This window comes from Centruroides vittatus, unplaced genomic scaffold (genome assembly GCF_030686945.1).
Source record: "Centruroides vittatus isolate TY-2023 unplaced genomic scaffold, ASM3068694v2 contig_18, whole genome shotgun sequence".
Classification (NCBI taxonomy): Eukaryota; Metazoa; Arthropoda; class Arachnida; order Scorpiones; family Buthidae; genus Centruroides; species Centruroides vittatus.
Window position 1 is genome coordinate 3,911,040 of NW_027121101.1, and position 102,987 is coordinate 4,014,026.

At 30.9% G+C, this 102,987-nt stretch overlaps 2 protein-coding genes across 4 annotated transcripts; one reads left to right on the forward strand and one right to left on the reverse strand.

Moving 5' to 3' along the window:
* Positions 1 to 3,520: 3,520 nt before the first annotated feature.
* On the forward strand, positions 3,521 to 29,532 carry LOC136969574 (N-acetylated-alpha-linked acidic dipeptidase 2-like). 2 transcript variants are annotated; one of them, XR_010879844.1, is made up of 18 exons: positions 3,521 to 3,858; positions 12,605 to 12,869; positions 13,168 to 13,284; positions 13,362 to 13,551; positions 13,636 to 13,723; positions 18,989 to 19,161; positions 19,228 to 19,347; positions 19,622 to 19,704; positions 19,808 to 19,871; positions 19,942 to 20,009; positions 27,427 to 27,656; positions 27,731 to 27,821; positions 27,891 to 27,974; positions 28,121 to 28,277; positions 28,340 to 28,421; positions 28,551 to 28,643; positions 28,732 to 29,083; positions 29,169 to 29,532. XR_010879844.1 is itself a non-coding variant. In XM_067263794.1 (17 exons), the coding sequence occupies exons 1-17, from the start codon at positions 3,524 to 3,526 to the stop codon at positions 28,910 to 28,912; spliced, it is 2,421 nt and encodes an 806-aa protein (XP_067119895.1). In that variant the 5' UTR covers positions 3,521 to 3,523; the 3' UTR covers positions 28,913 to 29,532. The 2 variants fall into 2 exon arrangements, 1 of the variants encoding a protein (XP_067119895.1); XM_067263794.1 differs by having other exon boundaries at positions 28,732 to 29,532.
* A 12,402-nt stretch (positions 29,533 to 41,934) lies between these two features.
* Positions 41,935 to 97,328, reverse strand: Klp98A (kinesin-like protein 98A). Of its 2 annotated transcripts, XM_067263802.1 has the most exons (34): positions 97,002 to 97,328; positions 86,283 to 86,352; positions 78,672 to 78,788; positions 75,908 to 76,024; positions 75,101 to 75,133; positions 74,950 to 75,011; positions 73,973 to 74,079; positions 73,772 to 73,841; positions 69,568 to 69,640; positions 69,410 to 69,477; positions 66,285 to 66,385; positions 66,098 to 66,214; positions 65,921 to 66,018; positions 65,749 to 65,820; positions 65,610 to 65,660; positions 65,428 to 65,487; positions 65,220 to 65,342; positions 65,092 to 65,143; positions 64,874 to 65,011; positions 62,918 to 63,006; positions 62,748 to 62,833; positions 58,098 to 58,151; positions 57,882 to 58,035; positions 57,296 to 57,409; positions 57,099 to 57,224; positions 56,491 to 57,023; positions 45,296 to 45,380; positions 45,074 to 45,219; positions 43,822 to 43,947; positions 43,709 to 43,748; positions 43,426 to 43,623; positions 42,328 to 42,411; positions 42,103 to 42,255; positions 41,935 to 41,962 (listed from the first exon to the last, which is right to left on the reverse strand). In XM_067263802.1, the coding sequence occupies exons 1-33, from the start codon at positions 97,046 to 97,048 to the stop codon at positions 42,106 to 42,108; spliced, it is 3,561 nt and encodes a 1,186-aa protein (XP_067119903.1). In that variant the 5' UTR covers positions 97,049 to 97,328; the 3' UTR covers positions 41,935 to 41,962; positions 42,103 to 42,105. The 2 variants fall into 2 exon arrangements, with proteins under 2 accessions (XP_067119903.1, XP_067119902.1); XM_067263801.1 differs by having other exon boundaries at positions 41,935 to 42,255; positions 97,002 to 97,327.
* Positions 97,329 to 102,987: the final 5,659 nt, after the last annotated feature.

Here is a 102,987-nt window from a genome sequence, read left to right on the forward strand (position 1 = left end):
TGCTATTCAGGACCAAGCTGTAATGACACGACAATATCAACGTGACATATTAAAGGAGCCACTGGATGGAAAATGTCGCCTTTGTACAACCAAAGACAAGACCACGCAGCACATTATATCAGGATGCGAAAAATTGGCAGGGGACCTGTTATGTAAAACGTCATAATAATCTTGTCCAGTACGTCTACTGGTGCCTGGCCCGAAAACATAAAATAGAAATTCCTAACCAATGGTGGAAGGAAACATTAATCCAGCCACAAGTTAAAGAAAATTGTACGGCCAAAATCTTATGGGAAATGCCTGTACAAACTGATGTCACTGTATCTCACAATATACCGGATTTAATTTACAGAATGTTGATAAAAATCGCAATAAAACATTATTAATAGATATAACTGTACCATCAGATTACAACATTGGTGCTAAAGAAATTGAAAAATTAACTAAATATCATCTTTTGAAATCAAAAGTTAGCCGTCTATGGAATACACAGACAACTGTCATCCCAATAGTAATAGGAGCAACAAAAATAGTAGCGAAAACCATAAAGAAATACATAGATCATTTAGAAACCAGCATTGACATCAGCATTCTTCAGAAACAGGCAGCCATACACACATCCCTTATACTCAGTAGAGTGCTTGATAATACTATCTTTGTGGTCAACACACCAGATCCATTCAAGCATAATATGCAGCAATCTCAAGACATACAGCAATCTTTAGACACACAGCAATTATCAGATAGACATCATTAATCAGTTAATCCAGAGTTACCCAATACAACTGTTGAGACTAGTACACAATGCTCATCTGGAAACCTTTTAAGAAGAGGAAAAGGGAGGAGAAGAGGAACTACTTGAGCTTAAAGTGCATCTAATGCAATAAAGGGGTGAAAACAGATACCTTCTTTTCTGTGGGTTACGGGACGAGGTATTTTTTACTCTGATGTAAATCGTGCAGAAATAAAATAATAATAATAATAATAATTAAAAAGCCATATACTATGAATTATTAAATTTATTACTTAAATATCTTTGAATCTATGCTGTTTGTCATCACTAGAAATTAATGTTTTCACTTAAATTTATCATTTGAGGAAGATGTCATTCTTCTGATAAATTTTTTTGAAAACATTTTATTTCAGATCTGCTGATCTACAAGATATGATTACAAGTTCTGGGAACAAATTTATAATAATAATTTTAATAATTTTAAAAAATTTTAAAAAGTGCTTTTATTGGTCATTTTATTTGAGTATAATGTAGGGGGAGGTCTTACCATATACATCACTACCATATGTTTACATATGGACATCATGATTAAATTCTACATTTGGTTATGTTCATGGGATTTTGGAGGATGTGGAGAATATTGGGGGTCAGCCACTCCCTAAAACATCTTAAAAATATGTTGTCATATATTTCTGATAATTAGTTTTTGAAGGTTCAGCCATTTATTTTAATTAGAAGTGGATGCAATCTGAGTTGCAAGATTTGAAGACGTATAAAGCAAGCTAAATAAGTGTTTAAAAAAGTTTTTGGTAGAAATGATTTAATTTTGCATCAGTCTTCAAAACACATTTCTCCATCATCTATATACATTTTTGCAAGCTCTAGTAATTTATGTATGCATTCTTGAAAGGATCTTTGTGGAATGCTGATTAGTTCCTTCCATACAGTCTCTTGAATTTCTGAAATTGACTAAATTGTTTCCTCTCAGAGCAAATTTTAATTTGGGGAACAGGAAATCATCAGTTGGGGTTCACCAGACTATTGGGGACTCCTGTGTATTATTTCTTTTGATTACACTAAGCAAATTCTTGACATTGCAAATATAGATTTAACAATTTTAAAACATATAGTTTAGGTTTAAATTAGTATGAAAGTTGAAGACTGAAATTGTCAGTTTACAAATCATTTTAATTTAAAAATATTTTTAGGTATATTATTGGTTAGTTTGTTACTGGCTTCGGTCAAGCAGAATTGTTTAGCTGGGTTTCACTTTGTTGAGCTCTGGTGATGTCCTTAGCTTTCCTTCGGTGGTCTTTTTTAAAGAGATTAGATCTAATATGAACCACTCTTCAAATACCGAATGTTATTAATAATAAAAACACCAAACCACGCCTAATCCAGTAGAGAGTGAAAATTTTAATGTCAAACTAACATTTTCAACCTTATTCAAAGGCCATCATTAGGTTCTGAATATGGAACATAAATTAGAATAGAACACAAAATACAAAGTAAATGGATAAACATGTGATGTCACATATGCAGGCATTAAAATATAAAATCAAATACAAACTGGGTTTGAAGGAAAGGTAAATACAAAATATGAATTTACTTTGAGAATTTGAACTGATTTCATAAATTTTATCTAGGCCTGTTCTAAAGTTCTTAATGAAGACATTCTGTAAATGTTGAAAATGTTTAAAAGTACATATTTTATTAAAATTGTTTTTGTAAATTAAGACAATTAGTCAGTTTGTTGGTGTTGTAATTAAATTTGACTAATTAGTTATCATATGGATTCTGTCTTTCAGTTTTATTTTTAAAAATTTTGAATTCAAATAACAATGTCATTTTTAAGAATGAAAAATTTATTAAATTATTTTAATTATTTGTTCATACATGAAAGAATTTTTAATAGACATAGATATTATCTTACTTAAATGACATTGTCTCAATAAATTATATGTTTTTATATTTTTAGAGAAATTTAAAATGTTTTCTTTTGAATTCACTATACTAGAATGTTTCATTTTTTTAAAAATATCTTTTAATATGGGTTCTTAAGATGTAATAATAAATTCTGAAATAGTTAAAGATTTAATTAATAATTTGATAAATTTTTAGTATATTGATTTAATTAAGAAGTAGAAGTATTCCAAAATAATAAGTTCAAGAATAAATTTTTCTTAAAATTTAAAAAATAAATAAATTGGTTAATTGGTTTCAAGTAAAAAGATTTATATTTCAACCCGGTGTATTAGGAAGTTTAATAATAAATAAAAATGGAAGACTGACAAAAATGTATTGTATATTCATTTTGCTATCTTTTCTTAGCGTATTAAAGTTTTTAATACAGTAATAAGAGCATATAAGGCATTTATATATCTTTTAAAAAATTCAGAGAATATTTGTAGTCTGACCAAAAATAAAATTAATAAAGTAATTTATAATTTTTATTAGGACAGATTAGTTTGGTTTAATTAGATAAAGAAACATAATATAGGAAAATATATATCTAGACAAAGTAAATTGTTTTTCAATTTAAAAGTATTTGTGTTTAAAAATGTCTATGGAATTTCTTCAAAAATTTATAATTTGATAGAATTTTAAAGCTTTAATGAAAAGTTATGATTAAATGTGAAAGTCTTATTACAGCAAATGAATGAATAAATTAAAGCAATTTGATTATTATGTTTTATGAAATAGAATAATGATATTTTAGATTTAGAGCTTCATTTATAATGTTGTTATTTTAATTTAAGTCCTTTTTATTTTATTATTTAGTTCTTCACAATGTCTGCACAATACAGGCCTTATAGAGATGAAGAAGGATTAGAAGGTGATAATATAAATTGGTCTGATCAAGAACCAGGAACAGTTCAGATATATGAAAAAACAAGAGATGAAACTTGCTCCGTTTCTTCACGCACATTAATAATTGGAGGAATTGGAATAGGATTGCTCGGTGCCCTAATGGGATTATTAATTGGTTACTTTGCTCATTATGAACATAGTAGTTGTGTTCCAAGTCTTGCAGTTGCTCTTAATTCTGTAAGAGATGAAGATGTGACAATACGAAGTAAAATTATGAATCTAGTAGATTCTGAGAGAATAAAAGAAAATGTCAGGTAATATATAGTAAATATTTCTGTATTTATAAATAAAGGCCATATTCTTAGAAATATTTTGGATATTGAATTTGTGAATTATGAGCTTAATTTATGAGAAGGAATAAAATTTGATTTTGTGACACCAAGATTATCACTTATCTCTTAATATATTTGAATTAAAACAAAAGATTTTTCTGATAGTTTAATGTTTGTAAGAAAAATGTTACATTTAAATATGATTAAGTTTAAGCAGTTAAAATGTAAATTGCTAATAATAGAACAGTAGTAATTACATTTATGATTTTAGTAATTGAATGAAAATTTAATTACTAAAACAAAAAAAATTTAATATCCACTTAGTTAAGCTATTTGTAACAATAATAATTTTCAGTTTAGAATATAATTAATGACTTTATGAGATGATAATTACCAGATAATCATTGAAGTTTTATGTAAACATTGGAAACTCATATTAAACACAAAGTAAATTACAAAATTTAATACATTTTCTATCTAGTGAAGTAGTGAATACATATATGATGATTTATATTTATGTATTAATTTATATATATATATATATGATTTTGCTATTAATTTATGCAAAATTACTAACTGTAATTTATAAAATGAATTTATTTCTGATTTTTGTAAAATAAGTAGGAGACAATGGAAACATTGAACAAATTTAATATTTGTTGCTTGTAATCTGCCCGATTATTACGATTGATGGTTGGTTGTGTATTAAATTAAAACAAACTTTGGTAATGGTAGATGTCATTTATAACATAAATGATTATCCTATTGAAAATTAAATAATTCTTTGTAGTTGTGGAAAAAAAGTACTTTGATCTAACCATGAATAAGCAAATTTTGAGTGACTGTCAAATTATTAATTACATATTAAAATGGCATGTCACTTATAAATTAAAATGAATACATAATATTTTAGTATAAATGAGTTTATATGTATTGAACTTAAATACAAATGTTTTATTACATATATAATTCTATCATTTATTTTTTTCATTTTTTTTTTCTAATTTTGAAATTGTTATCTCTTTTATATGATTTTGACTACAAATTTAAAATAGTAATTCATTTATTTACTTAGCTAAACCAAAGATTTTGATGAATGACCAGAAATATCAATTGTCTATTGTAGCAAATACTAATTCTCAGCCCCTCGATGTGGGTTCCTGTCCGTGGTGAGGGGACCTCCCAGAGATGGTTTAGTAACTCTTCTTTACCATCCCTGGGATCTGAACGCCCACCCACGTGTTTGCCGTGCGTGGTGGCCCGTATGCCGGAAAGGGGGATCCTGGTAGTTGAGGGGCAACATACCGTCCCCAACACACTGCTTTGGCCCCTGCTTCGGATAAACGGGAGGCTCAAATCAGGCTCCGTTTGAGTCAATCGGCTGGTCGGTGAGTCATTCTTGACCTCGGCTGGGAGTCAACCGATCGATGCAGACCGGGCGGACACGTCAGGCAAGATGTGCTCTTCTTGACTGCATTGTGAGGGTATAGCTCCTGGGAAACCCTGGTGTGACGGTCTATGGGAGTCTCCCATGTGACGGCATCCCCTTGTTGGACCCCATGGTGGGTGGGGTCACTAGGAGCTGAATAGTTATTTTTAAACATGGATTCATCAAAATCAAAAACCACAAGCACCATTGCATCACAACCAAAGGAGGTCAGTTCCTCCAACCAACCAATTTATCTCATAGTACATAGTACTACTGAAAAACCGATGTCTAAGTGTTCCCCTTTCCTAATTCAAAAGTTGTTTGAATCAACTATTGGACATTTAAAGAAAATACAAAAATTGAGGTCAGGGGACCTACTGATAGAAGCAGCCTCCTCTCAACAGTCAGCAAAGCTTTTGAAAATGACATCTCTAGGAGACATAACAGTCACCATCACACCACACGCAAGTTTGAACTCATCACGTGGTGTGATATCTGAGGTCGATCTGATGTCTGAAGATGAATCAGATATCCAGATCGGTCTTTCAGATCAAGGTGTCACTGCTGTCCGACGCATCTCCATTCGTCGTGATGGCAAGTTGATACCAACTAAACATCTCATTCTCACTTTTGGAAAGCCAACATTACCATCATTTGTTACTGCAGGATATCTGCGCTGTCCAGTTCGACCATATGTTCCAAACCCACTGCGCTGCTTCAAATGCCAGCGGTTTGGACATTCTCAAACATCCTGCAGAGGAAAGAGCGTATGTGCACAGTGTGGAAGTGAAGGTCACCAGAGTGCTGAGTGTACCAATACTCCATGCTGTGTGAATTGCAAAGACGCCCATCCTGCCTACTCCCGGAAATGCCCTGCATGGCAGAGAGAGAAAGAAATCCAACGAGTGAAAACAGTTAGCAACATACCTTACCCAGAGGCTCGGCGCATGGTCACTTCAAGTGCACCATTGAAACAGAAGACATTTGCAGCTGTTTTGAAATCCACAAAGACATGTGCAGTTCAAACGAATATTTCAGTTTCTCCGAAAGAATCTCTCACTTGCCATGCGAAATGTCTACTGATCCCATCAAAAGAAACACCAGAAAAAGAGAATCTAAAAGCAAAAGCACCCCTACCTAAAACAGGGGTCACAACAAGAAACCTGGGTTCTAAGAAGGCAAGTAAGAACCCACTAAACAAACAGAGAGTGAAAGCAGCTCTCTCTAAATCTAAAAAATCAGAGGCTCAATCTATGAGTGAGTTCTCTGATATCTCTGATGAAGAGAATAATATGGAGGTGCCACAACCAATTTCACCTCCAAAAGGAAAATCCTCTGTGAAATTGAAGAGGGACACTTTTGCGAAGAATGCTACCTCAAACACATAATGGATAACAAAATAATCCAATGGAACTGTCGTGGTTTCCGCAACAACTTTTCTGACATTAAACACTTGACATTATCTACCTCATCTCTCTGTGTGGCACTCCAGGAAACCCATCTGAAACCTGGAGAAAATATTTCTTTAAAAGGATTCAATCTTTATCGTAAGGATGACGATAGCCACAACCGTGCCAGCGGAGGTGTGGCTATACTGGTTTCAAACCGCATCCCGTCCTTACCGGTACAAATAACAACAGAGCTGCAAGCTGTGGCAGTCAGAATTTCAATTGGCGTTACTGTCACAGTTTGTTCCATATACTTGCCACCAGATGTCAGAATTGATGAAGATGAATTGGATGCCTTGGTTGAACAACTGCCGACTCCATTCCTTTTACTCGGTGATTTCAATGGCCACAACCCAATGTGGGGCAGTCCCGACATAAACCGTCGAGGCAGGGCCATTGAGAGATTTATAGGCAATCACCAACTCTATTTATTTAATACTGGAGAAGTGACATACTTCCACGCCCCAACAAGAACATTTACTGCCATTGATTTGACATTAGCTAGTCCAAATCTGTTTTCAGCGTTTACATGGAAGGTTGGATGTAATCCACTTTCCAGCGACCACTTCCCAATATTTTTAGAATATCGAGGCAGAGAAAGCTGTGAAACAGCCCGTCCACCACGCTGGAAATTTGAAACGGCAGATTGGCCTACATTTTCCTCTTTGGCTAACATCACTGAGGAAATGGTCAATACTGCCGATATCAATGATGCAGTAGAAGTTGTCACATCGAGTATTATTCAGGCAGCCGAAAAAACAATGGGGAAAACGTCAACCAGATATCCAAAACATCCGAAACCATGGTGGGATCAGAATTGTGAGGTAGCATTTAAAAAACAAAAGAAAGCATGGGGGATCTTCAGAAGATACCCCACTGCTGAGAATTTGATAGCTTTTAAAAAAGCAAAGGCAAATGCCAGAAAAATAAGGAGGCAAAGCCAAAGGGATTCTTGGAGGAAGTATGTATCTAGCATAACATCTTCCACCAGCTCAAAAGCGGTCTGGGATAAAATCCATAAAATTAACGGGAAATATGCTTCTCACTCTCTGTCCATGCTGGAAAATAATGGCACAATAATCAGTGACATAAAAGGTATTGCTGATTGTTTGGGTGAAACATTTTCGTCCTCATCCAGCAATATTATGTATACAAAGGATTTTCAGGCTTACAAAGTGCGATCTGAAAAACAATATCTAAACTTCCACTCCCCATCTAATGAGGAATATAATGTGCCATTCAGCAGAATAGAACTATGTACAGCAATCTCTCGCTCGGGGAATACTGCTGTAGGCCCGGATAAAATCCACTACAGCATGATTAAAAATCTATCAGACAATTCCCTCAGTAATCTTCTGAATCTGTTTAACAGAATATGGACAGAACATACTTTTCCAGACTCTTGGAGGCTATCTATCATCATTCCCATACCCAAGCCAGGTAAAGACCACAAGAATCCCTCTAATTATAGACCAATTTCTCTGACTAGTTGTCTCTGCAAACTTTTCGAGAGAATGGTAAACAGACGCCTGATGTTCCTCTTAGAGGAAAAGAACTACTTTTCACCACATCAGAGTGGATTCCGTAGGAACAGAAGTACCACAGACAATTTAGTAATTCTTGAAACATCTATACGCGAAGCGTTTGTTAGACGGCAGCACTTAGTGTCTGTGTTTTTTGATATAGAGAAGGCCTACGATCGCTGCTGGCGATACGGTATACTCCGTGATCTGCACAAATTCGGATTGCGGGGTAATTTGCCAATTTTTATAAAAAACTTCCTGCAGAATCGTAGATTCCAAGTCAGGATGGGCAACACTTTTTCTAGGCCTTTCACACAAGAAGAAGGTGTTCCTCAAGGTTGTATTTTGAGTGTGACTCTGTTCCTAGTAAAAATTAACAGCATAGCTAAGTGTCTTCCTCCCAGTGTGAAACACACTCTGTATGTGGATGACTTTCAGATCTCCTGCCAGTCTAGTAACATGGGTTTCATCGAGAGACAGCTGCAAACCTCGCTAAACCGCATAGACAATTGGTCCAAGATCAATGGTTTTACTTTTAATGCAGAGAAGACCTCCTGTATCCACTTTTGCCGAAGGCGTGGTTTGCACCTGGACCCGGAAATTCACCTAAATGGGGTTAAAATCCCAATAGTCAATGAGGCAAAGTTTTTGGGTGTTGTGTTTGACCAAAAACTGACGTTCTTATCACACTTGCGCAATTTGAAGAGTAGATGTTTAAAATCTCTGAACCTTTTAAAGGTACTGTGCTGCTCATCCTGGGGAGCAGACAAATGTTTGATGCTTAGGATATATAGAGCCCTCGTTCGCTCTAAGCTGGACTATGGAAGCGTTGTCTATGGCTCTACGCGAGAATCTACTCTTCGGATGCTGGATCCAATCCACCATCAAGCATTGCGTTTGTGCACTGGTGCATTTCGAACTTCTCCTGTTCAAAGTTTGTACGTGGATGCTTATGAGCCTCCACTATCTCTCAGGAGAGAGCAGTTGTCTCTGTTCTATTATATTAAGCAGAAATCTCAGATTAAATCTTCAGTTGATTGTATAGTATCAGATACTCAGCTGATAAGATTATTTGCAGCCCGCCCAAGTAGTGTCCCTACATTCAGCATAAGAATGGAGAATGTCAGCAGCACGATTGACCTGGATATGGGCAACATTTCACAGCCTGAGCTTTATAGTATATCACCTTGGTCAACTCCTGTGATAAATGTCGATCTTAGCTTAAAGCAATTTCCTAAGGAATCCACCCCAGATTACATGTATAGACAGTACTTTGCTGAAATTCGACATCGTGACAGGAATTTAATTCCTATATACACTGATGGGTCTAAATCGGATGATTACGTTGGGTCAGCCTTTGTCTGTCAGAATGAAATTGTGGCAGAACAAATCGCACCAAATTCCTCCATTTTTACTGCGGAGTTGCAGGCTATTTATTTAGCCTTAAAGTATATAAATAGGAAAGGTCATCGTTGCTGCGTGATTTACACTGACTCAGTTAGTGCACTTCAGGCTTTGATCTCGTATGAACCTAGTTCTCACTCCATAGTGATTAAAATTCGTAAGCTGATTTGCCATCTTTTTGCGAGGAATTTCTCTATAAAATTTTGTTGGGTCCCAGGCCATGTAGGTATAAGAGGGAATGAAGAAGCTGACGCAGCTGCAAAGTCAGCAAGTCCTTCTCAGCATACAATGCATATTGAAGGAGGTGACTTGAAGCTAGTTGTTAAAAAACGACTAGAGGAGAGATGGCAAAATGTGTGGAACGCACAAGTCCACAATAAACTACACGAGATCAAACCTGTGATAGAAAATTGGACACAGAAGAAACCTTATGACAGGAGATCTGAGGTCATTCTTACTCGTTTGAGAATTGGACATACTCGACTGACTCATCAATACCTTTTGAAGGGTGATGACCAGCCTGTATGTCAGTATTGCAACTGTAATGTAAGTGTTAAGCACATACTGAGCAATTGCATCGCCTCTGAACGGATTCGTAGGCAGCATTTTGGAAATGCAAGTTTTAAAGAGATTTTGGGCCAGAGGCCAAATGTTGATAAATTATTGAACTTTCTAAAAGTTACAAATATTTATAAAGAAATTTAATTATTTATTTATTTATATCCATATACATGTTGTTGTTATACACAGTTTAACTGTTGTATATTTTTGTTATTGGTTTTTTGTTTTTTGTTTTGTTCATTTTTATTGTTATTTATGTACATATATATACCGTAAGTTGTGGCGCAGCTTGGCCTATGTGGCCCTTGTGCCAATAAACTTTAACCAACCAACCAACCTAATTCTCAGTATTAACCAAATGCTGGTTCAGAGTTTTCTTTTTGTTTCATATTGAGTAATTTTCAGTTTAATTTTATTTATTTAAAGAAAAAGAAAAAAACTGATTTGAAAAAAGAAGCTTGCTACATGGACAGACATTAGAGTTAGAACCTATTCCAGCAACAAGTTCTTATTTATCAAAAGTTTTCGACTATCTTAGTAGCCATCGTCAGGATCGAATAGTAGAATTCCTTTTAAAAAATTCTTTAAAGAATTCTACTACTCATTTTAAATTCATACAGTTATGTTTGGTTGTCAAAATTCACTTTGTAGTAATGAAAAAAAAAGAAAAAAAAAGTGTTTATTGCTTATTAGGAAGACAATTACAGTATCATGTCGCATGTCTTAACTGTCAAAGTTCTTTGAAATTACATTGTTATGTATATAAAGGATAATTACCAGAAATTTATAAGCTTTCAAGATACAAATTTAAATAGTAGTGTCTAACGAAATGAATTGTAGTGTGGACTGAATATACAGAAAATGAATAAGAGAGAATGAAAGATGAAGTATGCATATATGTAGGCTTACCATAATATTTTTTTCTCAAACTGGGACAATTTTGAGAAAATACTCACAACAGAAAATAAAGCTTACTAGGATAAGTACCTATGATTGAAAAGGCTAAACAAAGAAGATGTTAACAAAAACAACGAGTTGAAAGCAATTTTTAATAATTCAACTAAACATATCTTATTATTAAGAAGTTATTAATATTTATCACAAGTGTGAACTCTCTTTAAAAATTCTTTGTCACTTAACATCGGTACATTTAAAATAAAGGCCCTCTAGTGGCCAAGTGGTCTTCGTACCTTGAACTCTGGGAGTTCGGTTGTGGGTTTGCCCCTTGCTTGGATGGGCTGGCCACGTGGAGTTCTCCAGGTTTTCTCCATGTCTGTAACGCCTAAGTAGGGGCCAGTTTCCCTTAAAAGACCTCCCAGAAGGCTTCCCCCTAAGCAGATCGCCCAAGTGTTGCATGCTATAACTTAACAAACAAACAAACAATTTAAAATAAAACAATATATTTAAGAAAGTTCCTATTCCTTGCTGTATGTTTTGCACATTTCAAGTGATTTTTGATGTTTGAATGCCCACTATGAGTTACTGAAAATTCTGAAAAGCACAGTTCATATTTCACTTCGTCAATATGAACACAAACTTTTTTCAATTATCAGTAAACACACGGTTTCTTTTTGCCATTTTAGAGATTAAATTAATTTAATGTACAGCACTAAATAATTGCAAATGCCGACTAGCAGTTTAAACTCAACTAAGATATGGCATGCGCAGCAATGATGTGGCCAGTGTAAGTTTCAGTCTTGCCAACTCTAATTGAAACAAAATATCTAAAAAAATGAAATAAAAATATCTGGATTGCATAGACTATGTGCTATTATAAATTCTGTGAAAAAATAAAACATCTAAATTCATTAGGCCATATGCTATAAATTTTGGGGAAAACATCTAGACAACATTAAAAGTACTTAGGTCTAGATACGAAATATTTAGATTGGCAACTGTGAGTGTAATTGTCAAATCGCCATTTTACTTGAAGGTGCACTATTTTTACTTCTTGTATATTTGGCACTTTTAAAATTTTACCAAATAACCGGGACAAAATGACAAACTGGCCAGGACGCCGGGACGTCGTCAAACTGGGACAATCCCGGTCAAAATGGGACATCTGGTAAGCCTACATATATGCATCTTCAGTTTAAGCTTAATGAAAAAAATCACAAAGACAGATGAATATGTCTGTGGCTAACAAAGGATTTTTCACATTTTCAAACAACACTAATAGTGGTTTTAAACAAAGGAAAAGTCGACGAGTTTGTAATTGAAAATAAAATTGTCATATATGCAGCCCCATTGCACTTTCTTTCAAAGTGCTTTTCCAGCACAAATAATCTACAAGTTATACAAACAAAATATGGTATTTATTTTAGATAGTTCTAAATTTAAATGTTTGTATTTTAACTTTACAGGACGTTCAGCTCGCATCCACATATTGCTGGTTCGGCTTCTGATTACGATTTAGCCGTAGTTGTAAAAAATAAATTTCAAGATAATGGATTGGATAAAATTGTTACTTATGATTATAAAACACTTTTGTCATATCCAAATTGTGACAATCCAAACAAAATTTCAGTTGTTGATAGTGACGAGAAAGATAAGCATATAATCCAACATACGCAATGTACAGAAGGAATTGCACCTTATAGTGCCTATGCACCTCAAGGAAAAGTTGTGGTAAATAATTTTACATAATTTTGAGTTTTGAATTTGTGTTTTTACTTATGTAAATTACTTTAGTGAATTGCATATTTAGATTATTAATTAGCAGAATTGAAAGATCTGAAAATTTAAATAATTGTTTTATTTTAAGTTAATTATATTTTAGTTAGCTTCTAATGGATATAAAAATTTGCTTTAATTAATATGGATATTTAAATAATTATCATTTCATGTGTTTTATATATTTCATATATTTATTAAACTATAATAATTATGTGGTTAAATTTTAATGAATTATAAATATTATTTGTAGGGTGATTTAGTCTATGTGAATTATGGTAAACCATCAGATATGCATTATTTAAAGGAAATTGAAATCGATCTTAAAGGAAAAATTTTACTTGCTAAACACTATTTTCCTGCAAAACAAGTAATTTAAAAAAAATTTTTTAAATTGGAAATGAATGGGTAAGAAATATTAACAGTTTTAATAAGTTAAAATTTTAGGCTTGGGATGCTTATCACAGTGGAGCAGCAGGATTGATTTTATTTCCTGGTCCACACGATTACAATCCGGCTATTTTAAATGCACATTCATATCCCAAAAGTTGGTGGTTACCTGGTGATGGAGTCATTAGAGAGAGTGTTCTTTGGAATGGTATTGGTGATCCTCAAACTATTGATTATCCTGCAATAAGTAAGTGAAGCTATAAATAATGACTTTCATAAAATTGTATTTATGATTTTATGATTTAAAATTGAAATGATGATTATCCTTCAGAAAAAGTTCACAGATTACCTTCGGACTCTGTTCTTCCTCGTATACCTGTTCAACCAATCAGCTATAATGAAGCATATAAACTTTTGAGGTATTCAAATTTTATTTTACATTTCTTCTCAAATTCTACTGAAAGAGAAAGAAAATACTATGGAATTCAATTCCTGTTTTTTTACAAAGATATTGATATTTTTTAATTAAATTTTAATGCAAGTTTATTTTATCTCAGGTTAGAGTTAATCAAAATTGAAATTTTTTGGTAAAATTATGCTCTCCCAAATATCTCAAACATTTTAAAATTATTATTTATAAAACTTCTTATAAAGAAAGGTTTTTATTTTTTTCAGAAGGAGGTTTCTGTTTGTAATTTGTTAATTAATTAATATAGTATAACTAAATGGACTTTCATTATTATTTAAAATTACTAAATAAAATGTACCAAATGAAATCTAAATTTATACTTGAATTTTTTGTCATTAAAATGAGTTATTTATACATATATTAAGCTAAAAAATATTTTTTTTTTTTAGCTGGACTTCTAGATTTCTTGGCAGATTTGAATGAATAGATGTTTTTTTTTTTTTTTTTTTTTTTTTTTTTTAACTCTTTCCGCCCTGTGGGCACTAAGAGGGCCTCTTTTAGAAGGCCCAGTATGGGTTCGGCCAGGCCCATAATGGGGCGACTGGGTGGTGAGGGACGGGGCCCGACATATCCGAACGGACCACCCCCCAAAAAATTCCTGGGGATTTTCGACCCGTTCGGATTCGATCCTGGGTCCCCCAGAGCGGTAGGCTGCCACCTTGACCGCTCGGCCATCCGGCCGTCTATGAATAGATGTTGATAGATAGGTAGCTGCAGATGTGCAATAAGATTTTTGTTTCCAGATTTGATATGTTCTGGAAAGATTGGGTTCCAAAGTTCTGAAATTTTCCTATCATTTTGCATAGGAAGTTGATAAACACTTTTCAACATTGAAATTTTGCAATAATTTAGTGTCGGGGGTCATCAATGAACCATCTGCGTACGTAGTTTATAAAGGGGTATATGCACCCCTGATAAACATGAATTTTTGCACTTTATAAGTGTCCATTGGTCATTTTGTAATAACTTTTAATATAACTATTGTATAATCTATCATTGTATTGTGAGTCCAAAGTTGTTCCTTATTCTTTTATTAATCAGAAGGATATGAGTTCTATTGGATTTTCCATCTTAAATGTGGTATACAAAAACATTTTGTAATCCATTTTTGTAGTTGATGTTGGGAGTGTGAATATACTTCATGTAGTCTGGACTACAAGTAATTTTTGGTAGACATTAAATTCCAGTTTTTAATTTTAAATTAACTTTTTCTATTCAATGCCATTATCCTGTGGGTATTACAGTGTGGTTGTTCGTATCGAGAGATTTGTACGTCTGCGAATAAACGTTACAAATAGGAATACAAAAACTTATATATACAATTAAATATTCCTTTATTTCTCTTGGAACACGGTTCTTTTCTTTATTATTTACAATCAATCCCAGCTTGAGTATCCTCACTGGGGAAGGGGTCGCCACTTATTCGCGTACAAGCAATAATACACGTGCACGTAACATAAAACCTTTACAACCGACTTAAAAACTAAACTTATAACTACCTTAAAACTAATGTAATAGGGAAACCGATAGACTTAGGAAAGAAAGAAAGTATATAGAAATAGATAGAAAGTACCCGGGTTCATGTTGATCGATTGATATCCTCGAGGAAGTGCCCTTCCACAATAGTGGTCTTTTCTCCTCTTCCTTATTTGGCTGTTCGTCCTCGATGTTCTCCTATTCTCTCGGCGCTCTCTAGCCCTCGTGCCTATTTTTCTCTGGCCTTGACAGTCCTGCAGCCTCCTTTTTTTCTCTCTCTTTCGAGTCTCGATCACTGCCTTGCACCTCCATTCCTCTCGAGGTCCAGCCAAAAAGTGTCCGTTGTTCTACCCTTTAGCCCTCAGGGCTTCTTCTTTTCTTTTGTTCTCACTCCCCAAATTTGTGGAAGTCCTAATACCCTCTTCTTTGTTTATCTCTTGGTTCTTAGAAGGGGTAATCCTCCCCCTCCAGTGATAACGGTTGATATACGAATTGTTGAGACAAAGGAACGGAAATAAGAAAGTAGAAATGAAGGAAGAAGGAAGAAAGAAAATATACAGTAGAGAGTCGAAAATCGGCACCCTGGTAATCGGAATCGCCTGATAATCGGCACGATTTTCAGTCAGACTGTGTCGTGCTGAATCGAACGTTTTTGATACTAAATTTACTTCTAAAGTATAATTTTCATGTTTTTATATTCTTCAATATATTTATTTTGTTTGTACAAAATAAAGAAATAATTTTTAACGATACGATAGCCTCGATTATTATTATAAAAATTTTCGTTAGGCTTAAAATCGACGAAAATTCAACGCGAAGCGACACGCAATGGAGAAAAATTCAACAGGAAGCAACACGCAACAAAGAAAAATTTGAACATCGGACAGGTTAATATATTTTTTCGTACATAGACCGTAATCGGAACAAATCCCTAATCTGAACAACCCCAGTCCCCAATTGATGCCGATTTTCAACTCTCTACTGTATATATGTATATGTATTTATAACTTACGAACTATATAAAAAAAAAACAAAAAAAAAACACAATATGGCTGACAGCCACAGCAGGTTCTCTTAGCATTTTTTAATATTTAGAATAAAAAAGGGTTGTTTTAGTATAGTGCTATTTTTGTTAGAATGTCATATTTGCAGATTATTATTATTAAAAAGCAGTTTTTATATTTACTTTGTGTAAGTGACACACACATTCAAGTGAAAGCTTTCTCTCTTGAAGATATATAGCTAAAAATATTTAAATAAAAACTATTTATTGTTCTATTTTCTATCTATATCTATAAATGAAAATGTATGTTTGCTTGTTTGTTTGCTATGCACTCCTAGGCTGTTCAGCCAATTGCTATGAAACTCGGCTGTTCCATTAACATACCTCAGTTTTCATTGACTTTGGTTATTGTCGGTTTCAGTTTTTGTCAAATTTTTTGCGAAATATTTGTCTCAGTTTTTGTCGGTTGCTTCGGATTTCGTCAGCATGCCCGCGTGACCTCGCTGCTAATTTTGCAAAACCATGCATTTTCCTGCTCAGTGTGTTGTTGTTTCTCGTTGTGTGAATACTACCCTGCGCGTCTAGCCAAACAATGGGCATATTCAAAATCTCAGTGTGCAGCCAGCACCTCTCAGCACCTCTGTTCAAAATCTCAGATGCCTTCTGGTTGCTTCCAGCAAACTGCAAGCTTATTTTTCAGTTCTGGATACACCAGCAAACAAGATGGCAGCCACCATAAGTCTCGTAAGAGCTCTAATTTGTGTTGACAATTTTGAATTTAATTTATTTGTTGATGAATAAACCCTGAATAAATTAATATTCGGTTAGTACATTATTATAATATATTAGTACATTAATGTAAAATATCACATAATTTTTTCAGTTGTTAAAGTGTAATCTTAGGATTGATTGATTTATTTATTTAAAACTCCTACTGAAATTTAAAACATCGTCCCTATTTCTCTTATCGAAATGTTCATTTTTCATTAAGCTGTTTTCATTAAATAAGTTCAAAAATAAATTTAACATAATGTGGAAGTCCACATTATTTGCCATTTTTATTGTTTTTCTCTCCTGAAATTTCTGGCAGTCAGCATTTGTGTTCTCTAGAAAACACTAGCAGTTGTGTCACTTCTGACAGCATCTCACTGGATTGATGCTGAGATTTTGAATATGCCCAATTCCATTACCAAACTCTTTGTATGGTTTTCATTTTAATGTTTGTTGTTCTTATTCTTTGCCCAGACAATGCCAGACTTATATGCTAGTTTTATAAGTAAAAACAGCCTAATTCCTTTATTGGGCTATTAAGGCTAAATAATATGACAGGAAGTAGGTGGTTAGGCTGCTATTGCTTGTTAAATTTTAGTAATTATAAATAAATAAATAAATAAATTTAATTTAATTTTAGAATACTCTGGAAGAAAGAATTGGCCCAGAGCAGGACTTTGAACTCACAACTCCTGCTTACCAAGTAGACACATGCCAGTTATGCTATTTAGATCTATGTCTGATCTTCTAATTAATTAATTAACTAATTTTGATATAACCACAGTAAAGCACCTGAAAATGTATCTGCACAGAAAGCAGGAGTTGGAGGTTTGAGTTTCACTCTGGATTAATTATTTCTTATGGAATATTCTAAAATTAAATTAAATTGATTTACTTGGGTTGGAAATTTAATAATGGCAACAGTGCTATAGAAACCCAATGCAATGCAACCAGCTAATGCCACCTAGACCAGATGTTGTTTACATACCTACCTTACCTCAGAGCAAATGGACTTTACCATCCAACTCCAAGCATCTGCACAGTGACAAGAAGAGCAAGGCAAGTTGTTATTGCTGGTCTAGTCATGATCTCAAAACTGGAGCAGCAAAGTTGGATAGAGATTGAAAATGCCAGAGGTCATACTGCACGACAGTGTTGCCAAAAACTCTTAGAGGCTTGTGGGAAATCTGCTTTACCATATAGAACAATAGCAAGATGGGTAAAATTCTTCAATGAGGGATGTGAAGATGAGAAAGGTAAGCCTTGTCCGGGTTGCCCTGTGCAAGTGAAGAACAAGTGAACAAGTGAACCCCTAGTCCAGATAATAAACACACAGTATTACTATACATTTTTGGAACATAATCTGCAGCCAGCTTTGAGAGAAAAGTAGAAACACTTTCTGCAGAACCCATCCATCATCTTGAATGGCAATGCTCAAGTGCATGTTGTACTGAACAATGTGTGGCCACATTGTTCAGTTGCTGAGGCTGGGAAGTTCTCTACCATCCACTTTATTCTCCAGACTTAAGCCCCTGTGACTTTGACTTATCCCTAAAATGAAGGAATCACTGCACAGAAGGTGGTTCAGAACTATTCCAGATATTTCTCAGGCTGTAGACCACTCTATTTGGGCAATCGACCAAACAGGCTCTGCCGATGGCATCTTGCAACTTCCACATTACTGGCAACAGATTTTACACACTGCTGATGACTATGTTGAAGAACAGTAAAAATCTGAAACATGTATGTTTATTGTACAGATTGTAATTTTAGAGTTGTCACTATTAAAATTCCAACCCTCGTATTTGTAATTATTAAATTTAACAAGAGATGGCAGCCTAACTATCTATCTCCTGCCAAATTACTTAATTATTTAGCCTTAATAGCTTTGGCTGTTCTATTAAATGATTTTTTATTTTGTGCAGAGAGTCTATAAATTAATAAATTTATCATTTCAACTTTTAGATTGTTAAATGGCAGTGCTGCACCTGAATCATGGCAGGGAGGATTTAATTTTACACTTAAAATTGGACCAAAAATGACGAATTCTTGGAAGACATCCCTTGAAGTAAATAATAAAATTATGAATAAAACTGTACGAAATGTTTTAGGTTACATAAAAGGCAAAGTCGAATCAGGTAATTAATTTCATAATTCAAATACACATCTGTATTATTTTATAATAACTATCTATTCTTATATAGATCGTTATGTCCTGATTGGTAGTCACAGAGATGCTTGGGTGCATGGTGCAGTAGATTCTGCTAGTGGTACTGCAGCACTTCTAGAATTAACTTATGTATTTGGCCAGTTGCTTAAAACAGGTTGGTGTATTTATAGTTTACATCAGTGGTTTCCAAACTTTTTTGATTCTAGGCACCCTTGCTAAATGCAGATTTTCCCAAGGCACCCTATGTCAAATTCTAACAAGTTCATTAAATTCTAGCATTATAAAAATTTTATAACATTTCGTGATGCCTCTGTGAGGAAGCCGCGGTGCCCTAGGGCACTGTGGCGCACACTTTGGGAGTCACTGGTTTACTTGAATCAGATAGATTAATATTCAGGATAAAAATATTTAATAAACTCTTTATGTAGGTTGGAGGCCAAGACGAACTATCATATTTTGTAATTGGGGAGCTGAAGAATTTAATCTTATGGGATCAACAGAATGGTTGGAGGTGTGTGCCTTTTACATTTTATTTAAGTTTACAAGATTATGTATTTTTCAGAAAATTATTTTTTATAGGAAATTAAATTTAAAAGTAATATCTTTTCATGTAGGAAAATTTTAAAATACTTCATGGAAGAGCGGTAGCATACATAAATATTGATGCTATTGTAATAGGTAATATCTTTATATATTACAACAAAATTTATACTAATTATTTATTATTAATACAAATGTACTGTAATAGGAAATACATCTCTAAATGTTGCTGCTTCGCCACTTTTATATCATGCAATTTTCAATGCAACAAAGGAGGTATGTTTTAACATTTATTGTTGAAGTATGATAAATTAGAAAATTTTTATTATAAATGTACAATTACTTGAATTCGTAAGATAAATGTTTTTCTGAATTAAAGTTTCATAATCTTTTTAATTAGTAAAATGTAATTTTTTCCTATACCACAAATGGAATTTTCTCTGACAGAAATTGATAGAGAAAAATAGAATGCATGTTAAATCACTTAATATGTTGCTTTCTTTTCTCGTATTATTGATAAGTCTATTTAAAAATAATAAACTTGATTGTCTGTCATTTGTAACATGCTCATGCATTAATACTCAAAAATTTTGGAATCTATATATATATATATATATATATATATCTTATTTATGCTGAGTTGAGACACAGTAGTAGTCCAAATGTCTAGATATTTTTGTAGCTGTTTCTATCTTGTTTTTTACAGCATGTGGGATTATTACAGGCTCATTTTTCAAACACAAGTTAAATACATTTTTAAAAAATTTACAGGAGGACTCTGCCACATGTGACAAATATATTTCAAAATCCCTTGTAAAAATGGAAATTCATGTAAAATAGTAAATCTGATTAATTATTAAGTGTTTCCTATATTGGCATACCTATCATACTTTTTTTAAAAATAGAATTAAACTCATTTCTTTTCTATCTAAATCTAAATTTTAATTTTTTCTTCCAAAGTAGGCACTTTACAGCTTTCTTTGGCTTATCAGAGCTACCATCATTATTACCTTTGTGTTTTGGAGTTGTGTTTTCAAAGTAATTAGTGTAAATGAAACAGAGATGGGGTCATAATATGTTACAATGACAATGTTGAACGAAGACTGATGCTGATCCCAGTGTTCAGGACAAAACAAAGAAATGAGTTACAGTAATGCTTACAAGAATGTGTGTGACTGAGAGACTTCAAGCACCTTGGAAAATGGTGTGGATTCAATGTTCAATTAAGAATTTTTATTTTATGTATTTTTCATTATTGCCAGTTGCCAATAACATTAACCTGAAACTGTGTGGGGTGAGTTCACATATGGCAGAGTCTTAGTGTCTTTTATTCTATAAAATTTATTTATTTAATACAACAAATATTTTAAAAACATTGCAGGGTAAAAAATTTATAAAAATTTCAGTAAAACTTGTTTATTTTACATCAATTTTTATTATTTAAATAAGTTTCATTTAAATTTTTATAATTTTTTTGTATTTTAAATTATTTTAGTTTGGTAAACACTTTATAAAGTATTTCTTATAGTACAACTTTAAAAAACTGTTATTCTTTTGTATATACATCATTATATTTTTGTGCCCGAAGACAATAATTTGAATTTATCAAATGTACTCACCAATAATCTCTTTATAATTTAAAACTTTTTTATTAAAAAAAAATTACAAGAAAATATATTAACACCTTACGACAATAAACAGTCATATTTTACTTTTATTCATTTCATGCTTGTTTTTAAACTTAAAATTGCTATTATTTGGTTAATTAATCAGATTGCGAATATATGGCAAATTCTAAGTTCAGTTTATGAATATAACTTTTATTCATATTTATATATTTTGATGAAATAATTATTTTATTCACTGCAGAAAGAAAAGATCTATAAATTGATTTAAGGGTTTGAAAGGTAATTGTCATATATCATTTTTATTTTATTTAAACAGTAAAAAATATAAATTTTTCAATAATAATTTGACTTTCAGCCAAATGACACCAAAATAGAAATTCAAAATATATCCATTCACAAATAAAGCATGAAATTAATTCTTTCTAATTTGATTAAGTAAGCTTAGTTCAATGTAAATATAATGGGAAATGAAAGGTAATGCTGGTAATAGATAATTAATTAACATTATTTTCATTAATGTTTTATTACTTAACTTAATCAGTTAATGTTGTAAAATCATAAATTAGTTAAAATCAATAGCCGCTGATTGATTTTATGGAAAATATCTAGATTAATATATATATATATAAAGAATTTGAAAATGCAATGAAGAGAAATCTTGTCAGTAAATTAGGCATTGATGCCAATATTTTTAAAATATCATATTACAAAATGGTGTTACCTCATTTCAAAAGAATCGTTTTTGATGCACTGCCTGAAAAGCATTGTCATTAACAATCAATTTTACTAGATTGACAATTTGAAATTTCCTTCTTTCATTAATAAGGTAAAAATCAAATATAATTTCTTTTAATTTTTAAGCATGGATTATTTTAAAATTTTGGTTAAAATATCAAGTTGTTTTTAATTAAGGTCTGATAATTTTGCTGTACTAAAATGCATATTAGCAGAAATAAGAATGGTACAATAAATAAATTTTTTTATTCATGTAATAAATAATTGGGTAATTTTTAATTAATAATAAAGTCATTTATTAACACTATATTAACATTTAAATAATTTATACTAGTTGAATATACAATTTACAAGCTAGAATTAAGTTTTGTTTAGTAATAGAATCACAAACTCCATTGTTGTATGGATATTTGATATAGTTAAAATTAACTGATCCAGAATAAAGTTAAAAATTCTATTAGAAGATAATATAAATAATCCCGATTATTTATTGATTAAACTATTGGCATACTTAATGATATACTCCAATAACCACCACCTTATAAGTTGCTGAGGGAATTTTAATTAAGAAAACTAACGTTTTCGATCTATTCCATAGATCATCCTCAGGTTCGAACTGACGTACAAAAATAATTCCAAAGAATGGAACACAAAATATTTAAATTAAAAAAAAAAACCGACAACGGAGCAACTAATTAAAATTAGAATTAAAGCGCAAAAAATACATAAATGTAAACTAACAAGCACATAACAATACCAAGGTTATTAGTACACGCTAACATCATTTAACAGATAATGAAATATTAAAGTCCTCCAAAAACGAAACACATCGCAAGTCATGAGCCATTTGTAAGTCTCTTAATTGCAAACTTCCAAGATGACGGTAATCCCTCAGCGTCCCTGGCGTTAATGCATCTGTTGTCGAGTCTACTCTTGTAAATTTCTATTTTTTCCGCCGTCTTTGCTAAAGTTGGAGAATATATTTGTTTGACGATTTCTGCTTCTTCCCATCCAACGATGGATCCTTCGGCCTGGGCCATCTGGGCCAGAACAGTAGCGTTAGAACTTTTCCTTACATCATATTTATGCTCTTTGATTCTTACACCTAGGTTTCTCGTTGTAACCCCTATATACTCCTGTTTTAGTCCTAATTGCTGGTTTTCGTAAGGGATCCTATAGACCCCAGCTTTATCCTCTTTCTTAATCTCTTCTTTATCCGTTCTCAGAATTTTGTAGAGGTTCGGGGCTCGTTTTAAGATCAATGTTGATTTTTTAATGTCCGCTATCTCTTTCATAATGCCCCGTACATTTTTGTTGAACGTAAACTTAGTATATCCACTAGGCCTTTGTTTAGAGGTTCTTGCGTCACTCTTTTCAAACTTCTTCACGATACCATTAATTACGTTTCTTCGGTAGCCCAAGTTCTCAGCTATTCGCATGATCCTGTCAATTTCGTTAACCCTGTCTATAACGTTATCACAATAAGTAAAAGCCCTCCTGACTAAGGTACGAAAGGCTGCCAATTTATAACGAAATGGATCATTTGACTGTGGCGGGATGTAGAGTGGGCTATGCGTGGGTTTAGTATACACTTTAGTTGATAGATGCCCTTTCTTAAAAATGATATTGATGTCTAAGAAGTGTATCTCTACTGAACTTTTCTGCTCCAGTTTCAGACATAGGCCGTCTTTGTTATCGTTAATTCTTTCTATAAAGGTACTGATTCCTCGATTACTTCTCCATATTATGAGGATATCGTCAACATATCTCTTGTAGTAAACTATATTGTTCCTGAAGCTGTGTAGAACTTTTTCTTCAATTTTCTTAACCACTAATTCGCATAGAAGCCCCGACATAGGGCTTCCCATAAGAACTCCCCTATTCTGTTTGTAAGTATGGCCTTCGAAGCCAAAAAAGGATTCACAGCATACAAGGTTAGCCATCTCCAAAACATCGTCCCTGAGGTGTAACAACTCTGGGTTTACTTTAAATACGGATTCCATTAGCGCTTCCAAACAGGACTCAATTTTCACGGATGGGTACATACTCTCATAATCTAATATAGTACCCACTTCCTCATCCATCAGAGTTATGTCTTGCAGCTCTTTAACTACTACCGTAGGATCCTTTGCAATCAATATACTGCCTTCCAGTAGGGAGGAAAGATAACCGTGCAACCTTTTTTCTAAGAAATACACAGGGGCTTTAAATTTTTCCACAATTGGCCTTATTCTCTTGCCTTCCTTATGCGTTTTAGCAAACGCAAATAGCCTTGGGACCCCAGGTCTGGGGTTACGGCACTTCTTGATAAACGGTAAAATCGTCGAGAGCTTACTTCCTTCGAGTTTCTTGAGCCTCCTATCTATATTCTCAACTACTTTATCGTTGGTCCTAACACACTCCGTCTCTTCGAGGTACTCTTCCAATGCTTTATTATAAGTCTGCCTTTTCATGATAACTATTTGTTTACTCTTATCCGCTCTTGTAGCCACCAAGTTGTTTACTTTCAGCCAACGTTTAGTGTAACGGATGTCTTTGTCTTCACTCCCTCCTCTTCTCCACTTTTCTGGATTTTTAATAATCGTTTTCCAACGTAGATAATCTTTCTCTATCGGATCCAAGCCAACTAATCCTCTTTCGATCTCTTGGATGGAGGTTTCCCAACTCGCTGCGTTCTCGGGGACGAAGTTCGGGCCATTGCGCAGTACTTCCTTTACTCTTTCCGGAACTTGAACCTGGTTCCATACAACATATGTAGTAATGTTCTTTCCAATCTTTCTCGTGCTTTGTTTACTAAGAATCCATTTCATTTTCTTAACATAGCTCTTTTTTAAACTCTTATGGATATTATCCGTAAGACCAACAACACCTTCATTAATATCTATTAACTTTTCCGGATTTTCTTCAAAAATCTTATCTTCGAGGTCAATGAGGCGACGCAGGAGCTCATATTTTTTATTTCTTACTAATTTAATAGACCTTCTTAGACACGCCAAACAAAATCTGAACTTTAGCGAGTGGCACTCTTTTGGGACGGAGAGTCTAAAGATTGACATGGGAAAAACTTTGTTTTTCAAACATTCCTTTAAGAATTCGAACTTACAATTAGCTTTGACCAATTTCATCGCTAACTTCCTGTACTCTTTGTATGCTTCAACCGGTGCCGCCATAATGATATTGAACATAATAATTAGTTGCTCCGTTGTCAGTTTTAATTAGTTGCTCCGTTGTCGGTTTTTTTTTTTAATTTAAATATTTTGTGTTCCATTCTTTGGAATTATTTTTGTACGTCAGTTCGAACCTGAGGATGATCTATGGAATAGATGGAAAACGTTAGTTTTCTTAATTAAAATACCCTCAGCAACTTATAAGATGGTGGTTATTGGAGTATATATATTTTTGCTGAGTATGTTTATGTTCAATACTTAATGATGGCTATACAGGGTGTCTATACTTAAGGAATGCCACTTCAGACTACTTTGGAGGTAAAACTAATAGATTGATAAAATTTTATAGGCAAGTTTATCTCGATACAGGCCAACTAAGGACAGAATTTCAAAAATAGTTGCAATTTTTGTTGCTAGGGGTCTGTAATGGTACCACTGTCACAGTGGAATCAAAGAAACTGTTGTACTTTTCCATCCCTCCAGTCACATATTGCAATTGACTTATCACATTAACAATAGCTGAGTGTAAGTTGTCAGGACTAATGAGACTCACTTCCCTTTCAATTCATTCCCATGTTGTATAAACCCAGCTTTTTAAATAGCCCCATAACCAGAAGTCAATAAATAAAGACAATTGTCTTCAAAATGTTTAACTAATTATTGAATAAAAGTTGACATTTCTATTTCTGATTTTATTTAAAGGATTTTTTTTTATTAATTAATACTTTATTTTGAGCATATTTCTGCTCTTGATTGTTTTAAATTATCAAAATTTTAATTAATTTTGTTTCTGTAATTGTACTTATTGTACTTATTGTACTTCACTTAAAATGTGCTATGTTTAAAACTCTGCTCTGTTATTGTTACAGGTCACTGATGCTTCTTATACATGATTTTTAACATTCATATTTTATCTAGAACCAAAGACAGCTTAGGTTAAATATATTTTAGTAAATTATTTATTGAATTTCTTACAGAATTTAAGAATAAATTATATGAAATGGTAAAACATTAGTATTAAAATTTGCATTTTTTGGTTTCAGTTTGTCATTTCATAATAAATGTAACAAGTGTTTTAGCTACTATTGATTATATATTTACCTTCACATATTCAGGAATACATCAGTATTAAATATTTGTAATATCTGTAAATTCAGAGAATGCTTTGCCACATACAATTCATTTTTCTTACTCTTAAAAATGGGTGGTCTTTCATTTTTATGTGAACAGCTGTTTATTACAGCTGTAAACTAGAAGTAGGGATATTAATTTCAATAGAGAACTCCATTATAATATATATTGTGTGTGTTTGTGGCTCCTATTGCTTTTTATTGTATTTAATAAACAATAGCTTAGTTCTTACATATTGGTTTGTCACTGTATTTTTCATGGTGAATGGAAATATCTGTTTGTTGCAGTTTACTTAATATTAGTGATATGCAAATGATAACTATGTTACCTTTGTACTCTGTATTCACGAGAATTTGGAATACTAAACTCATTTTCAAAAGTATCGGTTGTTTACTATTGCATATTTTCCGTGAACAGTGATTGTTTTCCTTTTGTTTTAATTTCTATTCCAACTTATATCAAATACTAAATACATTATCCAGTGTTATAGCATTGATTTAATTAGAGTTAATAAAATGGAAAAATCTGTAATTCAGAAATTTTGTAAGATAAAAGGATGCTGCAATTGAGGGAGAACATCACCATAATTCAAATATAAAAAATTACCATGGCTATTAAAGAGTAATTGATTATATATTATACAGTTTATTATACTTTTTTAATGTCTAATATGAAACATTCCTTCTGGCAGCAGAAGGAATTTAATTCTTTCCACTGAGTAAACTGTAATCAAGTACAATACGTAATTTGAAGTACTGTATTTGATGATCGTTACTTGGCAGAGCAAGTTATGAATACTGAATGTATACAAGTATCGATGCATATCCAATATCTATTACACAGAAATGATTAGAATGCATCAGATAAATAAAATTCAACATTGTACTTCATTGAGTATGAATTATGAAGAAATATAGTGCAAAAAGTTGGATTTAAAGTGTTTATTAATTTATTAAAGACATTTTAATAAATAAATTTTAAAAAATCTTTCTGGTTTAAATAGCTTATCGATTGATACGTGATTTTTATCAGGTATATAATCCTAACGTTGAAGAAGTCACTAATGGTATATTGAGAGTTTATGATTCGTGGAAGCTGAGTTTCCCTCTGCAGCGTAACATATCCAGATTGCTATTTCCGGAACAAGTGACCGGAGACGAGTCATTTTTAGATTACGATTTTTTCCTGGATCCCGAGCCGGAACTTCCGTCGAAATTACTCGATAATTTTTTGAAGTCCTCTATGTTAAAAATTCGCCCAAAGTAAATTATTTATTGTTATTGTTAAAAATAATAATGATTTAACCAAATAATAAATTTTTATTTTTTTCACAAAGCATCCGAACGCTTGACGGCAGAGGATCTTACTCCACATTTATTCGAGCTGGAATTCCCGCCGTAGATATGGCATTTATACATGACACTAGAGTAAGCATACCATGAGCTTATATTTTTATTATTTAATGTTGAATTAAATTATATTAAATTTATTTCTAGCCTCCAAATGCATTTTATCCACTGTATCATACTGAATATGACGTATTCGACGCTATCGAAAAATTCGTCGATCCGACATTCAAGGTAGTAAAGAATAAAAATTATTAATTAAATTATCCAAAACAAAAAGGCATTTGGTATCTTTTATATAGTTAATAAGCTAAAAAATATATAAATTTTTAATTTTGTCAGATTTGACAAGTTAAATTATTTTTAATTTTATTTGTTAGTACTATTCTACTATAGTCAAGATTTTAGGAGAACTGTTAAGAGATTTATCAGATTCTCTGTTTTTACCATTCAACTTGTTTGATTATGCTCAAGTATTACATGATTTTTATCTTAACCTTCAAAACGAGGAAACAATTAAACATTATATTGACTTTGGTAAGTGTGTAGTTATTATTCTCTTTGGAATTTCCAAACACTAAGCGAGACCTTTTTTTCAGGTCTTTTGAATTCCTCAGTTTCTAATTTTACCAATGCTGCATTGAAATTTCATACCATGCAAGAATCATCTGATTTATCAGAGTGAGTGACTGTCTAACCAAGTTTAAACTTTTATGACCTAAAGATTGGAAACAAATAAATAAAATTTTTCTTTTATTAAAATACAGTTTAAAATCTTTCCGAGTAATTGCAATATAAATCTGTTTTTAGCCCCATGGTGATTCGACGAATTAACGACCAGTTACTGTTGCTGGAAAGGGCATTTTTAGATCCAAACGGATTTTCTCGTTATGTTCTCAAAAGGTAATGGACGTTTGTTTTTCTTTAAAGAAATGAATCTATAGAGATTAATTTTTTAAAAGATTAAAAAATTCTTCAATTTGTTTTTTAGAAATCTGTTTCCCTCACAAGGTAGCAATGCGTACGACGAAACTTTCCCAGCAGTCATGAATTATTTCATTGACGTGCTGCAGAAAAAAGAATCCATTTCTCAAGAGGACGTCAGAATTTTATATTCTTTCTTAGTCTTGACAATTCAGAGTGCTACGGCAATCATAGAAGAGGTCGTGTGACGACGTTCTTCGGCACCCTTTCTTTGTTTGGTGTTTTAATTAGATGTAAATATCAGTTTTCTTAGACGATGTGTTGCAGCTCAACTTCTGAAAATATATCGACAGAAATGTTGACATCATTCTGCAGAAGACAATCTCGCTAAATTCTCATGTAAAATTTGAATCTATTTAGTATGTTTTATTTTTATGGAATACTCTTTTTAAGATTTTAAAACAAATTTTGTCCTAGTCATCTTGATTGGTCAATTTCATTTAGCATCAGTTGCTCATAAAAGAAGGGGGAAAATCTCTGCAGGCAAGAAGACATTCAAAGAAGTATCCGTCCACTCATTCCAAATCATTAGATTAAAATAACATTATAATTGTATCATGTGCATATCATTCTATTGAGAAATTCTTTTTAAGATTTTTGTGTGCTCAAAGCAGTAAATTTTAATTTCTGCTAACTTATTGTATTGGATTTGATATTATAGTATGTGTATTTTTGTTTTTTAAATATTTTTAGATTTTAATTATATTAAAATGTCTCTGTATTCGAATAATTGTACAAGCGACATTTTATTTACTTATTTACAACATTATAGAATTTTTATTAAAATTTGACAAAATTTCTAAAAATATATTGCCTTTATTTAATTACCAAAATTCACTTTTCTTTCCAGCCTTCAAGTTTATTATAACTTTACAAGGTAAATACACTGCCAAATAATTTTTTTTTTGCATTTATAATTTAATGCACCGTTCGATAGTTGTGTGGGTTGAGCGTACCCAAACCAAAATCTGCAAGCTTGCTTTCACAGTGGGGAGCCCTTTGGAATAGAGTTACCATTTACCATGCCGTGGAAGATAATGCAATAGCGGCATGCAACCATGGTGCGCTGTCATGATATTCAACAATTTACTTAACCGTAAATGTGAGCTGCGACTACTTATAAACAACCCAACAGAAAATATCCTTATGCTGGTTCCTTAGTTACTAGATGATGGCTACATGATTGTGCCAATTCGTAGAGCAATGCAATTGCTGTCTTATGTGCCTTCACAATTTGCACAAAATGGAAGGCAGTTTGCAATGAAGTGTGAGAATTTTTTAAAATGGCAGCAAAACTTTACTTTGTATTTTTAAATTTACAGTTTAAAAAATGAAATATAAATCTTTTATCTATTTTTTGCATCTTTTTGAAATTTCCACACATCGTATGTAGTGCTAAAGATGATGGGTAAAAATATGATGATGTCACATACATTTGGAATTACAGATGCTGCATGTTGATCAGCTGCAACAGAATTACTATGTGAAAATATATACGTTGTCCTACTAATGTCGTCAAAGTACTCAAAGGCAATTGAATCACTTCAAAATAGCATTAACTGGAGAGCCAACATTAAAGTCAAAAACGTCCAATAGTGATAATTTTCCAATTCTATTGTATCTTGTACTCCAAAACCCAAAACATTCTTGGTCTCAAGTATTTCCAGAGATACTATTTCAAAATTTTTAAAGTTTATATTCTTGATTAAATCTAAGATACTCAAATCTATTCTTCTAAGAATCCTTTAGAAAACATATATTTTACATTTAAGTGATAAGTTTTGAGTCCTAGAGTATAAAGTTCAAGTTTCCCTCTGGATTTTAACAAAACTTACAAGGTAAGTGCATTCTAATGAATTATATTATTGGAATAATATATGAAAAGACAACAAAATACATTGAGTATTTAATGCAAAAAATTAGCTCGTAAAAGTTCAATGGTAAGATGCACTTCAAAGCAATAAAGCATGACAAATTATTATTGAACTTAGGGACAACAATTTGGCATGCTGCAAATAAGGTTACCACCAAAGATTTGAGAGGTTAAATGCTGTTCTTGTAAAACAAATCTGAATTTCTGTAATAGTAAAGAGGAAATCCAAGAATAATTATTCATTTTTTAAAGTATCTTAAACATGTTTGACGAGGTTAAAATCATGAGCCAGTTTATAATTTCATTTTTGAAGTGCTGTATACTCCCGATTATTTGGGCTAATCACCGGTTGTGGAGGCACAGATAATCCACAAGTCTGTTTTAATGAAAGGTAATTGATTTTTCTTTTGTTTTTAATTTCATATTAAAATTTAATATAATATTATTTTATACATAATATATAAAATAATTAATTACCGACATCAAAACATAAGCTTTAGATATGAAATGAGTTGAATAAAACTCGATACACAGAAAATTCTGAAAAATTCATTTAACTAGCCTTGCAGTTCACTACAAATTTCTTGTGGTGGCAACCTTCATTCTTGGCTAATAATACATGTTGTAAAATGACATTAATTTTGCTATATGAATGATTATTGATAAGGAAATGATGGAAAATATTTTTAAGCTTATGCCATTCTTATATAACGAAAAAACAATAAAGCTATATTGTTCAAGAATTGACTGCACTTACTGTACTCGTTAGGCCATTTAACTTATGCCTCGACTATCCAATAGTAGTTCTAATGCCCAATATGCCATTTTAAATAGCAAGAGTTAACAATGCAGATTTTTTTTATTTTAATGCTAATATTTGTATTCCTGACATAAATATACATAGACAATCTGTACACATAATCGAGAGTATACAGTATTGATACCCATTAATGTGGCATCAGGATCCATTACTGTAAAATACGAACAAACATAATTATCATGAGATAATCTAATATATCGGTTATACAATAGCCTGAAAAATCCATTGATTGTGATGTCAGTCCTCACTATACATCTCAGACTTTGTTTCATGGCATGACATTTGTTTCAAGTCTCCTTACTAATAAATACACTGAGAATTAATTTGAAGACTAAATCAAGACTCATTAGTTAAGTCCCAAATTTGAGTCAGGTCACAATGTTCTTGACTCCAATTCACTTGGTTGTTTTTTCTGGGAAGTCACTTCCCAGAACCAACTAACTTGTATACAGTGCTGAGAGATACCTCAAAATTCACTATTCATAGAAAACTAAGTTGCTGTACTGATGTGATGTGATGACCAACATTTTGGACTAGATATGATTTGGACATTTGGCACAAGCTCTTCTGAAGATAGTTTAACTTGTTCAAATGATTATAAAGATAACTTACAAAGTTAACAATTAACACTTATCATCTGGCTGCTTCTATCATGTGCTGAGTTTTCTATTTCTCCCCACAGTGTAAGGAACTGAGTCCGAACGTTATTTTTATTTTATTATTATTTCCGTTTTATTATCTTTTGTTTGGGGTTTATGTTTATTTAGGACGAAGGTTCCCCACCACTCTCTTGTTAGTAATGAAAAATGAAGATAAAACAACTCGCGGAGAAATAAGCGCCGTAGGAAAAATCTTGCGCACTTGCGCTGCCCGGCGGAAGTAACAGTCCGCAGGAAAAAAAAATGGAGGGGGGAGTCCCCACAATCACTAGTAGAGAAATACTTGATAAACCGTCTTAAACATCCCAGAAAATTATGATAAATATTTTGTAAACGGTTTATAAGCTTTGTCGGAAACTTAAAGCTGCCAGAAAAGAAAGTTAATGTTAGCAACTAAGTATGTAAATAAGGGGAGTAACCCAGCTCAAATGTGACGTCACCTCACAGTATAAAACCCGTACGTTAACCGAAGAAGGAGAGGTGATTTCCAAACCGAGGTGAATTCCAAATCGAGGCGACTGTGAGAGCGAGGTTAATTCGAAAGCGAAGTATTTTCTGATAGAAGTCCAGATTGATAATTGGACGATCCAAGGTGTTAAAGAGGAGTTCGATTGACGATATCGAAAGTATTGAGGAAATAGTTTCTTCGTATAGTGAGGTGACGGATAGACGTTTAATTAGTAAGAGATTTTGTTCATAGTTTCTAAGTATTTGATTGTCAAATTTTCAAAGGGGAAATTACTATTAAGTTAAGCTAAGTAGCTAAGTTTATTGTCGGGTTGACTTGTTGATTTTCGTTAATAAATTTTGTTTGGATTATTGACATTTGTACGTAGTACGTTCTAGTTGCTAATTAAATATATTTGAACTTTTGATTTGACTTGATATTTATCGTTGTTATTACTAATTTTTCGGTGCACTTTTAAAAGCCCAGGCCTGGCAAACTAATCTCGAATCCGCGTAAAGTACCCGTTAGGTTAACGGAAGTTTCACCGACCGTAATTATAGTCGGTTTCCTAAGATACTAAAATTAAGTACTTTACAACTGGCGCCCGAACAGGGACTCTTTTTGCTTTTGAGTCGATAATTGACTTTTATTGGATATTCTAGTGTATTTATTGATATTTGATTTGTTTAGTTTAAATAATTTGGATTCGATTTAGATTTGGTAGAGGAATAACACCTCTTTACAATAAGTAATAGAAAAAAAAAAAAAAAAAAAAAAAAATGGATGAAAGTGCACCAGTAACCCGTGCTGAACTGAACCAGCTCCAGCAGCAATTGTCTGTTTTATTACAACAAGTGTCAACCTTGAGTAATGCAGTAACACACTTAACGTCTTGTGTTACGACTGGAATTTCCAAGCCTACAACACCGAACGTTACTAGTGCTGTACGGCCCGAGGCGTCAACGCCAAGGCAAGATGTGCCTTCAGCGCCAAATACGTCCATGGTTTGGCTGCATCCGATTTCTTGCAGGACCTAGAACAATATTTTCAAGTTAACCAAGTACCTAGCGCTCGATGGGTGGATACTGCTGCCAGCCGTCTCCGTGGCAGCCCAGCGATGTGGTGGAAAAACGATGGCCGCCACAGAATTGGTTCCAGTTGGCCTTTATTTAAACGATCTTTTTTGGACTTGTATTCCCCTCTAGCAGACGAAGTAGCCGTCGCCCGAGAACTTTTCAGCCGACACTACACCGGCAACAACAATGTAGAACAATTTATATGGACTACTGTACAACTGTATCGCACTTGGCGACCTCTCGCACGAGAAGAAGAAATAATACAATGCATCGTTGCTCAGATGCCGTTATCCCTTCGGGAGTATTTAGAAAATAGACGATCATACTCTCTGAATGAACTAGTACGCACTGCTAAAGAGTACGAATTCCGCCGAAGTGGAAATAAGCCTTCTGACACCAGTTCCAGTCAGCCCCACGTAAGTAAACCTCCTGAACCTAAAAATTCTACTCCAGCAAGACCAGCTGTGACGTGTTATTCTTGCGGAGAAACTGGTCATTTCTCACGCACTTGCCCAAAAGGACGACAACAAACAGTACAGACCAACAATAAAACATTTAAGACTCCAGGGTCAAATACTCGACCGAAGATGGCCATGACAAGAAGACAAATGTCGTTAAACTAGACGGGAGACAGCAAGAGGAGGACCCTGTCTCCAATACTGAGGAAAATACCTCCACCGTAGGACTGATTATTGCAGAAACCCCCAAGCTGCCTGAGGTAACAATTTTTATTAATGATGTAATGACTTTAGCCCAAATAGATATGGGATCAGATTTTACGTTAATCAGTGATGCAGTATGGCGAAAGATATCGCTTAAGAATAAGGATATCCGGTTACAGTCCGGACCTAATTTTCGTTTAGCTGTGGAAGGAGGAAAAGGAACTTCCGTTGGAAAATTCATGGCCAATATCCTCATTGGAAACGTTACACTGCGACAAGAATGCGTAGTGGTTAAAGGACTTGTTATTCCATGTCTATTAGGTCGAAATTTTGCCAAGACGCATGGATTAAAAATTGATTTTCAAAATTCTACTATTTCTTTGGAAGTCCCAAAGACTAGGGACCAAAATGTACCTAATTTGGAGAAATTACAAACAACCCTGAGCGGAGAAAGGTTAGTACAATTAAAGGAAGTTCTGCTTAATTTTCCGCAAATTTTTACAGACAAACCGGGGCTGACGAATGTCATAGAACATGCCATAGTAACAGATAAGGCATCTCCAGTATGTGGACACCCGTACAAATACTCGGATGTGAAACTAGCCGAGATGAACCGGCAAATAGAAGAAATGTTAAAAGATGGAATAATACAGCCATCGACTTCTCCATGGGCATCACCAGTTGTGATGGTAAAGAAGAAAACAGGAGACTGGCGTTTATGTGTCGACTACAGGAAATTAAATCAGGTAACTGTAACTGACAAATATCCGTTACCTGTTATTTCAGAACTTTTGAATTCTTTAAAAGAAGCAAATTACATAACGACACTTGACCTATCGTCTGGCTACTGGCAAGTGCCGCTAAAAGAACAAGATCAGCAGAAAACTAGCTTTATCACGCATAGTGGACTCTACGAATTTCTGGTTATGCCGTTTGGGCTCAAGAATGCCCCAGCCACGTTCCAAAGACTAATGGACAAAGTTCTCCGAGAAGAAAGGGGAAAATATTGTGAAGTATACTTAGATGACATTATAATATACTCTTCTAACTTTTCAGAACATATTGAACATCTGAGTAAGGTTTTCGAAAGACTGTCAGCCGCAGGGTTAACCGTGAAGTTATCTAAAAGTCATTTTTGTCGTCCAGACGTCCATTACCTGGGTTTTAAAGTGAGTAACAAAGGAATAGAAACGGAAGAAGAGAAAGTAAGGGCAGTACAAAATTTTCCAGAGCCCAGAAACACTAAAGACTTAAGCACGTTTTTAGGCATGTGCAGTTGGTATTGTAGGTTTATTCCGAATTTTGCTACAATTGCCGAACCGTTATACCAATTAAAACGAAAACGATGGTCGTGGGCTGAAGAATGTCGTCAAGCATTTAACGCTTTAAAAAGTAAGTTAATCACTGCACCTATTTTACAGCTACCAAGATCCGGTGTACCGTACACTTTGTACACAGATGCTAGTACAGTAGGTTTAGGAGCAGTGTTGTGCCAGGACAAAGTAGTTGCATACGCAAGCAGAACGTTAAATTCAGCCGAACGAAATTATACGGCCACAGAACTCGAATGCCTAGCAGTAGTGTGGGCTATAGAAAAATTTAAAATTTACCTGGATGGAACTGAATTCACTGTTGTCACAGACCATTCAGCCCTACGCTGGCTAAACAGCTCAAAGACGTTATCAGGTAGGTTGATGAGATGGACTTTGAGATTACAAGAATTTAATTTTCAAATACAGCATAGAAGTGGAAAGAACAATCAACTACCTGATGCGTTATCCCGACGACCTGTTGAAAATCCTCATCAAATCGAGGAAACAGACTTAACCGCAAAATTGTTAGCAGTAACAACCTTTGAGAAGGAACAAGATTTAATCACCGCCCAAGAAAATGATATAGAATGGAGCGGACTCTACCGATACTTAGCCACAGGGGATTTACCAGAGGACCCTACTCTTTCCTCTGAGATAATAGGTAAGTCGGCACATTACCGACTAATAAATAAAACCCTGTATTATAGCAGAAAGCCAGATGATACAGGAAGTTTTCGTCCCGTCATTCCACGAGACTTAAGACAAGAAGTTCTAAAGGAACTACACGATCATCCAACTGCCGGCCACTTGGGTATAAGAAAAACTACGAGAAAGGTCCAGCAACGCTGCTATTGGCCCGGAATGCGCCAAGAAATAAAAGAATACGTACTAGGATGCCATACGTGTCAAGTGACTAAGTTTAGCCAAAGAAAAACGGCCGGACTTATGCAAGTCCCCGAATTAATTGAACCCGGGGAGAAAATTGGAGTAGACATAATGGGACCATATCCGCGGTCCAATAAAGGTAACCAGTATCTATTAGTAATGACTGATTACTTCAGTAAATGGGTAGAAATTTTCCCACTGCGAAAAATTACCGCAGAAAAGGTTGTTAATTGTATGTATAACGAATACTTTTGTAGGTATGGCATGCCTAAGACTTTGATTTCAGATAATGGACCACAATTCATTTCTCACCTCATGGCGGAAGTATGCAATTGTACTGGGATACGACATATCCTGACCACACCTTACCACCCGCAGTCTAATTTCACAGAAAGAGTGAATAGAACGATCGGAAGGATGATCGCTGCATACATAGAGCGAAATCATCGCGAATGGGATATTCATATATCGGAACTGGCTCTAGCGTTGAGGACGTCAATACAAGACTCAACCAAATATACACCAGCCCGATTACACCTTGGAAGAGAAATTGCACTTCCCTGGGACCGATTAACGAATTATCCACAGAGTCCCACGACAGTTACCGAGAAATGGGCGGAACTGCAAAAGATTCAGAAACAAGCCCGAACTAACGTAAGAATGGCCCAACAAAAGCAACAGAGGGCATATAATTTAAGAAGGCGACCAGATATTCTCAAGGTGGGTGCTTTAGTAGTTATAAAAACTCATCCAATCTCCTCCTCTAGTCGCAGATACAGTGCAAAATTAGCACCCAAGTGGTCTGGGCCCTACGAAGTTTCCAAAGTGATATCACCAGTCGTATACGAAGTACAAGATCCCCATACTAAGGCCAGTTTTGGACGACATCATATTGCTAACCTCAAAAGGTATAACTTATTCCCGAGGCGAAGCACGCAACCACCCCTACCAACGACAGATAGGGGCAACGGGGGATCGCCGACGAGGGATCCTGCCGCTATTTCACCACCTCCAGCAAGAGTCCGTACGTCCGGAATCATTCATCAACGACTTCGTCCAGTTCAACGAGTGGATTACCGTCAACTTGCCGGTATGAAAAAGAGGTCTAAAAGATATAGAAGGAAACCAATAGGTGAATATAAAATTTTCTTTCAGGCAGTCGTTCGACCACGCATTGTAAATCCAAGGAAACTCTAGAGGGAAATGAATTTGGTTTGGGGGGGTTTGAAAAAAAAAAAAGTAACGTATTTTTCCTGATGACATGACGGACATAATTACTGACAACAACTAAAAATAGTAACCACTAACTCAACTGACCATCAGTCCATATCAGAAGGAAAAGAAGCTATAATAATAGGAAAAAAGTTTGGGATTAAAGTGCTTCCTAATCACGCAGATTGAAGTAGCGTGAACAATGATCAGCAACCTTGGATCGCGTGCGAATCTATGTCAACATTCCCCAAATGTAAAGTAAATATTTAAGATAGCATTAAGTGATCAACGAGTTGCTCTTACTTATGTAAAAGAAAACAAAATTAAACTTTGTATGGGATGATTTGGTTGTGATTCTGGCAGCAACTGTATAAGGAAGGCACAATTGTAAGCAGAGTTTATTTCGAAGTAAAAATTAAATAAAGAGAAATTTATTTCTCTAAAGGGGAAGGGGTGTAAGGAACTGAGTCCGAACGTTATTTTTATTTTATTATTATTTCCGTTTTATTATCTTTTGTTTGGGGTTTATGTTTATTTAGGACGAAGGTTCCCCACCACTCTCTTGTTAGTAATGAAAAATGAAGATAAAACAACTCGCGGAGAAATAAGCGCCGTAGGAAAAATCTTGCGCACTTGCGCTGCCCGGCGGAAGTAACAGTCCGCAGGAAAAAAAAATGGAGGGGGGAGTCCCCACAATCACTAGTAGAGAAATACTTGATAAACCGTCTTAAACATCCCAGAAAATTATGATAAATATTTTGTAAACGGTTTATAAGCTTTGTCGGAAACTTAAAGCTGCCAGAAAAGAAAGTTAATGTTAGCAACTAAGTATGTAAATAAGGGGAGTAACCCAGCTCAAGTGTGACGTCACCTCACAGTATAAAACCCGTACGTTAACCGAAGAAGGAGAGGTGATTTCCAAACCGAGGTGAATTCCAAATCGAGGCGACTGTGAGAGCGAGGTTAATTCGAAAGCGAAGTATTTTCTGATAGAAGTCCAGATTGATAATTGGACGATCCAAGGTGTTAAAGAGGAGTTCGATTTGACGATATCGAAAGGATTGAGGAAATAGTTTCTTCGTATAGTGAGGTGATGGATAGACGTTTAATTAGTAAGAGATTTTGTTCATAGTTTCTAAGTATTTGATTGTCGAATTTTCAAAGGGGAAATTACTATTAAGTTAAGCTAAGTTTATTGTCGGGTTGACTTGTTGATTTTCGTTAATAAATTTTGTTTGGATTATTGACATTTGTACGTAGTACGTTCTAGTTGCTAATTAAATATATTTGAACTTTTGATTTGACTTGATATTTATCGTTGTTATTACTGATTTTTCGGTGCACTTTTAAAAGCCCAGGCCTGGCAAACTAATCTCGAATCCGCGTAAAGTACCCGTTAGGTTAACGGAAGTTTCACCGACCGTAATTATAGTCGGTTTCCTAAGATACTAAAATTAAGTACTTTACAACAGAAATAGATGATAGAGCTCTTAAAATCATTTTTTATGATACAATGCAAGATGAAGTAGTTGCTCAAGTTTATTGCATGCAAATCAATTCAGAATTTTCATAAAATAGTTTTACCGATTTGAACTTGGTATGATTATTACACAAGGGTCTTTTGCACATTCACTTACCTTATTTAATAGATTAGCTATATTAAGCAACAAATGCAAAAATCAGTGTGTGTCTAAATTATTGGACTATCAATAAAAAATCCATTATTTTATTTTTGACTGTTTTTTTCCACTAAAATCCATTTCATTAACATTAATTTTAGGACAAAATATTTAAAAATAATATACTTTATTGAAGGTGTCAATGATCTACTAATTTCACTTTTATTATTTTGAGTTTCATTCAAAACATGTCAAGTTGATAATTATTGATTTTACACCAAAAACGATCAACTTGTAAAAAAAGATTGTTAACAGAAAATTGTGTTATTGCTATTATATATGTAGTGGATTACCAACTAGACATGGCTTCAGAGCTGCATCTGGAATCAACATTCGTAAGAGCCAGTGACATGGGAATGTAATAAAACACTGATGTCTGTCATCACAATACTAAATGTAATCTGACTGACAACAATCTAAATAAAGTTTGTTTACCTTATTTATCATAGTGTGATATTCAGAAGAAAAAAAGAAATGATATCCTGTTCAAGCTGGTGCATGTTCCTTCTTTTCTTCCAAACATCACACTGTATAAGAGATACGTAGATGACACACCCCATTATATGGAAGAACAGATCACAGGTGGAGGCATTCTTACAGTGCACAAGTGATAATCTGTATGAGCTCACAATACAGGTTGACCAGACAAGTGAAAGGGAGGTACCGTACAGTACATTTTCTAGATATACTCATATGGGGAAACATTGGGAAGAGGTAACATTCAAACCACTGTATACCACAAACCTGAATTTGAGCCAATTTACTTTCCAGGAGAAAATTAAAATTATGTAATAGTAATTTAGCAAGCACTTAGGCTGCATTCTATTAAAAAGGAATGTTTCAGTCCACATTTGAAATGTCTTTTTTATGAATGTGAATCATTTGTAAATTATTTCTACACATCAATATGAACTACTGAATTTTTTACAGATATATTCAAAATATTACATCTAATAACATCAGACTTTCATTTGAGCAGAACTGTTTAACTTTTACCTACACTGGATGACAAAAAAAATAACGCACCATGAAGGACTTGTTGGATTTGAATAAAAATTGGTATGTGACATCGTCATAGCTAGACAGGTATATGATTGCAACCATAAAGCAAAAACATACTTTATTTTGCAGTAATGTTCAATACAGTGCAGGCACTAATATCCTGTTGGGCCGCCTCTAGCGTGGATACAAGCTGTGATATGCCTCGGCATGGAGGCATAAAGGTTGCGTATAATGTTCTGTGGCATATCTGTCCATGCGTGATGCAACTGGGACTCAAGATGCGTCAGATCCCGCGGCTGTCGCAGCTGGCGTCCCAGGTAGTCCCACACATGTTCAATTAACGATAAATATGGAGATCGTGCCAGCCAAGGAAGTGTGGCAATGTTACATAGGCATGCTTGGGAGACTGCTGCGGTGTGTGGCCGGGCACTATCCTGCTGGAATATGCCTGTCGGAAGCCCTGCCATGAAGGGCAACACATGTGGCCAGAGGATGTATTGCACATATCATTGGGCTGTGAGGGTAGTACACATGACAACTAGAGATGTCCTACTGTCGTATGTTATGGCTCCCCACACCATAACACCAGGGGTTGGGCCCGTGTGTTGCTCCACAGTATAGGCTAGGTTGATGCCTTAACCAGCGAGCCGCCATACCCTCACACAGCCATCGTGAGCCCCCAAACAAAAGCGGGATTCGTCGCTGAAGACAATACGCTGCCAGTCGGTAGCTGTCCATGATTGTCATGCAAGACACCACTGCAGACAGAGGCGTTTGTGGGTGGCTGTTAGTGGTAGAACACATACTGGGCGTCAGGAGACCAATCCGCCTTCTACTAAGTGCCTGGAAATGGTGCGACTGGATACACGGTTCCATAACGCAGGTGCTACTGCTGCATGAATGGTAGATGACAAAGCTGTAGGTGCTGTCCATGCTTGACATACAATGAGACGATCCTCCCGCCTGGTGGTCTGTTGATAGCATCCGGAGCCTGTTTGCCGTTCATGCGTACCCCTATGTACCCACTGCTCATAACACATCCTAACAGTTCCATCAGAACGGTTCAGATGGTGACCAATCTGGCAATATGATCATCCTCCTCCTCTCAATCCAACGATGTGGCTTCTCTCAAACTCACTTAACTGAGTGTAAGGCCGTCGAATGTGTCGTAAAGGCATGTCTTTCACTCAACGAAGTCACAACCATCAACACAAGAGCAGGATATATGCACAAGTCGTCACAGCATGCACCTTTATACCAGACAGAGGAAGCACTTTTCTACCCTCTGGTGGCGATACAACACAAGAACCTGATCCCAAAAGCTAATCATTTGCATATCTAGCTATGATGATGCAACATACCAATTTTTATTCAAATCCAACAAGTCCTTCATGGTGCATTATTTTTTTTTGTCATCCAGTATATTTAATAAAAAAATTATATTTATAAAATTTGAATGTATGTCATAATTAAACAATTTATGCAAGCAGTATTTTATTTTACTTATGTACAAAAATTACAAGCTTTATTTAAAATTTATCAAAATATATAAAATATGTGAAATCTCTGTATTCTTACTTCCCATTTGAAAACCCACAGCAAACTAACACTATTCGGTACAAATGATAAGATTACACAATGTCTTATTATATTTCTCGATTGATAAATATATTTTTTTAATAATTACTAATAAATATGTAATTCTACACACAAATCTAAATTTGTATGCAGATTAATATACACATACACACACTATCCAGTTCCATGTTTGCTAGTTTCAAAACACCCTTTATGGAAGAATGGTGCAAAGTCATAAATGTCTTGTTTACAGAGATTCTGTCTAGTGTGTAGAGGACAGCCTTCAACTTGCATACAAATCAAAATAAGTTTATTAAGATACACCTAAATAAAAAGAAAATATAAACAGAAGTTCATTGAGTTAATTTTTCATCCTATGAATTCATCAAGTCATACCTCTAAATGATTTCGCCTTTCTTCAACTACACGTTCAGATTTGCTTCCAAATATTTTCCTAGGGGGGAAATATGGTAATTCTACCTGGATAGATTTATATTAAAAAAAAGTTTTTGTTTGTCATTTTTTTAAATATATATAAACAATGTAGTTAACCTTTAATCTTAAAACTAAATTTTTGATATTATTAAATAAAAAAATACAAAATTTAAGACAAGTTATTTGATATAAATTGTTTTTAAAAATATTTGTAATTTACAAAAATTCTCTCTGAACATGAATATATAAGGCTTAGCAGTTAACGATGAAAAAACAAAATATATGAAGTTAACAAGGGAAGATTGCCAGTGGTCAAGTAGACAAATTCTTCATATAAAGGGCCATAAATTCGAACAAGTGAATAAATTCCAATATTTAGGAACACAGTTAACAGAAAAGAATGAAATTGATGAGGAAATAAAGGCAAGAATGACAACGTATAATAGCTTATATTTCCTGCTAAGAAGAATTATAACATCTAAAGAAATATCAAGATGCAGTAAGATTAGAATATATAAAACTATTATAAGACCAGTAATCATGTATGGTTCCAAAACTTGGACACTGACAAGAAAACATGAAGAACAGTTGAGAAGACTTGAAAGGAAGATTTGAGAAGAATATATGGACCAGTAAGGATAGAGGAGAATGGAGAATTAGAAGTAATAAAGAACTCAAAGAATTATATGAAAATCCTGATATTGTAACAGAAATCAAAAGAGAGATTTCAATGGATGGAACCAGAGAGAAAAGTGTATCAAGTGTACAGAGAAAAGCCAGAGGGGAGAAAACCAAGAGGGAGACCAAGAAAGAGATGCGAAGAGGATGGGTGTGAGTTGTTGGAAAGGGAAAGCCCAAGATAGAGAGAAATGGATGAAAATCCTGGATGAGGCCAAGGTCCTTCAGGGACTATGAGGGCCAAAGAGGAAGGAATAAATATATAATACAAGCAGGTCTGAATTTCCAGAATATTTTCAAGGTATATTTTAAGTTAAAGTTAATTTGGTCTACAGATAATTTTAGAACTAATTATTAAGTGGTTAATACAGATACATTTACCTTGTCTCCATATTTTAGCCTCATATAATGATGTAGCTCCCGGAATCTTTTGTAACGTCGATAGATTGTCCAAGTGTCTGCATTCACATAAATCTTTACTTCATATTCATAATGAGCACCGCTTCCACTTCCTCTCATTGTATAAGAAGGAATTGAAAATTTTATTGATTCTACTGCTCCATTTTCTCGGACATGATTCTGATGTTAACACATGCTGTTAGTTTTTGTAATTTTTTCTAAGATAAAATGCAAATAATCAATTTAACAAATAAAATTTACTTACGTTTAAAGTACACGCAGTAGTTGTGGCTTCATTAGGAAATCTATATCAAACAAAATTATAACAGTAAAGCCAATATTAATGGATATTTATATATTATAAAAAGATAATCTTGCCTAGATTCAACATGCTGTTGGAAGCTCTTAAAATATTTCTGATCATTTTTCAGATATTCTCGTTCTAACCGCAGTTTTTCTTCAAATAATCTTCTTTGAACTTCCTGTTCTACAAGACAGTTAATTCTACAGAAAGATATCAAATAATACAAAATTTTCAGTATATCTTAATTGAATTGGCAAATGAAAAAGTGATAAATATTCTATTTCTAAAAGTGTAAGAAAGTAAATTTTAATTTATATTGAAGAAAAAAAATATTGTAATAGATTTTCATAGTTAAAATATATTTTCCCCTAGTGTTTTAGAAAATAAATTAATTTTATCATCTTCATCAATAGTACTATTTTACAGAAAAACAAAAAAGTAGAAAATATTATTAAATCAATTAATGGTGCAACCAATATCAAAACTTGGTCTTAAACATTAAAAATGTTACATCCATTTTCAGAAACAATTATGCTTCAATTATCTTTTTTCATGCATGTTTTCTTTTTACAATTGAGATTTAGTGCACAACAGGTCAACTATATTTTTGATTTAAAAAAGAACAAACATTTGTTTGGATAAAGTAGCTTACTGTAAAATTTGACCTTAAACGGTCTCAACAGGGAAAATTAAATATAAGTTGAGAGTTTTTATAATTGAATCAATTTGAAATATTAAATATTTATCAAAAAACTCATGGCAAACCTAAAATTCAGAAGGTCAAATATATACATACATAATTTATATGGAAAAGAGGGTTATGTAAGTAATATAAGCTATTTTGTACAAAGATTTTTTTTTTTTTTAAACATTATAACCAATGGAAAGTCCAATTTACTATTCTAATAATACTATTTCAACCAAGCAATTTTTTTTTTCCAATCTGCTTCTTGTGTATAACAGAATTATTATTATGAAAATAGTGAAATTTTGTTAAAACAATAACAATAACATAGCAGTGGAAAGAATAAACACATCCTTGATGTTCAGATTCTTTCTCGAATTCAAATGTCTTGTTCTCTGGAAACTCTAATAATGATTCTGCCTGAAGAGGACAGTTTTAGACTGTTGAAAGTACTTGCAAAATAAGTTTCCCCCCCATAATGCCAACACAGTGATGTGTTTCATTTTATATTGAAAAGCAGTTACTCTTGTTATCTTTCTATTTCTTCTTCATTATAAAACAAGATAGACCACATTGGCCAAAACAAATTCAGCAATGAAAATTGATAAAGTATTTATTGAAATCAATACTTTAATTTTTACCTTTTCTGTTGTTCTAATTCTTGCAAATGGAATCTTTCCATTTCAATATGATCTAATTCTTGTAAGCGTTCTTCCTCAAAAGCTTTTCTCCTCCTTTCTAATTCCTGTTGAAGCATATGAAACTGATCTTCTACAAATTTTGCCATCTGAATAATATGCAAAAACCTAATGTATGAATATTTCATATAATACAATTAAAAAATAGCAATATTAAAAATTTACCAAAGTTTGATTTTTCCATTCATCATTTGTAGATCCATTCAAACTTCTATTGTCCATTAACTGTTCATCTTGCATCACTGAAGTGCTAAATTATGATTTATTCTATTTATTTGTTATAAATACAAATGTAGATTATTTCCAAAATATTTAAATACTACAAGTTATTAGATTTAATTTTATGCCTTACAATACATCCTATTTAAAGAAAATTTACTTGTCCATACAAAAGACAACTTATTTTACTTTTAACATACAAGTACACATTTATATAAATACTGTATAAACAAATATAAAATATACAATCATTAACAAAAAAGTTATATATCAAGAAGGAGGCAGTGAAATCAAATGAAACTTACTACCATCATTAAGTGTGCTTTAATTAAGTGATTACAATATCATAGAAAAGACAATTTTCCATGCAACAACAGTATAATTTAAAAGAAACCTTTAGTACTTTGTAGAAATCTTGATTGGATACATGCAATCTACAGCTGTGCATGGATGCAAACAGGTACTGTACAGTATTCTTCAACAGATTTACCCATGCTCTACAGATGTAACTGGTGCTCCAATTCATTCACACTTTTAGATGGCCAAAGTTAACATCTCATCTGGACCCACAAATGCTCAATGGATGGCAAATCTGAAAACCAGGCATGCCAAGGAAATATGGCAATGTGACAAAGACATTCCTGTGAAACTACTGTGAGCAACACTGCAACAAAAGACAACATGAGGGTGTAGCTTTTCCAGAACTTACCATTGTGCTGTGAATGTTCTTCACAACTACTGTTTGAGACAACTAACATGATCACTTTCTAGACCAGCAAAGAAGCAATCAGGGAGTGTGCCACTCAACAGCAAACATGGGAATAAAGTGCTCACTAGTTGATGTGGTTCTCCACACCAACATAGTCATCCATTTCCAAACAGAACAGAGATTTGTTACTAAAGACTATAAGCTGCCAATCCATAGCAGTCCATGCTCTCTGTCAAGAGACAACTGCAAACAAAGCCAATGTTATTGGCTTTGTTTGCAGTTTGCCTGCCATTAGCAATAACATTGGCTAATGGCAGGATGCATAGCAGTCTCTGTGCATGCAAATTTGCCTTTTCCTATACTGTTGACAGGTGACTAGGACTAGCAGAGAAAATTTCTATAAAGATGCTTCCAGCTATTTCTGGATGGTCAACAAAGATACCATTGCAACTGTTAATAGTTGTCTCATGATCAGAAAATCATCTGTGGTCTATTTGGGGCATCCAGAATCTGCCTACCATGTATGTATGCCTTTGTGTGTCCACTGTCTCCAATAAGGCTGTAGATTACACTGCGTGAACATTACCCTGTGATGGCCCACCATTGGCCAACAGTTCTGTTCCCTGAACACTGGGGAGTTTGGTCATGGGTTTGCACTTCTCCAGGGCGGGCTGGCCACGTGAAGTTTTTCAGGTTTTCTCCATGTCTGTAATTCCTGAATAGGGGCTAGTTACCCTTAAATGGATTTCCTAGAAGGCATTATTCCCCTCGATACGACCATCATAAATGCATACAACTACTATTACATGACAATTACGTCACACTTTACCACCAGGTGATATAGGCTAGAAGTTCATTTCCAACTAGCTTCTACAAGAGAAGACATTACCCCGCATGTCTAGCCAAACAATTCCATTGCTATCATCTTAATGCTAATTATCTTATCTTTAATCCTAATGCTTTTCTCTTTATGCTAATTAGTCTTTTATGTTAATTTCTTATTGCTTTTAGTATTTAACGCTAAATTAAGTCTCTATAAAATGTGTTTTTGGTATATATTTTGGAGTATCTAGGACAAATTAATTGGATTTACATTGATTCGTATGGAAATAATTGCCTTGGTTTTCGTTGGTTTCGGATTTTGCCGATTGTTTTTGGATGGATTATCCACGAAAACTGAGGTATCACTGTATATGTAAAATTACTTCTAGATAATGAAGTTAAATTTCTGTATAACAAATTTTTAAAAAATTTGTAAGGACCCTTGATCATTAAAAGTCAATTACTCCATCTGAATCCAGTTTGAATTTAGGTTCAATTTCAGGTGTCAATCTGTAAACCCTTTGTAAAACCGTGGCTCAGGTGTGAGAAACAGTGGTTGTTAGCTTTTAAAACCATCATGTAATCTGCCCCCAATGTGGCTACTGGTTGTAAAGAAAGGAGAGCGAGATTATCTATCAACAACTTCAATTTGACCTAAGCTATTTACAATTAATGAATGTCAAAAATGTTAGAAAGGTGATAATTTTGACAACTGCTGGACTAATTTTTGACATTAGTAAGATTTTATTTAATTTAATTTATTTAAAAGAATTTGAAGAACTGTTAATATAGCATTTAAGCATTACTAAAAAAATTAATGTGTCGTGGGAAGTTGATAAAGGCTCAAAAAAGAAAGATATTGTAACAAAGTTTGGAATTCCTGTGAATGGTTTATCAACAAATCAAGAATCAATTTTGAAATTAGCCGATGATGCGAGACATACAGGAAACATGCTAGAACTTGCATTTATGAAATGCAGATGAAGTTTTAATGCTGTTAATAAGTGTGAAGCATATTACTAAGAAAGAATATTTTTTAATTGTTCTGTGCAACAAAAAATAACTACATTTTCATTAAAAAAAAATTGTGAACTAGGTTATAAGTATTTTAACACACAAATTAAACTTACTTAAAATTAAAACTACATTTTTATTACATTATTAATTTAAATTATGTAAAATAATGAAAAAAATTACATTAAAATAATACTTTATTTACCAAAATGTGTAATTTCTGTAAAACAATTTCCCTATAGGGAATTTTTTCAGGATTTAGTTACTTTGTTATATAGAGCCTTGACTGTAAATAAAAAATATCTGCCAAATCGTATGCTTGCCAAGTGTGCAAAAATTTAAGTTTCTGTCACCCAGCAATTGTGTACCCCCACCTGGCCCAGTGTCTAAGGGCCTCATGCTAGGGTAATCTACTCTAGTCTTATCAAATACTTACAACACACTGCAACATATACCAGTACCATATTGCAAGTTTTACAGAGAATAGCAAAGATTTTAGTTTTCTTTTGAATTTTTAAGTCAATAGTTTATTTATACTATTTATATTTTGAAAGTTTTTTACTGTACTTGGATTATGTATGTTAATTAATTATAAACTAGTGGAAAAATTTATCTCTCTGAAAAAGCTAAAAGGACAAACATGTAAATACACATTGTAACAGCTTTTAAATACCTATAAAATCTGTAAAATTTTGTTGACGGTATTATATTATTAAATTACCATATTACATCTATAGGCACATACACACACTCTATTAAAAATATATTGTAGGCCTATATCCAGATTCAAGTATTTATGCTTTAATTACATTAATCTTGATAACTAGTTGTACCCAGCATATATTTGCTGTAAAAAATTGTTGTTACAAATAGAGAAAGTAAAGTAAATAAATTTTATATAAATAAACAAATTTTCTTGGTATACAATATTAGTATTTTAACAAATTGGAAATAGATTTTGCCTTAGTGCATTCTGTATAGATAGATAACCAGGGACATAATCAACTGTATATTAATTCTAAAAAGAATAATATTAGCAAACATTTCTCTATCACTCACACGCAAACACCCACCATACTCTATCACATGACTTTCATTTCTCTGAACAGCTTCAAATAATCACAAATACTTTCACAGTTGATTTGCATGCAGAAATGGATATGTAACTTGACAACATTTAATCAAATGTAGTATTCATTACTTCTTTTAATATTTTATTGTATTTTTGTAGTTTCTGTAAACATGGGTAAAAGACTAAGGAAAATTGAGAGAAAATATTTATTGTTTTGTTTGATGTCACAACTTGGTGAATTTAAAGACACTTGGCAAAATTCATCTATATTTATTTCATAAACTTTACAGAAACGCATTTCGGGCTTTCGCCCCTCGTCAGTCTGTTACGTAATGAACATGTGGAGGACATCTGTCCGTCACCTTACGCACAAACTCTTACACCCAGAATGCTGCACACAGCCACGCCTACAATTGTATAAATATACATTTTAAGATTTTTTAAAGATTTTTTATTTTAGTAGTTGTAACCAACTTTTATGGATTTCAATGCTAAGGTTCTTGTTAATATTATTTCTGTCGGTCGTTATTTCATAGCTTTCTTTAAATTTTCTTTTGTACCAATTTTTTTCCTTGTGAACTATTTTACATCAGTTTTATCTATGCTGCAGTTATGAGTTATGCAATGGTCGTAAAAACTAATAAACAAGAAAATATTTAAATGGCAGTAAAAAGAAGACTGTAGCCAAGGCAAAGAAATCCAAAACAGAAAAGAATACAGCATATTTAATAAGTATTTCAGCAAACCTATCTCAGAACATGTAGAAGAGCAAGTGGAACCACAACACAGTGAAGATTATGACACTGAAGGAAACCAATCTGAAGACACAGCTTCTAAGACCAGTCCTGGTCCCATCTTTTCACAGATAGATCAGAATGGCCCAAATGCAGGAAATTTGACAAAACAATCATTCAATTTCTCAAACTTTGTTAGCTGTGTGTAATGTCTTTGAATCATACAGGCATGCCTAGTATTCAAAGACCTCCAAACAGCAGGTACATGTACATTGAAAATTCGGAACACAGCAAGCCACTGCAAGCCTTTTTATAGAATACAGGAGTAGTGATTACTGAGCTCTCTAGTGGCATTACCTGGTGTATAATTGGGCCACAACTGTAATCATTTAAATACCTATATGAGACATAGGGGTATGTCGAGTTGCAGTAATTGTACAATTCTATCTGTTGTGTAACTTTCTGTTAAATTATTTTATTACATACCTCACTGGACTGCAATTTGAAAAAATTGTAGACCTATAAATTCCCACTGTCATCTGTGTGTCTTTCCTTAATCTCGAAAACAGAGTTAGACAGATGAAAGATGAGACCAGATATGAAAACCTTAGGGCAGGAGGCACAGATTAATTATATATGAACTTCCAATGCAAAACTTTTCCCCTGAAAGGTGTTAGATAGATGACTGGCACAACTCTATTGTTAAAGGAAAAGTATGATGGGCAAGCCACTACTAATTTGAGGTAGGAAGCATATATTTTAAGTTAAATAAATAAAAAATTGCAACCCAGCATTGTGACAATGTTACAATAAATAATTGCTCATTAAACAATTTTAAGATTCTTAAATATTTAAATTGACTATACTAATATGATATTAGCAAATAGCAATCAATAAAACAAAATTCTAAAAATATTTTTAAATATATATAAGCAAATTAAATAAATATTTCTAACTGAATTAAAAAAAAAAAAGAATTAAAATAAATACTGACTCATTCTACTGCATATTTATATGTATCTATTTTTATATTGGTTACCTTTATCTGTATCTGTCCTCATTTTGTACCATTTTTGAATATCAGATTTTTAAGTTTTTGTTTAATGTATTTTTTTAGTAGTAATATACTGTTTTATAGAGATATTTATTATTCAATGCAAAAAAAGATTATTAATTAATATAATGTTTGATGGCATAAAATGTCTTCATATGGATTGAAGTGGATATTAGAGCATTAAATTCAATCTACTTTCTTTTTTATAAAATCAGCCACATAGAAACAAGTTCAATACTAAAACTCTGATAGATAAAGGCTTAGATAATCTATCAAAAAAGGCAGATAACTAATATAGTAGGAATTATGGGGGGGGCGCTTCTAGCCATCGTCAGTGTTGGCAACTTTTTCATTGACCTGCTTCAGATAATATATTTTTGTGAAACGTTGATTATACAATAATTTTAAAAATTTTTAAAGGTATAATATTAACTATGATATCATTAAAACTAATATTATTGCTGTTAATAATGGCTGGAGTCGAAACTAATCCTGGCCCAATTCAGCATTCACCAGTTAACACAAGTCAAATTGATATGCAAAAAAGAGGGCATGGAAGACCGAGGAAAGAACACGCACGGAGTTCTGAAGAAACAAGCCAGCTAGTGGATCTTATTAGCAAAGAATATACTCCAGAGGAAGAAACTGGAAATAACAGAGGCATTACGGGTAAATCTAGAATCGAGGATTATTTTGCAACATCGGAGCACCTTGACCAGATAAGTGACAGTGATTCAAGATACGCATTAAAATCCATCTATAATCTAATTCAGAAGAAGTTTGAATTATTAAATCAAAAAATTCATTCAATCAGACATGATATTAGTTGTATACAAAGAGATAATATGAAAATTAAAGAAGAAATGGATACAATTGTACAAAAAATTCAGCAATGTGAAGATAAAACAAAGCTCTGCACAAACCTAAAAGGTATGTTTGAGTTGGATAAACTAAACAATGAAAATACTAATAGAAATCTGGTTATTACTAATTTCCCATTTAATACTGATGATAAGCTGCAAGAAATTAAAAAATTTATTAAGGTAGATCTTGACCTAAAGGACATGAAATAGAAGGCTTAATTCAATTAGGAAAGAGTAGTTCGGATTATCAAATGATAAAATTAATAACAGAATCGGTTAAAGATAGAAACTCAATACTTAAAAGGTTCTGGACTATGAGACCAAATATAAGACAAGAGATAAGAAAAACTATCATTAGAACAGATCTATGTTCTAGATCAAAAGCTAGGAGAAAACTATTACTCAATAAAATTAAATTAGAATTCTCAACTAATACCAAAGTGAGAATCAGGGATGACTATTTTATAAAAGATGATCTTGTATATAGGTTGGATATGAACACAAATGAATTTATAGTAATTAATTATTTTTTAGGTCAAGCTACCAAATATTCACAAAGAAAGTAATAACAACAACAACCATGCTGCCTGATATTCAGGAAAACAATTTAACTAAGAATAATAATTGTAAAAAAAATCGAAAAGGAACAACCCTCGGATAAATATAGTTATATTCAAAATAATAATATTAAGATTAATATGGAATCAAACTAATTTCAGATTAGTTTTTGGAACTGTCAGGGCCTTAAAGGAAGAATTCATAAGCTATCAACAAAAAATTTCATAAATTCTAATACAATTATTGGTTTGACGGAAACGTGGATAGAAAATTTAATTGATAAAAACTATGTAGAACAAGAGAATATCTTGATTTCCAGTGACGCTCATCAGTTAAGTAAATTTGGTCAACCTTCGGGAGGCATACTTCTCATCATGAAGAGAAATTTTGATGAAATCATATATCAAAATATAACAATGTACTATATACTAGCTATAATTAGAATAAATAATCAACTCAAATCCATGTGGAACGAATCTTACTTAGGAGTTATTGTAATATATCTCCCTCCATCGGTTAATAAGAAATCAATATTCATGAAAATCCAACACTGTATTGATAGATGGGCTTTTTTGATACAATTCTGGTTGCTCGGAGGAGACTTCAATTCTCGAATTGGACACAGAGTTATATTTAAATTATGAAAATATAAACAACAATAGACAGTCTAAAGTTAAAATCTTAAACAGTGAAGGTAAAACTCTAGTAGAATTTGTTTACAAAAACTAGCTCATTATACTTAATGGTAGAATGAGAGGTGATGTTCCAGCAGAATACACATACATATCACAAAATAGGAAGTCAATCGTACATTTCATTATATGTTCCGAGAAGTTAATCGAACATTGTCAGACCTTAACGGTTCTTGATGAAGACACATCAGATCATTTTCCAGTAAAACTCACATTATTAACTAAAAAGGATATAAGAAGTAACATTATTAAAAAAGATTATATATTGGAATTTAGCAAAAATGTGAATCCAGGATTGAAAAGCAAAAATGGTTAAAAAGAGTTGATTTTATAACAGCCAAATTGCTAAGACTGGAGGAAAAAATAAACCGATTGTCAATTACCAAAGATTAGTTTCTAAAATAGTAGAATGTCGTGTCATGCAACGTAATCACGCCTCCAAATCAAAATTTAAAAATCAATGGTTTGACAACTCTTGTTATCACCACAAACTTAAAAAGCAAAAAGATCTTAAAATTTTTAGGAAATTTAATACTCCTGAAGCATTATCAAACTATGTGAAAAGCAAAAAAATATATACAAACTTAATTAAGGCAAAAAAGAAACTTTACTTGACCAATATTAACAAAAAGCTAATAGAATCAAGAGACACGAGAACCTTTTGGAAAGTTATTACAACTTTCGTAATACTAAATCTGGCTCCTTCAATCAAAAAAAGATTGATTATATTGAATGGAAATATTTCCAAGAATTTTCCCAGGAATACTTACATAATCAAAAGAATATTCACAAGGAAGATAAAATAGGCTACCAAATTAATCAGGATGAAATAATAAGTGTAGATGAAGTGCAGAAACGAGTTAAGGCATTGAAAATCAAATCTGCTCCAGGTTCAGATGGTATTCCAAATTCCTTTATTAAATTGTTACCTCCCAAACTGATTCAATATTTAACTAGAATATTCAATAATATATATTTAAGCAATATAATTCCAAGTAACTGGAAGGAAGTAATTTTTACTATGATTTTCAAACATGGCAGCAAAGATGATCCAGCAAATTATAGACAGATTGCATTATTATCGTTTCAGGAAAATATTTACAGCAATACTGGCAGAGAAATTTAAACAATGGATAGAGGTGAACAATTACAAGAATCCAACACAATATGCTTATACAGAAAATGGTGGCACTCAGAAAGCTCTATTTGTTCTGCTAGCAATAATCCAAATACAACTATTAAAGAAGAGACGGAAGATTTTTGCAATTTTTTTGGATTTATCAAAAGCTTATGATTCTGTTAGTATAAAGTTGCTACAGGACAAATTAAATAACTATAATGTAAGCAATTACTTAACTAAGATAATTGGTCAACTGTATCGTAATTATAATGTCATTGTCAAGCAAAATAATATATGCTGGAATCCGTTTACGACTAGTAGAGGCTTATTGCAAGGTGATCCCTTATCTCCAATTCTGTTTAATTTCTATCTATTTGATTTAAATAACTGTTTCTCAAGGGAAGAAGATGGGATATATATTGACAATACATGTATACACTCAGTGTCATATGCAGACGATATGATATCATAGTACTGGCTCCTACCGCTGTGGCACTAAAAAGGAAGATTCTCCAGACAGTTGAATATTTAGATACTTTAAAAGTCAAAATAAATCCTGATAAATCAGAAATCATGGTTTTCAGAAATGGAAATAATCTTACGAAAAGAGCTAAATCCTTTTACATCAAGAATAAAAAAAATTAAAATTGTTAATGAGAAAAAATTTCTGGATATAATCTTTACGTTTAACTTATCATTTAGTAGGCATTACAAATATATTACTGCTAAGTCCAGAAATCTAATGAGTAATTTAATAGCTCTATGCTGTAAGGCAAAAATAAATATCAAAACTCATTTTCAGCTCTTCAATGCAATAGTAATAAACACATTGTGCTATGCTGCTCCAATCTGGAGTCTAAACAATTTCTATGATTTTGAAAAAATCCAAAATATATTCATTCGAAAAACATTTCAATTAGAATACAATATGCCAGGTAGTGTGCTGCGCATGGAACTTAAGAGATTCAAAGTTAATACTATTCTGGTAAAAAGATATATTAATTGGCTTCAAAAAATAATTAATGCAGAAGATTTGTCATCTAAACTAATGTACTTCTTATACAATAGATCTAGAAATATAAACATTCAACAGAATTGGATAACTCAATTATCAAAGATTTTCAATGCGTACGGATTTTTGAAAGAACTAGTATTTGATTATCTCAAAAATAATGACCAATGAATCAGTCAATTACTATATAAAGCCATGGAACATTCAATAAGCCAGGATAATGAAGATATATGAAAAAGAAGAAATAACTCACACTATAATATAATCCTTAACTACCCTTATATCAACAACTATATGCTTTCAAATCTCCCATTTAATGTTAAAAAGTTTTTCATTCAGTTAAGACTTAATCGAAAAGGTCTAGTTATTATAAATAAATACATAGAATATAATCAATTTACCTGCTCCAAGTGTGGAAAAAAATTATCAAAACTACACTTAATCTACGGATGTAACGAGAAGGAAGAACAAGATTTAAATATTATCAAGGATCAAAGTTTAACCCAAAGATGAAAATTGATATGTATAGAAAACTAGATAAAGTCAATAGTAATGACATTTATGGGTTGTATAATGTTGTCAATAGGTTCTTACGGCAATGTGTTAATAGTTAATTAAGCCTTATGGCTAATTAATAAATTGAAAAGGTATACAGGTTAAAGGATACCTAAAATTGTAGATTATGTTATCCTAAAAAATGTATATTTAACCCCCCTTGTAACAGGCTAATGCCTACTACTACGCTAATAAACTTGATTGATTGAATATAGTAGAAATTATAAAATATATGAATATACTAATAAGAAAAAGAAGGAACAAACAGGTTAAGAAAATGAGCTACTTGTCTCATCTCTGCATGCAACAATCCCATGCAGAGTTTTCTGTCATTACATTCTAAAGCAACATGTTAAAATTATGCCATCATAGTCTATTAAAATAAATATAAATTAAAAAGGCAAATTCTTATTTCAGAATTAAACATAATGCAAATAACTAATATATATATAATAATAATAATAATAATACAAACGTACTCAATTCAAGAATGCATGTATTATATTTTCCTTTATACAGTATATATAAAATTGTAATACATTACATGAATGCCTTCATGTAATGTGAGTCATTCACAGTCCAAATCAATTAATTCCATTAGTAAATCCTTGGTATAATAGTTACCTGACAAATGTAAAAATAATAACAAACTTTATATATCATTAAACCTTAAAGCATAGCTTTAATGTAACAAATAAAAAATACATTCCACAATATTTATTTAAAAGTTTAAAAAAAAAATGTACATTATCAATTTTTCTACATTTCATTTTGTGGAGTTAATCAATTTGGAAAGTGAGAAGCTCATATACATTACAGATGATTTTTCATTTCATTCTGAAATGAACATTTTGGTTTATATTGTATGTTAATAGAATATAACTGTATAAAATTTGAAAATTTATGTATAGTTTTAAATCTGTAAAAAAAATTTACCTTTCAGTTCTTGGATTTTTTGAACAATTTGATGGATTATTCATGTTTGAGTTTTCAAATGAGTTTTCTGGATTGGTTCCATCACAAAATTTTTGAACAGGTTTAGTTCTATTAGAATTTGGAAATTTATTAAAATATTTTTCAAGTTTTTCTAGTATTTCTAATTTTTTTCCAAAAATCTGTTCAAAGTTTTGTTTTTTCTGACTCAACAATTCTTTATTGTGTAAATATTCTTGACCTTCAACTAAATCTGATGAAACATCATTTGCTTTGGCAAGTAATAATTCTCTACTTTCCCTCAAAATTTCATTTTCTTTCTGTATTTTTTCTCTAATGGCATTCTTATTACTCAATATGTTTTCTTTAACTTTACAAAAAATTTCACTCATTGAAGATTCATTTGCAAATTGAAATGAATCTGACAATAATTTAAAAACTTCATTTAATTCTGACTGATTTGTTTCAATTCCTTCAATACAAAATTTATCAAGTTCTTTACTAATATCCTCCAATTCTTGTACTTCTTGTTTTAACTGGAATTAAGACAAATAATTTGTAAAAACGAATTATAAATTATATAAATTATGTTGAAAGTTTCTTTATCTTACATGATTTATTGACTGATTTTCAGGATATGAATTTAAGGATTCATTCTTCAATTTAACTAAATTTTCCAATTCCTTAATTATAATTTCTTTTTTCTGTTGTACCCTAAATAATTCTTGTTTTGATTCCTTAGGAGAATAAAAAAATCTAATTTACAATTTAAATTACTGTATATTAATACACAATATTAAAAAGTCACCTCTAATGCCAATGCTCCATTTTTTTCTTTTTCATTATATTCTTTAAGTTGTTTTTCAATATTCTGACAACATTGTTCTAATTTTGCTTGTTCTTCCAGTGCTAATTTTTGAGCCTATTTAAAGTTAAAATAAAAATAATTAAATTTCTTTAACCTTATATGTAATTAATGACTAGTCAAAGAGGTTTCAAATAATTTTAAATAAGGAGTGTATGAAGGATATTAACTAGTAAAATAATTATTGAAATTGAAATTTTTATATTATATATATTATATATAAATTTTCATTTATAGAACAAAAAGTATATATCATATATATTATAAATACTAATTTTTCACAGTTTAAGAAATTCTAAATTTTATAGAACATTATTATGATTTTCTTATAAATTTCTGTCTTTGTTTATTGATCAACTTAATATATACGTATGTATTTTATGAATTTCTCTAGATTTGTTAAATCAAAAAACTTCTAGAGAACACTACATATTCTACTGTGTTCAGTGTTCAGAAATTTTGTTTGTTTAGTTTTTACTTTTTACTGAGAACAACAAAAACATAAAATAGAATTAAAACTAATACTAACTATCTGTGCTTTCTGACAGATATCCTCATTTTCTTTTCTTATATGTTCTAACTCTCTAAGTTTCTTTTCAAGTTTGGCTTCCGTCTCCAATTGTTCTCTACGCCTCCTTTCTTCTGCTTGACTGTGTTCTTTTTCTAGTTGTTCTATATGCTGCCTGTAATCATTTTTCAGTTAATGTAGCAAAATAATTTGAAATCATAACAAAAACAACAATACCTTTTCTTCTCTAATAGTTCCCAATCTTTTCCCTTTTGATATTCAATTTCTTGCCTGGAAAAAAAAACATTTTAAAGCATAAGGTTGATTACATTTTAGAAACACTATAGTAAAATAAGGTAATATAAGTAATTAATTACAAAAAAATATACGTTTCTTCATTACAGTTGTTATATATTATAATATAAACAAGCATAGAAAACTATAATTTACAGTATTGTTTTTGCTGAAGATAAAAAATTTCTTACAACATTAATAAAAATTTATATATGTAGATTTCGAATCTGTTAACTATTAACCTTCCTCATATCATCTCATTTTATACATAATTTTGTATCTATATCTAATACAGGGTATCCCAAAAACCCTTTACTCAAAGGTTGGAAAAATAATTACAAGAGTCAGATTACAGGTACAGTACATAAATTTTAACTGTTCATACAACTTCAGCATACACAAGAATATTTGTGTTTTACAACATGTGTTGGAAATGTCCCCTCCAACCTGCAGGCACATGTTCACACAACAGCACATATTCCATGCTACATGTTGCAGCATTGATAGAGGAATTTCATTTATGGCTGCTCCAATGTTCAATTTCAGTTCATCCAACATGTGGGGGTTGTTCTTTAAACTCAGTCCTTCAAATAGCATCACAGAAAAAACAAAATCAGTGGTGTTTTGCAAAATTAACAAACCAGATTGTGCTGCATAGGCTTGCTGGGTGCTAGTTCACCAGAAAATATCCACCCACTTCAAATGAGATTTGCACTGAAAATATGCTTTGAACAGTGTGATCCACTGGTCCTGATTAAGCCTCATCCTGCACTGTTGGTCAGAAACATACGATTTCTTACCGTGCAGCTAAATCAAAAGTCATGTACATGGGGGCAGGGAAATTTTTCAATATGTATATATTCATGCTGTAGCATCAATGCTTCATAGAGGGTGTTCCAATTTCTGTAAAAAAAATTCACAAACTCTGAATAAAGGGACTTTTGGGACACCCCAAGTCCCTTTATTACCCCTATAATAGTTCCAAGTGTCATTCACTATATAAAATGCTATACAAACATCAGTCTTATGGTGCTATTTCTATCTACCTATAATAGGTAGATAGAAACAGGATAGCTAGAAAGACAGTTTTAACTGTTCATACCAAACACTTATATTGGAAACTATTATTTTATCATCATTATGCTGCCTAATTTTTATACTTTATGGTTTTTTAAATTTTTTAATATCATTTTCTGTAATGTCAGATAAATGTTAACTGTATGGTGATACATCTATTTTACTGCTTCTTAATAGTTTAGAAAATACAAAGCAAAAATGTTAAGTGATATAAGTTTGCCATTTATACTGAAGCAAAGACAGAGTGCATCTAGGTGGTAAACAAGCCAATGACATTAAATTTAGTTGCCTTACAGTTCTTAGTTGTACTTTATTATAGATTGTAATTTAAGAAATTACAAATTATAATTTATAGAATTATAATTTAATAGGACTTTATACTGGTGTATAAAGTCCTATTAATACATTAAGTCCATGTTGTTGCTTATTGTAATATTTTAGAATGTCGTGGTGGCCTGCTGAAGAGGGGCAAGTTAGCCCAAAACACGTGCGATGTGTGTACAGGAAAACTACTACAGGTAATAAAATAAAGATTTTTTGATTTTTCTGATTATGAACTCCTTGTGTTGATAACCAATACACCAGTATAAAGACCTATTAATGCATTAAGTCCAAGTAGACAATTTATAATAAAGCCAATAACATATTTTGTTTCATATAAAATAGACTCTGTCAATGGCTTGCTTACTTAGCTGCTTGCCATCTTGATGTGTTCAGTTCCCAATTATTAATTGTGATAGCAAAAACTGAAATTAGGTCCAGGAACAAACTTTCAACCATGTTTGAATCTATTTGAATAACCAGTTCTCTCATATGGGCAGCTTTTATTTATTTTTTCAACTCAGTGCCCTGTGGGCACAAAAACTTTTTAAAATCAAGTCCATTGTGATTTAGCCAGGTCCAGAATGGGGTGTCTGGATGGTAAGGGAAGAGTCCAAAACATATCCAAAACAGATCATCCCCAAAAAATCCTGGTTTTTTTTTTTGACCCACCTGGATTCACTTCTAGGTCTCCAAGACACCTTAACTACTTGGCAATCTGGCCATCAACAACTTTACATCAGTTCCAGCATAACATTCAAAAAACTTCTGGAGTGTTGCTCTGGAACTTTTTGAATGTCAAAATGGCATTCTGGATCCTTGTAATTGTAATTTTTATATTACAAACCAAAGTTAACTGTATACAGCAGGACTGTCAAAAGTAAATGGCTTGTTTACTTCTGCTCTAACTTCTAATACTGCATACATACATTTTTTGCCAAAAGAGGACAGCACATCTTTAAATAACAGGGCTTAAGTAATGTGGAGCTCCAGGAGTATTAATCTGTGTGCTTTGAAAATGGCTAACTCTATATAACATTCTTTAAGATTTAATCATCAAGCTTATCAAATATTTAATGAACTGTTAAGATTTTTAAGTATGAATTGATAAGAATTTGAGTACTCAAATTCTTAATCAAGTTAATTTTATAAGTTTATAGAAGCTTAATTATCAAAAGTCAGATTGAGGCAGCAATTTTGCACCAAAAGATCTTTCCCTCTAGACTAGTGGTGTGCAAACCGTGAGTTGCAACCCCCAGAGGGGGCCACTAAAAAATTTTTTGAGTCACCAAATTCAAAGAAATTTTCTTGACAATAAAAATTATAAGGTTTTTCTTCAATAAGTATCAGGTACCAGTAAAATTGTGTTTTATTCAGACATCTAATAAGGCAGAAACATAAATGCAAATCCCAGAAAGAATTTCACTTTATGTTGATGATTAAAAAAAACCATCTATTGTCTATCTAGGGGTCACAAAAAAAATTTTACACAAAATGGGGGGGTCAGAAGTGAAAATAGTTTGCGCACCACTGCTCTAGACCCTGGTAAGGGCTTTGTTGTATCAGAGGTCAAATAGACCCTCTTTTTAATATTCCATAAAATCATTACCTACACTGGCATTTTTTGTTTACATCTAGATTCCTAATTACCTCAATAACGAAATCCAGAAAATATCAAAATTTGCTATCTTGTGCAAGCTATCACATACAATTTTTTTCATACAATCACAAGTATATGCAGCAATTTTCCATTCTGATGTCATTTTTTTATGGTATCAGGTCACCAAAAATAATGTGGAAGTCTCTCATAATTGCTGCAAAAGGTAGTCATGACATTGTAGATGTTTGTCAGCTATGAATGATATAATGACAGAGGTCTGCAAGTCACTACAACCTTGAACACTTGTCTCCATAAGATAGGTCATAGTACCTCAGGCTTCAACAATTTAAATGTTTTTGCAGGTTTATTTTGTGCCAAAAGAATACAGAAAAATCATTTTCTGGTCCTTCTGAGAAAAACTTCAGCCCTCCTTTCATTTATTTCCAGCTGAACTTGTTTCAATTAGCTCAGACCATTTCAAAGTTTCAACGGCTCCCATAGCAAGCCCTTGAAAGGACACTGTTTTGTAAAAAACAATCTCTCATAAAATAAATGATGCATGACATTGAAATTTTGCATATGCAGAGAAGATACATTATAGGATTTCAGAATCATCAAATTTGTAAAATGGCAATTATGTGTAGTGTAATTATGCACAAAAAAAAAAAAAATCATTACCTTATACATGTACACATGTTTAAAAAAATGCATGCAATTACAGTTAAATAATTACTGTGAATATTTTATTTGTTTATTTACATTTAATTCAAATGACAGTTTAATAAATTAGTAGTTTGGTTAGTTAATACAACTATAAATTGCAATATATAATGAATATTAATATATGTTTTAGTATATAATTTTTAAAAATTCCAGATACAAAACTAAATAAATTTATGACTAATGTCAAAATTTAAGTTACAAGACATTTTGTTATTGGATGTTTCAATCCTGATTTGTATTTTGTCATACTACTTAGACATTTATACCAGGAAACTAATTTATTCATTTCATATCTTCTTTTAATATAAAATGGCCTGATTAAAAGACCTTTGGTGAAAAGAATCTTATTGAATAGAATAAACAAATAAGCAAATACAATTTTTATGTCCATTGTTCATAGTAATCAATTTATGCCCATTTGTTATTAACTTGTTTATATTCATTACTAAGCATTTAAAAAGAAATTTTTAAAATCAGATGCTTTTTGAGAATGTAGTTTTCATAGTTTAATATAATTAAAATACACTACATTCTCTAAAATTATAACTGTGGTCCACTTCTTTTATTTTGCTGATCACACTCATTTTATAATTGTTTGTTTCAATAAATCTGAAACAAACTTTTTCATAGGTATATGTAAATTAGTTATTTTGAAATATCTAAAATATAGTAGTAAAATCAAATGATTTATGTTTTGAGCAATTCTTTACGTCTGCATATTTGCAAAAAATATTACAATAAGAAGACCAATAACAACTTGAAACAAGACTTTGCAAAGTTCTAAAAATGAACTATTTTACAGTTTTACATTTTATATATCAAACAGTAAAATAATTTAAGCTTTATTATTTAAAACTAACATCTTTACTTACATGGGTGAATTCAGATTTTCTATGGATCTTGCTAAATCAGAAGCTGAACGACTGAGTAGAGAAAGACGAGACAAATTAAGTGAAGACTGAAATTTCAAGTACCTTTATTCAGATTTTATAAGTAATATAAATTACACATATAAAATAAATATAAATAATTAATTGCTTACTCCTCTTTCTTTTTCTTTACGTAATCTTTCTACTTCAGCTGGGTCATTATATCTAAACATATTTGTCTTCCCCAAAAGAATAACACAACCTTTAAAAAAAATCTCAAATTTTTAGAAACTTAAAAATTTATTTTTCTAATTATTATAATAATTGTAGTAGTAGCAGCAGTAGCAATAGTAAAATAATAATAAACTGAATTAAATTAACTGTTTAGCAAAATATCCTATTCAATTATGTATATATGTATTTAGGTATGCACCTATCAATAGAAAACTGTGTACAGTACATAGATTCATGGAAAAAAGATTAAATTAAAAGATTAAGTCTGATGCAATTTCTGGAGAAATAACTTTTTTAATTATAATAAGATTTGTTATTATTATAAATACTTAAAATTTGGCAAAACAATGTTTATTGTTTATGTGAAATTATATATATACATATAAATTGTTTCAGATTTTTTACTATATACATATAAAATGAAATATTTATACTTATTAAAGACTAGCCTTTACTGCCGTATTTGATAAAATAGCTTGATTTTTAAAAATAGCCTGTTGGTTTCCCAAGTTTTTCTCCATTTGATTAAACTTATCTATCCGGAGTGTCCTGTTAAGTTTTTATATTGTTGTTCATGTTTTGTATCGTAATGCCTTTTTATGTTATATTCTTTTAATGTCGACACAGTCTCTGAGCATATTAAGCATACAGCTTTATCTTTGACGAAAGTGAAAAAATAATCAAATTTCCACTTTTCTTGGAAATGCCTGTGCTCATCCGCAACCTTCCGTTTTTTTGTTTGCTTTTCCGACATGCTATTATGGATTAAAAATTTGCAAGTTAAAAAAATTTGTAGGAAAACTTAATTTTGAATAAAAAAAAACCTCTAATATTACCTTTTTGACAATAATATTGCACTCACGCCTTTCAAGAAACACAAGAATTGCCAAAATTGCTAGTTAACAGCTTACCAGTCTGACTGATTGTGTGACAGAAGCAAACACAAACAAGCACAGACGCGGCGCATTCGTATTGCATGTTTAAACAAGTCGCCGACAAGTGAGTAACTCGTCACAAAAAATTGTTTCGGTTTAGTATGTACTACCATTTTATTATAATTAATTTTATAACAATATATTGATGGGAGAAAGTCGATAAAATAAATTCAATTTTAGAAATGCTTGGCGGGCCGCATAAACATGTTTAACGGGCCGCATATTGCTCATCCCTGGGTTAGAGCATTTGGAACATGAGCAAACTTAAATATGGCACCTTTTGAATAAGCCTTTTATTAGTATGTTACAAATTTAAAAATTATATATATATATATATATAAAAAAATCACCTTTTATTAATATAATGCATGTTATATTTTATAATATAATTTTTCACACTCATAAGTGATAATTTTCTACGAATTTATAAGTTTGCCTGTGTAACAATTTTGGAATTTTGGCACTCCATCAGGAAGAACCAACATTGTCACTTTGACTCTGCTGTATATTGAAAAAAGTCATGGACCCTTATTTTTTTACATTCAAATGGACCCTCATTACATTTTTGGATTCCTTATCGCAATTAATGGAAAATGGCAAAGCTTCATCAAAATCAGCCCATGAGATTTTGAGAACAAATTCAATTTTATAAGTCAGTAGAAGACGTACTAGTGACCTTGGAACATCATCTGACAAAGTTGCACAATTCACACAATAATGCTTTGTCACATGCACGTGTGCTATAACATTGTATCTCAAAAGCAAAGTCATGAACCCCCATTTTTTATAAACGTTTTTGGATTTGTCATCACAATTAATGGAAAATGGCAATATTTAATCAAACAGATTTTGAAAACAAACAATTCTGTAAGTCACATAGAAGAAGCTTCACTAATGCTCCTCCTCAAATATATTGTATTATTTTTGGTCAATATTTTAAATAGGTTAATATATATTTACCTTGAGATATACGAGTTGGTTTATCTATTAAAATTGTATTTACAAAACATTCAGATTTTCCTAATGGTATTAAGGTAGCTTTTCCATCTTGTAATTCAATAATGCAATGATCATCTTCAATTCCAACTCCATTCAACACTTAAATAAAAAGAAAATTGTAAATATTAAAAAAAAAAAGAAAAAGTAATTTCACAACATGTCTAAAACAGAAAACTTACCTATATCTTTTTTCCCTGATGAATTTTCCGTTCCAATATAAGTTGTACCTTCCTATTACAGAATAAGGTGTTTTTACATTTAATAATATGTTTTGTAAGTAAAAATAATTTTATTTATTAAAATTAACCTTTAAATGATAAAGTGTTATGCCTGTACTTAGTACATCATCATCAATACCAATAAGATGTGGTAGTTCAGAATCTAACACCACTCCTTGTCCAGATTTTCGAAGCCCTAATGTCCTTTGCTCCTATGATAAAAACATTTCCATTAATTTTGAAAACTTAATATAATGTAAAAATAAAATTTATAAGTATATTTTTAAAAATATTTACTTTAAGAATTTTGTGTGTTTCTTTCCATCTTTCTGTCCATTCTTCTGTTAATACTTTTACCTACATAAAAAGTAATTTTTAATATTTTATATATTATAATATATATAGTATTATAGAATGAGCTAATATATAAATATCAAACTGATAAATAGTAGCTAAACAATAAAAATTTTATTACTCACTCTTGCTTCATTTTCATGTAATTTTTCTATCATCATAGGAGATGAATTAATCTGAAGATAATAATTTTCTTAATTAAAATTTGTTATTATTTATTCATACAGAAATGCACTTAAAAATGCAATAAAACAACCAACTTACACTATCTCCAAGAAGAGATTTTAAGTGAGCAATTTCATTGCGAAGTTCACGGATTAGTTTAACATTTGGATCCTAAATAAATATATGTCTCACATATTGTAAAAATCTTAGTCTAATTGTATATTAAAAATAAAAATATTCAAAGTGCATTTATATTATTAAAAAATCTTACTTCATTAATTGTGGGTTTATTAATGATATTCTTAGCTCTGTTAGCATATCTTAAAGTACTCAAAGTTTCACCATAATTGCATTCAGCTGGTGAAATAGCTATAAAAGTAAATATTTTTAAAAAAAATTTACTTCTTGTTATTAATATCAACTATAGCCATTATAAATCTATTATTACCTGCTATCATAATTGTTTTGGAATTTCCACCTAAACTATCTTTTAATAACCAAGTTAAAACTGAATCTCGATACGGAATAAAAATTGTTTTCTTTGTTTGAGTACTTGACATATCAGCTAAAAAAATATTTTGTACAAAATTAATATAATAAAATGTTTGATTCAATTATTTATAAAATTAACTAACCAAGGGCAGAAATAACTGTTCCTAAGGTAACTAGTGATTTGTTAATATGACCTCCTTCTTTGAGTCTTTGACCTGTTGCACCAGTCACATCTGCTCTTTCACTAAAAATACATTGTACAGTATAATTAAAATTTATTTTAATATCATAATTAGTAAATTAGATAATTATATTGTGATGAGCTTTTATGAATTATATTACAAATATCTGTAATGAATAAATATAGATTTATTGCAATATTTATTTGCTAAATATTCTGCTTTTGAATTTTATATTTATATAAACAACAATATGAAAGAATAATTTTTCTTTTTTAAGATTTATAGTTTTCCAGGAGAAAATTTCTATTATAAAAATAATCATATTACTTTTGTAATAACTTCTCATCTATCTAAAATTAATGGAAAAAAGCTATTTCAGATAAGTGGGGAAAAAAAAACACACAACTTTCAAGAGTAATTATTATTCAAAATTTACAAAACACATTTAAACCTAGCTGCATACAGTTGTAAATTTTCTCATTAAAAGACCCTTTTTAAATAATAATTTCTTTTTTTAATAGTAAAAAATAAATTTAAGATATTTTCCAAAGTGTGATCTACAATTTGTTACTTACAACTGTGAGGAGGAAGGAAAACACTAGTCTGAACTTAAAAATAAAAATACAAAATAGCAAAAAATAATAAATTTCTAATAAAATATATTTGTTATTTTAAACAATTATTTAAATAAAATATCATATTACATGATATTGAACAACAATCATGAATGAGATAAGATGTTAATTGTAATTAATTAAAATTATTGTAATTATTGTATTCAAATTGTATTTATGCATTCAAGACAGGCTCAATAAAAATTTTAAACTACTGATTCACAAAAAGTTTGAGGAAAACTATATAAAATTTATTAAAAGTCTTCCTAAATGTTATCATCTTTGAATCACTGATTATTTATATCCTCTTTGCAATAATATAAACAGTAATTGTACTTGTAAACTTCCAAATGTTTTTAAGCTTGAAAAAAAAATATGTTATTGTTATGAGCAATACTTCTTGTCATATAGTGTTAAAACAGAACAATATCAATAACATCTTGGAAGAAAGCTTATAACCAATTAACAACAGCAGTTAAAAATATTACCAGAACATGCTGAAACCAGATTTATTGATGCAGTTAAAACCAGAACATGCTGAAATCAGATTTATTGATGTGGTAAACTCAGTTAAACATTTATATGATAAATGTAAAATTGATAAAATGGTAGAAAAATATAAACACTGCATTTCAAGGCTTTCCCCATGTCATTGTCCGTCAAACCCATTGTAATGAAGTCAGATTAAGGATTTGCAGATCAAAATAACAATAATTCAAATTATATGATATCAAAATACTAACAAAACAAGAAATTCAATTAATCACTATTGAAAACTGGCAAAACTATGTTCAGTGTGTTGTAACCATGGAAAATCAAGACTTTTCTGGAATATTTATATAGCACATGATATAACAAAAACTTAATAATTCAACTTCAGATTCCAATTAAGAATATTTAAGTGGAATAGAAGAGCTAAATAATTCTGAATAAATATTCTTATCCTTCTTTAATTTAATTTCTATATTCAACAAAGAATAACTTTTAATTCATTTCAATTATAACTTTATTTATTGTGTATATTTCTGAAAATTTTTAGTTTTAGGCACAAAAACATCAAAAGCTATCATTTTAAAAGTATGGAAATTATTTGTTTAATTTAAAAAGAAAACACAAAACAACACAAAAGAGATGATCAAAAATGCATCCAAAATATGATTATTTTCAACTAAAAGTCTTACAATTTCAATTCTTTGAACACAAGTTTATAAAGCAGTCTTTAATAGTTACAACTATGAATACAGTTGGGATGTAGGGAACAGGCACTGGGGCACATGTTCCCGTCATTTTTATTATTATTATTCCAATTGTTTAAAATTAGATGGCTAAAAGATAATTCAAACATTTTTATTTATTAGTTTTTGAGACTGATAATTGGTCCACATAGATATGAAAATTTTAGATGAATATAAAGTTGCAATATGCTTATTTGTTTACTATGCTCTTATAATCTGAATTTGCCACTATGTGTATACATTAGTGTATACAAAGTTATTTGAAAATTGAAGATATATCTTCATAACTTATTAAAACATGCATAATAGTATAAAAATTATTTGTAAAATTGAAATGTTAAATATGATGCTTTCCACCAATCATTTACACATTATTAGCAAATGAATAACTTACTGCTGATTGTTATTTAGTTTATTTACAATCAATTTATTGTTAACTCAAATAAACCATAGAAATGAATTTTATTTTTATAAAAAGGTAGACGATATTGCTGTCTTGTAATAAATTTAATGTTCTAAATTAATTTTTTATTGATAAATAATTAAGAAACATCTGAAGTAACTGTAAATTCTGATTGCTTGGTTTATTTAATTATAAAACTAAATAAAAGGTTTATTATTCTAAAATAAATATCTTCAGATAATTTAACTTTTAGGATCAAAATTGAATATTCTATCATTTAATTAATAATCCAAGAAAACTTATTTAATTCATAGACCATTAGTAACATTGCATTAATACTTCAAATTATCTTTCCTAAACTGAATATAATAAGAATAAATCAATACTTAATCAGTAGAAAATCATTTTTTATCTACTTCTAATAAAATGATTAAATATAATGTAAAGCATATTTTATTATAATGATTAAAAATTTAAAATAAATAAATACAACTTAAATTATTTAAAATTTCAATTATAAAATAAAAAATTTATCTTAAACTTACAATCTCACCATTACACCTAACTCTAACTTAGTCAAACAAAACTCATACCTTGAAATCACTAACAAATGAAATTTTATGAAATTCTATTTCTATTATTTCTAAGAAAATTATAATTCTTTTTTCCCAGAAAATGTTTAATTGAAATGAATATTGAGAATTATTACATAGATTAACTAATGATTAAAAAACATTTTTATTATAATTAACAATTACTTTGTTTTGGAAATTTCAAAATGAATTAAAGAAAATACATTTAATATTTGTTATAAATGAAATAAATTATTAATACCTTCCAGCTAGATCAACTAAATTGACTTTACTCATGGTTTCACTTGGCATGTCATGATTAAAATTTGCCTGAAAATGTATTATTTATGTAAATGTTGAATTTTTATTTTTATTTTCAATTAATCATTATTAATGAAACATTTTAAGAATCTCAAATACCTGAGAAAATGTTAGTGTAAAAATAGCATGTGATCTGCTACTGACATCATTCATTGTAGTTGCTGCTGTTGTCCTAAAATTTAAAAAGATTTCTTAATTTTAGCTTCATAAAAATATGCTAAAATAATCATAATACAAAACTCCATTTAAATCAATATAAATGTTATATTGGATACAGTGGGTGATTGGTTAACGAACATAATCCATTCCAAGACTTTGTTCACTATCTGAATTGTTCGTTAACCGGTTATCGATTTATCATTAGGTTTTTTATGGCAATTTGATTAATTCATTCTGGAGACCCCAAAAAATAAAAAATATATACTTTCTTACTATATTTATTTATATGTAATAATAAAAATACATACATACACAGTCTTGCATTTTTATTAGTCATGTTTTTCATTTGCGGGGGTTAAAGAATCTGTCCAATGTCGATTTCTTTTCTCTCTTCTTCAGGGACTTTTTGAAAGCAATTAATAGCATTATAATTGTAGAGATCCCTAAGCCTCAATCTACCTATTAACCTCAACCTGGTTTAAATGTCTTTCTAAGATCATTGTTCTGACATCCTCCCATTTCAAAAGATCTTTAATAGCAGATGTCGGCATTAATCCTCTTTTTCAGAAGAAAACATATCTTGCCAAGTTTCTTGGCATTCTTCTGTCATCAGATCAGTTTCAGGTTCCATTATGAGTTCTTCAATGTTCTTTATTTCTCAGATGTGATTTCTGTTACTCATTTAGCTGCTTGAGTCTTCTTGATTATACAGTATCTTTCTTAGATAAGACTGAACTGCAGTCTACTGTAGACCTGTTTAAGCCATACTGCCAAGCAACATCAGACATCTGCCCACGTTGCTATTATACCATCACCTTTCAGAAATAAAAACCCATGCAATACTTAACAAGTGCCCGCCCGACAGTCTGGCAAATACTATAAGAAAATTGTTTCTGTCAGAAAAATGAAAGGCTGGAATTACAAGGGAGAGTTTCAAAGTTTGAAAGAATACTATCTGATCAGTATATACTGGGTTTGTAAGAAACCGAGTCCGAACCTTATTTTTTATTTTATTATTATTTCCGTTTTATTATCTTTTTGTTTGGGGTTTATGTTTATTTAGGACGAAGGTTCCCCACCACTCTCTTGTTAGTAATGAAAAATGAAGATAAAACAACTCACGGAGAAATAAGCGCCGTAGGAAAAATCTTGCGCACTTGCGCTGCCCGGCGGAAGTAACAGTCCGCAGAAAAAAAATGGAGGGGGAGTCCCCACAATCACTAGTAGAGAAATACTTGATAAACCGTCTTAAACATCCCAGAAAATTATGATAAATATTTTGTAAACGGTTTATAAGCTTTGTCGGAAACTTAAAGCTGCCAGAACAAAGTTAATGTTAGCAACTAAGTATGTAAATAAGAGGAGTAACCCAGCTCAAGTGTGACGTCACCTCACAGTATAAAACCTGTACGTTAACCGAAGAAGGAGAGGTGATTTCCAAACCGAGGTGATTTCCAAATCGAGGCGACTGTGAGAGCGAGGTTAATTCGAAAGCGAAGTATTTTCTGATAGAAGTCCAGATTGATAATTGGACGATCCAAGGTGCTAAAGAGGAGTTCGATTGACGATATCGAAAGGATTGAGGAAATAGTTTCTTCGTATAGTGAGGTGACGGATAGACGTTTAATTAGTAAGAGATTTTGTTCATAGTTGCTAAGTATTTGATTTGTCGAATTTCAAAGGGGAATTACTATTAAGTTAAGCTAAGTTTATTGTCGGGTTGACTTGTTGATTTTCGTTAATAAATTTTGTTTGGAATTATTGATATTTGTACGTAGTACGTTCTAGTTGCTAATTAAATATATTTGAACTTTTGATTTGACTTGATATTTATCGTTGTTATTACTAATTTTTCGGTGCACGCTTAAAAGCCCAGGCCTGGCAAACTAATCTCGAATCCGCGTAAAGTACCCGTTAGGTTAACGGAAGTTTTACCGACCGTAATTATAGTCGGTTTCCTAAGATACTAAAAAAAATAGTACTTTACAGGTTGAGTGTCAATGTCGACATCTCCTGTGCTCCGAAAAGTTTCGAATTGTTGCCCAAAGACAAGGGAAGACCAATCGGTATTCATTATTTTACGTCGCTTCTTGTGTTTGTTCTGTGAGGTGTTCGTTGTCCAAACATAAAAATCTTATACGAAAGTGTTTGTTATCCGATTTGTTTGTTAACCAATCACCCACTGTATTTCTAAAAAAATATCTGAAAAAATGGTTACTGAAACAGATATTTAATTACTATTATTTGCCATTATTTTCAGAGTTTTGTCTATCCAAATAATTTTGCAAATCTTTAAAACTAAAAATAAACTAGTCTAACCTGATTTATGATGCAAAAACAAGTTTTATGAGACAAAATTTGTTTTGAATAAATGCAATTGCAGTTATGGTTTTAGAATATAGATAAAATGAAAAACATAAACTTTGTTAATTGCCATTTAATATCCAAACAAACACATCTGAGATGTAAAAACATTTCACCAAGTAAAAATTTATAACAATTTAGACAACAATCAAAATTTTTCTTAGGAATTTTCCTTTGGTAAAGATAAGCTTGGCACTTGGAGGCAAAATATAAAAAATAATAATACAGGAGAAACCTTGTGGGTACTGCTTCCAACCACCAAGCTTATCATTAATGAAGGAAAACACCTAAAAAAATTTTGACAGTTGTCTAAATTATCAAATTTTTACTTGGGATGTTTTTGTTTAATAATTGTATTATTATGTCAAGACAGATCAATTGGAGGTCACTGAGTGCCAACTAAATGAGTCACCAACCAAATGCACTGCCAACTGAGCACTTTTAATAGTTAATTCAGTTGGCACCAACCAACACTTTCAATAGGTTGTTTAGAAAAATAGATATAAGAAATTTTAATTTGCATAAATTTGAACTTTTTTAATTCTGAGTAACATTTTGAATAAAATTTGTTTGTTTCCATGTAATTTTATCCTTTTAGCATAAAATTAAGCTGTAAAACTGAATTAGCTCTATGGGAAACCCCTGTGAACCTATCAACCTGGAGGTTACACAAGCACCTCATTGACTGCAGTGCTGGATGAAAAAAAATAAAATACAGCTTTTTTGTCAAATTTTGCATTTTTCAATTGCTTATATTTCAGCAACCACTTTATAGAAAATCTTGAAATTTTGCACAATAGTTAAGAAAACAATTTTCTTTCAAACAAGATATTCAGAATTACTATAGGTGTTTGGGTGGCAGAGAAATTGACCCGATTCCTGTATATGTAGTCAGTCAGTGACTTTTTTACTTGGTGGGGAGTCACTGCCCTGACCTGAAAAGGAAAGAATCAATTCACTAATAAATATTAAATTTTCTCTCAAAATATTAGAAAACACAATCAATAATGTCAGCTCACCATGGATTAATAATGATAGTGGGAATCCTTAACTTATATTCCACTAATGTTTGGTAGGTATCTTAACTGATTTGATTCCATTCCTTAAAAGAGTCATATGGAATATAGCCAATATCACTCAAAGAATTTAATACTTCAGCAACTATTGAATTCTTGATCAATACAGTAAATCACTACCATGCTCCATAAACTATTCCTTACTATATGTGTATGATTTTTGTCCTAAAATACTATGTTGTGAAGTATTATCCAATATTGTATTAAAAACCCATACCTTATCTTTTTCCATTTCTTTAATTAAGACTGTTTTAATAGCGGCCTTTTCCATTATGGTACCATGTTTTTTAGAGAAATCAGTTTTTTAATATAGTAAGCAAATCAACACCTTATTTAATTTTCCAACACGAAGAGTTTGTATAACAAATGTTTTTGGTTTATTTTATAAACCTGCTTCAGGTTTGAAATTATACAATTCGAAATTCCCAAATTAGAATTTCAAATTCAGATTTGAAAACATTCCAATTTGGCTTAAGTTATCAATACAATATTTATTCATTTGTATGAACTGTATATCATTTGTTGGAATGAGGGATTCTCTAATATTTTGAGAGGGAGGCATAGGTACTACTGAAATAGTCATGATATTAAGATCATATATATCATTTCAGAACTTTCAAAAGTTTCTATTTAAATATTGACAATTAAAATTTTTGTCAAATATTTTAATTTAAAATTATTATATTTATAAACTTTTTTTGTACCTGTGAGAATTTCCTCTAGTCATTAATTCCTGTACATCAGAATAATCCATAACCAAATGCTTTGACAAATCTGTAACATTATACATATTAGAATTGATAAAAGAAATAGTAGTAATAATAATAATAATAAATAAATAAATAAATAAATAAAATGTATCAATATATAAAAAATTCTAATAATAAAATTATTTTGATTTTCACCTTGAACATAAGGACCTAATTTAGGATGTTCTCTAACTCTTAAATTATGTTGAGATGTATTTTTTCTTAATAAATCTTTTACTCTTTCATTATAAATTTCTAAATAACTGAAAAAATTCAGAAAATCACAGTTAAACATAAAGAATAACAATAAGTAAACAATCTTATTTTAGTTACAAAAAATATTTATCAACAATATCAGATGAACAAATGAATGTGAGAATCACTAGGAGTACTGTAAAGAAGTTGGCAATGCTGCAAGTTGGTGATGCTTAACTAACTCATCACTGTTAGTTCATTATTATTGTTTAATTTAAGTTTTGTGATAACTGAAAATGCCTTATGCTACAGAACAAAGAATTTTCATAGTAGAAAGTTACATAAAGAAGAAAAGTTACTAAAAATTAAGATGACAGTTTATGTAAAAATGTCCCATATAATTTGCACCAACAAAGATTTAAGTTTACAAACTTTTTAATAGGAATGTGTGTGTAACAAAAAACTTGTCATAAACAAAAAGTTATCAGAGCTTCAAGGCTTTTGAGTATGCTTAGAAATGAATCCAACAGATTTTTAAGATGTTCATCTCTAGAGCTTACAATTTTGTTTATACAGCAACAAAAACAATCTATTTTTGACTTTATAAAGTAAGTGCTGTCCATAAACTTATTTATTTAGTGTTTCAAATGTTCTCTATCAAATCCATAGCAAATAAATGTCCAAGATTTAAAATTTTTGTCAACACAGAGCATTAACAAACACAGATAACCCATAGTGGTACCAAGTCTGATTTGTACCAAATTTCTTGCACTACTTCTTGTAATTTTCCTTTTTGTTTGATCACTCAATATACTTTAGAATCATTTTTAAAAAATTATATGATGCATTTTATAAACTTGCAGAAAATTAAATTTTAAATAATTTTTGTAGAAAAAATTTAATATATTTTTAGAAAAATTATATTAAATTATCCATACCTAACTTCTGTTCGAAAAGTAGCTCCAATATTTCTATTTGTTTTCATTCTAGCAAATAAAGCCTTAAAATAAAAGTATAAATTATTAATTACATTTAAAATTATATCTTAGTATTAACAATAAATGTTAATTTATAAAGCAATATATTTACTTGACATATTCTAGGAATCAGGCCTTCTGAATCCTGTAAATAAAAATTCTAGATTAAGTTTTACATAAATTTTTTAATATCAATTCTTGATAATTTTTTCCAAAATCAATTCTCTAAAATACTTTATCCAAATTCAAATTACAAAACTGTAAAGCAAGTCCAGTTATACTTAGTATAAACTCTTGTTTCAAAACCAAAAAATCCAGCAATGAATTGTGTAACTTACCCAGCTGTTAAGAGATTTTATTTAAAAGTAACTTTTATATTATTAATCATTATACAAAGGCAAAAGGCTTAATTTTGAGGATGGAGATGAGTTCTTAAAAATATCATAAATGCCAATAACAAGTAAAATTTTCATTAAGTCTGATCCCACTCAAGATATGACATGTAACCCCTCTCTATCTCTCCACCTCCTTGATCCTTAACCACTAAACTTTAATAGCACAATGCCTCTTATACACAAGCTACTGTATCAAATTTTATTAATTTATCATTAACCCATCCTGAGATATTAAAATGAAATAGATATCAACACACACAACTTTTTCCCGTTTTTGGGCTCAGTAGATTTGCAAAAAACCCAAGTCAAATGTGACACAATTCCAATACTTTTCCTTGTTATGTATACATTACAGCCAGGAGAATAAAATGAAAGCAGAAATTATTTGTTTTATCTTCTGCTAGATTGATTGATTAGTCTTTGTAAAATACCAACATATTAAAAATGATATTAATCATTGTGATAAAAGTAATAAAGTAGTCTCTACTCTAAATTTATTTAACATGTAACGAAGGAATAATTACTGGTGTTCCCATCATTGTATATGTTTTTCCAGATCCAGTCTGACCATAGGCAAAAATGCATGCATTATATCCTTCAAATGCACTTTCAACAACTTCTTGTCCTAAATCTTGAAATACCTATAAATATAATTTAAAAATTAAAATGTACACATTTTCTACATAATAAAGTTAATATTTTAAGTTTTAACATTATATGTATCATTAAATTGAAATCAAGAATTTAGCTAAATTATTATATATATATAAAATAACATTTTTCTATAAATATTAATTTCTTTAAAGAATTGTTTTTAATTTTTGTTAGTTATTTTAATTATATTATTTAATAATTACTTAAAAATTTTTCATTAAGTTTTGTTTCAGTATTTGTTTTATACAGTATACATTGATAATTTTAATTTTTTGTTGCAATTGGTTTTTAAATTAATTTAGTTTTAAAAAGTTTGATTTGATCTAAAAAGTTTAAAGCATTGTTATATAGTGTTAAAATAATTTTGTTTTTAAAATTATGCTAAAAAATGATTTTATTTTATTAATTTAAGTTTATCTAAAACTGTGTACAGATACATAAGCAAATTGTTTAAAATAATTAAGGGATATTTCAATGTCAGCTTTACTTTATAGCAAAATAAAATAATTCTGCAAACAAATGATGCTGTTCAGTAAAGCATATCTTCTTCTCTTAGCAAATTGTTTGCCTTCCTCAAACAGAAGCTTCTGACTACTGGAAGCAGTGTAGAACATTCAGGTGGTAAGTGTATGCTGTAATTGAAAGCAGGAAATAATCAAAGCAAATGGAAATTAACAAGAAACTTCAGTTTAGAAGATGTTCTGCATAATTTCATGACACTTTTTCTATAAGATTTTGCCAGCGTAACCATATTAATACAATCTCTATGAAACTGCTGATATAATTAAAATAAATAACCACAGCTAGATGCAAATACCACTAAAACAGTAAAAAATAAATGTAATAAAATGAAAACAAACATTTTCCTCCATTTGTAAACAGTCATCCTCAGGTCTGATGAATGCAGATACAAACAAATGCTTTTTTTAAAAATAGAACATAAATTTAATAGCTGGAAATATCACTAAATACACATGCCTAACACTTAAAATTCTGTAATAGAAATGCATGTATTTTGCAATGTATTATTTACTCATAACAATCAACATATGAATTAAGAGGATACAAGAAATATGTCTTCAAAAGTAGGAAGAACTTTGAGTCAGAATCCATTAAATATCATGAAGAAAAAACAAATTTGGTCAATTTTTGTGATGCAAACCTTAAGACAGGAAGAGGAAGAGTTTCCAGTGCATGAATGCCTCATGGCAGTTTATTCATACTATTTTGAATCCTATTTATCAATAAAATCGATGGGGATGAAAGACGAGAATTTCAATTAAAACATATCAACAGAGAAATCCTTCAATGCATCGTAGATTATATATATTGTGGATTAAAAATTGAACTGAATGCAGATAATGTTCTTACACAGCCATTTATTCTTATTTGGACATCCTTTTATTCCTTGCAAATTTACTCATTGCACTGACCACTTTTGCTCTCACATTCACTCTTCTGGTGATTTCTCAGTCTATCTTTCCTTTCCTATCTACCATACTATACATACAAACTCATTTATTTTTTCCAGTTCACCATCCAACTCAAACATGCATTCTGTTTGTTCACTTTGCATTCAAACACAATTGCCTTACTTTTACTCACATTCACTTGCAGTATATTTTCCTCACATACTTCTTCAAGATTAGACAACAGTCTGAAGCACTTCCATGCTTTCAGCAATTAACAGACTTGTTCATTTCCAATTCTCATTCCACACTCAGGTACTTGATCTTCTCATGTATGCACATATATGAAAACAGTGGAGCATGGATATATCATTCTCATTCCTCTAAGTTGTTTACCTCTCACTCCATAATCACAATACTTGCTACAGTTTCTCCCTATTTACTCCATCATATTTTTCTAAATCTAACTCTGAAAACACATTTTTACCCACATTCAAGCATTCCACAATTATTTGCAATGTGAAGATCTGGTCTACACACTTACTTTAATAAATCCATACTACACCTTCCATATTTGGATTGCAGTCAGCTTTTCCACTCTATCAATCAATACTTGTGCAAACACTTTTCCAGGTATACTCAGCAAGCTTATACCACAAAAGTTCTTGCAATCTGTCCTTGTATATCAGATAAATTAAAGAATTTCTCCAATCATACCCTTTTCCCAACATAAGTTGCAGAGTCAGAGCATCCATTCTTCCACATTCTTCTTATTGCATTCCTAACCTCACTCAGTTGAATAGGGTCACATCCATCACTACATTTATCTCCACAACTGTTCCTCCATTCATGCTACCTCCACTGCCTCTCAGCAGGCTCTCAAAATATTATGCACCTCACATTCCACAGCAACTCACCATTTGCACTTTGTACAGAGGGTACACTTTTTCTTTCTGTTGTTTTTTTATACTCTTCAATTGCTTCCAGAACAGTTTTCTATTTTCCTCAAATGCCCCTTGCAAACAATGTTTTCCAAGGATGATTTATTAGATATTAAATTCAATACATACAAATAATTATTCAACAGCATGGTTCAAAATTCATATGTTGATAAATTTGACCAAATATCATAGGCTACTTATTTAATAAAAAAATAAGTCTATAAATATTAATTATAGTTAAATTATTTAATTATATCTTAATAATAATTGATCATTAATCTTACTTGCTGTTGAGAAGCAAAATGAGGATCTGATGAACTAAAAGACCAATAAGAATGATCAAATGTGAATTCTTTTAAACGAGTTCTTCCAAATTCACTATCAGCTAAACCTGGTGATATCTGAAATAATGTAAAATATTTTAGATTCATAAATAACTGTGTTTTAAAATTAATATATTATAAACAAGCTAAAGTAATTGAATTAAAAAACAATTTTTAATAAATGTTACTTACACACACACACACAAGCTACGTTTACCAAACAAACTGATTTAAATTGTTTTATGCTACTGAATTATGAAATTTCTTGTCGAAAAATTTATATAAAATTTTCCCTAAATTTTATTATGGTATATAAAAAATAGATTTATCATTATGATATAATATAGACTATCATAGAACATAATTCTCTATTATATTTGAGCCGTTTATTTTGAAAGTGGCCTAAGTCTACTTATGTTAAAATTGAGATATTTAAGGGTTTGTGTTTTAATAAATTTAAAAATATTAATAACTTAATAAAATTGGTAGTATAATGTCTTTGTGTTTCTAAGGGTGTATTAATTTATCAACCCAATTAGCATTATTAACATTGTTTTAAAAAATAATATGTTTTTAATGGCCCTATAAATGGACTTAAGCCACTTTCAAAATTAACGAAATATGCCTTTTTAAGAATTAGAAAAGTTAAGTCCATGGAAAAAATAAATTTCCCTTGAAGTAAAAAGAAATATATACTATTTTATGTTATAAAATTAAAAAATGTTCAACTTTTATTTACTACTAAAAAATGTTCCATTAAAATTAATAATATTTTGCAACTAATTATTCATTCTTCTCAAATTTTTGTATGTGGGAGAGGTTTAAAATAATTATGGTGTACGGGAGGTGGTATATAGTATAATAGAGCCATTAAATCATTGTATTTTAGCATTGCAATTGGTCTTGTTTTTTCATACAATGGTGTCAACTCATTATTATTAAAGTTTCTTGGTCTCCCCTGATGCAGTAGTAAATCCAGCATTTTGAATAATGCTTCATCATTCATTGATATCTTATAGAACATTTTATATGGTTCAGTTCTCAAAAGTTGCATCCAACATATTTTTAACTAATTTACTCTTTCTCTGTTAGTATTTTTTTAACCTTCTAAAAATCGCGTTCTCTAGAGGCTTAGTTGAAATGAAATCCTCTCGTTTCATTTAATTTAGAATAAACTTATTTTTTGACACTTTTTATGAATTTGTAATATTCCTTAGGAACAAACAATAAATGGTTTTTTCTTAATGCCATTTCTAAAACTTCAAAGTCTCTATCATTAGGAATGAATGCTCTGATAATAGGAACTTTGGTCAATAACATTTACATTTTGTTTGGCAGATTGGACAATTTTTAACCATGTCAAAGCTACTTTTATATTCCTGTTTTGTCCTGAACATATGTCACTGTAGGTTATAATGTAGCTTTTCATTCCTAAGATATTTTAGATGTTTCAGGATACACGATGCTACTTCCTGTGAACCTCTGGATGCGACAGTTTCATTCCAGGCACAAATGTAAACATTATTGTCATGGAAGTTGTGAAAGCCAAGATTTAAAATGTACAAACTACACTTTTAATATGCAACCGAAGTAGTTAACTTTGGATAAGGCAATGCTTTTTGCAAGTTGGAAAAAAAAACCAAAATAGTGATCAGGATTATTTGATGCCAGATCTTGGTCTTTTTTATAATGATTTTCTTGCCAATTCCACCTGTCTTAAATAAGCATCATGTTCTACCATAAGGTTTGAGTTTTCTTCATCAATATTTGATATCTTAACTTTATTGTTTAAAAGATCACATTTTTGGCAAGTATCTTTCTGCAGCTGATGGAAATGTAAATTAAAGTCTTCTTTAAAGATTTTCCTGTAAGTCCACTCATTAACAGCACTAGTATTATTTTCTTTACATTTAAGCAGGTATAGGCCAAACATCTTTATATTTAGATCAGGGTGTAGAAATTTTCTGTTAGGATTGTGGGATTCAAATTGAGGAAAACTTTGAATGTGATTGTGAACAGAATTTTTTTTCTTCTTCATTAATTTTTCTGGATGATGCACTTATATGGCCACACATATCATTTCCTGGATTTTCAGATTTTAAAGTATGTTTTAACAGTCCTTTCACTTATATTAAACATATTCAAAAAGAATTTTTTTACAAACTGAGATTTTTCCGTGAGCAGTATTTAAAAAATATTTAAAACTATAGTTTCTTGGTGATCCTTTACCATTTCTTAACCATTTTCTTTTGACAGTAATGCACTCAGTAGCCTCATAAAGTAATATATTTTGCTCATTAAAATTACCCAAATTCCAAAATTTATTAAAAATCTTTTTCCTTTCTTCTGCATGGAAATATTTTATACAACTCTTTGAACACCTTTGCAGGCATAATTTTTCCATTTTGAGTATAATGTTTTTTTCCAGCATTCTGCTAGATTTTTTGTAATTTTTGAGTATATATGTTATCATTCTTGTTTCTTGATATTTTTGTTGTGGAATTGTCTGAGACATTGGCTTCACTCTCTGTTGATGAATATGTTTCTATGATTCTTTTTCCGTTTCCAAAATCAGAATTAGTACTTTTTAGATCATCTTCACTTTCTGGTTTCAAAAATCTTTTTTTTTGTTTTATTAATTCACATGGGTAGAATTTCTGTACATAACAAAATCAAAATTTTGTTCAAGTTTATAATAATAATTATTATGTGAACATGTATCGGTCACATTTTTTTTACATTACCTGCATCATTGTCTGAGGTAACTTGAAGGTAATCATTTTCAAACATATTTGTTTTTAATATAAATTTTAAGTGTAAATTAAACAATCCAAACTTAAGGAAACTCTAAAAATAAGCAAAAGTTCTTATCAAGTGAAACAATAATGTTAATTACTTCGGTTTTCAATGAGGACTGCAGAAGAATAGTGCACTCTTTCTGCATAGGTTGTGTAATTACAAAACGTACCACAGCTATGTACACGTTGCCAGATGTTTTTAGTGCTTGTAGCCAAAAATTTTCTATAAAGTAGCCCAAAGGTAGCTAATTCAAAAAATTCCCCTTTTATTAATAACCCAAGATTTGACAATAAAATAAAAAATTTTTTTTTATTTAAAAAATCATTATCTGAGTTAATCGAGCAATACTACATTAATAATAAAACATAAAGCTCTTATCTCATAAAATTTTACTGTAAAATATACTCCATATCCGTTTGCAACTCTCAAAATGAGACTTAAAAATTTTTATTTTGAAAGAGGCTTATCATTCTATTAACCAGTTAATTTTCATTTTACAAAATCTTAGTGATTTTAAATATATTATTTACAATTTGTTTCAAAATGAGAAGATAACATAGAAATGTACATATTAAAATAGCTAGCTTGATTTTTTTGGAAAATGGACTTAGGCCAAACGGCTCATTTGTAATAAAGAATATGTTTATGGTATTGTCATATGGCAATGGTAGCCTGCCTCCTTTTACAATAACACTGGTCAATATGAAAAAATTTTTCCAAGTTTAAAATAGTCAATTCTTATTAGGTTTTGATATAACAAACACTATCCTGACATTTAAATTGAGATTGAATTTGAAAGATTTTTAAAGCTTAAGTGAAAACAACACTTCAAATAAAAATTTTAAATCATATTAGAAACATACTACTTACATATGATCTGGGAATCTATTTAAAAATTAGAAAGCAGATTAAAAACATATGCAAAATAAATTTAGTTATTGTAGACATAAATTGACACCTAATACAAACTGAAAATCTCTGATCATGAATAAAGTTAGAAATAAAAAGGATAAGAAAACAAAACAAAAATAATTCAAAATAGATTATTTTAAATATTCTTTGAATATCAGTGAAAATGCCACTTTATTATGACAGACAGATATTTGATATAAATTTAATGATTTGTTATGCTTGTGCATGTCATATAGATTTATTTAAAAGATATAAGAAAATGCTTAAAAACAAATACTTTAAATAATTTTATTAACTACTATTTGTATATACAATATTCTTTATTTAGAATATAATTGTTATTATCTACTGATTTTTTTTTTTTTTCTTAAATTGAAAAAATAACACATTTTAATAAAATTTTATTTTTCATTTATCACAGTTTACATCTATATTTAAGACACTTCTAATTTTTCAGTTATGATGATTGTTTCAATCATCATAACTGAAAAATTAGAAGTGTCAAAAGAATGGTGGTAAATGGAGCACTTGTCCCTCCCCAGGATCGAGTAAAAAATTCCACAAGTTATAATCATAAAAGTGATTGAGATTTGTAACCTTAAATCATTAACCATGGGATACTTTGATGCAGTACAGGCAGGGCCGGATTTACATAAGGACATTTGGGGCCGATGCACAGGGCCTCCACAAAACTATGTTTAAACATAATTTTTTTTCCTATTACTTCAACAGCCTAGTGTGGCCTAATCATGAGGGCCACAGGCAAAGAAAACCAAACCCTGGAAAAAACTTATGAAACATTGGAAAATTTCGGGAAAAATTTTACACAGGTATTTTTCAATTAAATTAAAATAATTAGTTTCACACAATAAAATATATGTATGTTTACAATAACCTATTTTTAAATGAAATTTACAACTTCCTAGTTGAAATCTAGTTGAAAGTACAGTATTTTGTGTAAATTTTCTAAATCATCAAATTTGCCTACTCTTAAAGGGGGCCCCCACCGAATTTGTGCCCAGGGCCCCTGGATTGGTAAATCCAGCCCTGAGTACAGGTATTCTATAAGATTAAGATTATAGAATACAGTACTGCATCTACTTGTGAAAAACCTCCTAAAAAATTAAAAATTTTTTGATGTAATTATTTGTCTCCAAGCTTTGTCCTCCTGGAAAATTTTCTGCAGACACCTATGGTTGGAAATGATATGTGTTTTGATGATATTTTTCTCTATTAAAGCATTTTTCTAATCAATTAAACTTGGGTCAAATATTTAGGTAAATGAAGTTTGCCATTTCAGTTTTATCATAGTACTCTATTAGATTTTTAATATATTTGAGATTTTAAAAATTTATTCATTCATTTATTTCAATTACATTGGGAAAAGTCTTGCAGCAATAGATTTCCTCTCCCCTAATTAACATTAAAACCACAAATAAAATATATAAAGACAGATAAAAGCAATGATTAAAATACAACAAAATAAAATACAATAAGAAAAATTAAGAATTATATAATATTCATTTACAGGCTTTTTTGAAACAGCCATAATCAATGTGTAATAAGTGTTTGGATCCTGTTATATTTTGTGATATTCGGTTAAAAAAAAATCTTTGAAAGAGAGAGAATCTAAAAAAGGGTGTATATATGCTTGAGGAATTATGAAAATTGCATGAGGGACACATTTAATCTGATAATAGTTAAATATTTATGATGTAAAATTCTGATAAAAGATAAAATAAAAGATTAAATTAGTTAAAATATGAATAAATATTAATTAATGTTCAATGAATTTGACTGGCACTGTTATTGGTGAGATCTGGCAACCACTTCTACAGCTCTGAGAAAAGTCCATTTAAGATACCCCTCCAATCTTTCTATATTGTACTGTTACATTCATCTAATGTTTAGATGTTAGTCATATAGTGATTGTTATATAGCAGTGGTCTCCAATTGGTGGTCCATGGACCACTATTGATCCGCGAGAAAATTTTGGTGGTCCGTGGAGAAATTTGGACATTGATGAACTCAAGGTTAAGCAAAGTATTATGAAAGAAATGCAAAATGCTAGATTGCTTTTTCTCGCTCATTGAGGGTTTTTATTTGAATCTAAAACCAAACACAAACTGATTATTATCAATAAACAATAATGTTAATAAGTCAATAAATAAATCAACAACAAATAATGTTGTGATTGCCATCCTTCATGAAAAAGAGCAAAGAATCCATAAACTTATTTCAAACAAGCAGCAACAAACTTCAAATTAATTTGTTATAATTAAACAAGTGAATTTCATATTAATAAAGTAAAATGGAACTTTTATGATCATTATTCTATAGATGTTTGTATCATTTAAAAAAATTCATGATAGTGGTTCACAGGATTCAAAATTGTGAGTTTAGTGGTCCATGAAGTCAGAAAGGTTGGCAACTGCTGTTATACAGTATCTCTTTTTAACATTTTAATGAGTTTTATTATTCCTTTTACCAACCTTTTTTTCCAACTCTGTTCAAGTTAGACAAAGAGTGAATTGGTGGGGTCCAAGTTAAGAGGAACTTATTTTATTTAGTATATTGTTTATAAATTATAGTATCTTTTATCCTAAACTCTTTCTGCCCTGTGGGCACTAAGAGGGCCTCTTTTAGCAAGCCCACTATGGGTTCAGCCAGGCCCACAATGGGGCGGCTGGGTGGTAAGGGACGAGAGCTGACATATCCGGTCACACCACCCTCCGAAAAATTCCTGGGGATTTTTCGACCTGTCTAGATTCAATCCCGGGTCCCCCAGAACGGTAGGCTGCCACCTTGACTGCTCGGCCATCTGGCCGTCTAAAATATCTTTAGTGACAGGAACACCCATACATTGGTGCACTTGGCATATGTACCCACTTTTTTGTCTAGGTTGCCATTTTCCTAAACCCTAAGAGAGCCCAAAATTCCATGATCAACAAACAATGGAAAATTCATGACTTCTAGCCTATTCTGCAAAGAAACCAATAAATGATACGAAAAATGCTATTTATTTTCTGCTGAGCACACTGGATGTTGTTTACAATAAATGATATTTGTCCACTGTCCCATGCAACTTTTTATATAGTTATTTGTTCATTGTATGTTAACCAAAACTACATTTCTTGTTTTTAAGGCCAAGTTAGCCCCAAATTCAACCAGCACCACCTTGTGGGAGCACTGATCCGACATTGAATCAGAGTTTAAAGCTTCTTGTATAATGTACAATGTACTTTTTTTTAACAGCAGTGCTTGCAGACTGTAGTGATACAACCAACTTGACTTAAAATGAACACCAATAAAGCAAATTCTCATGTTAAATCAAATTTTGTTGTTGCCCTGGCAAAACACTATTGTCACAATGTTAATTTTTATGCAATAAAGCAAACAAAAATTTTATCAAAATTTGATAAACCAAACTGCAAATTACCTTCACAACCCCTAAGAAATAACCCTATTTCCAGTAACGGCTGTATATAATAAAAAACGTCAAGGAACACAGTTTGACGATGATAAGGAACTAATTCTGTCTGAGAGGTGGCTTACATTAAAAACCAGAGAAGGAAGAGTGAGGAAAAATATTTGATAAATTCTAAAAGGACAAAAAAGTGCATTTAAAAAAATGTAAATAAGATAAAGCTTATGAATTCTTAAAACATTTTAGGTATGTGCATGTATATGCATATATAATAAATAAAATAGACATTTAGAGAAAATTGTGTGTCTTTATAAAAAGTTCAATTGAATACAAGTATTATTAGTTATATGATTTTTAAAAATAAAATTTATTATACAATAAGAATATAAAATTTTATTTAATTACAACATCTAATTTAAGAAATAAAAACTTACTTTTACATTTGTGATTATAGTTTTCTTTCCCTCCATTTTAATGATTTGTGAAGTATTCATCTCTAACTCCCTGAAAAAATAAATTATTTTACAAATCATCATCATCATCACATAAGCCTATATAAAAGTTTTAATATTTCTATATCATCTGCAATAATATCAAGTATAAATTATAATTATTAATATAATTAATAGAATTTTTATAACTAAGTTTTTATAAATAAATTTTCTAGAATGATAGAATTAAAAATGGTACTTATGTTGTTTGGTTTAATTTTACTTAGGTTCTGTGCACTTTATTATATCAAATACAGGTATCCCTTGTACAACACAGTTTGAAAATTGGGGATATCCTCATACACACAGCTTCCGGTTTTGCTTTAATATAGTTTGGGAAATCCTCCGAACAAAATTTCACAATTTTTAAGTGTAAATTTCGTTATTTGATATTTTTTTTTATTCAAATAAGCACATGTGTTGTCTCAAATTTTCCCATGAATTTTAGAACATTGAAATTCTCTAATTTTGTGATTTTCATCAGGCTTACTTTAATGAAACTGATAGGATACGGAAGAAAAAAATTGCACTAACTTTCCTATCACCTTGGTGGTGTTGTCATTACTTTCAGACTAGCCATTGAGACTGTTACTGTGTTTTCTTTTTATAGATTAACTTTGTATTTACTAAAGTTTATTTAAACATTTCTAGGTAAGTGTTATTAAACTTTTTTAATCGTAGGTATTACTTATCTACAACTGATTACTTCATTCGTAAAAATGATGAATGAAATACAGTGGTATCTCAGTACTTGAACAATTTGGTATTTGAACACAAATTCTGGAAAAAGGTCATAAGTTTGTTCGCTCAGTACTTGAGTGAACAAATGCGACCCACTAGAACAAATTTTCAATTAATAACATATTTTTATTTTGTCACCCATAAAAATTTTTTATGATAAAAATAAAAAATATGAAAATGTTGCCAATACTTCTGATCAAGATCAACAAGAAAACTCAGATGATGATACTTTGTAAAAAAAAATTACCCTCGGTTAACTAAATATTAATGTGTAATATGGTACTTTTAATTTAATTAATTAATTATTGATTGTAAATAAATTATCAATTGCTTTAATAAATATATTTCTCTTAGTAATGAAAAAGAATAGTATATATTTTCTAACTTCTAGAACAGCGCTGTTCAACTTATCATAGCCCGCGGGCCATATTTTCTTCACCAAACGTTTCGGGGGCCAAGAAGGTTGATAAATGAAAAGTCAGTTTATGTTAATTAAAAAAATATTTCAATTATACTAAAAAGAAAACTTTAAAATATTCGTAATATATTAATGAGAACATTGTGGCCGTAATTTTCACATTGTAAAATAATTTTAATATTAATAATAATAATTTAGTAACATAAATTTATTCATAGTAAAATGTACTCGCGGGCCGTAAAAATAATTTGGCGGGCCGTATACGGCTCGCGGGCCACCAGTTGGACAGCCCTGTTCTAGAACATAATCCCATGTTTTGCAATAGTCCTTTGTTTTGTATAGCACAGATTTGTATAACATGGCACTTTTTCAGAATGTAACTGCAGTGTTATACAAGGGATACCTGTAGTTTAAATATGATCTTATCAGGCTCATATTTCCAGTTGTTACTAGCATTTGAGCATTAAATCTTACTATTCTCATTGATATTTCTATACTCCTTATACTATTACCTTTAATTCTCTTTGAATGTGTTTCTTTTATTTCCTTTCATTGTTATTTATAAGTACTGAAAAGTACCAATTATTTTTTCTGTATATGTAGCATTCCCTGCCTTCAATTACTTTCTGGTTTGAATGTCTCTTCTTTCATCTTATTTATATCTACTTTCTATTTGTTTCTTTACCATTATTAACACGTTGACTGCCACGTAACTTTTTAGGATTCTGTTGTAAAACGCCAACTTAATTTAATTATATTATATTATTAAAAACTCTAATCAGAGTATATAGTAATAATCAAATAGCATATAAAATGTGTTTTTCTTAAAATAAAGGTATTACGAATTATCTCGTAGTTGGCTTATGTAACAGAAAGCTCTTCGCTAAAGCCAAACTACGAGTTAATTCGTGCACAGACACGATTCGTCCTGTCACTTCGCTACAGCCAATCGGAGATGTGCGTCTAAATTCATTAGTAATAAATCGGATATAGAGGCGAGCACATCACATTTACGTCTTTTTTGAGAGTGTTATTTTCTATTTATTTTTATAATCAAATTATAAATATCCCAAAATGGATAAGAAAAGACCACTGACTAAAAAACAACTTGATTACTACACTAATCTAAGTGATTCAGAATCTGACAAAATTTTTGGTGAGGATGGGGGAGTTTATTTGGCAGCGAAATGGTCCTGTTACTGTATGTAAATGGAAAGACAAACGAGAAGTCCTTACCATTTCAAACATGCACGTTGTTGAAATGGTAGAGGTGTTCAATCGCAATGGAAAATGTTCGATGAAACCGAATATAATTCGAGATTATAATCATGGAACGTCTGGCATTGACGATCAGATCAAATGCTATCGTACTACACAGCTCTAAGAAAGACTATTAGATGGCTCAAAAAGGTTGCATCACATATTATAGAAATATATATACATAATGCACACAAACTCTTTCAAAAAGCAACTTCTTCTAAAATAAAACTTATGCTTAACTTATGCTTCTCTTTTTCTCTAAAATAAAACTTATGCTTCTCATTATGACGAATGCTTCTCTAAACTAAAAGTTTAGAGAAGCATTCGTCAAAGCGTTGATTGGAGAAGAGATTCAACCAGTTTCAAAAAAAATTAAATTGCAGAAGCTTCACTATTTACAGAGTATCCCATCTACTCAGAAAAAACAACATCTGACAAAGCCATGTCGAATTTGTACCAAAGCTAAAAAACGCCGAGAAACGCGTTATTTCTGTCCAATCTGTCTTGAGAAGCCAGCCCTTTGCGTAGAAGATTGTTTTAAAAATTATCACAAACAATAAAAATATCGTTTTGCTTTTGATTTTGAATAAACATTTTATAATATTTTCTGTTCGTTTAAATTTATATTTCTGTTTTATAAATTATCACAAACAATAAAAATATTGTTTTGCTTTCGATTTTGAATAAACTTTTTATGATTATATTTTCTGTTCATTAATTAATAAATGTTCTGTTCATGTAAGCCAAACTTGATTTTTTGTTCTTGCCCCTGAAGCTATCTATTCATATTTACACTGATATACTACGAATTACATCGTAGCTGCACAAATATGGCAAGGAAACAAACTACGATATAACTCGTAGGTGGCGTCCTAGGCAGAAACGGTAACTACGAGTCATCTCGTAGATGGCAGTCAACGTGTTAAGTTAATTGTTTCCCATTTCCATGTTTATTTTCTTTCTCCAAGATGCAGAAATGACATTAAGTGTATTATTATATTTTGAGTCTTATTCCATTTCATGGAGGAATTTGTCGGTATTCTAATAGCTTTCAAACATACATTAGAACTTTAATTCCTTCCACAACTTCATATTTTTTGTTTCAATTATCCATGCTGTACCTTAACTACCTTAACCTGTGCATAACTATCAATTTTTAGTTCCGTACTTTTTTTGGATTCCGATATCCAACATTTTATCCTCTTCTGAACAAGATTTACAAATAGAGAGGAAAAAAGAAAAACAGAATAAGAGCAACATAAATTCAGAAAAGGAAATGAATCTACTAGATCAGCGGTTGATAACCAGTGGTCTGTAGACCATTGATGGTCTGAAAGAAAATTTGGGTGGTCCGTGGAGAAATTTGGACATTTATCAACTAACGGTTACACGATGTATTACAAAAAAAAATGCAAAATTCTTGGTTCCATTTTTCACTCATTGGGGTTTTTTTTTTATTTGAATCTAAAACCAAAATACAAAACGACTGTTATCAATAAATAATGAACAATAAACAATATTGTGAGTGCAACTGCCGTCCTTCGTGGAAAAGTGCTAAGAATCCATAAACTTATTTCAAACAAGCAGAAATGAACTTTAGGCTTGCATTAATTTGTTATAATTAAACAAGAGAGTTTCATATTAATATAGTAAAATTGAACTTTTATGATCATTATTCTACAGATTTTGTATCATTTAAAAAAATTCATGACAGTGGTCCATGGGATTCAAAATTGTGCGTTTAGTGGTCCATGAGGTCAGAAGGCTTGCAGACCGCTATACTAGATCACACTGTTTTAATTTTTTGATTTGATTGAAAACAAAGTCAAGTATTATATCTATAGCAAGATATAACATTATAGAATAGTTAATGCTGAAATATAGAATGTTAAAAAAAATGTAAGCTATGCAAATTCTTACTTATATATGTTTTAATTACAATAAAAATTCAACACTTCTTACAAGATATCTCTTTATTAGAGTTAATAATGACATCTGTAAAAAAACAATGCAGATAACCTGGCATAAATCAGGACCTATGTACTACCATCTTAGAATTGTTTGTTGAAGCATCATAAATTAAGGAATAGTTATAACACAAATAAGATCAATTTTCTTAATGAAGGAACCTAACCATAAATGCTTCTTATTTAAATATTTGTTGTTATTTCATAAGCAAGAGAGAGATATTATTACTTATATTTTATCTAAAAATACTATTTATAACTTAGTACATTGATTTTGTAAAGCCATCTGAATGCCATTGATTCTGTATGGCAAAAAACATCCATTTTCACTTCAATTGTTTGAGATTCATAGCTGTTTTTAACATCTGCAAGTACAAATCACCAGTACTTTATACTGGTACACTACCAGTACATATACTTAGAAGATATAGATGTATAATTTATTTAAATTAATAAAGCACTAATGAACACAGGAAATTATTAAAACTGGAAATAAGAGAACTCATCATGTGCACATTAGCAGATGAGAAAAAAGCAAATGCTAGCCAATACTAGCAAAATATATGTATACACTTCCTATGCTGTGTTTGCATTTTCAAATTTTCTTCTCATACACTGTACTTAAAAAAAATTGATATTTTCTTCTTTATAATTTTAAAATGACATTTTAAATGTGTATTGGCATACAATAAAGCAGCATAAACCAGGTCCTACTTATACAAAATACAATCAAATAACTAAATATCATACTCAGCTCTTTAAAAAGACCTAATGAATCAAACACCTGATGCTGAGAAATATTTATTAAACAAACATTAATGTTTTCGACCTAATACGATAGGCCATCTTCAGATGTAACCAAAATTCAAACATATTTTAACTTAACATTTAAACAACAGAACATTGTTTTAAATTTAAATGTAAAAATTTTCCAATGTTCTGTCGTTTAAATGTTAAGTTAAAATACGTTTGAATTTTGGTTACATCTGAAGATGGCCTAGCGTATTAGGTCGAAAACATTAATGTTTGTTTAATAAACATTTCTCAGCATCAGGCATTTGATGATTCATTAAGTACAATCAAATATTTGGGGTTAATGTGACATTGTAAAGAAATGCAATTTATGGTAGCTTCTTAAAACATGGTATTATAGTGATTAGATATCAAAAGTACCTTTAAAATCCAGTCCAACATTTAATTGAACAATGAGAAATATAAATATACACTAATAATTGTTTTCGATCCTAATCCAATTAAGATCAAAATTGATTGCGAGTGTATATTTCTCATCATTTGATTAAACATTGGACTGGATTTTAAAGGTACTTATGGTGTTATAGTGAAAATCAACTTATTACATATTTGAAAATTTATCCAAATGTTAAAATTCATAAGATCTTTATTAGACTAAGTCATTAATTTTATTTATTCTTTCAATAAGCATAAAATAAAATACAAACATTATTAAACAAATTATAAAAAATTAGAACAGGATTTGATACAAATGAAAAGAAGAATTAGCCAATATCAGACAAAGAAGTAAAATTATTATTAAGTGAGTACGAGATTAATTATTAAGTGATATTTTTATATTTCAATATTATTCAAATTTTGTATTTTTTTAAAATTTTTATGATAAAATCATAAAACATCCAAATATCCTTAATGATAGAATTTGCACTAATTGATATGCCATTAGTCAAGCTTTTATGTCAGACACTATCAACAATCTTCAAGAATTCAGGCCATCCATATACAAACAAGCAACTGAAAGTAAAAACTTTAATGAAATATGACCCTTTGGAACTTGGCTGCTGTAGTATTGAAATGATTTTTTTTTTTAAATTGATTTTCACAAATGAACTGTTTCCTAAGACAATGTTTAAAAATGAATGTTTTTTTGTTTTTTCCCCTCCATGCAAAAAGAAATTAAAAATTTCTCTTGAAAATTCATTGCCAACATGTTATTCTTTGATATGTATTTAGTATAACTTCATGGTCAATTTCTGTTTAGTACACTAGTAAAATTATACTATTTACACATGGACAACCACAAAGCTACATTGGCACTGATTTGCTCATTAATTGACATGAAATACTTAAATGAAAACAAAATTCTCAAAGAAGAAAAAAAATCAAAATATCTAATATTGCTATATCATGTTACCAGAAAATTTTGAAGTTTCAAAAAACTGAAATAATTTATGTTCTATTAGATATCAAATTTAACCTTTTCAAAATCTGCTATATTATGTATTACAGGTTTGCTAGGCCTCTACTTAGTGGTGTTAGTTTCAATCCAACTTTTCAAATATAGAAACCTGTTTTTATATATTTAAATTTTAAAATGAAATTTATGTTGACTGTAATGATTGGAAAGCCTACAACACGTCCCATTTCCTTTTGATTATATTTAACCTTCTTTTTTCTTTATGGTAAACTCTGATCAAACGTTGATCAGATTATTTTGGAGTTTGCATTTTTTAGTACTAGTTTAATTTTTGTGTTTTATGTTTGTGTGAAGTTCATTGTATAGAAGACTTATATTAATGGTTTTCAACCAAAGTGGCATAATGACACTTTAAGGGTGCTGGGCAGTGCCATTACATTTCTTACACATATTACTAAAAGTACAAAAAGCACAATGATTCTACATTGGTAAAGAAATGGGGATGCTGTAAGGGGAAAAAAATGATCAAATTGGGATGCCATTATTAGAAAAAGGTTGAAAAACACTGACTTAGATGATCTTATTGAATACCTAGCTGAAACATTGGAAAACTTTTGAGAATATTGTAACAGACCACCTATTACCAAGAACAAATAGCTACAATATAAAAAAATTAACTAACAATTCAATGAAATTGATCCATGCCAATACAATAATTGGAAAAGTTTGCACAGTTGATTAACAGGTACAGTACACAAATATAGATTTTATAAATAAAATTACAGAGCAAGAAATACTGGATTATATTTTAGAATTAAAAGAAACATCGATATGCATGATTATTAGAGAGATGTGTAAAAATTAGATATCTAATTTTTACACATCTCTATTTTTGTTTTCTTGAAGATCAAAAACAATATCTACTTTTTGACCTCTTAGTACTAAATTTAAGTGAGATATTTTTTGATTTTTAAGAAACAGAAACAAAGAAGTATATACATTAAGGTAGTTGGATAGACCATTTTCCTATAAAGTACTAATTCCATAATTGTCAAAAAGCCTGCTAAAATGATTATAAAATTGAATAATAAAAACTCAACATCTTAAATTACTCCAGCAAGTACTACTTTTAGGCACGAAAATGGTTTTTCAACCCAGTCTATGAATCTTCATCCATTGCAGAACTGAACATACAAAATTTGAATGAATTACTAGCTGCTGGAGTAATTTAAGGTGTTGCGTTTTTATCATTGAGTTTCTCTTCTAGTTCTTTTGTTTAAATTAAAAAAATTGAATTTTTAATGATTTTTTCAAGACCAAAATGTCTCCTCAGATTGATGTTCCATTAAAAGTTAAAAGCATAAACTGAAACAAAGAATCATTTTAAAAAATGTTTTATTCAAATCTATGGTAAAAGTATAGATACATGAAACAAATAAGATTAAAATTAATCCTGGGTATAAACATAAATGACTGACTATTTGAAAATAAAACTGAAATCCTCAAAAGGCAGTTTCTAACAAAATTAAATTATGAGATGAAATAATAATTCATTAGTTCAAACTCTGAATAAAATTGGTGCTGATGAGATATATTGTTTTACATTTGCAAGTTATTGTAAGGTAAGAGAGCCAATACAAGTACAGGTAACCCCCGTATAACACGGCACTTCTATAGCATGGATTCTCTCTAACACGGTTTGAGAATTGGTAACATCCCCCATATAACACGGGTTCACTCTAACACGGTTCGGGAATTAGGTAAAACATTCGTACAGTACAACATGAAATGTAATAAAAACTGTTACCAGTTGATGATGCTCATGCTGAGATCATCATATAGGATAAATAATCCTCTGGTAAAATATTTACTTAAATAACAAATAAGTATTTTACCCATGAAAAAAAATCTACTATATAATAAAGCTTAAAAACCGGATTCTATCACTGTATCCCAAAAATGGCCACTAGGGGCACCCCTGGCTACTATTTAAATTAATTTAAATTAACAATATAAATTATTTTATATTTATTTTATATTTTTACAGTATAATATTCAGTATATTATTATTTTTATTTGTAATTTTGTATGCCCCAGTGCCTGCCTGCATCCGGCCTTTCGACTTGTGAATAATAAATCCGATTGAAAGAAGGATTTAACAGAATGTTTTTTAATTTTTGGAACCTAATCCCCCTTTTCGCACTAGTTCTTTGTTTCGTATAACACGGATTCGCATAACACGGCAATTTTTTGGAACGTAACTCCCGTGTTATACGGGGGTTATCTGTATTAAATAAAAGAAATAATATACTCTGCCTCCATATATATTATTTCGTTAAAAAAATTATTAGAACAAATTGATAGATAATCATGAAACAATATAATATACCAGAATTAACTATAAAAGATTCCCTAGAGCATAACACAATATGCAGTTCCTCTTAGTGATAAGTTGAGAGGACTGTAAAAAAGACCAACTTTTGTGTCTGACCCAGCCAGATGTAAATAGTTTTGAAGCAGAATATCAGATCAAAAAAGACTTCTAGACCATAGTTTTAGTTTTTTGTTCATCTAGAATGGCCTTCAATCCTAGCATAATGCTGATAGTATTATGCAGAGATAAAATCTTACCTATATTTATTTTATGATAAGACCTGATAATTAAATGTAAATTATCATGTACAATAGATTCTATAATTATTTCTAGAAGAACTCTGTTTAAATTTTTTACATACATACATAAAAACTGTGCTTTTTAAAGCCTAAGTGAATGCATTTTATAAAAAAATTATGTTTGTAAGAAATTTCCATTTTATATATAAATTACAAACAGAAATTATTATAAAATTGATAAAATAATCTGCTTAATAAGCTTTAAGAAAATTTTAACTAAAGACATTTTTCAAAAATCATTATATTCATTAATTTGTAACTGAGCATAGATATATTGTTTCTCTTAAACAATTCTCATAAAAGAATATTTATTGATTACTGATAAAGTTGTTAATTTTGGATATATTCTACTTTTAAATCAGAGAATAACATATACATTTTGAAATTTGAAAGATAATCTGAAGAAACAGAACTACAAAAAATATTTGACTTAAAATATTTTAAACTGGAAAAATATTTTAAAATTATATTTTCACTAACCTCTTCAACAAAAGTTCATTTAGCAATGATTGCAGTATTGATAATTTCTACATCAATTCAAGAAATTTTTTCCATAAGCAAGTGTATATATTTATAAATACAAGTTTCTACAAAATAAAACTTTTACTATGCAAAAGTATTATTATTGGTATTAATGGCAGCGTAAAAAGAAATGAGAAAAGAGGAATCAATAATACACTTGATACGATACTTTTAACAGCAAAATATTTTGTTTCTGCTCATTAATATTTATTTTTGAATATATTTGGTAAAATAGGGAAAAACGACAAAATCCACACAAAAAGGAATAGTTATCGATACGGAATTAATTATTTCAAAAATTGAAATGATGATAACGACTAATATCTTGAATTATTCAAATATATAGTAAATTTCAAGTTTGTTTGCTATTCATTTTACAAGTAATACAAAAATAGCATTTAATATAATTTCAATGTGCTCGTGTATTAGTAATTTATATCATTACTTTGATAGTGGCGTAATTTCGAAAATGTCAATTTTACAAGGAAAGCATTCAAAAATTCTAAGTGACAGTCGAAGATATACATGCAAATCTCTGACGGGAATCCAATGGAGGTAGAAATATGCCATTTTCCATGATAAAAATACTGTACCTAAGGAGTTTATTTATGCAAAAAAAGGTACTGTGCCACTATCAAAGCAAAGTAAAACATCATATTAATAATTTGTCCCATAGTTTGTTATTGTTTTATTCTATATCCATTTAAAATAGCTTACACACAAGAAATATATATTTAAAAAACTATCTTTATGTGTATTTTATATGTAAAATTAAGTAATAAAACCGAAATATTTTTTAAAAGGTGAATTCTGTATTTGTGTGTTGTATATTACAAAACAATTCAATTTTGACAATCATCAAATTATAAAAATTAATATATTTATATTAATAATAATTTCACAATCCTCACCTTTGATTAAAGGGACGAACCCTCACAGCTACTTTAACAGATGCCATTATTAAATTAAAACAAAAAAAAAAAAAAATTCTTTCACGAGTATTGTTATTTACAAACTTAATTTATCCCTATTAGACTCCATTTTGGTTGTGTCACATGCTTGCGTTATTCGCATTTTAAAGTTTGATGTTTATGGTTGTTTTTATTATAACTCGCACAATTTTAATTAATTTTCGTATTTTAATTATCGTCTAGATCATCTTGTATAAGAAACACGAGCGAATGAATATTTTTGAGTTTTCGCATAAATTTAAAGTTTTTATTGTATGCAAATTAAAAGCCAGACGAACAAGTTTCTCGAATTACATTTCTTCTATTAATTTCGTCGTTTATTTAAATATTTTGTTACACTCGATATTTTGTATTAATTTCTTAAATCGAATTTCAAAACTTTTAACGTACTTTAAAAAATTTTAAATGTAAAAATATATATCTAATTAAATCCGTAGAACAATAATAAAACAAAAATACAGGTGTATAATACAAAAGATTTAAATACAGTATTATCTGTTTGTATTGACAAAAATAATATTCTAAAATGTAATTAGAATAAACTTTTATTTATTTATTTATTTATTTAAAATAAAAGTATGGTTTGTCATCTAAATATAAATTGTTATAATTTGATTCATAAATGGCTGCAGTGTATAAAAACTAATAAACGGCAGTAATATTCGATGTAAATATTAACATTAAAACAATCAAAAACTACAAAAAAAGAAATAAAAAATATCAATTAAATTTTTATTCGGAGAATTCTTTTCTTACACTTAAAATATCAATGAAAAGGCATAATTAATCATTCATTTCCCAATTTAGGCTGGGCAATTTTAGGAATTTTTCAGAGGGAATGGACTTTTTTTTAAAACTCTTTCCGCCCTGTGGGCACTAAGAGGACCTCTTTTAGCAAGCTCATTATGGGTTCGGCCAGGCCCACAATGGGGCGGCCGAGTGGTGAGGACGGGGCCCAACATATTCGGACGGACCACCGAAAAATTCCTGGGAACATTTTAAAGTTCGAACAAATAAATTTTAATTATTATTACTGTTGCTACCAACGAACTAGAATATACAGTACTACATAGAGTATCTGTGACCTTAGATACAGAGCTCTTGGTAACAACGACAGATACTATCGATCGCCATTTTATTTTAAGTCAAAACATTGAAGTCTATATTACATGTTGGGAAGGATTGTCACTTTAGAATCTATGTTTTTCATCTAAATCTAGTTTGTTTTGTTTGCTTCTAGATTTGAGGTTTAAGCAATTAGATAGGTGATATAAATCTAGATTATTTCACCTTAAATTTAGCTATCTTCTAGATTTTATTTAATTAATACAAAGAAGGTAAGATCAGAGTTTAAAGTGATAAGTTTGTTCTGTGATTGAAGTTATCACTGGAAAAGTACGAAAGTTGTATTTCGTGGTTTTATCGCCGAACTCAAGTTATTTATTAAAAACTGAATTTTTTTTTAGTTGGCTACTTTGAGCTATTTTTCATAAATTTTGCGGATGAAAAGCTAAAAACGTTTGCCAACGTTTTGCGACTGTCATCCAACATGTCTTCAGCGACTGGTCCGTCTGAGTTACTCGTGCGTTTTCATATTATTTCATTATCGTCCACAAGCAACGACTGTTGTGTGGTTGGTGTGTGGTTTAGAAGTGGTACCTATGAGTTGAGCCTAGTGGTGATTAAATCATCGGTAGAGAAATATCGTTTATCACTAATAAAGACGACAATGAGTGTCAAAACAGGCTCAATCATCTCTAGCGATTGTCAAAGTCCAAAGAACCAGTCGTTTTAACTGGTGTGCATCAAATTTTATACAAAAACATTACTTTTATTACATACATTTTGATTTTATTCGTTAATTTATATAGTGACATTTTCATTATTATTAAAGTCATTCCTAAGATGCTGTAGACCAGAGGTGGCCAACTTCTGTGTACATAAGATCTACTTTTTATCTTAAAAATGTGTCGCGATTCACTTGTTGTCATAGGCATAGTCTAAATGGGGAGGGGAAGGTGTTAAATACATACTATGTCTATACACTGTATTTCAGTACGAGGTACACTCCCGCAAGCTATGGGTAGGACGGCCGGATGGCCGAGCGGTAAAGGTGGCAGCCTACCGCTCTGGGGGACCCGGGATCGAATCCGAACGGGTCGAATAATCCCCAGGAATTTTTCGGGGGGTGGTCCGTTCGGATATGTCGGGCCCCGTCCCTCACCACCCGGTCGCCCCATTGTGGGCCTGGCCGAACCCATAATGAACCTACTAAAAGAGGCCCTCTTAGTGCCCACAGGGCGGAAAGAGTTAAAAAAAAAAAAAAAAAAAGCTATGGGTAGATAAGTAAAATATATGTTCAAAAATTATTATTTTTTATTTTTTATTTTTTAAATCACTTATTAAGTTTTCGAGATACAGGCTCATAAAGAAAATAAATTTCCGGACCCAACTTTTGATATTTGCAGCTACAAGTTCATTTCGTACAGGTGGTAGCTAAAAAGTCTATTTTTCGACACTTTTTCAGGACAGATTTTTAGTAACTTAAAATATAATTTAATTTTTTTATCAATTGCAATGTATAAGTTTTGGTACTATTTGTTTGTAAATATGAAAAAGTTGTTATAAAATGCACAGTATGACTGATAATTTGATTTTAAGATTTCACTTTCGCGATTATTTTTGGGCCAGGAAAATTTATTATGGAAGAATGATATAAGAGTGTTTTACTTAGTTTTTGTTAATCTATCAATAGCTCGAGAGAGTGCACCTCGTACTGAAACACCTTGTATATCTACCTACGTAAAAAATTATTTAACGGGCCAAAAAAACTCACGTCCAGGGAAATTAAAACAACATGAGTAATTATTGACAATATTTATTAATTCAAATTAGCTACAGATAAAGACAGATTTAGATTTTATTACCTTAACATTAATGGGAGGACTGAGTTTACATGTCTCTAACCAAGGAATCATAATTAGGTGTATATCCTGACAAAGGTAATAATAATGAGTCTTCAGTATGAGAATTAGTCAGGACAGAATTTTGTTTAGTCTTCGTTAAAGTTAAGTATGAAAGTGCCGATTCACACACGTATGTAGATCCGAAACAAGAATAAATATATTTGCTACATACTAGGATTTTTTCTCGGTTGACGTATGACAGTACCAAATATTCAAGCTAAATAGCTGTGTTTTTCTGAGTCGAGTCATAACTGCATGCATACTGTTGCGTTTGCGCGTGACGTTCACGCGTTGCGTTCGGTTACAAGTGTAACATATTAAGTCAAGACATCGCGTGCGATCGACCAAAATTGGCTTCGCGATCGACTTGTTGGCCATCCCTGCCGTAGACTTGCCTAATGGTTGAGAGATGAGGATCTACGCTTTGATTTGAGTTAGCCATTTAAAAAAATCTAGCAACGAGTTGCGTAACTTGCCCGGCTGTTATGAGATTTTATTTACAAAATATCTTTTATATTATTAATCATAATAAATAGATAGAATCGTGTATCGCCATCTGTTATGAGATTTTGTTATAAAGACTATCTGTATTTTTTACAGTGCCTTAACTAGGATTTTGGACGCCTATGGCCAAGAATAAAAATGGTGCGCTTTTTTAATTTTTGTTATTAAATAAAAATAAAAAAGAATTAACGCAGTCTTTGAAGAGTATAAAGTATGAGTATGGCTTCGCCGGCCAAAAGGTATCGGGTTGCGGTTTTAAAGATAACGGTTCTTGAGAAAGGTTATTAAAAATAACCGAAAACGTTTGAATGATAGCAATAAACGGCTGTGTTTAAAAGGTGTACAAGAGTCTGTAGTATAAAAATAAAAATGGTGGTTTATTTCTGAAATATATGTTCATAAAAAGTACAGATAATAAATACTATATAAATATAATTATAGAAGTTCTATCTTGAGGAAACCGTGTTTTGTATTTTCGTTTCTTTTCTTTTCTTTCGAAGACACAATGTAGTGACGTAAACTTAAACACTGGGCGAATTTTTCATCCTTTTTATTCGGTTGGATACCGAATAAAAAGGATGAAAAATTCGCCCAGTGTTTAAGTTTACGTCACTACATTGTGTCTTCGAAAGAAAAGAAAAGAAACGATAATTATAGAAGTTTTTTGTGTTATTAATTTCGAATACATATTATACCAAAACCTTCTCGTTGGCGCCTTTATTAAATCAGCGCCCATGGCGGGAGCCACGTTGTCCATACCCTAGTTACTGCTCTGATTTTTAATTATTATAAAATGACAAAACGCTTATTTTTGAGGGTAGAGAAGAGTTTTATATATATATATTTATATATATATAACAACAAGTAAATTCTTTATTACGTCCGATTCCACTCGAGATTTTACATGTGACCACCCTTTATCTCTCCACCCCCTCAACCTTTCACCACCAAAATTTAATAACAACAATGCTCCTTATACACAAGCTACCATGCCAAATTTCGTTTCTTGATATTTACTCTGTCCTAAGATATTAAACGAAATATAACTCAACACACACGCATCCATAATTTTTAAAATTAATTTTAGAAGAAATCGAAATATTTTATTTATTTGAAAACCACAAATTTCGATAAAATTAAATCAAAGGATTCAAAAATATTAAACAGGTTGTTGAAGATTAGTTTTATGGGAAAAAAAAATCATTAAAATTACCATTGTAATACTTTTCTTTGAAGAGGAGAAGTGTTATAAATGCCTTGTATTCATCACCATAAACAAGTACTGTACAAAACTCCTAAGATTAAATTACAAATTTCCACAAAAACATTTTACAAATCGTTTTTAATGACTTTTTAAAATATTTTACGTTAAAATTACGAGTCTGTAATTTAGAAGAAAGTATGAACTTTTTCTAAATTAGACATCTATCATAAAAGATCTGTGTAAAAAAAAAAGCTATGAATGCTTCGGTTCAAATACAATAATAGAAAGGTTTCAAGTCGACATCACGAGTGACGTCATAAGCATGCGCAATTGTCCGGCGCCATCTTTGTGGTTTGTTTAAGTTTTATTTGTGTTTACACACGTTTTAGCTGGAGTTCTTGTGTTGTTTATTCGTCACGAATATCACTATGGCGAATTGTTGTGTAATTGGGTTTAATGCTAGTTCACTCAAGAACAAAGGAATATCATATATCAATCATTTTATCATTATACTAGCAGGTAGGCCCGGCGTTGCTCGGGCAAAAGTAACGATAGCGAAGATTAAGATTATTACGTTATAGTCACAAAAGAAAAAGAGTAATTTCATCAACGAACTAAGTATTTCTAAAGAAAGGTCGAATTTGAAAATCGAATGTTCTAATATTGTTCGATTTTCACGACGTATTCTGATTATATCGTTCGGTTTTCATCGAATGTTCTAAAGAAGAAAGGTCGAGAAAAACCGAACTAATCTGTTTAAATTTGAAAATCGAATATGTTCTAACATTTACTTTTTTCTTTTTTTTTTTCCAGCGCCCGTAAATCTTGCACGTCGTTTTCTCTTGTTCTCCATTGTTACTTAACACTTTGGTATTTAAATTTGGTACCCTAACTGTGTACTAAATTTCAACTTTCAACTCCTAACCGTTTGGGCTCTGCGCTGATTATTATTATTATTATTATTATTATTATTATGTTGGGTTAAGTGAGCTATACTCGGTTAACACCGGTGGCTGTGTACTATGCCGGACCAAAGTCAAGGCACAGTAACCAAAACAAAAATTAAAGAAGTGTATCAGTGTGTGTGTCTGTATTCAGGAATTTTCTCACAATATGACATGTATTCAATATAGTGGCCTTCTGTAGTGTAATGTATGTGTTTCTATTCAATTCTAATGTGCCCAGGCTTTTGTGTAGTGTGTGTGGTATGACACCTGTAGAGGAGAGAACAACAGGTACAATAAGCACCTTA

Bases quoted from the DNA above. Each gene is read 5' to 3' on its own strand.
- LOC136969574 (XM_067263794.1), top strand. From the start codon at position 3,524: ATGTCTGCACAATACAGGCCTTATAGAGATGAAGAAGGATTAGAAGGT. The intron at 19,872-19,941 runs GTAATATCTTTA...GTACTGTAATAG, and splicing joins TATTGATGCTATTGTAATAG to GAAATACATCTCTAAATGTT. The intron at 28,278-28,339 runs GTAAGTGTGTAG...CCTTTTTTTCAG, and splicing joins TAAACATTATATTGACTTTG to GTCTTTTGAATTCCTCAGTT.
- Klp98A (XM_067263802.1), bottom strand. From the start codon at position 97,048: ATGGCATCTGTTAAAGTAGCTGTGAGGGTTCGTCCCTTTAATCAAAG. The intron at 73,842-73,972 runs GTGAAAATCAAA...ATAATGTTACAG, and splicing joins ATTAGGTCCTTATGTTCAAG to ATTTGTCAAAGCATTTGGTT. The intron at 69,641-73,771 runs GTACAAAAAAAG...TTTAAATTTTAG, and splicing joins ACTAGAGGAAATTCTCACAG to GACAACAGCAGCAACTACAA.